This window comes from Leptonotus elevatus, chromosome 7 (genome assembly GCF_054856555.1).
Source record: "Leptonotus elevatus isolate MCC_2025b chromosome 7, RoL_Lele_1.0, whole genome shotgun sequence".
In the NCBI taxonomy this organism is placed as follows: Eukaryota; Metazoa; Chordata; class Actinopteri; order Syngnathiformes; family Syngnathidae; genus Leptonotus; species Leptonotus elevatus.
The window spans coordinates 6,172,130-6,316,308 of NC_141245.1; the positions used below are offsets into that span (position 1 = coordinate 6,172,130).

Here is a 144,179-nt window from a genome sequence, read left to right on the forward strand (position 1 = left end):
TAATGCATGTACAAGTCTGTGAATGGGTGAAGTACAGACACATATAAAACATATGAACAAAACAATTTGACTTTAGCACTGTTTGTGTCTGCCTTTTTACATCTTGTCTTTAATACAAATGCTTCAAAATTGAGCTTTTGTTTGCTGAAAAACAATCTTATGTCCATGACCTACTCCAAGAGGCTAGTTTTTTTTTCCGGTGCAGACACACACAACACGGGCACGCACGCCACACACGCTATAGTAAGAAGCTAGCCAATAGCAGCACAATAGAAACTTTAATATTAACACTTGTTTCCCTCATTAGCACGTAGCAACATGATTGAGGAGAAAAAAAGCAGATTAGTAATGAAAATAATGTGTTGGTGTTGAGTGGTAGAAGTTAAGAAACTTTTCACATATCCTGATAAAAGGAAGGAACACTTTCACTCAACTAGAGAGACATACCATGTGAGTGGACTGAGAAGGACTACATGCTCCGCTTGTCTGCTTGTAAGCAGGGCAGGGGGGAAGGGTCGAGGTGGATCAAACCATTTTTAATCAAATGAGGGGTGTACTGTATTTTTGTTTAAATATTACTTTTAAACTCTATGGTTTTATATATACAGTATATTATAGCTATAAGTTTCTAGCTTGTTAAAAAGAACACAGTAAAAATCTATGTACTAAAATTTGGGGATCCTGAATGGACCAGTTTTTAGTTGTTTACCTGTATTTTGGGTGTGTACATATTTTGATTGTTGATATGGATTGACTTGTACTTACATCGGTTAACAATATTGGACATAGGTATAAAATTGCAATTGATCATTGTGACCTGACCTGTTGAATGACTACAATAACTACAACAACTGTTCTTCAGGGCCTTTTAGTACAATTTTGTGGGAGGAGCATCTGGAAGCCCAAATGTTCATAGTTACTTTTGAACTCCCACTCCCTTCTGTGCCTCATGGTACTCACAAAGGTGGGGTATGACATCACTTTTTTCAAGCACACAAATAGCACCTTGGTCCTGCCAATCGTGTATGTGTGTACTGCGAATGGGTGAATGTGAGGCTTTGCAAAGCACTTTGGGCATCGGATGGTCTAGATAAAGCTGTAAGTTAAATCAGAGAATGACAAAATGACTTCATTACATTCTTTTGGAGACACATACAATTTAGACATACCGTTATAGCATCAATATCTTCTGCATACCATCATCTCTGCACTTCCTTGTCTCTCCTTGTATAAATGTGACAATTAAGAGGTGGTCCAAAGTGCCTGACGCCATGTCATAAAAATATCTCCTTATGTCTTTTTCCCCACTTATGCAGCTGCCAAATGACATCAGTGCACAATCCTTTACATGGAAATGCTAAAGTTGCCCAGAGATAGCTGATGTGAACTTCCACTTAATGCTTTAGGACTGACAATTCAACCTACATAACCCAACTTAAAATAGGATAACTGGGTACACGTACACCTAATTTACAATGAGTCTCCTTCAGGCATTATAAAACCAACACAAAACAAACCAAAATATGAATTGTGGATATTACAATTTATGTTTATCCCAGTTATTGAAATAAAGAGCCCATCCTAATGAAATACACTTTTTAAGTATGTGATGAAATAAGACACAAAAATACAAAGAGATTGAAATTAATTTTGATTGAGATACCTTGACGAGAAATTTGCTGGTCTTGCGCAATATGTTGAAATCTATTATAATGACAGTTCAAAGTACATTTATAAGACTTTTGCAAATGTTGGTAAGTTTTTGTTTTATACGACCTTTGAGGCAATTACCACTAGAAGCTTCAAATTTTTGAACGATTTAGCGTGCATGACCAGAGATGCAGGAAATATTTATGCCTCAGAAAGATTGGTGATCAGAATAGGAAGTGGTTACCCTTACCATTCTGCAACAAATTCATGTTTTTGAGTATTTAAATCAGCAACGACAAGCACAGTCGAGGCTGATTGATACAGAATAACTGCCCTTGCTAAACTTTTGATGAATACCAAACAGCTTATTCAACAGCACTCTCCAAATGCTTCACATTTCAAAGCAAATGTAAATGTAAAAAGTGGCTGATCTAACATGTTTGAGTTGGATATATTACATTGCCTGGGTTGGGAGGGTTACTTTTAAAATGTAATCCATTACAGTTACAAGTTACCTGCTAAAAAATGTAGTTAGTAATGTAATCCAAGTAACATAATATTAAAGTAATGTAACTGGATTACTTTTGGATTACTCCAATATTGAGTATGCTCATGAAGACAAAATAAAAATAAATCACCACAATATATATTTTATACAATGTGCCCCTGCTATTTGCGGGTGATAGGGACCCGGGCAGCCTACAAATAGCAAAAATCCGTGTGTAATTAAAAAGTATGTAGGCGATTGATTGATTGATTGATTGATTGATTGATTGATTGATTGATTGATTGATTGATTGATTGATTGATTGATTGATTGATTGATTGATTGATTGATTGAAAGCCATATGCTACAGCGCGTAGCATGCCGCTGGACTCTCAGCTCAAACTTTCGCTCCGAGTAAGTTCCATTGAATACCGGTCGCCTCCCGTCCTTGAAGCTTTTTCAAACTGCCCGCATGTGGAGGACACGACTAGTCAGTTCGTTCGTTCGTTCCCACCTCCCCGACATGTAGCAACGGTCCCACTCGTGCGGGCGTGCACGCGCTCTCTCTCTCTCTTCCTCTCTCTCTCTTGCTCTGTCTCTCTCTCTCTCTCTCTCTCTCTCTCTCTCTCTCTCTCTCGCACTCTTTCGCACTCTGTCTCATTGTAGAAATTGTAATCGCTCGAACTAATCCCCATTTTTAATAAATGGACCTGTGATCTGATTACATGTTTTTTCCTGTAACTGTAATGGAATACAGTTAAAAAATGTTGCAATCTGTTTATGTAATGGCGGTACATGTATTCCGTTACTCCCCAAACCTGTACATAGCAACATGATGCACGTTGCACGGCAAATATTATGTTTTAAAAACAAAAAGTAAATTAGTTGATGGGGTAAGTGCAATAAGTTTAACTTGTGAATGATAGTAGGTATTGAGAAAAAAGTCTCAAAATACAAATAAAATGTAAAACGTGTATGGCATAACCATATTTTTTTCATCATCCCCCCTTTCTTTGTCATATGTATTCACTGCCATATGGGCTTATTTACAGAACTGGGCATGTCTGTTAATCGTCAATTCCCGTCGATAATGATGCCTACCTTTAGCCGCGTGCTTCCGCATATTCGCCGAATGCTTTATAACACAAAGCCTTGAAAAAATACACGGAATGAGAAGGACTGTCTGTACTCAGAGTGCTTCAGTTGGTGCTCAGTCCGTGTAGTTTTCCGAGGCTTCAGGCGGGAATTGATGATTAACAGAAGTGCCCAACTCTGCTTATTTACTTTAGCCTAATGGATTATGGTTGCATGCACGTGCTTTACTGGCACTGGATACAAATGTCGAGGTTCTAAGAATAAAAATGTGAAAGGGATCATGACACAGACATTTTTTGCAGTCTTTAAATTTGTCGGTCCAGTGAACAAAAGTTTATAGGATTGCCAAAGTAAGGAGATTTGGATGATTGCGTGCAGCGATGGGACCCGCTGTTCAAAACAAGCAGAAGACTTTGTTTGCCCGTGTGCTTATTTGTGTGTATTTCCAGTCAAGTGGATTCGATCCCATCTTCAGCATTCAGTTAATCGTGGCTCTCCTCCTGCTGCTTTGATCTCTTTCCCTTTCTCCACTGACTCCCACTTGCTTTGACCTCCGGGGACTGCTTTCCTCACTGTGGCTTTCCTCAGTGTGACATTGGGGATGCGAAGGTGGTGGGCAGGGCCAGTAGCCTGGGGGTCATAGACCAGCAGGGGAGAGTTGGGAGCTTAGATAAAACAATGACTAAAACTGTATGAAGACGAGGGGGCAGGCATGAAGTGGATCTTGCATAGTTGGCAATCAATGAGTGACGCCTTTGGAGTGATTCGATAAGATTCCAGGTGCTTTCTTATCCTATTGACATTGTAGGGACCGGTTTTAACCTTTAGCGCTTAAGTTCTGATCAATATCACCAGCTGAACACAAAAATCTTCAACTTAAACATCCTAATTGATCACAATGACATTCAGTCTCACTTAATTTAGAGCGGATAATACATGGTGTCGCTTTGCATGAGCTGCTTCATAATAATATTATTTTTTTGCTTTTGGGTTGGGAAAAAATTGTGGTATGTTGATGTTAGCTGCAATGCGGATGCTATGTCCGTTGTAATGATAACTGTAGTTGCTATGCAGTTGTTATGTCCTTTATGGTGATGATGTATTATCCACTCTTACTCCGGGATTACACCGCATGCGTGTATGCTGCGTGTGCGCTGCGGATCGACTGCAGACCAGCTGCGTCGGAGCCCGCCGCACAGATAGACCTATTTTCTATTTTTGCCGGACGACGTATCCGTCAAATGGCAAACTAGCACCGAACATATCGAGCGGGACAGGAAGACCTACGCAGGTTCAACATAAAAATTCCGGTTACTTTTCAGAATAAAACATTCGCCTATTTCGCAATCATGTCAGCAAAACGTCATAATGCTTAACGCTTAATTCACTGCAGCAAACATGGACGAGGAGAGATTTATAATGGAGGTAGATTATATATGCATCCGCACATCCTTTTTATTTGGGGAACCTAAAATGGAATGCATGGAACGTCATAGCAGAAGCTGTGGGAGTGGACAGTGAGTTCAATCAAAGGAAGTCCACCTTTCTTTCTGCTTCTCTGTTGAGCACACTTTGTGTGTGTTTGTCGTTGTTTTGAATGCCACATTATCGCGCGCGATCACGCGAGACACGGCGGGAAGTTGTCTGCGACGGAGCTGCCGGACCGCAGCTGTGCGAAGCCGGTGAATTTTGTCCATAAAATTGACGTGTCCGGAGTACGCAGTCAAGACGCAGCGGAGCGGAGCCACAACGCACACGCATGTGGTGTAATCCCGGGGTTAGTTTGTCTAGTCCAGGGGAGGGCACATTTGGTCCTCGTGGGCCGGAGTCCTGCAGATTTTGGATGTTTCTCTTCTCCAACACAGCTGATGTATGATCACCTCATCAGCAAGCTCTGCATAAGCCTGATACCGATCCTGTTGATTGAAATCAGCTTGTGTTGGATGAGGGAAACCTCCAAAACCTGCAGGACTCCAGCCCACGTAAAACGAGTTTGCCCACCCCTGGTCTAGTCAAACCTATTGTAGCAGCTAACCGGTCCCTACAATGTCAATAGTAGGCAATTGCTATGTTTCTTATGATGATAATGTTGTCACTTGTTATGGTTCTGTATTAGTCACTCTTAGTTTGTCTAGTCACTCTTATTTGATCATATAAGGCTTTATTTGGTCATTCAGAATTGTGCATTGCCCTAGCGAGAGTTACTGAATAACACTAGTTAATACATTGACGTCAATCCAGGCCCGCTCTCTGTTGTTACTTTCTGTTTTTGTATATTAACCTACAGTGTCTACACTCCTGTTTTTTATGCGTTCGGGTCCTAACTCTGCACCTCACATGACACATATTCAACTCTAAAATGTGATTATTATTTTTTTATTCTTAATTTGATAAATATTTGTAATATCCACTTACAAAGTCACACAAAAGGTGAAAACTTTCAAGCATTAAAGGATGCATGTGTTTAGCTTGATCTTTGGTTTTGTTGTACTTTTTTGCAACACTTACTCCACTGAAAGACGAGCCTCAGTGACTGAATGAGGTCAAAACAAGAAGGAAAAAGAAAGTAACAATATTTACTGGCAGGTCTGTCAAGTAAAAAACTCAAACAAGTTATTTAAAATTGCCTGTTCAGTTAATTAAGGTTTTATGATGATTGGCCCTGAAGCAGGAAATTCCATCTTGGAATATTTGAAATACAACACAACTAGTTGATACCGCTGTCATTGGTGCTCTACCTGTGTGTGTTAGTGTGTCCACAAAAGCAGGTACCAACCCAAACAATATATATGTATTTTCAACACAATTCATTTAAACTATTAAATGTCTGTGCATTTTTTTTTCCAATTACAATATCTCACATGACAAAAATAAATATTTCCAACATTAGCTTAATGTACTGCATAATTGTCCTGTAGTTTGTGAGTTAATTTGACGCAGCGTGTGTGTGTGTGTCTGTGTGGCGGTTCCAACAAAGGATTCGTCAGCGTGTGTGATTGGCACACAATGCAGATGTGTGGGCAGCAGATGCCATCTGGAGAGAGCTGAGTGGGCTTACGGGAGGATGGTAAGATGAGTGTGTGTTCCTCCAGAAAAAAAAGATGCTTTGTTGGACAGGAAAATAAAGGAAATGATGGGAGTGTAATCAATCAAAAACACTGTGACACAAACAAAGGAAGACAAGAGGCCCAAACCTGCCTACTCTGGCTCCGGTTGGACCACCGCATCAAACAATTGCTCTATTATCGGCGAAGAAAAGATCAAACACATAGCTGCTCGAGACATTGCTTTCCACAACAAATACACATTCACACTTGAATCATATATGTCAGTACAGTATGTCGCCAAATAAAGACTTTCAGACACCTGTTCCGCTTCAGCAAGTCTTACAACTGCAGTATCCTGTTCTGCCTCACTATCATGACACAAGTTGGAAACTAAATGAAGGCTGCCACAGTCAGTACTGATGTATTTGAATATGAAGATTCCAACAAAGGAAATATAAGGATGTTATCCATGTGATAAAACTCTGTTTTGGCTTTAGAGAGGGACTCCAAGACCTTGAAGATGATATCCAATGACTTGCTCAAGGATACCCAGGCACAGTGAATCTTTTCCAGCTGAATAATTGTCTCTGTAATCTACAAAGGCCGCACTATGTGTTAAATAGACACAATCCAGATTCCCGTTAATGTGATGTTGTGGGGAATTATCTTTAGTTTGAAGTATGTAGCCTTGAACAGCCTTCCTTGCATCCTGCCCACACAGTAGACAGCACCACCCTTTGCTGCAATGGGTAAATGTCAAAGGGAGCAACAGACAACCTGTGTAGGAGTCAATGAGTGAGCGCCGTCCAGGTCAAAGCTCCCAAACCGGACACAGCTGGCGTTTTGCAGTATATTATTCAGTCTACCTTTCTGTGTAAAAAATCTCCAGAGGAAAAAAAAAAGTTATTGCCAGTCTCTGCACATTAGGCAAATTGACTTAGCATCAGAACCGTTCTATATTCTTCCAAGTCACTGGTGCTATCTGAGTAGTCAGAAATTATCCAATCATAAGATTCAACCACCAAAAACATTTTCCACACTGGAAAGGTAAATAGGCATATAGTTAAATAGGCCATTAGAATGAAAATCTGTTGAGAAATGAGCAAATTATGACTTATTTTCAATTAACATGCATTGCCTTTGATGGGAGCATTGAACGCACCAAGGTGGCAGTTTGCAAGCCAATTAGCTGACCGAGATGACCGTTGATGTTCATCATAGGCTACGTTCACACTGCAGGTCTTTTTTTGAGTAAGCGTTCACACTACATACTTGCGACCTCAGTCTGTCTGCAGTGTGAACCAAATGCGTTCGCAAAATGATCCACATGTGCAGAAGAAGAGACAACGTCACTCACTGTGCTGTGTCTCCGGAAGCAAATACGTATGATCTAGTGCAGGGGTCCCCAACTAAACCGGCAAGAGGTCCAGTAACTCCATCAGCCTAGTAGACCAGGGTCCGAACATGCAACAACATTCAGACGATAATTCATTTTTCTATTCTTTTATTAAATTGCAAACGTGCTGTTACATTGACAATAATACAACTTGTTAAACTTACTCTCTTTCATTCATTTTAGTGCAAATATATTTGAATGTAAATCACAGTGTAACAAAAATGTATTGCGCATTAACTAACTCCTATTCTTATATTTGTATACTGCCTAGAAGTGCAATACGTGTGCTCTTGCACAAACCTTAACATTGTGATTAAGCATTTCACTTATCTAGTGCAAATCTGAACTTTTTGTTAACAGACCACAACAGTGGGTTGCAAATTATTCATGTTCAAAGCATCTCCATAGTGCTCTGACAGTGATGAGCAGAGGACAGCCATGTGGATAATGCAGTGATATGACAAGAGTTCTGGGTGGTCATGTTTCAGTCGAGTAACTGCACCCTTTTCTCGTCCCATCATGGATGGTGCCCCGTCAGTAGTGATAGAGACAACATTTTTTAGATTTATTCCCCTCTGTGTCAGCATTTCCTTTATGGCTAAATAGATGTCCTCTCCTCCTTGTGTGTGTTTTCAAAGCTGTGATGCCTAAAATGTCCTCTACAAATGTTTTACTCTCTTCATGATACATATACCAAAAGTTGTGCATTGTCACTCACGTCAGTTGATTCATCAGCAGCTAATGCAATGCATGAGGCACTTTGAATGGCGCTGTCGAGCTGGGACTGCACATCTTCGGATAGCAGCTCGGCTCTTCTTGTTGTAGTTGTGGATGATAGTGGAATCTGTCGGACCTTTTGTTTAAGCTGCTGTCCCTCTTTTCCCTCCAATAGCGTTTCTGCCATCGCCTCCATACACTCTTTGATCATTCCGGAGTCACTAAAAGGCTTTTTGTGCTTGCCCAAAATCCACTGCACACGTATTGAACACTCGTATGCTCGTTGTTGTGCTGTTAGCGTCTGTGCAATTACCCGTGTTGCGCGCTCATACTGTCCTTTCAGTTCATGTAATTTCTGTGCCCTCGTCGCTGATCCTGGCGGGTAATTTGCGACGAAGGTTTTGTGTCTTGTCTCGTAATGCCGCTTGATATTGGCGCTTTTAACAAGAGCAACAGACTCCGTGCATATAAGACACACTGGCCTTGTAGCACTCGCTGCTGGCAAAATGAAAGCGTAAGCTTCAGTCCACTCATCTCTAAAGACTCGGTTTTCAGAGTCAACTTTTCTAACTTTAGACAGCGCCATAGTTCACCCACTTTCCCATAGTAAAGCCTGTCCCATGTAAATAAGAGCATGCTGCCGGTCAAAGGACCCCGGTTCAATCATAGCTGCCCTCGCGCGCGCCTATTCAAAAATGGCTTTTGTTAAGAATGAACGTATTATCGTACTTTAAAACAAAAATTGCTTGGAGGTCCGGATAAAATGGTCTCGGAGTCCGGGTCCGGGTCCGGACCGCGGTCCGCCAGTTGGGGATCACTGATCTAGTGTGTCAGGGCCACAAACTTTTATAAGTCCGTCGTCGGGGCTCATCTTTTTATCATCTGACTCATATCTATGGAGGAGCAATGTCGGAGGAGGCAGAAATAATATTTTGGGAAAATGAGGCGGCCCTTTCAATCTCCTCATTTCACGGAGACGTCTACTACTGATCACGTCATTTCCACTTGTAATAAATGAACCGTCTATGTAGCTAAATTACCAGCATTACCACTGGTATTGTGCCCATACTGATACCAGTATCTGGAGGCTCCATTAAGTATCAGTGAGTACTAACAAATAACAGGCCAATGCCATTTAACAATACTAGTATAAAAATGTTAAAGCCGCGCACACTCACTGATGTGTGATCACAGGTGTTCGCTGTTTCACAAAGGTGTTTAAGCAGTGCCTGACCAAGATAGTAAGGATTTTGAATGAGTATGCAGTTCTTTAGAATAAAAAAAAATTCCAAGTAAGAATGCAATTCTTTAGAATTAAAACAAACAACATGTTTTTTCAAACGGTGTGGTATCGGTACGGTATTGGAATTGGCTAATACGGCACAGCCGTGTATTGCAATCGGTATTGGAATCCAAAAAGTGTTATCGGGGGCTGGGTTGGGGTGGATGGCGGGGGCGGATGGCGGGGGCGGATGGCGGGGGCGGATGGGGGGACGCGGGGGTCGTGAGGGCGCGGGGGTCGTGGGGGGAGTGGGGGCTGTGGACCGGTAGGGTGCCTGGCGGGCCTGCAGTGCCCCGTCCTGCTGCGTTGGGTTGGGGGCGCGGGCCGTGTTAGGGTGGGGGGCGCTCCTGCTCCTGGGTTTGCTCTCCGGCCGGTGGCCGTGGCGGGGCCCGGGGGTCGTCCTTTGGCGCTGCCGCGGCCTGGGGGGCCCTGAGGTGTTGCGCTTGCTCTGTCCTGGCAGGGGTCGACGGCTCCCCTCTTTGGTGGAGATTTTCATGCATGCCAGATCCACCACACCAGCATCTATCGAAACTCAGACATAATCTGCTTCTTCCTCAGGTCATTGAATCGGTGGAGGCTGGTGTCTGTGGATCTCACTCTGCTTCGTTTGTCCTTCCTTCCTTTCCTCAGTCTCTCCTTTGGTCTCTTGAGGTCTCCCTGATTTTTTGGATTTATTGGAATTTAGATGTTTCTGGGGTTGGTGAAGAACTCTGGTTGGTAGCCCGGTGGGTGGTGTCTGGTCGGTGCTGGATTTCACTTTCCTTTGTTTTCTTTGGTCCTTCCTCGGGTCTCCTGACGGCGGTGTTTGGTTTAGGTGAACGGTATGAGATTTTTTTTATAGGTTTTTGGTGAACTAACGAATACACACAGCAATGATGATGACATTACCGAATGAACAATACTGAGCTCTTTAAAAAAAAAAAAATCGGAACAACACCAATGACTACAAATGTCAATTTAATGCTTCATGTTTCATGTGGGATTAGATTAAAGTCAAATATAAAGTCACAACTGTTACTCGAAGCAAATTTGCCGATTCACGTACGTCTCCCGAGTAGTCCCCCCACCCGCGTAAAGCGCATATTGGACTTTTGATGACATAGAGGTCAGATAGATGCGACCTGGCCATTCACACTGAGGTTGCATTGCAAAAATTCAGATACATATCCCATGTAACGACCACATATGAAAGTGACCCAGGTCGTATATGAAAAAAATCGGAATTGAGCTTTTCACACTGACCTAAAAAAGTCAGATACAAGTCGCATTTGGGCAATTTTCCTGCAGTGTGAACGTAGGCAACGATTGAACCAGCCACAAGGGGCTTTCTTTGTAGACGCTTTACACATTCTTCTTTAGTATTTTTGGTGAAATGCTCAAATTTTCGGGCTCAGTTGCCGGTTAGCCATGAGTCAGTTAGCCGCAGCTTTTCTGGTTGCATCACAACCAAACCTCATTACCATTTACCACTACATGTACAGAAGGCAGGCAACAGCAGCATCCGCGTGAGCTTGAACAAATAAACAATGATGTTGATTATTAAATGAAACGACAGTGATCATTGACATAATCATGACTAATCAGCCAATCTTGGCATATATATTTCAATTTGAAATACAACTCACTAAAGTGGTCTAGTGGGAGTGGTATTGTACTCACCACTGTTGAAATGCACCCGCATTTCGCAGGTTTGTGGGTGTTGTAAAGCCCTGAGTATAATGTACAGTATGAGTTTTAATGGCCCAAAACGGTTCAGGTAAAGTAGTCCAGTGTTTGAAATTCACTTAGTCAAGCAGTCATTTTGAAACATTACCCCTTGACTGTCTGGCAAACAATACCTGAAGTCATCTGGGATGAGCGTCAGCTCACCTGTGACCCTAATGATGACAAGCAGTACAGAACACTTGATGGATGGACACCTTGTAACAATAAAGAGGACAGACTAAAACAAACTGATGGACAGACTAACACAAACATTACGCTTCCTGTTCTGTGCTCTACTGATTGACACTGTAGTACTTCGAAAATGGGCAATACAGCATTACTTTACTGCACCAATTATACTACCGGTGGTGGCCTATGACTTTTGCTCAGTGCTACATTCCCAACACCCCCTACATTCCCTACATCCCTTTAAAATCAATTTTCATTTGTGTGCGTAAAAACATTATCGTTAATGAATTAATTTGTATTGTCACTTATACAGTATAGTACATCGGGGGGGAAATCAGGTTACAAATTACAACCCTGGTTCACGTTCTTCAATGTAGCTGCTGACCTGCTTTCTCTGTTTTTTTCAGCTTCACGAGTCCCCAGAAGTCAATCAATCAATCAATCATAGTTTACATTTTTAACCACTCTTCATTTACGTCTTGTCAGTAATCCACAGGGGCTGAAAAAAGTAACAAGCCCATTTATTTTGCTAGGATCTTTTTTCATATATATATGAAAAAAATCCTAGCAAAATAAATACATAAAGACATAAATAAAGCCATTAATAAGTTATGTATTTATTGTGGTCAAAATGGGTTTGTTACTTTTTTATATATACTTATATATATATACATATGAAAAAATCCTAGCAAAATAAATACATAAATGCATAAATGTATGTATATACACACGCACGCACGCACACACGCACACACACACACACACACACACACACACACACACACACACACACACACACACACACACACACACACACACACACAAGATAGATCAAGCGCAATAATTCAAATACAATAACAATCAGTAAAGATGAACAAATCCGGGGAAAATAAAATGAAAAAATACCAAAGATTGTGCTACAACTTGCTAGGGGTATGAGAGCTTATATAAAAACATTTAAATTTGTGCAAATCTCCATTGTTTTCAAAGCCTTTTGTTTGCCAGAATACATGACTGAAAGAATGTATTGTCTGAGTTTGTTATAGAAGGCAGTAAAGCATGCGTTCTTCCAAGGAATTTACAATATTGAATGTGATATTTTGACATTATCATCTATTTATTATATAGAAGTTATTTTTTCCCCATACTATCTTAAAAATAGGCCAACAAAACATTCTTCCAAGCAATCATGACATCCCCTTTAATTTATTAATGTAATTAATTTAATTTATTGGGAATTAATGCACACAATTAAAAGTGTTTGCAATAACAAATTTACAGAGGGACAGTACCAAAATGGATAACAGTTTTGTTTTCTTTTTTCGAGGTGGGGGGGGGGGGGGGGGCTGCTATCAGGGCACTCATCATAAAAGCTATAAGTTCACATCAATATCTTTCAAAAATCTATTTTCAAATGTTGGGTTTACAGGTTCAGAGTTGTCAGCACACTCAAGTAACATATTCCTGAAAGATCTAATTGAGAACAATAACAAATTATGTGCACTTTGTTAACTTCTGCCACTTTAAAAAGTCAGCTAGCTGCATGCTTGATCCCAAATACCCACAAATGTTTGATACAAAACAACAGCAAGTGATAGTACAGTAATCCAATGTAGGTTCGTCTTCGATCCCAAAATAGTCATTGTCAATTTTACAAAGTGCAATACCGTGTCTTATTAAGGAGGTCACGCTGATGCTTGTTCGTTAATTCAATTTTGCAGGCAGAACAGGCGTCAATATCCCCGCTAGGTGGCGACCTTGATCTGATGGCTCACCTTGGACCGGCGTCTGCGCTTGACTGCTGCCAGACAACAAGCTGGATCAGCACACTGATCTGCTGCATTGCATATTAAGCGTTTTACTTCAATTGGAGGAGGATTATACAGGCCAATGTACGTGTTCTATAATTGAAAGAGTGATTGCTACACACTTTCCTTTCACTGTCAAAGTGACGTGGCCGGAGGTGGCTGAACTGTGCATCAAATGCTTTGTTGACCGCCGGGACAACACTCGGCGCAGTTTATCCTTAAATGTCACTCGGTGATCCGACGAATTTTATGGCTGTGTGGCAATTGTCGCGTGGAAATGTCACCTCACTCCATCTTCGTCTCGTCGCTGCCAACTGGTGAAAAGAGAGTGACTTGTGCGGGGTGTTCGCGCGGGTGGGGGCGAGTTATTTGTGATGACCCCCCCTTCTCCCCTCCATACCTCCACCCTCTCTATCCATTTCCCATTTGGATTGACGGGGGGTGCAAGTCAGTGAAGACCCGCCTCCAGCCTGTGGTGCACCGGGTTGTGCGCCTCTGTTCTCGTGTCCGCTTCTCTCCCTTATTCCACTGGGGAAGAGGGTGAGGGAGGGAGAGAAAGAGAGAGAGAGAGAGCTGGACGCGAGAGAAAAAGAGCAAACAACTAACAAAAAAGAAGAGGATAAAGCTTAAGAGAGGGGATACCGGCACAGTGACACAAATGGCACTCATGGCGGGGATTTTGTTTACGGTTGCTTTTCTTGTTTCTGGGATTTCTACACTTGTTTCTACGTCGCGGACATACCCGCCTAATGAAGGTAAGAGTGGCGTGAGCTAAAAAGTCTTCATTTCGCTCATCTGCTTTCTGTGTGTGTGTTCACCTTTGCGGGGAGCTGCGAATAGTTTAAATGGTGACATTTCACGGTCACGCTTCGTTTGCAACTTTTACACTGCTTTGTTGGAGCAAAAATAAGATGGTCCAACTATAGGCTCCGAGGTATGCCCAACGGGTTATGCTGTTTTGTCAGGACACCGGTTCGGCTTGGACCCTAGACCGAGAACCGAGGAATACTTGGTTGCACCTAAAAACCCGAGGGGGGAATAAATAAATAAATAAATAGATAAATAGATACATAAATAAATAAAACAACTCCAGTGTGTTTCACCGAATAGTTCGGTCGATCAGACAAAGAGGACGTTACGCGTTATTTGAGCTTACAGGTATACATCCGACCAGAATTCTCTGTTGCCGTTGCGTTACATTTGTACTTAATATGGACATGTGACAAAATAGTCATTTCATATTATCTGGTTCGACAATTTGTAACAGAATATAAGGTGCACATGCACGCACTATAAACGCTACTTGAAACATTTTGGATAAAAGTGAGCACCGCTCGGATCGAAGGTCCTCGACTGGTCCGCCGCCTGCTTGCACGGGTCCCGGGAGCCTTGCATGTACTTTTAAAACGTTAAAGCGGAGGCTGTGCGTCACGCTGAAAATATGGAATACCAAAATAAATTGGTGTATATAATACTGGGGAATGTTTTTCATATTTCCATTTACACTTGTAATGTCCAGTAACAAATTAAACATGATGCACGCGGGACACCATTTAAACAAATGTCTACTGTTATTTGTTTAGCATCATCCTACGTGTTCTGCGCATTTTAGTAAAAAAAACAAAAAAAAACAAGCACATCTGATCTGTACAAATATCATTTTTTCGTGACAATTTTCTTGGCACATATTTCATGATTCTGGCTCATTCAAATCAATTTGTCTAGTTAAACGTATGTGTCCAAGTTTAAATAAACTTTTTCGTCATTGACTCAATTTTAAACACGTTTGAAGCAGGTATTTAATAAAAGTGTTCTGCGTGTGTGTGTGTGGGGGGGGGGGGGGGTATGAGTGTCGTATAGTTGGAGACATTTGTTACGTTGAAATAAAATTTTAAATTTCACTACATTTAAATACAATTAATCAAACGTAACATATATATATATATATACATATATATATATATATATATATACATATATATATATATATATATATATATATATAGAGAGAGAGAGAGAGAGAGAGAGAGAGAGAGAGAGAGAGAGAGAGAGAGAGAGAGAGAGAGAGAGAGAGATTCTGACCATACTTTTAACACCAAAAATCAAATAAGTTTTTTTTCCATATAGGCATATTTTCTCCTCTTCCTAACATTGTTGGAGCTCACTGGATTACCTTATACATGCAGAGTTTATGTGTATGACCAGACTCAGAATGAATGCTTATTTCTCCTATTCCTGCTTTCTAGTCACGTTATTGGACTCCAGAGCTGCACAGGGGGAGCTAGGATGGGCCGCCAACCCAACTGAAGGAGGGGTAAGTGTCCTCTTGTCAGAACTTTTCTGCACATCTACTGAATGAAAATGGAAGCGATATTCTCGTTCATTGGCAAAGGATCACTGAATAAATACACGTTTCTCTGTGGGAAATTGTTATCCAGGTGAACTCGATCGGTGATTCATTGGGATTGTAAAGTTTGAGCTGAGATTAAGCTCAAGGGACATTGTACAGAATTCTGAAAACAAAATGATTAAAAACAGTCCTGCTTCATGAAGACTCTCCGAAACCCCCTGTAGTTACCCCTTCTGACATGCTCCATTTTCTCCTTGTTGCCCTTCTCTGTACTGGTCAGAAGAGCAATACTGCAGCAGGCGTCAGGTTTCCTGAATAGACGGTGAATTGAATCGCCCTTTGTGGAGAAACTTTATATCCTTTTCTACCAGAGACTGGAAGGAAGAGGGGGTGGTTTGGTTTGCTGGTAGAGAGAGGGTCTTCTGGAACGAATGAAAATGGGAGAAAGTACAGTGGTGTTCAGCTGTAGCCACTAGATGAGGGGAATGATGGGTGTTTTCCACAATAGAGGGCAGTAGCAACCAGTAGCCATAACCCGCGCTCTAATGAGATGTCTACAGTAAATTTGATGAGAAAAAACAAGACATGTACAGTGATGGTAATGTTGCTGGAAAATAGCCCAATTATGGATAAGATATAGTGCTTGACCTTAATTTGGAATATCCTCCTGCTCAATAGAATGTTATAACCACTAGTCAAATTTGACCATGGGCTCAAATGAACCCTTTAATGTTTTCTGAAAATGAATCCAAATTAGTATCTATTATGTTATTTAATAAATACGAACCCAGGGGAAATGGAATTCCATATGGTGCAGCTGCTGCAGGCTCTGCTTAGGAGCTGTTTTCAGAATGAACTTGGCCAGCGCTGTGCTCATATCCCCCCCCTGCCACTGAATCACAAACAAGTGACTGACAGGGCTCTGACAGCCTCGGCGAGCGCACATTCACAATCTCATTAGAGCCAATGGGTCTTATGCTGCCTTCTCCGTACGATTGGGGAAAGGTGTGGCCTTATCTCGGTTCTGCTTGATTTCCACAACAAAAGTGCACAAAATGACGCAAGCGGAATAGCCTAGAGCTGAGGGGAATGATGGACATTTTCCGCAATCATAGTCACAGATACGTTTTGCACTATGGTAAAGCTTCCAATAAGGTTGTTTATGTTGAGGTACTACACAAATCTGACAGCACAATGGTTATCCTACACTCCTTTGTTATGTTTATTGTCATCATAGTTTTTCAACGATGTAGAGACAGCAGCAGTCTTCCACGCTCATGCTAACTGCCAAATGCACAACAAAACACACAGTTGGAATCCCTGTATGTCTCTGAGTAGTGTTTTGTCAAAAAGGGACTTTTATCATATCTAAAAAAACTTTCCCTGCTCAGATGAAATAAGACAAGTCACGCTTGATAACGTAACGTCTTCTCCTACAATGAGTTCATACCAGCAGTAGTAGACATGAGTGCCTTGGTATCCAACTTCCCATCATGTCTTCAGATATAAAACAGGCACACATTAGAGTATTACTATTATTTCCAAGAACAGCCACATAATTTTTTAGTGTGTTATGAGGTCATGAAGTATCACATTTGTATTTTTTATAGATGCACATTTCCTCTCTCTCAGTCAAGTGAAACCTATTAATATAAATATCTCCATAAGTGTCCATTGGAACCAGACGCGTATTTAGGCCATTTTTTGGGGTGCTTCAACAGCCCCAAACTGAACAAAAGCGCCCCCAAATTTTTAGAGTATATAGATATATTTTTAATGTGTGTTCTTTTTAACAAATTAGAAACTTATAGCTATGATATATACATATAACCTTAGAGTTTAAAAGTATATATTTAAACAACAAAAATGCAGTACACCCCCCCCCCCCATTTGATAGAAAATGGTTTGATCCACCTCGACGCCACCCCCCCCCCCCCCATTACAAGCGGACGAGCGGAACACGTCCTCTTCCTCAGTCCAGTCACATGGTATGTCTCTCGAGTTGGGTGAAAGTGTTCCTTCCTTTTACTAGGATATGTGAAAAGTTTCTTACCTTCTACCACTCAACACCAACACATTATTTTCATTACTAGTCTGCTTTTTTGCTCCTCAATCAAGTTGCTACGTGCTAATGAGGGAAACAAGTGTTAATATTAATGTGTCTAATGTGCTGCTATTGGCTAGCTTACTATAACGTGTGTGGCGTGCTTGCGTGTTGTGTGTGTCTGCACAGAAAAAAAATAGCCTCGTGGAGTAGGACATGGACATAAGGTTGTTTTTCAGCAAACAAAAGCTCCATTTTGTAGTATTTGTATTAAAGACAAGATGTAAAAAGGCAGACACAAACAGTGCTAAAGTCAATTTGTTTTGTTCATATGTTTTATATGTGTATGTACTTCACCCATTGACAGACTTGTACATGCATTATTATTATTTTGTAGATTCAAGCACATTTCTTTTTTTGATGTGTATGTAATGTATGTTTATTACAGACAAGTATGGTAAAAAAAACCAATCATTCTGTATTAAGTTAATATCTGTTAACATATTTTATATGTTGTATGTTTCATTTAAAAGAAAATTTCAAAAACAAGTCGATGGTTAATTTTTGTTAAATCTCACTGCAAACTGTGGGGAGCTGATTTACTCCAGAAACATGCATACTGTCAATGCGTATGTTGAGGAGCTGTTGTATCAAAAATAGTACCCTTCTCAAGAAATTAGGGTTGGGATATGTTTATATTTTAAGTCCTTTTCTCCTTTGTATAACTTTTATTAGATTCGGTTTACTCACTGACTTCTCATGAAATTTTTGGAGCGGGAAGTAACCCCAAACCACGACAAGCTACCTATCACATACCCCCACCCCCCACCCACACCCCACCCCCGTTGTAGTACCCAAGCACCTCTTTATCGCACCCCTAAACCTCTGATCCTAGAATCGCCTCTGATTGGAACCTAACAAGTCTATTTGGTACAATTCATAAAATATACATTAAGTTTGGCCATCAATTAATAGCTCTGCTAAGACTGAAATATTCTCTGCATGTTCTGGGCGTTGAGCAGTTTAAAGTTATGAACAATGAGTGCATAATAAATTAAATTAGTTGAACAGTAACTTATTAATGATCTAAATGTTCAATAAGTGTTAATGAAAATGACCTGTGTATTGGTCAAAAATATGTTTAAAAGCCCATTTGTAACATTTATTGGTTGTGTGCTTTCACCAGTGGGAGGAGGTGAGCATCATGGATGAAAAGAACATTCCCATTCGGACGTACCAGGTGTGCAACGTTATGGAGCCAAACCAGAACAACTGGCTACGCACAGACTGGATTCCTCGCGGAGGTGCCCAGCGCGTCTACATCGAGATCAAGTTCACCCTCCGAGATTGCAACAGCCTCCCTGGGCTCATGGGAACTTGCAAGGAAACCTTCAATCTTTACTACTATGAGTCCAACAACGACAAAGAGCGCTACATTCGAGAGAACCAGTTTGCTAAAATTGATACTATCGCCGCTGATGAGAGCTTCACTCAGGTGGACATCGGCGACCGCATCATGAAACTAAACACAGAGGTGCGCGATGTAGGTGCCTTGACCCGGAAGGGCTTCTATTTGGCCTTCCAGGATGTGGGAGCATGCATTGCACTTGTGTCAGTCAGGGTCTTCTACAAGAAATGTCCTCTGGCGGTGCGAAACCTGGCCCAGTTTCCTGATACTATCACTGGAGCCGATACGTCCTCGCTTGTGGAAATTCGTGGATCGTGCGTGGACAATTCAGAGGAGAAAGAGACTCCAAAAATGTACTGCGGAGCCGATGGAGAGTGGTTGGTGCCCATTGGAAATTGCCTGTGCAATCCTGGGTACGAGGAGCGAAATGCAGACTGCCAAGGTAAGAAACTCAAACATTCTCTGTTTATTGATCAGTCGTTCCACTCGGGTTTTGCATTTATGTTCCCCTCTCTCACTCCCTTCATTCCTTTTATACTTTTAAGTTCTCTTGTCTTGATCCAAATCGTTTCCTCGGCCTCTCATTCAGACGGATATCTTTTGTCGCTGGCCTTCTCGCTGCAGTTTTCTTTTCAGTGTCTGCTTGGCCAATAGATGTAATAATGAGAGTAGATGAAGTAATTAGTGGGCCCACTGTGTTGTGCAATGGGATTTATCCCTTGAGAATGAGTGACTCCAGACAGAGTGTGGGAGCCCTAATGGGACTGCACAGCTTTCGACAAAAAAAAGAAAGAAAGTAGTTTAGAGTTTATGGTTTCGAGCAGGTTTAAGAGGAGTGAAAATATGCAGGCCTGAGATGGGATTGAAATAGTGCTATTTGGTTGTAGGGAATAGCCCTTCGAGGACAATTACTCTTGGCTCAGCTAGCTGTGATCCTCTAATAGGCTGTTTGACGGAGGTCAAAGGTCAGAGGAAAGAATCTCTCAGGTTTTTAATCAGAAGGACAGAATTGCAAGCATGACAATGAACTTTTAGACTAACTTACACATACATAAGCCTTTCAGCCTGTTTTCAGAGAACACTTTCAAATAAAAATGAGAATTTTCACACATTTCTTTTTCAATAAGTTGAAGTTTATTATACTGTAGGTGTGAAACGAGTCCTTGAGTAATTCGAATACCTCGGTTCAAAGTAATGCTCTAGGAATTTACCCGTTTATTTACATTTACACGATCAGGAAGACTTAGTCAAGCCAATCGCAGCAACAATTGTTCATACTATGTAGTGAGATGCGGTGAGAAGGCCAACTTCAAAGCAAATCTTACCGTATCAAATAATATACAGACATAAATGCCTTGGTATGCTTTTATTTTGAAATTGTTCCTGGCAGCGTGTCGCAGCTTAACAGCTGACTTGACTTGTCTTTCTGTGTTTGGGGCTTTTTGCCATCACAAACTGTTGCTACCAACGTCAACAGCGCAACGTCATCCTGAAATCGCATTCAATCGCCAATTAAGGGCGCTCAAAAAAGATGACATATGTAAGGCACCTGTTGCTGGCATTTAGCGGCAGCTATTATCACTTGTGGCTAGCCGCTAGAGTATACAGTATAGCGGCTAGCAGCCGGCACGGCTAGAGTTGTCGGATTACTTTACAATGACAGTCACCGTTTACAGATCTTTTTTAAATTAATAAACCTTACTTAAATGTGCTGTTTTATCCGGCAAAATCGTTTCTGTGATTTAGACGTCACTTCATCTCATAGTTCAAAATCTATGGGGAGAGATTTGTCTAAAATCATACTAATATTTCTAGAGAGTTAAATAGTTTGCTGCTAAGCACAGTTTGAAGTTGAAAAAAAAAGAAAAAACAGTTGGTCGTTCATTATTAAGTGGAAATGTGGTTTTTATCTTGTGTATTTATAATTGTTCTATGAAGGAAAAATATTTATATACTGTATTTTTTTTTAAAAATCCAAATACTCCATTATTCAACAGAATTTACAGTGAGGTATCCGAATACAATTTGATAGCTGAAGACCTATTACACAGGTTTCTTAGATTTGAGTATGCAGCCCGAAAACCAGATTGAGGCAAAGTTTTCAGTTGACAAGACAAAGCACTCTAATTCTGTCAGCGTATTCTACTGGTGCAGCCGGCACAACACGCACTAACTGTTAGTGACTGAAATGCTCAATAAGCACAAGGCCTCAGCAGTGAGGGGTCATAGGCTGAGCACGGGTGATTAACAAGGGGGCAGACAAGGACGCCTCTCCTTATTTATGGGGAGCCTTTATCTTGAACTAATTGCATGACAAACAGGACTAGTGATTTAGGGGTAACGTTGGCTGCTTGGGGAGCCCAGGGAAAGCCATCCAAGTGGTCACAGATGGTTCTGTATGACTACATGTGCTTGTGCTCCCGTACAAAAACCAACTGATTTGAGTTGTCAGAAAGGCTGTTTTCTTCCTGAGAGTGATGGATTGATGGAGAGTTGAAAAGGGAGACCACGACTGGTATTTAGTTACAGACTTTAAATGAATGCTAAATTGCTTTCACTGGAATTTGGTCACTTCAACTGAAAATGAGAACCTCTGCCTCGTTCCTGAGTGCCCCACTTTGCTCAGCCTCTAAATACTACTGTAAATCTCTTTAATTTCAGAATAGAAAATACCATACACACTCCAAAAGGCAATAAAGGATTTGGAAACCATGATCGTATGAAGTATGTGGCCTTGTTATAGTTGCAGCCACTTTACTGGCAGCATTGCTTTTCAAGCCAACATATCCATTAAGGCCTATATCACGGCATTACTTTCAGTATATTTAAGTTGGCTGTGCCATTCTTTCTTTGCGTGCCTAATAGCTATCTACGAACATCTTAACATTTTTATTTAGGTAACTTAATGCTTTTTGTATGTTTGCTTGTGCTCAAGTGACAGAAAGGTTGAAAGGCACTCAGTCGTTCCATGCATTGATAAGCTGTGTAACTTTTATGAGAGAATCACTTCACTTCCATTTGACAGAAGGGTTTGAAGTTCATGTGGTTTCAATCTTCATTCGGGGTTGATACCAATTTTATATTTGTGAACGTGTATGTGTCAGGTTAACCGTATTTGTTGGTCTCGGGTTCCCAGCGGAGGATGAATGGGCTTTCTTTCGTCATTGTTTGGGGGCAGCGTCAGAGCTCATTGGGATTGGTGAGAGGGAGAGAGAGAAAGTGAGAGAGAGGGGGGGGGGCATGTAGGAGTTGCATTCTCCACCCCTGGCAGAGGTCAGAGGTGATCCCTTCGTGCATCCATCTTAGCACTGTGTCTGACAGGGTTGCGGATCCAGGATTGATTAAGACATCAGGGTTTTGACAGCTGTGAGTGTGTGTCTGTGTTCAAGGTGGGCCGAGTGTGCTGAGGGTGTCGCCTATAGGCTAAAGCGAGAGGGGCAACCGGGGCACGGAGGTCCAAGGGGCCCCTGATTAAAAAAGAGAGGACTCTGTATGTTTGCATTTGGGATCCCTTTCCCTGCTCTGTTGTGCAAGGGTGGGGGGTCAGGGTGTCCTCTCGCTCCTCATCTGGTGACGGGGTTCCTACTTTTGGACGGATGTTGATGTGCTGGTGGGGTGAGGGGAGATTAGTGGACTACATGTGTCACTCTGGAGAGGAGAAGGATGAAGTGCTCTGGCAGCAATTTGGTTTCTGCCCCATCATCATCGTCATCATCTTCATCATATTTTGTCTGTTTTTATCAAAATGAATACGCTTTCTTGTGTTTTTATCAGCTATTTATTTCCAAGTTGCATTTGTCTGTCTGTGAGTTTGTTGTAGACAATATGCTCTTAAAGCGTGAAGGTGACAGACACTTAAAATACATTTTCTCCCTTTTCAGTCTAAAGAGACCGCAAACAAACCCTAAGAAGCATCTTACTTAGCAGTGGTGAATGCCGGTCAGAGTCCGTCAGCAATAAGTGTCCGTGCGGAAACACGAAATATTAGTTCCGGAAACTTCCAGGTGCAGCAACTATGTTTTTGAAAATTATTAAAATAGCTTCGACGCATGCATTTTTTCGTCGACCCAACCGACTTTGTCGACTTTTTCCCCTAGCCCTACTTATGTCTCCCCATTTAAAGAACGGACCTCTTAAAATAAATGTTTATTCTTATTATTTGATCATAGTAGCTGTTTTTGCATTTTGAAATGCGAATTGTTTTAATTATTTTTTATTTTTTGAGGAAGCAGTGGTGTGATTTTGTTTGATAGATGGCCAGTCTTATCTGCAACAGCCAGTCATGGTCTTGCTGAAAATAATGTTGCGTACGCAGGTTTATACGCGATGGAAACATCAACGTTGGTGTGCTACACATTTTTCAAAGTGAAGCTCCCAATATTTATTTGTTTTCTTTTGTATTGTGTACTATGACAAGTCATGTCTAAAATATGTACGTATATTTGTAAATAATGAGAGCGGAGGACACTGGCATGTCACAGAATGGCAAGTGAGGAGGGACATATTTCATTTGAGTCTTCAACTAAACAGCTAATTTAATCTGTTTTATAAAATAAATTGGAAGACTCAAACTCTTTGGACATATAAAATTAAGTTTGATTTTGTTTTCCTCTTTTTCTTTTAATTTCTGCTGCAGACATCTGTTGAACTAGATCGCCCGTTCAAAGCAATCTTAGCGCATCCTCCATATTGGATGTGGCAATTGTATTCGTTATCAAATCAACGCATACTTTCATAAGATTGAGTAAGAATGACATAATACAATCAAAAGCAATGGTGCTTGTGAACGAGGCATCTTCACAAAAACATTTGTAGCGAGGAGGAACTGATGATGATTACTCTATATTCATGATGTCCTTCACCACACTAATAATGTCTTAATGACCGTAGAAAGCTAAACAACCGTAGAAAGCTAAACGCGGAAATCTTGTCTGCGTGTTGCGTTTAGTTCTTGGTATGTGTAAGGGAGTAACTCTGTCCACTCACACATGTAAACTGGTTAGCACGAATGTTTTAGAATCCGAAATGTGTTAAATATGGATTTGGGTTTATCAATTCAAACTCATAATTTTATTTAGCCTGATAGCCGTGGTGGCTTTATGCAAAGAAAAGCCTCAACAATCTATTTCTGTTCTGGAGTCCTCACAAATTAACAATTAGTGTCCTTGTTTGTATTCATTTGGTCTCCTGTTGCATTTTCCCTTTTCATGTGTCTCTCCTTCCAAGCGACCTCCAGTTTCAGATGCCATTAAGGTCTTTTTTTCTGTTTGGCTGCTTTGATTTTACATGCACTCAGTTCTGGCTGTCCTGGTGGTTAAGGTTTGTAAAACCGAAGTGGGCTGAATAATGAGATTAGGGCCCAACCGATTAATCGGCCGCCGATTATATTCGGTCGATTATTGCCCTTTAGGCATCTGCCAAAATAATCGGCCAATTGGGCCAAATGGCCTATTAGTTTCCGATGCTGTGAAAGTATCCTGAATGCACCATTTTGCTTGCGTAGCATTAGCAAATAGCAAGTGTGTAGAGTGTGTTATTCTGGTTATTCTGTTGTCCCAAAGCGTCCTTTAAGCTGTTAATGACACTCAACTTAACTGTAAAACTAAACACACGACAATAAGAATTACAGCCACTGTACAAAACATGTTTGTTTTTTGTTTTTTTAAACATCGCTGGCCTAGCGCTAATGCTAAAAGTGAAGGGAGGATCATATTCAAATGCTAACGGATAAGCTAGCATCAACTGTATATTCACACACAAATGCTGTGGGAACACATACCCACATGTGAAATAACACTACGCAAAGGCACAAATTCTTCCCAATGTGTGAAAAACGAGTTATTTTAATATAATTCAATTGTAACTTTCTTCTGTACTCAATATATATATATATATATTTCAAAATAATCGGCAGATGAATCGGTAATCGGTATTTTCTTCTGCCAAAAAACGGTATCGGCCTAAAAAATTCATATCAGTCGGGCCCTAAATGAGATTACCTTCATTGTTGCAAGAAAGACAAGACCATGGAACATCATCACCTGTCACTGTCTCCACAAACACAATGTGGGAGTGTGCACAAAAACCTGTGCAATTGTCCAAATGCCAGCCAAGTCATGTTCAAGCATTTTTCTACATACTAACATCTATCCTCTCATATCTAAAACTGGCATATTGTATAATGTAGTCAAGTGGGCACATATTTGGAAATATGCATCGCAAATGCACACATTAGTATGCGTTAGCACACCCGCATAGACACTGAGAGCAGAACGGAGCCCAGCAGAGTGGAGGTGAATGTACTCATCACTCACCCTGCCACCAGAGAGGCTCATTTTGTGCCGCTGAATAGACACAAGGGATCAACCAAGCCAGAGCAGGAAAAAACAACAGATGTTGAATGGAAGACAAAACCTTTCACATAAAATCCTGCACTGTCCCTAAAATCAGGAAAATAGTATTTGGAAATTGTTTATCGCACCCCCCAAAAAAAGTCTGCACCCCTAATGCGCATATCCTTGACTGGTGAAAAGGAGGAGGGGCGGTACGAGTGCGGGTGGTAATTCAGCTATCATTAGCTGAGGTGCTGAAATGTTTTTCCTGCATGGGATGCTGTCCTGCAGCATTTGTTTCCTTCACAGTTCCTGACACTCACCACCCTCTCTTTCTGCTCGCGGTGCCCTGTTAAGGGCAGGAAGCCATTGGTGATGGAGCGTGACCCGAGCTGATGGCTTTGCAGCTCCCACAGCGCTTGCTACATAGCATACAATGTGCATATGCTGCCAAGTATAAACATATTTGGCTTAGGCTACATTATTCCAGAAGTACAAAAAAAGGAATTCTGCTCAAATGGCTTTGCAAAGATTTCATCTTATGCCTCTCATTCAAAGCACACTGGTGTACAGATAGCTTAATTAAAAAAAAAGAAGGGGGGTTTTAATTTGTTGAGTTTTCAAACAAACTCATCTTTTGAAATAATGAAAATAGAAGTTCCATAAAATTTTCAATAACTCTATTTACAGATATATTTTAACATAGCAAGTGCAAAATAAAAAATCCATATAAAGAGATGAAAAGTTAATATTTTGTCCAGAATTCATTTGATAACTTCATTATTTTTTCCATGTGGTACAATTAATACTTTAAAAAAATAAATTTTCCACTTGCTGTCGGCTGAAGATGACATCACGTGTCCTGAGGATTTTAGTCACGACTAAACACAGCTCAGCTGTTTTCTGGGTTTGGTCAGTAAAGTGAGCCATGAAGAATTAGTTTTTAATGGTATTAATTATACATGAAAAATAATGAAGTTATCACATTAATTATAGACAAAATATTAACTTTTTACTACTGAAAATGGCTCAATGAATCAAGTGTCCCTTTAACAGCTCAACTTAAAAATAAAAGGTGTCAAATAGTTCTTTTTTTTTAATTAAAATGTATATTTATCTCTAAGATCAAAACATCTCTGTTCGATAGCAACTGGTGTCACTTAAATCTTATTAGATGCGAGGTAAATCCCAAATGGAACTGAAATAGTGCTTACATCTACGAAATCCCATTTGCTAATAGGACCTGTGCGTCGTGACAATACCACATGGACAGCTCAATGGCGTCAACATAATACATCATTCATTGTGCTTTTGTTGGACAGGGCTGTCCCAAAGTGCAAAATCCAAGTAAAATTAAATATACAATCACATTAAGGAGAGTGATGAGACTCCTGGGTCATCCTGTAAAATAAACCTTAAAAAAAAAAAGGACGGAATGAAGATCTAATCATCCCTGAATAACAAGTTACTGTCTCACTGTCATCATTTGCGTTTGTGCTTGCATAATTTCCTGTCAGTCAACTAGACTAATTGGCAAGATTGCATTTTTATGCAAAACAGTTCCGCCTACAAAGACTTATTAGCACATCACAAATTTGACAACTTACATGATGGATGTTTTTACTCAGGCCCTAGCTCGGCATTTGCTGTGGAAACATCAGAGAGGGGAAGAAATACGTCACAATTTCAATCTCGTCTCCTCTCCTCTCGCCCATCTTTTTGAAAAGCATCCTCTTTGAAGCTCATGATGGGAAGGGAGAGCGATTAAAGCAGTCAGCAAGCAAATTAGCATGTCAAAAGGCCCGAATCAATACCCTGGCTGTACCATCACAACCCGGCAGTTCTTTCAATCCCCCTTCAATGCCGTTCCCCCATTCCTCCGGCTGTTTTCCTCCTTCTCCCTCCATTTTATCCCGCACTTGTGCACACTCTCCTCCTTGCTCCCTTGCCCTTCTCTTTCTCTTTAGCTCACTTTAAATTTCCCTACCTCCCCCTCCTCCGCTAAACCCTTTTCTCCCTCAGTTGAGAGGTGGCAAGCAGAGAAGGTGTTTATAAAGTGAGATGGACTGATGTATAGGCAGAGAAAGACGGACAGAATGAGGAAGAAGTGGATGGCCATCAAATGGGCATGGGCTATTTTAGAAAGCAGGCCCCTGCCATCGTCTTTGTTGCCGAAAAAGGAAGAACAGGCCTTTCTTGCCAGGAAGAGCCGAGACGATGGATGATGGAGATGGAGAGGCAGGGAGGGAGGGAGACAGAGGGACAAAGAGAAACAAAAATCACAAGAGGAAGTGAAGTGGATAGAGATTTAGTTCCAGTCTGACAACTGTGCTTTTTCTGTACTTGAGACGTTGGTTCACTATTACACCTACATTTGCCTGTGGCCTCGGTCAAGCTGTTACCTAAAGCTCATGCATACACTGTACAGTTTTAGAAGTGGCTTTAAGTGGTTTTAAATTTCAGCGCACACTGTATGAGTAAATCACCTGCGACAGAAAGTCAAAGCTAAAGATGGATGTGGTCACGTTGAGCGGCACCATGACTGCTTACACTGTACATTTGCGTGGCTGGTGTGCCACAGAGTGTTTCAACCTGTTGCTGACATGTAAACAAAAGACAAAGAAATTTTTTATTTTTCTGTGGATTTGGAACGCTAATTCACAGCAACAAAACAGTGCTAACATGTTTACCTTGTCATGTGTGCCTTAGTCAGTGCAAAGAAAATAAAATGTGCATATAGGCAAACACCAATGCCTAGTATAACATAATTTCTGTATCGTGCTCAACCCATTATGCCCAGCTTGCTTCCAAGTCATTATCCTAGCGATTTGATTAGCATTTGTAGTGTTGTGACAGTGTTGGGAATAACAGCGTTTAAAATAATGGCGTTGGTAACTCTGTCCTTTTTTTTATTTATGTTTTTATAAACGGAGTAATCTAACTAGTTATTTTCTTCATATTTAGTTATTGTTATTGTACGTGAAATGCGTTATGTTACAATTGATTTATTAGTTTCAAGGCTCGAAATAAGCTTAGGTTGCGCAGTCGTGAGCGCCTTCACGGAAGTCCATTCATGAAAGTGTCTTTTGTGCACAGTTATAGGCACTGTTGTTGTCGCACTTTGACAGCTGGAATGCATAGTGACTTTTATTTTGTATGTACCGCGGAAAGCGTGTCACGATGTATCTTCTTTCACAATGAACATGTTAGCATTATTAGCAAGAGTCACGTCCCTAGCCTAGAACTGATTAAAAAATTTTTTTATAAGACTGACGTTGGTCAAAATAACATTGCTAGAGATTTGCCGAAAAACGACTGCCATGAGGAGTGATTTACTGACAATTCTTTTCGGGACTTCGCAACTCCACAAGCACCATGACAACTCTGAAAAGAAAGATAAGTAATAGCGACACATTCGTGAAACACTCGCCAAGTAGTGTAATTAATAGCGCCAACAATTGTATTTCTCTTAACCGTCTGTGCAAGGACTGTCTGCAAATTACATATATTAGGATGACATATGTGTGCCACAAATCACCATATACCCAGCATTATTTATTTATTTATTTTATTCTGATTGATGTTGTAATTGGCTGTAGTAGAATGTAATATGATATCTTTCATTATAGAGTGATTCACAAAAATCTATCAAAATATTCAATAAAAACACTCTTTATAGCCTGGACATAATGTAAATTCCTTAAAAATAATAATAATAATAATACAAAATAAAAAAATAGAAAATTATTTGATATACAACTTTTTTTTTTAAGTAGTGCAAATAGTTACTTTGCCAGGTAACGAGTTACTATTATGAAGTAATGCAATTACTAACATGTATTCTAACTCTACTTTTTTGAGTAAGTAATGAGTAACTATACCTAATTACTTTTATAAAGTAACGTTCCCAAACCTGGTAGTTGACATCATAGACTGTATCAAACTAGTGTCCCAGTCAGTGGGATATGAGGCAGGAACTAAGCAGGCCAACAGCTCATCAGACGCATGGCCAACTTTCACTCAAAGTCTGACAATAGGAGGGTGATTGCAAACACCTTGAAAATGTTACATCCCTCAGTGTCTCTTTCTTCTGCTGATTTCTATCTTGAGCTCTCCTCATCCTTCGCCGGTGATAGGTGGTGGTCTTCGCTACTCTTCCGTTGTCATCCGTTTCCCTCCAGGGCACAGATTCAGTGGCCAAATCAAAGGCTGCTCTGTGGCAATCAGTTAGGTCTTATATGACAAAAAAAAACTTGCAATAAAGGGCTGCTCTGTAATCTGACGGGCCCTGGCACAGGACACAGGATCCATTTTAATGAACTCAGACCCCATTTATAATCACGGCAGGGGTTGCAAATGGTACAGTGGTTAATTATCCCAGGATTTGAATGCAAGGTTGTTTTAGGATGCAATTCATAACCTAATCTAATCACCTTGTTAAATCAGAGTGCAAAGTGCATTTGGTGAGATGCTGATTTAACCTTTTATCAGGCAAGGCACATTAATTTTGTAATATTTGTGGTCGTTCCAAATGCACCCCAATGCCTCACTAACTATATGAGCCAGTAACTGATTACCCCCAGTCATTCATTGAGGAATTATATGAAATATCTAAATGCATAAAATTAATATTTAACCAGGGGTGGGCATACTGTCAGTATTCCATCAGTCCGTCACTGATAGACGCCTGTTTTGTCTTCAAATGACGTGAAACTCTCCGTCTCTGTCTTTTGTTCGTCAGTGTAATCGTCACTAACCAGGTCAAGTAGCGACGGACCTCTTAGTCCATCACTGACGGACGCCTGTTTTGTCAAACACTGACGAATGACGCACTAACAAAATGCCAACCTCTGTCTGACGGCCTTAAAATGGTGGGAACGAAGACATGACAGGAGCGTAGTTAAAATAAAATGACAGACTGACGATTACAGTTCAACTCAGCTTGAAAAAATGACGCACTGACAATGACAGGAAGGTGGCCAGGGAGCTGACGAATGACGGACCAGCAACATTTTGTAAATTCTCCACCTCTGTATATATAACTACAGTATGTCTGTTAGAGACCATCTATTATCTATCCTTACTCCACAATGAACATCTACCACACATAATGTACCAATATAGATAAAAAATATATATTTTTCCTGAACAAATATACAAAAAGAACTATTTGTTGTTGCAGATTAATTTGGTAACCACGTACTCAGTAATTCTTTAACAATCCTACTGAAGTTGACTGAGTATTAATATGAGTATGTATTTGCATGCATAGGATAGTGTAGATGTGTAAGGTGCATTAACACACCTCGGGGTTCCCTGTGCTTTGCACCCTCTCGACAGGTAAGCTGAAAATGTAATTTGGAAAATGTGTAGTGTTCTCAGCACTGGGGATCCAAAGCTGCAGATCAGTGACCAGAGGCAGAGGTGTGTCCATGCGGGGGCACGTCTCTGGGATTAGAAACCATGATCCCTTCTGATCCTCAGTGAGCTGTCAAATACTGTTGGAAGGGGAAGAGGAAAGCCACAATCCCTCGCAGGCACACACTATGTAGAGCATAAGGGATAAAGAGAAGGAAAAATAAAAAATGATTATGGATGAGAGTCAAGAAAAGCAAAAGTGGTTGAATATACAACAGTTGCCTATAGATGTATTGAAGAAGAGGCATATGTGTTAAATGGAGGATGTGTGCGGAAGGAAGACTAGACAATGATGAATGGACTTCTGTCTAGTTGGTCTGATAAATGGCTGGGGAGGTGAAAGGTGAAGTGGGGGGGGGGGGGGGGGGTTATGGGTATTGATGGTGATTGCTCTCTGAACAAGCCTGCTGTAGTCGGGTCATGACCTACGGTGGCTGCGGACGATATTACTGTCACTGCCGCTACCTGTACCAAATAGTGTACACAGCACATGCTTCAGACTCTTATTTTAATGTCAGTGAGGCAACTGGACTGCCTTGATTAGATCAGGAATCAATGGACTGTAAATCTGAGATTTTGGTTGAAAGAATAGGGAGACACCAAAGCATGGCAATTTGGTCCGGACTTTTTACATGTTTCCTGTTTACATAAAATGAAACACATAATGGTCCCAAGATGGTGATTTTTTTGGGGAGTATTCCTCTTATTATTTTATACTTGATAATATGTGTGATATACTTTTGTACCCTTTTTACTGCACTTTACAAGAATGTGCCTTCAATTTTGTTGTACAGTATCTGCCGCAATGACAAATATTGTTGTAATTCTGCCACAGCAAATTTGGGCAAGGAGCATCCAGCAAAGTTTGTTCTATAGATGGATGCTCACATTACAACAATTTAGACAACAAATTTAACATGCATATTTTTCAGCGTGGTTGGGTCTCCCTAAAAATGCAAGTCCAATAATCTGTAATGCTACCATAACTTTACAACCAATTATGCAAAATATTATTTCCAACCTTGTTTTTGGTGCACTTCTAGTGGTGCTCACTGTCTTACTTGAACACCTTTATCTGACCACTATTTGTGTTTCTCAGATTAAAGATAATACAGAGTATTAAGTAATAAGTAACTCAGTCCGCTGCAAGGACACGTTCAACTAACCAGAAGTTAGGGTGGGAAAGAATAAACCCACTAGCAAGTTGAAGGTGACACGACACGCATTATCAGCAAACATTGGAATGTACACACACACACACACACACACACGCACACGCACACACGCGCACACACACTGTATAAACCTTGTACCTCCAAATTCAGAAGACCCCAAAAACAGTTGTTTTGTTTGTTTAACCATTAACATTGCATTGTCAAAGAGAACAAGCCATTTTCAACACTTTAGATTGGTCAACATGTGGACTGACCAAAACTACAGATTTGTTTAAAAAAAAAAGAAGAAAAAAAAAGACAAATTGTGATATATGAGGTTTCTGCTCCACACCAGTGATATACACCCACCCACACATGCATCAAGTACCATTTTAGTCAGAATATTGTTTCCACAGCAGCAATGACCTCAACCTTTTCAGTGAAAGAGAAAGATGAGGTTGGTTGACATCAAGAGAAGTCAAAGGTTACAGCCATGACAGTGAAGTCATTTGGGTTGTCATAAACTTTTGAGGAACTAATGATCCAGGACAGACTTCAGGTACAACGGGTAACACATGCATGCACACGTAGCATATACTGAAAGGATGTCACTTCGTGGAGACACACACGTTCCAGTGCCACAATGGATTGCGAAGTGTACACACCCCCTCAAGCACACACACACACACATGCACAATGGAAGGTGTTTCGAGTCCCCAGACAGGCTGTCGTCTGGCAGCTCCACATAGATTTACCTAAACAAATAGCTTAAAAATACACATTTTCATCTATAAGTCAACCTATGATGTACGAGTCACTGATGTTGTCAAACATGTCTACTCAACTGTTGACAATGACATTTTGTTTTATGTGTTTTTTTTGGTCAGGTTTTAGTTGTGACTGCATGTGTATGGTTTCATTGAAGTGTTTGTTTTCAAGCAGATGCATTGCTGTATACAATTTATTATTTTTAAGATGCTTAGTGTGGCGATTTTAGTTATTTGTTTTTGTTTGATATGCTATTGCTAACACTGCTGTAAAGTAGGTCAAATTGTGAACATGCTAGGTATCGACATGATCGTACTGACTACACAGGAGGTCACTTGCATCAATCATACAGTATATTGATCGTGTTTTGTATGACAGACACTACAACGTTTGCAGTTTGCTCTTGCGCACATGGCCAATAAGTCTGTAATATGATTTAGAATTAGTTCAAATAGAAATGGAACCATTCAAAAGTTTGGAAGCACAAGATGTATCCAAACTTTGGACTGGTACTGAATGTGGACACATATTGAACGTGTTTGTTGTTAAGCAAACACATATGATAGTATGATAGTAGCAATATAATAAACCCAAGTTGTTTTTTTGGAACACTTTCATGTGTTCCAACGGAATTTTTATAGTTTGTGCACTGTGCAGTATTTAGGTTGTATCAATTTACAGATTGATTAGACTTTGTACAATTTCAGTTACTAATGTCAATGCCATCTTTTAATGTGATTGGCTAGAAGCTTGAAGTTATGTACTGTAATTTGTTTGGGTGTCAAAATATAAACATCTCATTTCAAGGTTATTATAGTTAACAAAAAACAATGAAATTACTGAGTGTGTTTAAAAAAATAATAACTAACTGAATCTACCATTTACGTTTATAAAGCTAATTAAATATAATTATAGTGAAAATGTCGTTTTCATCTTGGTCAGGCATGTATGATTACACTTTTTTTCAGATTGATACCAGTATGAGTATTCATTCGAGTACTCTCTGATACAGAATGCCAATACCTCTAGTACTTTTGATGCATACATTTTCACTTCACACAACAACAAAACATTTTAAACAAAACATTTCTTTCTGACGCCGATGATGATTCGCGTGTATCAACTGCCGCTGTTTTGCGCCAACTATTGCCAAGGAAGTCTTATTCGGTCAGCTTTTTTTTGCTTTAAGTATTGGTGGCTGGTATCAGCAGTAGGGACGTAACGATAACAGCTATATCGTGATATTGCGATATTAAAATTGCCACAATATCGTCGTCACGATATTAAAAGCAGCACATCTTTTAAAAAAGTCAAGTTGATTTCCATTTGTGTAGTTCTAGCACCTTCTGGTGGCTAGTTTTTTTTAGTTCAGTTGAATTTTCATACGGCATGTTTTGGCCCTTCTATGTTTAAAATCCACGCTAATGGTCAGATGAAGGGGAATGTAATATGCTTTTGAATCTAGTCAATATGTGGAGGAACTCAATGTGTGCGTGCATTAGCAAGTAAGTGCCTCAATATTAAGTGTTATTAGAGATGTATGTTGTTTATGTGCATTGCTGTTATGTACACAAGCACAATATTGTGCTTTTTTTTTCTCTTACAATATTGCAGCCTTTTTTAATGACGCCATCCTTCCCACAATATTGTGATAATTATCGTATTGTGAGTTTTATATTTCGATAATATCGTATCGCGACATTTGGATATCGTTACATCCTAATCAGCAGCCTCCAGAAGTACCCGATACCTAAAAAACAAGCCTGATTCTGATACCTGGTATCGGTACTCACTCATCTTTAGTTAATTAAACCTACGGTACTCTAAAACTACTTAAAACTAACTGAATTTAAAAACCAAAAGCCAAAACAAATAAAAGCTAACTATGAAAAATCAAAAACAAATTCATCCTTGCTCATATGTGACTTTTTTCTTTTGTATTTGGAGATTGTAGTGATTTGTTATGTTATTTGTGCTGCAGCTCAACATGTGGCTTACATTTGTTTACAGAACTGGATATGAGGCCCCTTTGAGAGTGGCTTCCTATCACTTCCTCTTGCTCTTACCTATTCTTAGTGTGTATTTGTGTGTGTTCTCACACATCCTCCCCTTTCCTGCCCCATTCTCCTTGACATGCTATGAGTTGAGCAGTTTGGCTGTCTCCATTGTTTAGTGGTGTGTCCCCGAGCATAACCACATTTGCATACTCATTTACCTCCCACCTTTCTGTTTGGTTTGTTTACGATAAATTCAGATCCAGCTCTTTTCATTGTAAACAATGTCAGGAAAGCATCCAGCTCTACTGCCTAATCAAACACACATGAACAAGTTGTTCACTCCCCGGAGATCATGCTGCAGATAAATTGCATAAAGACAATACTAAATTTCTGTGCCCTCGGCTGCCCTCGTTGGACTTACTGTATATGACTTGCACACTCTGATCATTATCAGATGAAGCTGAAAGGGTATATCAGATATTTTCTATCACATCCCATTCTAATGTGAATGTGTGTAGACTCTGTCTGTGTACATGGCCCTATCTTTGCCTTGAATTATACAGGCCATGATACACCGCAGTGTACATTGCAGTTCATCAAGGGCCCTTCTTCAGTTGGTGTGACAGGTTTAGGTGGCAACCGCCCGAGAAAGTCTGGCATAGATGCAAATGTAGAATCAACCAAAGATGCTTCTGTTTGCTAGCTTTTTAACAACGGCTGTTCTCATCCTTCGAAATCAAGTCTCTCCTCATCTGTTTCTTTCTTACATTCACCTTCTGTGCCTTGGATTTTAAGGTGTGGTCTCTCTTGACCATTCTCAAGAGGTTGGGTGGAATACTTCAGATTTTTATGATAAGGCTATTGTACTCATTTTCTTCCTTAGTGCCAGGCTATAGAGGAGTTGAAGAGGAAGTTAAGGTCTACGTGTGCATACAAAGGTGGAGTACTTGGTATGCAGGAAGTCTTCCTAACAATATTTCATTATTATTAAAATTATTTTTACAGCTTTATGCAATCCATAGAATACAAAATGAGTTGGCTCTCCAGCGCATTTGTCATAACATAACCACAAAGTACATGCTTGGTATTCAATTTAAATACAATATAGAATATGTCACTGCTATTAAGATTTTTTTTTTCAAATTCTGTGTGAGGGTTTACATTTGTTTGCAAATTTTATTCATACACCCTCATTGGGGTTCTGTGATTTGCATTTAAGCAGGCATTTTAATCAGGGTTGTTGGTTGGCACTTGTGTGATAAATTGGTCCTGCTGCAATCACTTATAAATCATTTGACAGGAAAAAAAAATACTGGCACCCATTGGACCTCCTGATGCTAGCCAACATCAGCACAACTTTGGCAATTATCAACAGAATATTATTAACATTGTTAACCTCACTGTCTGTTGTTGTTGGCCTTCATTAGCGCTGGTATTAATATCATCCGCGTTAATGACTCATTAATTTTGTATCTTATAAGATATGAGACATTTTTTGCCGCCAGGTCAAGGTTAAGACGTGTGTTGAAAGTATCATCAATCACGGTGATCAGTTTCGGTGACCGTGTGTCCCTCATTCATCACACTGATAGGTTTCGCCGGCCGTGTGGCTGCAAGTCGCCGTCAGGGCCGGAGGCAATTAATAACCCCTTGTGACAGAATTAATGAGTTAACCTGCTCCACTCTCCTGCTGCTCCTCTGACAGATGCTAACATTCAGCAGCTAGTCGTCCTCACTAATCCCCACTACCAACCAGTGGCTCAGGTTGGTGGATGTGATTGTTGTATGTCATCCATCTGTGTCAAAAAAAAGACAGCACACTCTCCCAAGATTTAGTGCAGTTTGTTAAACCCAGACAGGAGTTGCCGCCAGAGGATAAACAAAACACTTTTCAAACAGGAATCTCATCTGCTTTCCACCTGTAGGAAAATGAGTAGAAGTCACAAAGACAAAGAGAGATATGGCATAAAGTCCGCTTGAATAGAGCGTGGTGGCTTTTCGAGAGCAGAGGCTCTCCTTGCCCTCGAGTGCTGAAAACTGATCGCTCCTTCTTTTTTGAAAGAGCAGCTTTGTGTGAAGACGCTTCTGACTGCCCTTCTGAAGAGCGCTCAGTGTCTGTTATGACTGAAAACAGGTTTTCAACACCCAAAAGAAGATGAATCACAGTCATGAAAAAAGAATGGCAACATTGCAGTTTGAACTTAATTCTCTTTTTATCATAAGAGAGGCTAGGCTAGAGCCAGCTTATATAGTGTTGTGCGCTGGGTTTTATATTCCTGCGTTCTATTGTTGCATAGGTTTTCTCTAACGCTTTCAGTCCCTGGTGTATTGAATACTTTTGTTGTGTAGGCAGGAGAAAAGTTTACCCGTACTTTGCATGCAGGTCATTCAACGTGGGCTTCCATTGGCGAGTGTGTAGGTTGATGTTTTATTTGGAACACGTCACTGTTCAAAGCCTGCTGTGTAGGCTGCTGCCACACAGGACAACTTAGCTGGGTTATAGTTGACTTGCTTGTCTATTGCTGTCAACATCTTTTTCTTAGTTTTTCTGGTCCATGCACCATTGTTATAAAAATGTTCTTCTCCACATGCAGTGCAACTAATTACGAGCAGACGCACCCCAATCACATGAACAAAACTACTCATTAAATACCTCAAACCATGCCCTCCTTTCCTCCAAATGTGCTTTATTTGACAAACAATTGGGATGTGGATGTGGTGGGAGGAAGCTTGAGAAAAGAGAAAAGATGAGGACTGAAAAGGCTTCTGGGGGAGAAAAGGGGAAGAATGTGATGTCCCACACTATGTGGGATTCCATCCTTTGCCTTTTCAGAATAGAGTAAGTCACCAGTCTTTTGTCCGCCTTTGATCTCTTAGCTTAGGGATTTGGCACCTGACAAACCATCTCTATCGAAAAGGAATCCTGCAGAGAGAAAGCTTACAAGAGAAAGAAAAGTACAGTGAGAATTTAGACAATGACTGAGCAAAAACAATAAAAAATGTGTTTATGATTTTGAGAGTTGACAGGGTGACCTCTTTTGTCAGACTTAAAAAATACAATAAAATACAAGATTGTTGTTGCGCACTAGTATTTGTGCTTGCATATGGGTTTGCCACGTTGGCCCGGACAGTAATAAATCCATCGGCTCTTCAGGGAGATATTTCTCTAAGGCCACATTTTCTTAGACCACCCACTGCTGCGGTTCTCTTTCCTCACATACGCTCCCTGTCCTAATAGGAAGCAAATTCCCCAGCTTTACTTAGACATCAACCTCTCTCTTTCCTTTCCTGAAAAACTTTCTGCAGGGCAGATATTGCTGTAAACAAGCCCGCATATGTTGACATCACATTTTTAAACATATTTTAAAATATCCAGGATTTAAAAACCACAGAAAAATGATGCCAAGCCATGACTGATGGCTACCAGATTTGGATGGTGGGGAAAATATTCTCAAATAGCCAGTGGGGGCTCAAGGATCAGCTTAATGATTGAAGAGCAAAAAAATTCATCAAGCGTGCACAGTTTGAGGTATCCTGCCCTAAAATTGTGTCTCTTTCTAAGAGGCTCAGACCTGAAGGCTGTGAAGCATGCGGCTCAATTAACTCTCTCTACAGCTTTTAGCTGAGGGGCGCCATCTCAAACAGCTGGGTGACCCGACTCTCAACTCAAGACACTTTTCTGGTCAGCGCACATGTACAAACTCTGAAAGCAGCTATGGCTTTTGTCACCTGAAGCGGTCACAACCCCTGAAACAAACCCACAAATCCAAAGTGCCGTTACTGCTGATTCTAGTGTTGGAGCCCCAACGTTAAGACAGATAGATAACACAAAGCACCTCCTGACTAATCTCTCCTCTTTGTCGCAACTGTGAAAAAAGAAATATAGGCTTCACGCACCCCTGCAGGCCACAATCAAAGAGGCCCTTAGTTTAGCGTTAGCAGGGATTTACTCCTGATAAACCCAGTGGGACTGGGCAAAGAATGGCTCAGCAGGTAGCAGCGAGCCCAGCTCACCATGCTATGCTAATCCAGCAGCTGAAGAGGAGACGTAGCCCAATACAGACTTTATTAGGCCTTCAAGTGAGGGATTTCACAGTATTTTATTGGGTTAGTGGAGTTCCTTTGCTATTTGTGTCTACTCGGATGCCAGTTGGTTGGTGGAATGTGTGTTAAAAGTCTATATGAAGATAGGCACCATTTCCAGGTGTACAAAGTTGACAAGTGACTGTTCGTTATATAGTACTTTAGGGGGACCACTACATGTGTGTAGCTATTTCATTTCATTACTTCTGCAATTGTCATCGTCAGCTGGATTCAGCACAAAGTGATGTTGGTTCAGGGGTGGAGCATGGGCTGAAGAGGAACTCATTTGAATTTGGTGTAGTTCCCGATCTAGATTTAGGGCAGCGGTGGCTCAGTCTGTAAGTACTTGGCTTTATGACCACAGGATCACAAGTTGAATCTCACTGCGGGTGAAAAGAAATTGCAATTAGGTATTGGAGAGATGCTAGTCAACAAACCACCCCATGACAGATGTAGAACACTCACTGAACAATTTACCAAAATCCAAACCAGTAATCTTCTCTCAATACCTTCCGCTGCACATGGCAGCCTCCTGGATCGACAGGTTATTTGGTCCAATCGCTGTTGTGACCGTCTGTGCTGCACCTTTCAGAGAATTGTTCCTTTGTTCGCCTACTCTGGTGCAGCACTCGGGGTGAAATATAATCTCAGTGGACTCCCCCAGCCATTATACAAACTGAAATACGATGGAGAAACTGCTTGAAAGAAGAGCCCCCTCAAATCAAAATGTCACACAAGAGAAAGGGTAGCACTGTCGCCAAAATGAGTGTTAGGTGACTAGCCATTTCAGATGGTGTGTCTGTGTCTGTGCATGTGCGCATGTGTTACCAATACACTGCATAATGTCAAGCGCAATTTCATAGCAACTGTTGCTTCACAGGTCACCTTGAATCTCTGTTTAAAAAATGTCACCCCCACTTTGCTCATTCTCTCACTAAACAATTGGTTTACATTCTTGTGAGTGAAATGTAGAAAATATTGAGGTAAAACTACAGCATAACAATAACAATTTTGCTTTCTGCTTTTTGTTTCAGCCTGTAAGATTGGTTACTACCGTGCCCTGGCGACTGATGGCGCCTGTTCCAAATGTCCACTCCATAGCTACTCTGTCAGGGAGGGCTCCACATCCTGCGCCTGCGACAAGGGATATTTCCGCTCCGAAACAGACCCGGCATCCATGCCCTGCACCCGTAAGTACATACTGCATCGAGTTTAAGGTTTTGTGTTAAAGCCTGTAATATGTCGACATAAGCCATAAAACAAGTGCAGTGGCTATAAAGCTACGCACACAAATGCTGCTTTTGCCAAAGTAATAAATTGTTAGCCAGTCGCACATTTTTATACACTGAATGCTGCCGTGGGCTGTTTTCGAAGATGTATTTTGATTTCAGGTTGCACTTAGTGATCAGTCACAGTCCTCGACATCCAAACTGGGTACAAACTGAAACATTCCAGATTCGTTTTTCCACAGACATTGCAAAATAGTAGATGAGCGTGAGAGAGAAAGACAAATAGAGAGCAAAGTAAAATAAATCCCTTTTTGTCCCTCTCTTGGTCTCCATTTTTCTTGATCCAGCAGCATGAGTCAGTTATTCAATTCCTTGCCAAACACACAATGATTGGTGAAACAAATACCACTGAGAATCATGCATTCTCCTGATGCTCCTTTCTTTTGAGACTTCATTCCCCCTCTGAGTCATGCTACTTGCAGTTCATATTGGTCGAAATGTACACTAAGGAAAAGTATCAACCCTCAAAACAAAAGGGCCCTTTCCCTTGCTGCACAGGAAATAACAGCAATTTTGTTTCCGTGTGACAGATGCTTATGTCTGACTGAGCATGTGTCATAAAGCAATTTCTACCAACCAAAACATCTGTTAAGTTGCTTTGCTCATAGCTGGCTCACCATTAGGCCCGAATGACCTGTCAAGTTCCTGTGGATTCATCAGTCAGCTCAACGGTTTATTGGATCAGACAAGAGGCAGATTCTTTGACTCTCCGAGCTGAAACAAATCCAAATGGTTAAATGATTCCCATGGAGTTTGATAAATCTGCAATCAAATGCCGCTTGATTTGGGAAATGTTTTTACAATGAAGCAATGTTGGAGTTTTTAAATAGCCTGATTTGCCGTTTTTAATTGCCCAATTAATTATTTGAATCACAGAGAACATATGGTTAAGCCGCAGATTTCTTATTAAAGTGAATGTCTACTCACATTAGCATGTACCATTTTAAACGGGTTTAATACAAGTACATGAGTGACCAGACGTCCTGTTTTGACCGGGACAGTCCTGTTTTTGAGCCTTGAGTTCCACCTCCCGGTGGATTTCACCAACTTCATTGTTTTGTCCCAATATTACACAGGTCCCGTCCCGGCGTCTCATTTTTGTCATGTGTACGTCAGTCACACAGTTGTCATAGTGATTCATACGATAAACCCATTTTAACTTTTAAATTCCTTCCTATTTACTTTCAAATTCACATCTGCGTTCTCATTCGCATCTAATCTGTAGCAGTTGCTGACCAGAACTAGAACTACTGCATCTAAGGATCATGGGAAATGTAGTCCTTCTGTCCACTGTGGTCGCCACTCGCCAGTCAGACAACGCAAGCTGAGCTTTTTAGCAATTTATTTCTAATGTTACAATGCATGACTGGTGCAAGGTAAACGGCACAGCCAGCTTCCAATAGCTGTCGGGACAGAGCAAAAAAACTTGGATAAAGGCAAGTGCATTGATTGTTTAGTGCTATTTAACTGTCAACCAAGTTAGGATTAGTAATTGTTCCCCATATACATATTTAGGGGTGGAACGGTTCACAAATTCCACAGTTCGGCTCGGTTTTCGGTTTTGTGCTCACGGTTTTCGGTTCAGTTTATATGCAGTTATATTTAGGGGTGAAACAGTTCACAAATTCCACAGTTCGGTTAGTTTTTTGGTTTTGTGCTCGCGGTTTTCGGTTCAGTTTGGTATGCAGTTTTAGAAAAATGAATTAGCGTAAAAAGTGAAAGTGTATATTTCTCACAGCTAATTACTAAACTTTTTAACCGATTGGTTTTAACGGTTTTCGCAAACCGTTCCAGCCCTAACATAATATATATATATATATATATATATATATATATATATATATATATATATATATATCATAAGTCCTCTAGAGCCAATTATGTGGCCTCACTTACATGAAGTTGCTGGCTGACATCGTCCCCATTGTCCTGTTAGTCAGTGTGGCATTCAAGTGTGGCTGCTGCAAGCAACAGCTGCCATAGCTCATTACTTGGCTGCTTTTATTGGACCGTGCATCGCAATCTTCTGCGTTCCAAACTGCAACCGACCTTTGGCCCCCGCTTCGTCAGCCGCTCAACATTTGATCTTTGAACTAGCCATCCACCGTTTGTCGTCTGCTCTTTTCCTTCTGCATTTTGTTTTTGCTTTTCAGCCCGATGGGTAATTACAGCTGTCACTCACACTCCCCTCGACATCCTACAATTTGGTGTCTTCCTTTCAACACCCACCCAAAAATATTTTAAGTATTTTTTTCTTTCTAGTGTTCAAACGAGGGCGGGGGGGGGGGGGGGGGGGTTGGGGGGGGTGACCATTGGACTAAATGTCTATCCACACAAAATGATGACAAAATGGATTGATGTTTTTTTGTTTTTTCCCCCCAGCCTTTGTGTGTTTTATCTCCTCTTAGTATATTCCTGCTAGTGTTAAACTTTTTTGAAGCATTTTATTTCTGGGCAAGGGAAGCTCTTTTTGTGGCTTTCAATGGCAAGATAGTTTTTTGACATCCATAGGAAATGTAACTAGACTTTAATGTTTAATTTTTGTGTCTTTCATCTCTCCAATAACAAGATCAGGTTACCTTAGCACATTCTTATACGAGGTAGAGGATATCTCTCAAGTGTAATGTACAGGTTAGCCAGGACAGACCACATTATGTTCTGGGGGAGAGTAGCTAGTGGTTGCAATGCTTATATATACAGTACACACATACATGATACTACACATACACTCAGCACACAGCAGTAAGGCCGTGGACAGACACCCGTGGGAGTTGCCTTCTGGTTACAAGGAGGGGGTGTGCTACAATTTGGGGTTTCTTTTGGCCCTTGATGTGTTTCTCAGATTTTTCCCAGTTTTCTTAGTGGTGGTTTGGCTTAAGAGGAATGAAGATGGAATGGGGAAGCCCCAAGGGGGGCATTGAATATATCCCAGATGGATTGCAGTAGTGCTGTTTGATGCTCAGGCCAATTTTGCCTGCCCTCCACCTTGGACCTGCACAACACTCAGCTAACAAATGCTGATAGGAAGAGACAGGAGGAAAAAAGGTAGACAGTGAAGAGAGGCGGGGGCATGTGAAGGGAGACGTTTAAGAGTAAAAATGAGAAAGACAGATGAAGCATGGGTTGACAGGGAAGAAAGAACTAAATGCTTGGAGCAAATTGCCTGCCCATAAACGGATGACAAGGTGGGGAGGGGAAGCTTTAACTTAAAATTTATTTTGGACAAACTTTTGGATGTGTGACCATGTATTTGAAGGCCTTATTGCCTGGATGTTCTTCCACAAACCCATTTCCCTCTCCACATACCCCTTTGGGATTAATTACAAAGTGTCAGTCACAGCCAACAGTTCTCCCACTCTCCATTTCTCCCATTGGTGCATTCTGGGAGAGCGACAGGTGTGGCTGAAGTTGGTTGAAATAGCATTGAGAAGCATTGACGTGTGAAGCAAGAAACCCTACACATCTGTCCACTTGAAAAGTTAGACAGTTATAGTGATCAGTTTAGACCAAAGTAGTATTAAACCAAAATAATATTATTTGTTAGAGTGCTTAAAAAACAGATGAATAGGGAAATTACAGCACTGTTAAGTATAAAAGTGGACAGTTAAGTTGAGCCTAACAAGCTTACAAAAGCTCTATTATAATCACAGTTAAGTGTTGGTGCCTTAATTTAGCAACACCATTTATCAATCTGACAAAGGATGTGTGAGGGGGGCAGTGCTTTATCATAATTTTTGAATGAGATTTGCTAATATTTTGTTGTTGTTGTTGCCGAAAGGCCACTAATAAAACCATGTGCTCAGTCATTCTTTTAGTACCACTTTTACTCACGCCATTCATTTCTATGCCTTTCCTCCGGGCACGTTCTCATCATGCTAATCAATTTCCAAATCCTTACTTCTCAGCATAACTCTCCCTTCTACTTTTGTGAAACTTTGAAAAGTTTCATGTGAAAATACATGCCCATCCTGTTCACAGACTTTTCCAAATGCACTCTGTAATGTAAATGTAAATCTGCTCTTCAGTCACCTTAATTCAGCAATATTTGTGCACATACACCTCCTCAATGCATTTATAGTCTTGCCTTGTCTGTGTCTCAGTGACATCTTTCATTGTCATTATGCTACTCTAAAAATAACATGATAATTAATTTCCTTTGCAAAATGATTAGTCTGCCAACTGACTAGATTTCATATTTCAGCGTGCATCGATTCCCCCCCAGCGCACTCGCCAGCGCTTCATTAGTCAGAGGGAGATGGAGAGAGGGCAGGGAGAGTTGAGTCAATTACTGGATCTTATGTTTGAAAGCAACACGCAAAAAACACATTCATTAAAGCAGAGCTGACATGTAAATTGAAATTGATGATGATGGGAGTCTGTGTCACATCTGCATTGCCGCTTGAATTTAAAAGCGCAGTTTGTAGACCCAAGATCAAAGCATTTGGGGTGGGTGTGCTTGAGAACAAGGTCCAATACAAACATTGTCTGCAGTTATTGCTGGCAGCCATAAAGGCAGTCTGTTAGATACAGACTGGCATATCGCTGTCTGCCACTGATTCGACACATGAAAAAAAATCATTCGGGTGATTGGATTTCAGTTAAGATGCACAGGCGAAATTGGAACTACCCATGTTTTGATAGACAGGACATTAAAAAGGAATTCAAGAAGCTTCAGCTCTTGATTTAAAGGACAAGCCAATTTAGCGTGTAATATACACTCACTCGTGATATTAAGTATAAGTACACTTGTATGTCATGTGTGCGTGTCAACAGTCCTGTGATTTACACTGTGATTAATGGTTGCAATTTGAATTGACTGAATGTGATTCAAAAATGTTTGTTATGCAAAATATCTGAAACGCATCTTGGTATGGTACCGTACAACCTCAATGAAAAATATCTCTCTCGCATATTGTGACCATATTTTGATTTCCCAAAAAAGACACTTGGCCTGACCTCAAGATACTTCAATGATGCTCCAAAGTTAACTCAAAGATGCCATACATTATAACTATTTTAATGTATGACTCCTCGGTACGTGTAGGAAATAAACTCTCTTTGTAGTCTTACTTGACAAATGAATAAATAATGTCATAAATCAGGGGTGTCCAACCTTTTTGGCCCCAAGATCTACTTTTCCACATATATTGCTGGCAATGTCACGGATCTAACTCTAACGCAATCCCCATGAGCTACACGAAATGAATGCTGTATGTGATTCATTCAACCGGCAACGTAACCTCTCAGTCCGGCGACTTCAAAAATGGCGATGGAAGTCAGCCGAATAAAGGGGATGCCATATTTATTGTCTTATTATTGTATTGCATTATATGTTATATTCATATTGATTCAGATTGTGTAGCTGTACCTAATGTTTATGTACCTGCATCACAAATTGGCAAACTGATTTATTTAAAATTAGTTTTTCCCCAGTTGAAAGAATGAGCAATTTGTTGTAAATATATATCATAGGCTTTCAAAAATAATGACTTCTCTACTTCAATAGTGACCACAGGAACATTTTGGTGTAACTCACTACCTGCTTAGCATTTACCGGCAGAATCGAACTGTTTGTTCTAACCACCAACTTTTTCATTATTCTCTGTAGGGCCTCCAACAGCACCTCTCCACCTCATTTCCAATGTGAACGAGACTTCTGTCAACCTCGAGTGGAGCGCGCCAAAGAGCTCCGGAGGACGCCAAGATCTGACCTACAACGTAGTGTGTAAGCGCTGTGGGCCCGATGGGCGACGCTGTCAACCTTGCGGCAACGCCATCCACTTTAGCCCCCAGCAGCTGAGTCTGAAGGGAACCAGAGTGTCCATCAACGAACTGCAGGCCCACACTAACTACACCTTCGAGGTGTGGGCGGTAAACGGCGTCTCACCACAGAGCCCCGGGCCAGAACAGGCAGTGTCTGTGACCGTCACCACCAACCAGGCCGGTAAGCTAATCAGACCGGGTTTGATTGAGTTTGTGGGAGGAAAATGTCATGAAAGAGCCAGAGGGAAGTGTTCAGGTCGGTAGTATTAATGCAAGTAAGATGATGCCTCAGCCTGCTGCTTTTGGACAAGGCGTCTAGAATAGATAGAGCCATCAGAAAGTCAACATGTAATCAAATGGTATCCCATTACAAGTCAGTATAGTACAGACTAAATCTTCAATAATTAAGTGCTATGTCATCCACAACGGGCAAGTGACAACACTGATTTACGGAGTCACCTGTAAAGTGTTTGTAGCAGTGACATGCTGCATCTGCAAACTTGAAATGCACCAAGGTCAGTAATGACCAAGCTTAAAAAATTAGAAAATACATTTGTTTGAACATACGTTACACTTTAGCGATTAACTCTGTCCTTCTAAATTACCAAAACGTGAGAAACTGGCTGCTGAGGAAAAGCCAATTAGAATTGCCTTGACTTGTGTGCACCTGAAGGAGATTGGTCAATTTGCAGCATACACCATATGTGATCGCTCTGGCTTCTTGGGGATATAATCTGCATGACAAAACATGATTATTAAAAATGAGAATAATTTGGGTGACGGATGATGGATTCCTTTCAGTGTGAAATTATTTTCTGCAATATTCCACTTGAGTTTTGCATAATTATGCATGTGAAGCCCCAGATGCAAATGGCACCGTGCTATAATAGATTAGATGAGTTGTGTTGATCCACTAAAGGCGTCCTTACAAATGCTTTTAGAAATTGTTTGTGTAATTTAAGGACATTACGTCAATGCAACATCTCCTTTTGAGCTCAAGAGCCATTCAGAGCCACCGCTGGTTTTGTCATTTAGCCATTTCGTAACTGGTTGTTGTGCAAATGGATTTTACGACCGTAGTCTTTTCTCGTCATCCCTCCCTGTTCTCCACCACTTAAAGCTGATCATTACTTTGGTCTCGTTTACTGTTCTGCTCTTGGGTGGCAAGCTAAGTGCCCTTTTTGTGTCACTTTTTATCACTAATTTCCATCCCTGGAAAAAGTGAATGTCTTGGATGCAGTTTAGACTGGCAATTTGAGGACACAGTGGCTTGATTTATCAGCTGGGGTCAGGAAAATAGAGATGAATGCCTGTGCTGCCTGTGGGAGAGCTCAGAGCACTGCCAGACAGCCTTGTGCAGAGGCTGTAATGGAGTGCATCTCGGAGTCAAGGCCGAGATTTTGTAATAGTTCAACAGGGTGGCGCACAATTGTGTAAAACAATCCAAAAAGTGCACTCTCTCACACATGTCATTGGCCTGAAGTGGTGTTGTAGTTCTCGAGATCAGTCTTGGTTTCGTTTCAGATTCAAAGGCATTTTTACTTTTTGTCTGTCGGACAGGGTGGACTCTGGATTTTTAATCAAGACCGGTCGAGACCAGGCCGGCATTACTGTGATCAGTGAGGAACGCAGAATGCAGGTGCTGCGCTGCCATCACTGTGTGGTCTGGAGTGCCACGCTCCATTTCATTGTAGGCCTACTACTACAGAAACAAAACAGTATAATTTTTTTGTTACAAACATAATGAAGAAGAAGATACCGGTTATTTTGTTCTGTTTTTTTTTTGTGTGTGTGATTTTTCTTTTTTTCTTTCTTCTTGTACAGTCTTGGTCTTGTCTCCGTCTGGATACTCTCTAGTCTTGATAATGACTACATGCAGTCAATATAAAGGTTAAGGTAAAAATAAAGAAAATTCTGGTTTCTAAAACATTTGGGATAACCTGTTTATAAAGTACATACGCGAGCCGACAGAGTTACTCCGGTATACATGGTCACAATTGGAAAACCCGATCAAAACTGCGACACATGGACAACGTCATTACGCAAATACTGTAGATGTAATTTCCGCTTTTAACTTTCTACAGTCAGAAAAAAATTACATTCATGTCACTCACCATGCTAAATATAGTAGCCGATTTCCTCCTCGCTCCTAAAGTGTGGTTCTTTGCTGTGTTGTCATGTTGGTTTACCTCTGCTTGTGCATTTTCGGTGGGCTGTGTGCCAGAAGCATGGAATTAAATGCTCCTGTATATATATGTATGTTTAGATACACAGTGTGTGGCATTTTCGCTGTGGAAATGAATGTATTCAAGTGAGGCACATTTAGCGACTGGGACGGAGCCGCGCATACAAGTCGTTCCAGTACTCCAAAGGCCAAGATTTATGTGGATATGGCATGCGAATGTTATGATTGGTGTCGCTGTCACCACTGGTGTTTTGTTGTTACTTAGATTTTTGGTCTTTTCAGATCTTTGTTGGTTTTGTTCACCCAGTACCCCTGGTAGTGTTTTTGTTAAATAAAGCGTTTTCAGTATTACATGCATTCCTGCCATGGTTCTCCTGCCTCCCTGCATTTGGGTCCTCCAACCCCACGTGACAGCGCACAACACAAAACAATTAATTAAGGTATTCCGAATGTGTTTATATGACCAATCCGTTCAGGTTAGAAAAGGGGTAATACAGGAGTCTAATACAGATTTTTAAAAAACAGATTAAGAGCATATTTAGGCTTTTGTGTGTTTATATCAGTGTGGATTGCTCTAAGACTGCAAGTGAAGCTCAGCTTCCCCCTAAATGCCCCTCCCCCTGAAAAAATAAAGTCAGGAAATATGCGCTGCTGTGTGTACAATTTATGCACTATAATACTGTCATCTTTTGTTCAGAATCAGCTACTTATCACAAATTCCACACCACGTTTATTTATTTATTTATTTACACAGTCGAACGCTGCTTCATAGAGCGGGTTGTTCCACTGCGCAAAACTGGACGGTCATTGGATAAATGCTGGACTTTTTCCAGCCCATCGGACACTCAGCGTTTCGGAGGTTTTATGGAACAGTGGCTACTGCGTGATAAATGAGTGATCTGTCTGAGGCTTCCCCTCGTTTGAAAAGTCCAGCAGCCGCCACTGGTTTACATGGCCTTTCAAAACCTCAATTTTGCCAATATTCGGGTTTTAAAAGAGTTATTAATTCCATGTAAACATGTCTCTTGGTAAATTCAATGTCTTGGTCTCGGTTTGTGTGATCTTGACTACACTAGACCGGAGCACACAAAGTGACATCCTTGTGTGATTTAAGTCGACCCATCTGCGGCCTCTAACTTTTATGATACAGGCGTTGCCTTTGGCGTGTCACTGATGCATGTTTCCCAACTGTTCCATAGGATTAGTTACGAGGCACTTGTCGCTTAAAGTGTATATATCTGTAAGGATGTGAAAAGTGAGATATTGAGTTTATACATTAAGAGACCATCAGCATTTGCCCCTCAAACAATGTTGCCTATGTGTCCATGTCTCTTTTAGTATGTGTGTGTGCCTTTGCTTGAGCCTGTGTGTGTGTTAACAGAGGATATCTCCAGAATGATTGGATTTCTTTCTGCTAATGCTCACTAGAGGCTTTGGAATCTCTGGTTTCAGCCTCTGGTAATACAGCTCGTCATCTGCGGCTGTCCCTTTCCCCGTGCTGCCTCCCTTCATCCAGACACGGTGGATTACTCATTTATTATGATAGATTTATTAGGATTTATAACTGCTGTGGAAAAGACGGCCCAGCCTCCGCTGCCTTCCCATTAAAGTTCGAATTTCAGTCGCAAAGGAAGAGGTGAGTGTGGGGGGGGGGGGGGGGTGGCAGCTTTGAATTGAAGGAACACTCAGGGGTTTCTGACTAGGTGGGAAATGAATGGAGGTTTTCAGAGAACCGCGCCAAAGGAAAATTAACACATTAGCACTGTTGATTGCATGTGCATGAGTCGAGAACGGCACGTGTGTGTATGGCGGAGTCAGATTCTTCGCCTTGACGTGTACAAATCCAGTGGCATAAATCAGGGAGCGTAACCCCATCACCCAGACTGCAAGAGAAGCAAAATGTTGTGGGAGGGGCTGTTTGGGGTGGGGGGGCGTGGTACATGCTTTGAACTGACCCCTGGCAGTAAAAGGAAGTGTTTTCCCCCTTTATGGGATCAAACACTTTGTGTGTGTGTGTACTTGACAAAGACAGAAAAACATCTCAAATGGAGGTGTTTATGTCTCGATAATAAATTCTTGGCAACCTTAGGTGACAAAAAGTGAATTAGAGCATGAGAAGGCGTGTGTGCGTGGGGGCCTTGTCTGTCAGCGAACGTGTGTAAGTTTCCATCTCACTGGCAAAACGGACATGTGCAAATGTGTTTGGGGAGTTGGAAGCACTCGTTACATGGGCTGGGAAAGGATCTTGTAAGCAGAAGCCACTTTCTTGACATTGTGAAATACAGCTCCCTCCTCAGCTTTTTTCCCCCTTGGTGACAGCAAAACTGAGGGACTCCAATCTCACAGCCGGCATTCAATCTGGCAGCCACATGTGCACCCCAGTATCTCTCTCCCTCTTTTTTTTTTTTATGTAAAGCTGTAATCGACCGCATATTTGCGCAACAGCTTGCGCAGACCACATACAGTGTGCTCCACGCTGAACAAACAGTGAAAGATGAACATGGTTGCAAAATAAAACCCTCAAAAAACAGTTTTCTGCTGAGATCTTTCATGACAAATGTAAACCTAATGACAATGTCGCATGTAATGTATCATGTGTCGGAAGCATGGAACTGCCAAAGTGAAGTAAACATTTTTTGACTGGCAAACTCATTTAAATACATTTCTAATACATTCAAACTTATTTGCAAATGAATGTAATTGAATTGAATTGATTTTTTTTTTTTTAAAGGGACAAAGCACATTCTAATCAACATTATACAATGCAAATGTGCTAAAGTTAGCTAAATTAAGGGAATTCATCGGCAGTCCCTTGGGCAGATTTCAGCCTAAAATGAGAGTCATTAAAGTCACACATCAATTCACAACAACATATAATAATATCACAAAAATACATTTCCTCTACAGGTGATAGTGCTAACATTCCATATTTAGGTCCCTGATAGCAGAAGCTATAATTGTTCTAAACTAAACTGCAAATACCTTTGTACGTACTTGTAGACGAAATGTTAAAAAAATACGTTGCATTTCACATGATGTTAAGGGGTATTAACTTGAGCATGCGCATACCCAGTGGCATTATGGGAAAAAGGGCTATGTTTTTAGCAATTAGCTTCCAAGTAGGTTCAAACATATTTGCAAATATCCTTGAACGTACTTGCAAATACGTTCAAAGTACTTGTAGGCTAAATGCTAAAAACATAGTGTTTCCCTTATAAAAAGCAGTCCATTTGCCATTATGTCATTTGTGCATGTGCAAGTAAAAAACTTTTTTAGTTTTAGTTTTTAGCATTTGACCTACATTATACCAATATTCAAAAATTAAGTAAACATTGTTTATTCATAGTTCTATGGTTTTATTATTATGTCTACGGTGCATGATTTTCATTCAGCATTTTTCCCATGATGCCACGGGCTATTGGGAAACAATGCTATGTTTTTTGGCATTTAGCCTACAATTACATTTAAAGTTAAACATATTTGCAAATACATTCGGAAAAGTTTGCTCGTAAGAAAATGTTTATTCTACTTTAGTTCCACACTTCTGTTCCCAAATTGTTGATCTCAAGCCCTCAAGTCTAGCTTCTCTATTTAGTGGAGACATGTTTGGGTTACATGGTTGGGGATTTCAAATGTATCCATATAGCGGGTTCATTTTTATGTATTAATTTGCCTTTTCTTCAATATGTCATAAAGCACAGCTTTTGTGGATCACTTGTTTCCTGTTTGTAACCTTGCGGTCTCGTGCGGAATTCTCAGGAGGGAGCACTCAAAAGTCCACTCATCTTCATCCTTACATTAGTTGAAGGAGAAATAAAAATGCAACAAGAGAAGCAGAACACAATTAAATTGCAATATCTGTCATCTTTGGAGAAAAGATGGATGTGTGGATTACCTGATTGGAATGAAGGTCAGTTGAACCCTCTTGGTTTTTTTCTTTCGTAGCTGGAGTGTCCTCACTCAGTCCCTCGGGGGGCTTCAAATTGGCTCTCCCAGGCTGGGTAAGATTGATCGAGGGATACAAATGGCCGCCGTCTAATTGTTTAACAGAGATGCAACACATTAGGCCAACACAACCTTGGGTTAATCCATTTACCAAGCGCTGTCTGCAATTCCAAACCTCTTCATCTCCATCTCAGCTCCCACCAGTCCCACTGAAAATGCCCCCTCCTGCTTTTGCGTCGCCCGCCTGAAATCCAATCCTCGGCTGGTGCTTAAATTCCAGGCCTGTTTGAACTCAATCCGCAGCTAAAAGCAGAGTTTTGTTCGCGTAAGCTTAAATACCCCGTTCCCTGGAGCCCCTGGTCAAAGCGATGAGAATGTATATAATGTCATAGATAATCCAATCGTGATGGGTGGATGATAAACCCCTCATTAATCATACCACTGTAATGTTTTAAAAGACAGCTTGTCTGAAATTAGGAATCAGTGTCGTGAGGAGCACATGTCCAAAAAAGTATGAGGTCTAATAAAATGCAGCCCAGGCAAAGAGCATAGTAAAGGTGTGGTCAGAAATGTCAAAATGGGTTTTAAGTTCCCACAGAAATCTTTTTAGTTCCCTTGTAGTTTATTGTCTAATTTTTTTTGAAAGAATTTGCTTTGAATGCCAATGAGAATTTTCTCCAGCATAGTTTCTTTTCCTTTGTACCACTGAGTACCGTATGTACACTGAATGTAAAAAAAAAAGAAGCCATGTTTCTGTCATAGTAAAAATTAGACCAAGATAATGATAAAAAAAAACATTGTGGCCTATAATTTGCACAGTTAAATTGAGAAAAAAAGTGTTTTTAATGTTGTTTTTAAAAAATTGTGTATTTTCACTAGGCTGTTCGATATCACTTGTACTTAACTTGTACTTGAGCACTCAAGTCTTGAGTAGTCACAGATACCGATACCAAGTAATGATACCACTAGTACTTTTGATACATAACATTTCCCCCTCAAAAAACAATGACAGATATTTTTAACAAAAGGCCTATATACTGTATCCGAATATATACGATTTTCTTAAAATGGCATGACATTAATGGCAATTTTTGTTCTTCAAATTTCAAGTTTCTGATCGTAAAATGTTCACAAGAGGCCTGGTACCGTTACCTGGTATTGGTCCTCAGCCATCACAATTTTTCACGTCTGCTCTCAAAAGATTTGTTTTTGTTTTCAGTTGAGCTGTAAAGGTTACAAGTCAAAGTAACCAAAAAAAAAAAAAAATTGAAATTATTTATCTTGGTCTATTTTTTGGTCGATGTGTAGAGCTTTTATTTCCACTGTATGACCCAGTTTCAATGTTGGCACGCTCCCTGAAGAAAGAAGTTAGATTTTTTACATAGGTGACATACTGAAGGGTGGCTTCAAGAGTGAGCCATTATCTGTGCTTTAACCTTCCCGTGTTAAAGGCTCCCGAATGCAGATAGCTCTCTTGCTTGAATTATGGCCTTATTATCAGCTGCTGCAGAAATGGCTCAGGATAAGATCGCTCTGTGGTGCTTTAATGAAAACCAATTGATTTGCTCTCTTGAAGACAAAAAAAAGACAAAAGCCTCGAGCTAATTTTTGTGCTTTTCCGGGGCATACTTTGTAGCATCAAAGGGTTTCCCAAGGTGACCTGCAGATATGCAGAAAATCAAGGTTGTTATTACTTTGCCACCTCGCAGGGGTGAGCGTCACCTAAGGGAACATTGGATCAGTTGTTATGCATTCCAACCTTCAGCACTGCAATATATTATATTTTTAATCAAGCTATGTGGTTTGTACAGCATTACTTTTTCAATAAAAGCCAAAACCAAACACAAATGAATGCCTTGTGGTGTCAAGGATAAAAGAGCAGAAGATTTAAGAGGGCAACAGAAACAGACTTATTGTCTGCAAGGCTGAAGCATGAAAGACAAGTTGAAAACAGCAGGCTTAAATTGCTTTTTCTCTTGTTTAGCTCCCTCCCCGGTAACATCTGTCCAAGCCAAGAACATCACAAGACACACCATCTCGCTGGTGTGGCAACCTCCTCAAAGAGCCAATGGGGTGATCCTTGAGTACGAGGTCAAGTACTACGAAAAGGTAAGTGGTTGAAGCATTGGCAAATTGCCCAGTATTGTTTTCTAGTTGTTTCTCTGGTCTTATTGCACTTTTTTTCCTGCAAGGACCAAAATGAAAAAAGCTACAGGATCATAAAAACCTCATCCAGGAACGCCGACATCAAGGGTCTCACTCCCCTCACTTCTTATGTGTTCCATGTGCGTGCACGCACAGCGGCCGGCTATGGTGAATGCAGCGGCCCCTTTGAGTTTATGACAAACTCCGGTGAGTTGAGCCACATATTATGTGCTCCATGGCGGAACCCAATTTTGCAAAATCCTGCAATGAGAGCATCTTTTACGAGTGACTTTTTCAGAGGGCCATTTATCAAGATAGCTGTTGTGTGTAAAAGATAAATAATATCAGTACTGCAGCACCTGACTTGCAACTTAAGGAGTCGCCATTATTCACCGTGCAATGAGTCTCAGTGGGTATACCAGTAAAGGTTCCACCATTATGATATTTATTTTTTTTACTCAAATGCTGTTGGACACTGTGTTTTCATTTTTCTTCAGCAGGCTTAAATGTGATTATAATAAAGCATTTGAAACGCAAATCCATGGGTGTCCAATTTACGGTCCGGGGAAAATTTGCAGCTCACCATCCATTTTCAGCGGCCCATGGCATTTGCTAAAAATAACATTTGACACAGTCCACAAGGCTAGTTAAAAAAAAAAGAGATGGTCAGAGAAGGAACGGTGTCAAAAATTTCTGCCACTACAACTAATAAATGGGTTTATACTATATGATAGTGCTTTTCTAGATATGCAATGATACACACATAAATTATTTGAGCAATTATTTATGACAAAGATAACACAATTTCTCTTCAAAAGACTATGCATTCAACTTCAGAAGCAAAAATATTTTTCTTCCACTTGATTCTTTGTGTCAATGTCCAATTCATAAACATTTCACATGATTGATTCTCAATAGGGGTACATCGATCACAAATTTCTGGCTCATCAACCAATCCCCGATCTTTGAAAAGTCTGACCAATTCTGATTTTTTTATTTATTTTTTCATAACAAGCAGCATACACCTTCAATGTTCCAATCTTGTTTTATTGTCATACACTGAATAATACCTGTGAAACAATAGTCGTCTCAGCAGAAGAGGACTATTTCAGGGCTCTGAGGAGGGTGATGACATCAGTGGACAACATGGCTTTTATTTTAAGGTCACTGATAATAACCAAGCTTCCAAAATTATTATATTATTATATATATTATTATAATTATTATTATTATTAAAATGGTTAGCTTACTAGTTTGCTCTTGTTTTGGTTCCGAATGTGGAGATGGGATTTGGCTGCTGTTCAGTGCACAAGTGGGTCTAATCTAGTGGGGATACTGTGTCATTGGCCACCCCAAAATCTTAAAAAATCATCAAAAGTAAAAGTCAAGCAAAAAGTATTTGCCTTATAACCTTTAACAGAAAGTTGTTATGTGGCAGTTTATAAAATAAAAACATATATATATATATATATATATATATATATATATATATATATATAAGACATGTCGGTTATAGCAATTCTAGAGCGAGCAGTGAAAAGCAAAATGGGAAAAACGGAAAGCCATGTTATATATAATGGCGTGGATGGTTAGAGAACTGATCGCGGGACCAGGTGTCTCTTTTGTGATGCAGATCCAAACAGCGGTGCATGATAATGACACGGTCAAGCGCACAACCTAATGGGTTGTCATTGTCTTTCAATGAGGGCCAACAGCAGTAGACTTTATGGCTTAATCGTAAAACAAAGTGATGTGTGTGTGGGTGCGGGGTGCGTGAGAGTGCAGAGAGTTTGGGAAATATCGAGAGGGTCAATGACTGACTCAGAATCTATTTCTGTTGTTTACTAATTATTTCACTCTTGCCTCTCTCAGTGCCAGCTCCTATAATCGGTGATGGAACCAACTCGACAGTGTTGCTGGTGTCTGTGGTCGGCAGCGTGGTGCTCCTCCTCCTCCTCATCAGCGCTTTTGTCATCAGTCGAAGGTGGGCTTCATCCCTCTGGCTCTTTTGTTCTCTGTCATTTCATGTCTCCTCCGTGATGAGCGATGTCTCGCTTAGCACCAGGAAAAGTAGTTGTCAGAAAGCTGAGCAGGAAAGCTATTGCACCACACTCACACGTGATGAGTGATGACTCCCCACAACGGAGACATGATTGACAGCTACGACAGCTAAAGAGATGCAATCAGCGACCCCTCGATCCCTGTCCTTTGCATCCATCCACACTTCTTATCCTCTTTCCTCTGCTTACCCCGTACCGACTACAATCTCGGCCGCTGGTTATTGTCTCCTGCTGTGCCTTGCTTACTGGCGTGAAGAAGATGAGAGAAAGGGAAACGCTTTAAGAAAATGCGGAAGGAGGATAGTATTGGACAATGAGATGAGCAAGAAATGAAAGGCAGCAGGCAAAATTGAGACAGAGTCACACCGAGAGGCATCAGGTGGATTTGCGGTGACCCAATCTCAGGGTGTTAACCAGCAAGCACGACAAAGCTCCGTCACACAGATGGGATTACATGCAGATGGGGCTGCCTCACCTCACGGTCCTAACCATGCTTAGTGTGTGTGTGTGTGTGTGGGTGTGTGTGTGTGTGTGTGTGTGTGTGTGTGTGTGTGTGCGTGCAATGAAAAATATTTCATTTGAATAACATTTCGACCTGGCAGTGCGTCTGCAGCATGTAATAAATAAATGTGAGAGCAGAACGTTTTTATTTGTTGATTAATTAATGAATTAATTGTGTTCATATATTTATTGTTGTATTTATTTCAACATACATTTTTATCTTGTTATTTATTTTTAATTTGTACTTGTATTTATTTATGGATATATATTTTGTTGTTTTTATTGCCATCTATATATTTTTGTTGTATTTAATTTGTAATTACAATTTTTTTTATGCATTTTCATTTTCACTTTTATTAATTTATTATTTTATTTATTTATTTAGTCATTTATTTGTATTTATTTTTGGCAACTTTGGTCCTCCATACATTTGAGTATTAATATCTTTCAATTTCATAATAATGTGTGTCTGTGTGTACATTCATTTGTTGATTGGTGTGTGAGCATTTTTATAGCAAACCAAATATTTGTATCCATCTGTGTTTTGGGTAATAAATTTGATTTATTGTGTGTATGTGTGTGGCCTGGCTTTCCATGTGATTGCCTCTCTTAACAAGCAAGCAGGTGGTTGTCTTTGCCTTCTTTATACTGTATGCATGTGATGACCACTGTCATTGTGTTACTGCGGCCATGCGGTGATTGCGGGGAGGGACTGTAATCACGTAGCTGTTAACCCTCATTACACAACTGCAGAGGAGGACAATGTCTCTCATATGTGGTCACAGACATCCACGCTTCAATAGAATCCTGAGGGATTTGAACATATTGTTCTATAAAATTGATTTACAGCTTGTATTCCCTCTTCAGTCTTCCACTTTAAGTTTTATCCTTCAGAGGAAGAAAATATTGTAAATGACAAAGCTGTGAAAACCCATTTGATAAAAACACACACCAAGGAAACTCCAATATAAGGGACATAACAAATATTTCATTGTGCCATTCAGATCAATTTTATTTTTATTTTTTAACATGACACGTAACCAACTGTCCTGTTTTTTTTTCTCCTCAGAAGGAGTAAGTACAGCAAGGCCAAACAGGAGTCAGATGAAGAGAAGCACTTACATCAAGGTAACATAAAGTGAATACTATGCCTACAAATTGTGGAATTTAAAAATATTGGGTGCTTTTAGGTGTGTGTTGACATTCATGCTCTATAAACCACAACTGGAGCCCATAAATGAGAAGGATGGTAAAAAACAATTTGGAAGCTAATATATTGGCACCCGAGCTTACGCTAAAAGCTCATCATCAAGCCATTAGCATTGGTATTGGTGTCCCACAAACATTTTAAGTTAATGAGCTCCATCTTCATCAGAGTCAGCCATAGTGACATGAAAAGCATTACAGTAAATCAAGGTATAGGGGACAAAAAAGGTTGCGGATAAGTCTGCTGTAGCCTCCAGCATAATAAAAACAAAGAAGAGATGAATGATTCTTTCCAGACTGAATTTGTCATTTTCTTTCTTCAGGAGTGAGAACATATGTTGACCCCTTTACTTATGAGGACCCAAACCAAGCTGTGCGTGAGTTTGCCAAAGAGATTGATGCATCTTGTATCAAGATTGAGAAAGTTATTGGTGTCGGTAAGTAGAAAATATTTTGAAAATATTCATCTTTCACCAGTTACATTTATTTTTTGGACCATAAAATCTTATAATTTCTGGATGGATGTTTACTTTTCAGTTAGTCTTTAGTTAGTCTTTATTTAAATTTCCTTCCTATTACGTTTGCATCCTCATCCGCATCTAATCGCAAGCAGGCCTCTGTGTTTTTGTCATACTGGAATAGAACTACTTTCTGCTTCCATGTCTAAGGAATTATGGTAAAGGAAATCCTACTAACTTATGGCTGCAGCTTCCGATTTTAGAATGAGGCAAGGTAAACGATACAAACACCTTCCAATTGCTACCGTGAACGAGCACTAAAAATGGTTGAGATAATGATAAGCATATTGGCTTGTTTACAGCTATTGAACTGTCACCCAAGATTGCATTTAGCATTGTTGTAATAACACAACCATCGGTCACCAGATTGACTAGCGATGTTCAAAGCTTTTTTTCCCCCCCATCTATCGGAGGATTCCCTCCTCCACTGGAAGCAACCCCCAAGTAGTTGAATGGCAAACAAAAGCAAGCGAGACACGCAGCGCAACCTCATATTTTGTGTCTAGTCTGAACATAGCATAATAGCGCTAAATCTAACACATAAACCTTATAACCCGGTGCCGTGTATGTAAATGTTTTAAAATAAACCCATTCATTGATATTGTGCCTAATAATACGGTGTGCTTAATGGTCCATAAAATACGGTATATTGTTCTTGCTAATAAAGACTTTTTGAATGGAATTATGTAATATTTGTTTTCATGCAAATACTGCCATTCTTCTTGTAGAAAGTTTTTTTTCCCTGACTAACATTTTGTCTGTCTTTGAGGACAGCAGTAGAAGCTAAATACAGTATGTTGTACTAATTCTGTAGCTGAAGAAAAGTCATCCAATGACAAAACAATAAAGAGAAGAATCAATATCCATTTCTTGTCCCTCTCTCACCGCACATGGCTGCAGGGAGAGAGCAATAAGGGATTAGAGACCCTGATCAATGTTTAAACAGGACCCTTTCCAACATACACATAAAAAAACAAACACCGGCGCCAGGGGGACGCCCGTTAAATAGTACCATGTTTGTTTCAGGAGAGTTTGGTGAGGTCTGCAGTGGCCGTTTGAAAATGCCCGGCAAGAGAGAGATCTGTGTGGCCATAAAGACGCTGAAGGCCGGATACACCGACCAGCAGAGGAGAGACTTCTTGGCTGAGGCCAGCATCATGGGACAATTTGACCATCCCAACATCATCCACCTTGAAGGTGTAGTCACCAAATGTAGGTGTTTCTTTTTCTTTTTCCAATCATCAGTAACCTTGGCTTATATGCAGATTTCCAAATTTCAAAGTCCCTCAAACATACAAACACATTGGTTAATATGTCCAATACCCTATTTAAGACACCAAAAAGGACATCCATATACAATGCCCCCCAACCCTCCCCACCACCCATACCCGCCTCTTAAAAAAACAAAACAAACAATAAATCATTCTAGCCTACATTGTGGGTGACATTGGTGGAAGGTTGATTCAGACAAATGCCTTCCTTGGCTGGTAGTAGCTCTGTCTGTAACGACTTTGTTTTGGACTGGTTGAGAAGATTGTAGGATATGTAAATGATCATATTTATTTTTTTATTTAATTAAACCTTACTAGACTAATGTGTGAGTTGGTCGCAGTGTGTACGGATCGTTGAAGGAAAAATATACATGCTGTGTAGCATTGCCGCCATTATGAGTGCATTGTAAGTATTTCACAGTCAGGCTGTCACCGGGTGGCCTTTTTCCAGATGGACGGGCTACATCGGCAGTGGGAAGGGTAAGGGGAAATAGAGCAAGGTGGGCAAATGGTGAAGGGGGTGCTAATGGCCCAGGAACAGTCCCTGTAGTGCAGCACTAGGCTCATTAATCATGGTGTCAGCTCTAAATGTGTTTGGGGTTAGGGAGTGATACCCTATCCCTCCTCTATCTGCTGCTGCATGGTCACAAAACACTGGTCACATCTCCCTCCCTCTGCCCTTGGTGTTATCTCCTTCATGTCCCCCCAAGCTTTCCGCTACCATTTACTCCATGTCCTAATTGTGTTTGGTAGGACTGTGGTGCTTGTGTGTTTGTGTAAAATTCTTGTCAACACGTCTGTGCACTTTGTGTTCCATCCATGTGTTCGTGGGGGCTGATAGCTCATGGCCAGCCTCAGCGCAGGTTAGATGGATGAAGTGCCTTAATGTGTCGTGACATAGTAGCAGCCTGGTCCTATCTGTGCTCGATAACACTGTCTCGGACCCTTTTACGCACACAACACAAGACAGATGCATGCACGGCCCTAGATAGACCTGAAAGTGAGCAGTGGCTCAGGCAGAATTACTTATCTTTTCCAACACCTATCACCCCTTATATGACCTCTCAGACCTCAACGAGAAGTCGTGAGAAAGGCATAGGAAATGCAGACAAGACGGATAGGCGCAAGGAAAAGAAATCGGAGACAAGCCAGGGAAGGTGCAAATAGAGATGCAGAGAGAAAAAGACAGCCGGGCGGTTCGAAGGTGATGGATTGGAGGAGCGACAGAGGACAACAGGAATGACAACAAAAGAAAACATAGAGGCAGAGAAAGCGGATGAACTAGAGCCTGAAAATGACAAAGCATTCAAGGGTTAAATGAGGGAGACAGATGAGCCGTGCGCTAGTGATAGCCGCTAACATGAAAGGCTAGTGAGCCTTAGCAAGAAGGGCATCTGATAACTAACTCTCCGCCTCCTTCCACTCTCTCTTCTGAGAGCTGAACTCGAGGTTTGGGCAAATGAGTCCTTCGCACTAGAGTGTGTCGGTGGAATCTATTAAAAACCCATTATTTGAATTGTACTCCCCGCTCAATTTCAATAAAGTTAAAAGGAATTCTTAATGTTCTATGAACTTGTTGGCATGTCCAACAGTGCCTGTTAAGGCATATTAATTATGAATACACCTCGATAGGCTTCTAAAATACATAATTTTATAAAATCCTTTCACTGAACGCTGCCAGAGTGGAGGCCATTTGGAAGCCTTCAGCCTTAAATCCAGTCGCCATTAAAATGTCTAATCTACATAAAGCAAGCCTTTAAATTAAAGACAGATGAGTTATTAAAAGGTAGTCTTTGAGTTTGAGTGGGCCTCTGAGCAGCTTTTGCCTGTTGATTTCCCAATATTATCCCTTTGTTGCCTGATTCTCCCTACCCGGTTTCATTGGCAGGTGATAATCAGCCCTCTTTCGAGAGTTCCTGCCTCGGGTTCATTGCCAAAGGCGGCAGGGCGTATTCAGTAAACACGGAATTAGCATGCAAATAAGCTGTGAGGAATAGGGCGGGGCTGAAGAGGCGAGAGTTTAAGGTCGCAGGTCAGACACTCTTCAGACTGGATTGGGGAGCTGTCAATCACTGCCGCCTCGAGGGCAGAGGCGCTCAACAAAGGGAACAAAGATGGCTGACAGAGAGGGCCCCCGCAATCCCCCAACTTTAAATCCACTTCCTCTTTTGGGGGCATCGTCCGAGCGCCCCATGATTAATGGCGTGCCAGTCACGCAGCGGGTGAGGGGGTGAATGACAGCCCCTTGGCAAGGCGAGCAGCCTGCCGTGGAGGGGAACGTCACCTTCAGGACCTCAGCTGCCAACGGCTCAACTCTCTGCTACTCTCAGTATTCTTCAAGAACGCATTAGAGATTCTGGATTTAAAGTAGGGCTGCCAAGATTAGTTGACTAGTCACGACGACGTAGACAATTTAATTAATATTAATAGTTGACGAGCCGTTTATGTATTTATTTATTTGCTCCTCTCTTTTTCTATCGAAAACTGACTCGCCTCGCACTTCTCCCGAGGCTGGATGCCATGTCTGTGATGCCCAGGCACAGTAGTGGTCATCCGGGTCATCCGTGATGGAAACAAAAGCATTATGGGTAGTGAAGTGTCATGGCTATCCCATGTTAGCAACAGAATCTGAAACTTCAGGCGCATTTCACCCAATATATTTAATACAAGGTAAACCTCCCTTTCATGGCACCACGGCAATGACAAATCAGCATTTAAAAAGGAAGTATGTTGTGGCTGATGCCTAGTAGCATTTCTGGCAAAGTGTATAGTCATGTCTGGAAGCTAGCATTAGCACTGTGTGTGTAACGTGATGTTCTGATTAGCACGCTAACATTTGTAAGCTCTATTGTGGAATATGGAGGCTTTGGTCAGCAAATTCGCTAATAACCAAAACTGATGTATTTGTTTTTATTATAAATAGTTTCATAGTATTAGTGCTACTCTGCATCTTTTTTTGGGTTCCTATACACTAAACATTTACAGCAAAAAAACACAGTATCACCTTCAATTTAAGTTGCTCAATCTTTTATAAACACGTCAGAAATTATGGTACAAGCGAATGCAATGCAAAATCTAATCAAAGTTCAATGTACTATCATCTTAATTGTCTTCATTAATTATTTGTACATACAGTATTTATGAAGAATTCCAAATGTAAAATGATGATGGCTTTAAAAAGAGCAGCTGCTTGTTGGTGCAATATGCTGCTATTTACATATTGTCTCTGTCCTGTGAAAAACGCTTATGTCCATTTTTGTCAAAAAACAAAAACAAGGACAGCGACGATATGTTCCGATTAGTCGACTAATCACGACTACTGCTTGTGATTAGTCGACTAGCATGATAATCGTATGTGGCAGCACTAATTTAAAGCTAAAGCGTTAACTCAGCACTTTTCTTTGTAATCAGCCTTTAACTTGGAATGGAACACAAAACTGTTCTCTGAGGAATTTAGTGTAACAACTTTGTCATGGGTTGATGCCATGTCTGCTTGCCGGTTGATAAAAAACACCGTTACTTCTTTCTTCTGTTCATGCCTTGCTCCTCCTTGATGCTATCCCCCTCATCCATTGGGAAACAAAAACAGACAGAGACCCACCAGGGAACAGCCACCCTACCCGTTGCATGTCCCGCTCAGATACAGACACAGATGCTCCCCAAAGAGAAGAAGAGTGGGCCAGTTAGAGGGGCGAGGTGAAAAAGGCCAAAGAGGAATGAATGGGTAGGGTCATGGGGAAACGGGAATGATACAGCGTATGGAAACGAGAGGGAAATATGCAATAGAGAGGAGAGAGACAGATGCGTCAGAACGCTGGTGAGGAGAAAAAAGGTCAAAGGGACAGTAAGGGGCAGAAATGGACTCTGGCTGGGTGATTGTGATGACATGTCACACAACACATCCAATGTCTGTCAAACTCGCATGAAGACCAGAGGAGAGTTTAGACATGTTTTGTTTCAGAAATGCCTTCGCATGTGCAGCGAAATGAGAGGACGTCTGGGCAACCGTTACATTGAGCTAATTAAATCACTGCGGGACAGAGATAGATGGCCTGACACACACACACACACGCACCCCCCCCCCCCCCCCCACACACACACACACTTAAATTCCACTGAGAATCTGCTGGGCTGTCATGTGCATCATTTACCTCTATAATCATCTGCCTTTCATTCTCTCTCTCTCTCTCTCTCTCTCTCTCTCTCTCTCTCTCTCTCTCTCTCTCTCTCTCTCTCTCTCTCTCTCTCTCTCTCTCTCTCTAGGTAAGCCAGTGATGATTATCACAGAATACATGGAAAACAGATCGCTGGATGCATTCCTGAGGGTCAGTCATGCGTTTCTGTGTGTGTGTATGTGTGTATGTGAGCTACAGCTGTAGTATACCGATCCGATCTTATCACTTTAATGGCATCCACCCAAATTACAAGCGTTTGTTCACAAACATTCACCCTAATCTTTATCCTCCTCCTTTATCAACGTAGCATCTTTGTGACAAGACTTTTACTCAGCTTTCACGTCTATGTTGGCAAGGTTCACTAAACTCGAGGCTTTGGAGGATCATCTTTAGCATCAAGCATCCTGGACAAAGTATAGAGCAGGGGTCATCAACCTTGTTGAAACTAAGAGCTACTTTTTGAGTACTGATTAAAGTGACGGACTACCAGTTTGTTACATATTTCTAAAATAGACGGGTTTGGGCTTTTCTTCATTCCCCACGGTAGCCATTGTAAGAGGCTGTGCTTAATAGTAATAATGCCAACTAATAATGCCATTGGCAAATGCTACAATCGGCGTGGAAGAAACAAAAAGCATTTTTAGCATATTCCAAAGGTTATTTGTGGACAGGAGGAAACCGCAAAATAACGAAGCCGAGCTTGGACTGCTGCAATCAACTGGTCCGATATGATGTCTTATGAACAACGTTCGTGTTTCTTCGGATCATTTTATTTCATGCAAGCATTTACTGTAAAACAAGGTTTTAGTATAGGTACAAAACTGATAAGTAACAAATGTTATATTAAAATATAGTAGATCGGCAGAGCACAACAAAGCGAGGGGCTCCGAAGTGACATCAAGCGTCGTCGTCCCACAATAAGGAAAAACAACACCTGCTCACGTCGCTGATTTCTTTCTGTAATAATCCAGGGTGTCAAACTTGCATCAGGCAACTTTTGAGAATGCATTTATTATTCTACTTTTAGTGTACTTGTACTTGGTTTATGCAGCGTCACAAACCCATCTACAAACAAACCGGCCATAGCTTTCTTGACTTTTGTAGTTCTGAAAATCCTTCAAGGTGTAAAATGCGCTGGTAATTATATATTTTTTTAAATCAGGTTATGTCCGAGTATGAAACTGCCGGGAAGATATCATAATTGTTACTCCACTCAGACTTGATCTGGTACGGTTCTTCACCGCCAGTTACAGCGTTTTTCTCCTTATAGCGACTAAGCCTTCTTGTCTAATGACTCTTTTCCATCGTCCTGATTATGGCTAGATTATAATTTTCCACCGAATAGAATATGTGTGAGGTAGCAAGCGCTATTGCGAATATAGGATTCTCGTAAAAGCAGCCTTTCAAAATGGACGACCGCATGGGATTGTGGGATATGCTACTATTTTTAGCACAAAGGTCGAACTCCTCCATAACAAACTTGCTTAAATTACTTTTACAAATATTCTTATTATATGTCATTATAAATAATAGATAAATAAATACCGTAGCAATATGCAACAGTTAATTTCTATAAATCTGGCCATGGGCATAACGTTGGTGATGTTAGTGAAAGTCCAGTTTACACTAAATCAGTGGTTCGAGGTACTGAACCCCACCAGTTCTGAACCCTACCAGTTTACACCTTCTTTATTAAGAAATAAATGTTTTTGTTTTTGTGTTGTTTTTTTCCAATTCATGACATAGATATAGGGTTTACTGGTGAACAAAATGAACAGAGAGATTTATTTATTTTACTGGTGAACAAAATGAACAGAGAGAAAGAGAGAGTAGCCTTTTCATCGAATCTGGCTCTCTTCACCTGGAGTTCTTGTGTTTCCCATCTCCATGGAAGTGTTCCTATATTTGTTCTAGGTAGTTAGTTGTGCTTGACTAGAATTCCTCAACTTGTCAGTGCAAATCATGCGGTTAGGACGCTTACTCCCATCACTCACCTCAATTCTATATTGATAGAACACTTTAAAACAACCACCGTTGTTTTCTTAAGATGGAAACTCCGGCCAGCAGATACAATGAAAACAGCAGAGGCCCCAGAATTGAACCCTGTAGAACACCATACATTGCGTTATACATGCAGAGGTGGCAAATTCAGTTCCAGAAAGTAAAAACCCTGCCGCAGTTTGGCTAGCTAGCTCCCATGGTGCTCGTTTACCTGCTAGGGAGCTAGATAGATAGCTAGCATCATGGGCTAAAGCCAAACTGTGGCAGGGTTTTTACTTTCTGGACCTGGATTTGCCACCTCTGTACATGTGAATTCATATTGCACATATTCATCCAACAACTTTATTTGTTTGCTCGACATAATATGAAGGGATTACCACATGTTGTACGGCTGTATGGTTCAGTTCATTTATTATTATTATTTTTTTGGTATTTATGGTAACACAGTTGAATTTCTCAACAACTTGTTCTTCATGTGTGCAGAAGAATGACGGCCACTTCACTGTGATCCAGCTAGTGGGCATCCTACGTGGTATTGCGTCAGGCATGAAGTACCTGTCAGACATGAGCTACGTCCACCGTGACCTGGCAGCCCGCAACATCCTGGTCAACTGCAACTTGGTTTGCAAAGTGTCTGACTTCGGCATGTCTCGCGTGCTGGAGGATGACCCTGAGGCTGCATACACAACCAGAGTGAGTGTGTGTGTGTTTGTGGGAGGGGGCGATGACAGTGCCTGACTGTGTGTCATCGCTATTGTGTGATGTGTCAGTCTGTATTTATCAGGTTGTTTTTTATTAATATAGGGAGGGAAGATCCCCATTCGCTGGACGGCCCCTGAGGCCATCGCTTACAGGAAGTTCACTTCATCCAGTGATGTGTGGAGCTACGGCATTGTTATGTGGGAGGTGATGTCATACGGCGAACGGCCATATTGGGACATGAGCAACCAAGATGTAAGTCACATTTCTACTCGCAGCGATAACTTACATTTGATTACAATCATAAAACAACATTGTATGATCACCTTGACCCTAATTGTAAAGCAATACACCACTTAATAAAAAAAATGCTAATGCTAATAATTTTATAGGAAAAACAAGTTGAAATGGTTTAGATTCACATGTAGTGTAAAGTAAACAATAATAACCAAGGAATTTGAAAGTTATCAGAAATATGGTGACTTCACATGTGGCTTCATTTTTTTATTTTTTTTTAATAGGTGATCAAAGCCATTGATGAGGGTTATCGGCTGCCCCCGCCAATGGACTGTCCCGTGGCGCTCCACCAGCTCATGCTGGACTGCTGGCAGAGAGAGAGGGCAGAGCGACCAAAGTTTGGCCAGATTGTCAACATGTTGGATAAGCTGATTCGCAACCCCAACTCTCTGAAGAGGACTGGTGGGGACAGTGTTATCAGGTGAGGAGGGGGCGATGATATACTTGGTTTTGTTGTTTGTCTGCTTTGCCCTTTCATCCAGAAAAAAATATGTGTGAGGTCAAAGGTGACTGGTGTTGAATGGGGCAACCTAGCTCACATATCGCAAAGGTGTTTTGATGGTGTTGAGGTCAGGGTTTTCAAAAGTTATCCAAGCATGTCTTTTATGGCTTTCCGGGGGGCGCCTGTACTCTTGTACTTAGTTTTTATGACGTCTTAAAAGACAAAGAAAATGGAAAGCACATAAAATACAGTTTTGTTTTGGTGACATTTTATTATCACACACACCATATCACCCTACAGAAGCGTATTGCATTCATTTGAGAAAAAAACCCCACCTGTTTTTCTGACTAATTTTTTGGGAGAGCTTTGTTTTTGTGTGAGTTTTTTTTTCTGTTTTACTGCATTTTTTTAAATCTGAAAAACAGGTAAAAATTATTCAAAAAAACAGGAGGAAAAATATAATCAGAAAAACAGAGCACCAGCTTCTGTTTTTCGGAGTAATTTGTTTTTATCCTCTGAACTCCAAGGGACTTGTTGCAGACTTGCTAATGGCGGACACTTTCCCGCATGCAATATGCTTCCGTAGAAACTTAAATGTTAGCTTACTAGAATCATGCCAATCGATTGACATTTGACATGTTCGTATACTTACCAGTAAGTGAAATATATAGTTAAATGTACGTTGGAGGTATGCGGGAAAGTGTCTGTCATTAGCAAGTCTGCAGCAAGTCACGTAGAGTTCAGAGGTAAAAAAAAAAAAAAAAAAAAATACTAAGTAACTTTTTTTCTTTTTTCTTTTTTAAATAACATTATTCCCCTGTACCCCACCCCCATTTCTCTGAATATTTTTTTTTATGACAAATATTCTAAAAAACAGAATAAAAAAAATGTACACTAAAAAACCAAAGCTCCTCTCCTCTTCCGTACATACCTTCCCATTCTTTCTCTCTTCGCTAAACATTCTACCAGCAGCATGTGACTGATTTCAGCCCAAAGAACCTGGATAATAGATTCCTTTTCAAATTATCTTTAATGGTGCTACACACTCCGGAATGTTGCTATTTTAATAGTGTGGAGAAATCCGATGTAACGCAAAGTCAAAAACAAATATGACCCTGTAGCTTGTACACTATTACTCTTAAGCAGCTCAATGTGTCAAGAATGACCTACATGTGTTTACAGACTCGGTGCCGCCCAGTGGAAGTCTGTTTGAATTTAATGAGCGTTTGAGCACACATTCCCATGCTCACCTAACGTTATACAACGAGAGTGAAAGGGCTTCCTTGTGGAGTAATTAGTGTAAATGAATTCTATAAATACAGCTTGTAAGGATAAATAAGGGAAAGAAAAATGTGACCCGGGCCCGTGCAAATGTTTTGTACCCGATACATATGATGGAATTACTACAGCACTGAACAAAAATGTTTTAAAATAGTGCCATTCTACCATTCAAATAGTCATACTGTATATAGGTTGATTTGGCTTGGCTATTGTTGAGATTTATAAGACAGTGATATGGATCAGCCAGGAAGAGAGGGTGGAAAGAAATGGTTCGTGCCATGCTTTGTATACAAATATTGCAAAAATCTGCTTTTATTTGAGAACTGTGAGTATAAGCTAAATCTAATAAAATTATATTTTCCCACTTTTTTTTCATATCCCTCTTTCCTCTCCTCTTGACGCTCATCAGGCCCACCACCACCCTGCTGGAGCCCGGTAGCCCCGAGGGATCCTCAGCCGTGGGCACGGTCGAAGACTGGCTGCAGGCCATCGGCATGGAGAGATACATCGACAACTTTACAGCTGCCAGTTACACAACTCCAGAGGCGGTGATCCACATGACACAAGAGTGAGTAGAAGTTTTACTTTTGAAGGTTTTAATCCGTGCACAACTGTTTTAAGAAGCTCATTACTCATTAATATAAAAATAGATAATTTTGCCTGAACTTTAAAAAAAATGTTTTACAGGTTACCACTAACTACCAAACATGATTTGAAAATGTGATTTTTAGATACACACGCACACAATGTATTTGTGACCAATCTTTTAATCTTAGTGAGGAAGTAGTTTATGACATGCCAGTTTCTTTTATTTCAATTATTCGTCTTAATCCCTTCAAATGGCTGTATTGGGATTGCCGTGTTGGCAGCTAAAATCCCTTATTCGGCAATTTAACCGTCAGGCCACTGGAAAGCTGCAAAATCCATTCTGTGGATCATTAGTCTTTTCTGTTTTTGTTATGGGTCCAAAGTGTGTGCTTCCTCTCCTTGCAGGGACCTGACTCGGATTGGAATCTCCTCAGCAGCACACCAGAGCAAGATTCTGACAAGTGTCCAGGGAATGCTCTCCCAGATGCAACAGATTCAAGGCAGAATGGTTCCCGTCTGAGAGATTCAAAACAGAGAAAGAAAAGGGAGCAAAATGACTTTATTTCCTATGAAAACAAACAAAAAAAAAGAAAAAAAAAAGAGACTACATTTGAAAAGACAAACTATGAAGAAATAGTTTACCTCATCTGTGCACTTTAAATTTGGTCTGAACAAAAAGATGAAGCAAAAAGTGGGGACAATGGCACTTTTTCAACAATTCAGACCTTTATCTGCCGTTTTTGTTGTTGTTTCTGAGAAAAAATGAATTTGCGGATAAATGGAAGCTGGAAGTGCTTCGGAGAGGCCAATCTGGAGTGCCTTTATTGGATGGAAAGGAAAAGCAAGACAGATGGGAAATCTTTTGTCCTTCTCATTGGCAAAGTGTTATTTTTGGAACTTTCTTTGTGGAATTATACCGACCAGATCTTCTTCCTTCTTGTGACTTTATCGTACATGCATTGTCTGTGGGACTGGCCTACTGCCCCAGCTGCCATTGTTCTGTCTCAGCTGGATGGGTTTGATAGCTCACACACAATATTGAGGATCTCGACTCTCAGAGAGCTCCAGTGTTTGCTTTGCCTGGATGGTGGTGCTGGGGTGTTCGTTTTGCGGAGGTGCATGTTGTTCCTTCCTTTGCTCTATCACGGACTTTTTTTCTTTTTGTGTAGCAGTTCTCCCGCAACACCCAAAACCCCCCACCCCCCCAGGACGCTGCCAAGAATGTTTTCGATCTTCCAGAGCAAATGGCCTGTCTTCCCGAAAATGTCCTCCCTCCCCTCTGACAAACACAGCATGGATCATCCCCGTGCATCCTCCAGAATCAGAGCCCTGGCGGCCTCCACGTCTTGCTACAGGAATTCCTTACCGTTCCTCGCCAGTCTCAGTGGACAATTGTTTTGCTGGATTTAATTGGGTTTATTCATGCAGCAAGACAAAGGACCATATGGCGGGATTTAATCAAAAGGATGTATGCAACAAACGCAATATGGATACGGAGTGAATCACAATCATCACCCTCCACTGCGGATTACTCAAACTGTTATCAAGGTGAGAATTGGTATTGGGTTTTCTTCCCTTTGCTGTAATTGCAATGTGATCATGTAACAGCACATATAGTATGTGGGCAAAAATATTGGGACAGCTTGCACTGACAGGAGGGAAAATAGAAGAAACGTTACTTTTCATCTCATAATTAAAAACTGCCCAGAGCCCTCCCAAAAATTAATTAATTAATAATAATAATAATAATAATAATAATATGGCTTTAAATGTTAAGAATGTATGTGAATGTATGTACCCAAATGTAAGAAGTAGTTTAGAATGATCTACAAAGTTTTGACCCTAACCAAACAACCAGTGACTTGATTCATCTAATTATTCTACAAATACTGTATTTGGAAAATATACTGACATAATTCCTTCTTTTAAAAAAAAAAATTGATATAACATATGTCATCTGATGAGTCAAACAATACACGACTCATGACTGATTTAGCCTCCGTCTTTCTGTTTTGCTCCCCAGCTGCTGTCGTCCATCCTCAGGATCCTGTCTCCCCTCGCCACCCCCAGAATTCCTTTCCCTCCTCATTGTCTTTCTCCTCTTCTTACTGCAATCTCTCCAGACAGAGACAATGTTCTTTCTTCCCACCGTGGACATGTGGCCATCCAGCACTGTACTGGAGTGATTTGAATGATTAAGAGCATCGGAAAAGACTATATGAAGAATGTAATATAATCTAGAAAGTCCTGCTCCAGTGGATGCTGGGCTATTTTTTGTTGAGTTTTTTTTTTATGTTTCAGGATTTCTTATTGTTGCTTTCTTCTTTGCTTGCATGTAAAATAAGAGGAGTTTGATTTGAGTGTGTGAATGAATGAAGTGTGTATGATGTATGTTTTTACATACCTGAAAAACAATAACCTTGTCCAATCACAGGCCGCTGTGAAGCCTGTGAAAAAGCAGCATCCATTTGTTAGTTAAGGAAAATATGATGTACAAAATGTTGCTCCTGACTTTGTGAGCTGGACTCTGTAACAGTTTTCTGGAAAGCGACCTGTTTTGCTTTGGCAGAGATTTACGGATTACAATTGGATACAGGATCATCAACAAGTGTGACTAAAAGCCTCTGATTTAACTTTGGACTCGGCAAGCTGCTGATGATGAAATAGTCTCTGGATGTGAGAAGGGGACGCCCCATGCAGTACACAACAGTTACAGAACAAGGTGTCAAAGAAGGGAAGACTGTTATTTTTTTAAATGTTTATTCCAGAACACATCATACATATACAGTATAGGTATAACCCAACGGACGTCATTTGCGATGTCCCTTATCTTTTGAATCTCTACTTGTGAATGTTTTTAACTTATGTGACACTTCACAAAAACACCTCCGTCCTTAATACAGCGCTATGGCTCTTTTCTCTTGGCAATGTGTACTTTTTGGGTTTTAGTGATCAAAATAAAAAGGACCTGTTTGGAATTATGCAAGACATCTTGGGAAGGAAAACAGAATGTACTGTAAAATATTTTTTTTCCTTTACTTCAATGTGCGATGAGTTGGGGGAAAAAAACACAGAAAAATGAACAAAAATAACAGAACACAGAAGTTAATGTTTGTAATTGTATACCTTTCAATGCCATAAGATCTAGTCATGTAGATCTAACATTAATTTGTTTTTCTCTCATTTTTTGAAATGATCACAATTTTTGTTTGTTATGTTTGTGAAGGAGAAATAGGTACATGTAAGTTATGACATTTATTTATGTCCTTTTATATCTAGTTTGTAAAATAATAGCCTCAAGTGAAGAAAATAAAGGGGTGCCGAAGCGCACTTAATACAGTAGAAACCAGATGTATACCCTCTGATTCTTAATTCTGCACACACATGGGCACGCACACTGCAGGGTTGAGAAATTTATTTTTGCAGTGGGCCACATTATGGTTAGTTAGGTCCATTATACTAGTGAAACAAAAAAAAAAGTGAACTTGCCTCATCATACTGTAAATGCTAAATGGACTGAGCTTATATAGTGTATCATTACATACGCACAACAAATTGATGAATAATAATAATTAAGGAGGGTTCATGTAACAAATAAAATGTAGGTCAAAGTAACACTGCAAGCAGTTTATTAGCCTTTGCTTGTACTCTTGTCTAACACAAGAAAATAAATAAATACAATTAAATAGCCCTTCTTAATGATTTATTTATCGAAGTTTAGTCCATTTTTATGACTCCAGTGCATGTGTGTTTAATCAGAATAACATCTGCCTCCTGTGCTCATTTACAGCAGGGATAAACCTCTGATTGTGCAGACATAGATTTGATAAGAACAGAAAAGAAGGACAGAGAAAGGGGGTGATGGGGAAATGACTGTTTTAGAACACAAAGTTGAGTTAAATGTCTTGCCAAATGGTGTTTTTCAAATTTATTTATAAGCATGCCTAAATGAATCATGTGAAGTTTGCAGAGGTAGATAGTGATCAGGAAATGTCTGTCTTTCACAGAGATTTGGCAAGCTTAGGGTGATGTCAGACTTTTAGTATGACTGAGTGTGGTGGAGAATGTGTTCCTTATTTTGAGAAACATGGTAGAGCGGTATTTTTTTTATAAGCCAGGATAAAATATTCAATGTTAAATTTGCCTTTAACATTTTTCACACAAGCAGCTTCTCTCAAATAGAGTGCTGCTTTGCCATGTGTGTTCTTTCGAGGTATTGAAAAATTAATGAATGAATAAATAAATACGCACATAAATAAAAAAATCCTATCTGAAGACCTGGGAGTTCTGGATGGACCATATATTAAAAGCAAAGAATCTTAAAATCAGTCCTGAAGCACAAAGGTAACACGCGGCAAAATGTTACATTATTGTTAAAATAATCTGAGAAACATGCCTAATGTTAAAAAAGAAAGGAATGCATGGAATGCATTTAAAATCTCTCAGCTCAGAGCTTCTTGTCAAACACTAAATGCAGTAAGTATGGTTGGAAACACCCAGTGATGAAAGTGGACGTTGACGTTTTCCCTCTTAGTGGCTACCCAGCGTGAAGGTATTTCTTTTCTCGAATGAGTAATGGAAGTGAACAGGAGACGGTTGGCTGTCAGTCGACTAAACAAACACAAGAAAAGAGAGTTCTGAAACGATGCAGGGAAAACATGAAACATTAAGTTGGGGATGAGTGACAACTATGAAGACAGTGCATTTGACAAAATCGACAAGACGAACAAAGGTGTTTGGAAAATGCATGGAATTTAAATAATAATAATATAATAATATTATTCAGCAAAAAGAGGGGGAAGCTGCACTTTGAATCATAAATCTTAAAAAAAAAAAAAGTGACAGAGAACTGCAACTACCGTATTTTCCCGACCTTAACTCTTTGACCGCCAAAATCGTTAAATAACGTTTAGTAAAATCCAAATGAGTGCCGCCAAAAACGTTAAAAGACGTTAACTATGTTTTTTTATGGAAACGGGTGGAGGAAAGCCTTGGCCAGCTGTGCTCAAAGTATCAAGCAGATCGAGTTAGTGTAATGACCATTTATGGGCACTAGATGGCAGCGATGACTCTCTTTGGACAAGATCGGGTAGGAGTCAGTAGTAGAAGACGTGAGGTGGAGCTAGAGTGTTGAGGGGAGAATGGCTGAGGAAGCGAAAATGGCGACCGGTTGCAAGCAGCTCACGTTTGAGCATTTTTTTCAAAGACGAAAAGCATCGACCAGTGCTAAAGAGCACATTGATGATGATGGTGGTGACTCCGAGGTTGACGCCGAAGTTGGAAGCGTTGACGCGGCGGCTTCGATCACGTCGTAAAGCCTCACCGGCTAGCGATGCTAACGGCGAAAAACGTGGTGCACAACCGAGCACTTCTGCACAGGCGGACGTTCAATCGGACGATGAAGAGTACCCCGAGTCCAATGCATATTCATCGGAGGAGTGGGTACAGTCTGACCACGGAGAAGACACTGGTTCTGGACTACGATGCCATCATGAATGGAGTGGATAAGATGGATCAGAACATCTCTTACCACCCGGTATAGGAACTGAAGGACATGAGGAAGCCAGACGTAACACCAGGTCACCATATCATGATCCTGAGAGTAGACTTGATGACAACATGGCCAAATACACACTGCAGTATATACCTGCTACTCCCCGGAAAAAAAGGCCGGCAAGAAAGTGTAGGGTCTGCATGCGAAGGGGCAATCGCAGTGAAACTAATCTGTGGTGCAAATCCTGCTACGTCCCCTTGCACGCAGGGGAGTGTTACACAATATACCCCACAAAAAGAAAAATTATGTAGTTGAAACATCCACACAATTGTAAATAGTACCACACATGCACAGTTGCACACATTTGTAAATAGTTTGCCAAATTGTTTTGTTAAATTGTTACATTGTTGAATGTAAATAAACTTATTTTGCTATCAAAAAACACGTCATTGTTGGTGGTAGTGTTTTACAGAAGTAAAGCACTGTTTAGGTGTTTGTGGCATCATTCATGGGAAAAAAAAAGAATTCACTAGAGTGCATGAAATAATATTGTTTCACAAAAAGCTTGATTTCTACGTATTTTGGTCCAAAACAGAGCATTTGGGTGAAACTAACCTATTTTCTATTGTTGATTACTGAAAAACTGAATAAGGTAGAAACAAACTTTTTTTTCTGATGAAAGATGAGAGTTCAATCTTTCATTTGGTAGTATCTGTGTTTCCATACTCCAAACACAATCTTTTCTGTGGACCTTGAAAGATCAGTCAAAATGCTCTAAATCAGCTGGCACCCACATGTTCTCTTTTCTGAAAATGGTTGGCAGTCAAAGAGTTAAAAGTCTTATTTTTTCTCAAATATTGACGGTACGCCTACGCCCTAAGTGAGCTGCGCCTTTATTTGGTGTTCACCGAGTTCCAAAATCTGTAAATGTTGTTGTGCAACTTCAGTAAGCACTCCGCTTGTCTGGCTGTGTGGGAGCATTTCCGCCGACACATATACGTGAAAGGCAGATCTGGCTGAGGACAGGCATGATGAGGACGCGAAAGACTCTTGCATGGGGCCACTCAAGACACGCCCTCAAGAACATGGAAATCGCTCATGGAGATCAACGAATCCATGGTTCGCAAATGGGGGAAGCAGGAAAAAGAGTTTCTCCTGCCTGCATCGTGTCGGGGCGAGGCAAAGGACTTTCCAGTCACACTGCCCGAAGCCATGTGCGCTGACTCTGTGGCAATCTCACTCGATGACGGTAAGTACAAACTACTCACAGAAATACTTATTATTTTTATTTAGAGTGTTACTTGCTGTTGCAATAGTTGCCAGTAGTACTTTTGCAGTGGTGCTTTTTACTACAGTGGCTGAAAACATAACCAGTTCAAAGTCTCGCCACATTAGCATTAATAAAAACAGGATACAGTGTTTATTTATTTATTTTGAAAGCAAACTATTCAATATTGTAAGTCACTGCAATACTGTATTCCAGTTAAACACAAACAGTTGGAGGGAAAAAATTTAGCTTGCTAGCTAACTCGAAGCAATGTGCGACGGTTTCGGAGCAGTCGACAATTATTTTGTGTGTTATATGTTGTAATAGTAGACACTAAGCAATATTTTTTTGTCTTTGTAGTTGGTTTTCAACACGGTGATGAAAACATTCAGGTTGAACACAAGTCGTTGGAGGGGAAAACAATGTTGCTAGCTAGCTCTAGCTGCTGCTCTGCTGGAAGCCACGTGCGCCGGTTTCGGAGCAATCGATGACACTACACACAAAAGCACAAATATTTTTCATTTAGTTCGTTATCTGTTTAACAATTGCTAGCAGCACGTTTTTCTGTGTTGAAGAACCACACTTCTGGAGCGAGGAGGAAATCTACTACTTTATGTAGCCCTTCAAAATACTCATTGGCAAACAACGTGTTACATTTATTTAATTTGTTTAGCGTGGTGACTGACATAAATATTATGTATTTTATTGAACTTCTTTTCCTTTCGGCTTTTCCCTTCAGAGGTCACTACAGCGAACCTATTGTCTGGACATGTCCAAACCATCTCAGTCTGGCCTCTCTGACTTTATGTCCAAAGCCTCTAACATGTGCTGTCCTTCTGATGTACTCATTCCTGATTCTATCCATCCTGGTCACTCCCAAAGAGAACCTCAGCATCTTCATCTCTGCCACCTCCAGCTCTGCCTTCTGTCTTTTCCATAGTGGCACTGTCTCCAGACCAAACAACATCGCTGGTCTCACCACACTTTTATAAACCTTTCCTTTCATTTTAGCTGAAACTCTTCTATCACACATCACACCTGACACTTTTCTCCACCCGCTCCAGCCTGCTTGCACACACTTCTTCACTTATTTTCCACACTCTCCATTGCTCTGCACTGTTGACCCTAAATACTTAAACTCCTCCACCTTCTTGGTCTCTTCTCCCTGTAATCTCACTCTTCCACTTGGGTCCCTCCCATTCACAGATACTTTGTCTTGCTACGGCTAACCTTCATTCCCCTTTTTTCCAGGGCAAACCTCCACGCCTCTAGCTTCTCTTCCACCTGTTCCCTGCTCTCATTACAGATCACAATGTCATCTGCAAACATCATAGTCCATGGAGATTCCTGTCTAACCTCGTCCATCATCCTGGCCATTACCATAGCGAACAGGAAAGGGCTCAGAGCTGATCCCTGATGTAGGCCCACCTCCACTTTAAACTCCTCCGTCACACCTACAGCACACCCCACCACTGTCTTGCAGTCCTCATGCATATCCTGCACCACTTGAACATACTTCTCTGCTACTCCAGACTTCCTCATACAAAACCACAGTTCCTCTCTGGGCACCCTGTCGTAAGCTTTCTCCAGATCTACAAAGACACAATGCAGCTCCTTCTGACCTTCTCTGTACTTCTCTATCAACATCCTCAAAGTAAATACTGCATCTGCAGTACTCTTTTTTCGGCATGAAACCATATTGCTGCACACAAATGTTCACCTCTGACCTCATTCTAGCTTCAACTACTCTTTCCCATAGCTTCATTGTGTGGCTCATCAGCTTTATTCCTCTGTAGTTGCCCCAACTCTGCACGTCTCCCTTGTTCTTGAAAATGGGCACCAGCCCACTTCTCCTCCATTCTTCAGCCATCTTCTTACTATCTAAGATCCTGTTGAACAACCCAGTCAGAAATTCTACTGCTACCTCCCTTAGATACTTCCATACCTCCACAGGTATATCATCAGGACCAAGTGCCTTTCCACTCTTCATCCTCTACAATGCCCTACTCACTTCATCCTTACTAATCTTTGCTACTTTCTGGTCCACAACAGTCACCTCTTCTACTCTTCGTTCTCTCTCATTTTCCTCATTCATCAACTTTTCAAAGTACTCTTTCCATCTTCACATTACACTACTGGCATTTGTCAACACACTTCCATCCCTTTCCTTTATTACCTGAACCTGTTGCATATCCTTCCCATCTCTGTCTCTTTGCCTTACCAACCTGTATAGATCAGTCTCTCCCTCGTTACTGTCCAACCTAGCATACAAGTCATCCTTTGCCCCTTGTTTGGCCTTTGCCATTTCTACTATCACCTTACGCTGCATTTCCCTGTACTCCTGTCTACTTTCTTCAGTCCTCTAAGTGTCCCACTTCTTCTTAGCTAACCTCTTTCTTTGGATCTTCTTCTGCATCTCCTCATTCCACCACCAAGTCTCCTTATCTCATTTCCTTCCAGATGCCACACCAAGGATTGTCCTCCATGTTTCCCTGATCACATTTGCTGTAGTTGTCCAGTCATTGGAAGCACCTCCTGACCACCCAGAGCCTGTCTCAACTCCTTCCTGAAAGTCATACAACACTCTTCTTTTTTCAGCTTCCACCATTTCGTCCTCTGCTCTGTGTTTGCCGTCGTTGTCTTCCTCACCACCAGAGTTATCCTACACATTACCATCTTATGCTGTCTGGCTACACTCTCACCTACCACTACTTTGCATTCGCTGATCTTCTTCAGGTGACACCGTCTACACAAGATGTAGTCCACCTGTGTACTCCTACCTCCACTCTTGCAGGTCACCCTATGTTCCTGCCTCTTCTGGAAGAAAGTATTCACGACAGCCATTTCCATTCTTTTTGCAAAGTCAACCACCAGCTGTCCTTCTGCGTTCCTCTCCTGGATACCAAACCTGCCCATCACCTCCTCATCACCTCTGTTTCCTGTACCAACATGTCCATTGAAGTCTGCACCAATGACAACTTTCTCACTTCTAGGGATGCTCTGCATCATTTCATCAAGTTCCAACCAAAAGTTCTCCTCCCCCAGCTCACATCCTACCTGTGGCGCATACCCACTAACATTGATCACCACACCTTTGATTCCTAGCTTGAGGCTCATCACTCTATCGACACTTTTTTTACCTCCAGGACATTCCTTTATTTTATTTTTTTTCCTGGAGAGCTCAGCATTGTTCATTCGGTAATTTTATCATCATCATTGCTCTCTTTTAAAAAAAATTGTTTTTATTATTTTTTATTTTGTATGTGGGTGAGTATGTGCATGTGCGTGTGTGCGTGCATTCATTAGTTCACCTAAAACCTATTTAAAAATCCCATACCGTTCATCTAAACCGAACACTTCAGAATCCAGCCAGAGTTGTGAGGCCGTCAGGAGACCCGAGGAAGGACCAAAGAAAAGAAAGGAAAGTGAAATCCAGCACCGTCCAGACACCACCCACTGGGCCACCAACCAGAGTCCTTCACCAACCCCAGAAACATCTAAATTCCAACAAATCAGGGAGACCTCAAGAGACCAAAGGAGAGACTGAGGAAAGGAAGGAAGGACAGACGAAGCATAGTGAGATCCACAGACACCAACCTCCACCGATTCAATGACCAGAGGAAGAAGCAGATTGTGTCTGAGTTTCGATAGATGCTGGTGTGGTGGATCTGGCATGCATGAAAATCTCCACCAAAGAGGGGAGCCGTCAACCCCTGCCAGGACAGAGCAAGCGCAACACATCAGGGCCCCCCAGGCCACGGCAGCGCCAAGGGTCAACCCCCGGGCCCCGCAGGGGCCACCGGCCGGAGAGCAAACTCAGTAGCAGGAACGCCCCCCAGCCCAACACGGCCCGCGCCCCCAACACAACGGAGCAGGACGGGGCACTGCAGGCCCGCCAGGCACCCCACCGGTCCCCCCACGACCCCCCCCCCCCCCCGACTATAAAAACACAACCATTAGTTACAAATTGCCAAATACAGAAACATCAATGTAAGTTATCGCGATGTGGTGGCTCTCGCTAACAGGCAGAATTAAGTAACCAGATTTAGGTTAAAATGTTTTATATACGTAGACCATGTTTCTATAAATTTTGATATTTGGTTTTTATTTGAGGCAGATATTTTTTCCATTAAAATGTGATTCATGAGGAGGTTAGACCATTGGTCGATATTCAGAGTTTGTTTATTTTTCCAGTTAACAATAATTGGTTTTTATGCGATAGTAAGGGCTACAAGTGTAGATTGAAATTGTTTATGTGGTAAGTCAGTTGTTGTTAGGTCACCTAGCAAACACAAGTTTGGAGATAAAGGTATCCTACAGTCCAAGATAGCGGAAAGGTTTTCTAAGACTTTAGTCCAGAAATACATAACCAGAGTGCATAACCATAAAGCATGAAAATAAGTGTCTGTAGTGTTTTGTAAACACTGGAGACAAATGTCGGAGTCTGAGAGTCCCATTTTCTTCATCATATATTGAGTAATGTATGTTCTATGAATAATTTGATATTGGATAAGTTGTAAATTTGTGTGTTTTGTCATTTTAAATACGTTTTCACAAACTTGAATCCAAAAGTCAGATTCCGGAGCTATAGACAAGTCTGTCTCCCATTTCGAGATGGGTAAAGACATTTTATCAGTATATGAAAGTAACTTATATATTTTTGAGAGGTTTTTTGTTGTTGTCGGAGAAAGCTTGGTAATATCTTTAGCTAAAACAGGCGGTTGGAGCGTACCCCGAAGTGTTGTAATTTGTTTCTTTATCATACTTTTAACTTGCAGATAATGTAAAAAAAATCCGTTTTTTATTTTGTATTTTTGGAGCAAGGATGTATATGATATAAACATATTATCTGAGAAGAAATGGTGGAGATGTGTAATTCCTTTCTGCTCCCACACACCTAAATAAAACGATTGGTTGTTAAATTGAAAGTCGGGGTTATGCCATAAGGGAGAAAGCCTGCAGGTCTCCACTTGGGCTTTTGTAATTTCTAGTGCCTTCCACCAGGCAGTCAGGGTGGCGGAAATTATTGGGTTTTTAAAACAATTATGTCCCTTAATCGATGTTGTAATGAAGAGTAAATCTAAAAGTCTGAGGTTATTACAAGCCTTCTGTTCTAGTTCCAGCCAACAGTTAGTATCTCTATTGGGTTGTGCCCATAAAATAATATATTGTAGCTGGTTAGCTATATAGTAGTGCATAAAATTTGGTGTCTCTAGACCTCCTTTGGATTTACTTTTCTGAAGAGTAGATAGACTAATCTTTGCTTCTTTTTTTTCCCAGTAAAATTTTGTAACGGCCGAGTCCAACAACTGGAACCAGTTAGCCGTAGATTTAAATGGAATCATTGAGAAAAAATTGTTTATTTTGGGTAAAACTTTCATTTGAATAGTGGCTATTCGTCCTATTAGAGAAATAGGAAGATTATTCCAGCGCTGCAAGTCACTATAAATGCTATCCAGAAGTGGAGAAAAGTTTAAATTAACTAAATCAGTTAATTTAGGTGAGATTTTTATGCCTAAGTATTTTAAATTACCTATAGGAAATGAGTAGTGTGGGTCCTGGCTTGCAGGGTTCCATAAATTTTCTGTAATAGGTAGTAGTGTTGATTTTTTCCAGTTAATAGAATAATCTGATAAATGTGAGAATTTAGTTATTAAGTTAAATACTTCCCCTAACGAAATACCAGGCTTTTCTAAATAAAGTAAAATATCATCGGCATATAGATAAATTTTGTGTTCTGTTACCCCAGAGTGAATTCCTTGAATCCTTCTTTCCTGGCGTATGGCTAATGCAAGCGGTTCAATAAATATTGCAAATAATAAAGGCGACAGTGGGCATCCCTGTCTTGTGCCTCTCTGTAGAGTAAAACTCTGAGATATAATCCCATTAGTAGTAACTGTAGCTTTAGGAGAATCATATAATACTGACACCCAGTGAATAAATGACTTCCTAAAGCCAAATTTATTTAAAACAGCAAAGAGGAAGGACCAGTTAACTTTATCGAAAGCTTTTTCTGCATCCAATGATATAACACCTGCCTTTTTATCATGCCGCTGTGACATACTAATAAGGTTAAAGAGCCTCCTAATATTATTAGTAGAGTGACGATCTTTAATAAAGCCTGTTTGGTTGCTATGAATGATTGTCGGAATTACTGTTTCTAGTCTCGATGCGAAAGCCTTAGTGATAATTTTAATATCAGTGTTAATTAGTGAAATCGGACGGTAACTTGATGGAAGGGTGGAGTCTTTTTCTGGCTTTAATAAAAGTTTAATTGCTGCTGTATTCATGTGTGGGCGTATGTGACCATTAGTTTTGTGCAACTCGTTTATAGTAAGTGGCGCATCTAACATATCTTTATATTCAGTAGTTAACTGAGGTATATTTAAGCTACTGAGGAATGCCTCAATATGCTCAGGGTTAGGCTTGTTAGTTTCTGAGTATAGGTTGCGATAATAGTTATAAAAAATTTGATTAATTTCTTCTGGCTATTGTGTGCATTCACCAGTTGTCCCTTTAATAGCCGTTATAAGAGATTTTTCCCGATTGCGTTGAAGTTGGTTTGCAAGAAATTTACCGGATTTGTTATTATATTCAAAGTTGTTGTATCTCAATTGTTGTATTAAAAACTCTGTCTTTTTAGATAGCATATCGTCGAACTGTATTTTTGTATTTTGTAAGTCAGTCCATATTTGGTTATTTGGGTTTATTGCGTACTCATCCGTCAGTTGTTTAATTTTATCTTCCAAGTCTTTTTTAAATTTTTTATCCCGTTTCTTTTTATAAGATGAATATGATATAATTTTACCTCTAATTACTGCTTAATTAGAGAAGAGATGGAGATAAGTCTGGAGAGTCATTTATTTCCAAAAAGTCTGCCCACTCTTTTCTTATCATTTTGTCAAACTCTGCGTCGTTTAGCAGTGAGATGTTAAAACGCCATGTCGGGGGTGGTTTAAAGGTATAATCAACTTGTAGGGAAAGGGAGACTGGTGCATGGTCGCTAATAATAATAGGATGTATTTTTGTAACAGTTTTATCAGCAATAGAGTTATTTGTAAGAAAAAAATCTATTCTTGAAAAAGACCGGTGCACAGCGGAAAATAAGGTAAATTCCTTCTTATTTGGGTTTTTAAATCTCCAGCTGTCGACGAGGCCAAAATCATCCATATATTCCCCTATTACTTTAGTAGATTGTAATCGCCTTTGCATGTTGTATTATTAGAACGATCTATTAATGGATTTAAGACTGTGTTAAAGTCTCCTCCAATAATAATAGTAGAGTTTGCTGCTAATTCAAACAGCTGACAGAAAAATTCATGGAAAAAAGGCCGGATCATCATTATTACATTCCTAACAAACTCCTGCTTCACAATAACTCCTACTCCATTTCTCTTCCTATCTATACCATGATAGAACAACTTGAATCCTGCTCCTAAACTTCTAGCTTTGCTCCCTTTCCTGGTCTCCTGAACACACAGTATGTCCACCTTCCTCCTCTGCATCATGTCAACCAGCTCTCTACCTTTTCCTGTCATAGTTCCAACATTCAATGTCCCAGGTTGGATTTTTTTGATACAACTCTTGTACTGGATCCTATTATGCTGCGAGGGCCGTACTGTACCTAATGAAGTATCCAGTGATTGTATGTATGAACAGGTGTCTGTCGAATATTGTTGTGCTAAATATGTTTCTCGTTCTTTTCCACTCAGTAGATGAGTGTGATAGGACACAAAGGAATAATAAAAGGACGTGATGGGGAATCTGGGAGCAGAGCATGCATTTTTTCCGCTCCGTTTATGAACTGTCTACTTTGCTCCTTATAAAACATTTTTGTTTCCAAATGGTTGATGACCTTGAACATCTGTCAAAAGTTGAACACAAAACTGAGAGAAACCCGGGAATTGGTAGCCATACTGTGTGATTATTGCTGAACAGCCAAACACTCAATGACTATCACAGCTGTTTGTATGTCAAAATGTCCGTCTATTGTCTGTGTCACATCTAAATTGGTATGTTTAAGCTCCAGGCTACAGCCGGCAAACCAACACGACGTGGAGCCCCAAAGTAAAGATGATTTCCCGTCTGCCCACCTGCTTTGTGTGAGAAGAGCCTCTCTCCAGGAGCATAATCCTTCGTTGAGTGTTTCCCTGTTGGAAGAACGCGGAGCTTTATCAGCCCCGCCAGACTAATCTCACCTCCGGGGTGAAGAGTGCCGGCGGGTGGCCTTTCCCCAAATTAAGGCCACAAAAGGTCACCTACTTGACCACTCAATTGCTTCTCATCGGTATTCCCTGGCCACACTGTCAGCCAAAATGGAGAAACTGACCTGTGACCTTGCTAGTGTATGAACATATAGATAAATACCTACACAAACATGTTAATCTCAAGAGAAAGCATGCAGGCAAGTGTTCTCAGGTCTCCAAGGCTCTTGCTCTGATTCCTTAAGGTCCAAAATGTCTAAGGGGGAAAGTAATTGGGTGATGTTGATTGGCTTCCATGGTGGCAAGATTGCTCGTCAAGAAACCCCCTCAAACCACCATCACTGACTCCTCCTCCCCCACCAGCTACTTGATGAAGGTCCAGTAAGGCTATCAGCGCAAACAGAATCCTGGTTATCCCAAGGAAAGATAATTTGACAATCTTGACAGACCTACAGATATGTACAGTATATATAGAAAGGGACACAATTGGATAAGAAAAAAATGAAAATAAACTTGGAGATGACAAGTTGTGAGGCAGTCTTCTGAAGCAAGACAAGCATACTCTTCAGCTTTATGATAACTGAAAAGAAAAGAAGAAAAAAGGCATCACAAGGGTCATCCGTCATTTGCTAGTGTGAAATGTTGAGAAAATACAAGGGAAGATTAAAGAAGATAGAAAGCTGGTTAATGTCGCGTGAGGGTCAGGTTTAGGGATTTTCTCTTTTCAGTGCAGCTTTTGCTTTCAGACCTATGACAGCAATAAGATTACAATCGCTGTTCTCGTGTGTGCTATGACGCACGCACGCACGCATGCACGCACGCACGCACACACACACACACCCCCACACACACACACACACACGCATTTAGATGCGTACGCGGGCGCACATTCCCCACAGGCTTAATCCTGACTTTTCAGCATGTTGGAGAAAGGGATTTAAATACCATTCATTACAGGGTATTGTGTCTAAATTTCTCATTAGTATATGTGTGACACTGGAATCAAAGAAAAAATATGGAAAAGGATATGGATGGGAATTTCTATTTTTTGGTTAAGGATGGATGAATCGGGTGCAGTTTAACTCATTCACTCCCAGCCATTTTCACTGAAGCAACCCTCTTCGCTCCCGGTTGTTTTACTGTATTTTGCAGTAGTAGTTTGCAAGGCCCACAGAATGATTGTGTTCTATTGCTATAAAAACGTGGAACCTACCAAAAGAAAAATTAGAGTCTCTTCTTTCATCAAGAAAAAAAACACATTTGTATCTGTTTCCGTTTAGCATCAGAATATAGCTAATTTTTATCATTATTCACAAACCTGTTGAAAACACGGGGGAAAATAGCTTGTTGAAACATGGCCCTGGTTGATCTCTTATACTCTGCTGCCACCCGCTGGCCGTTTTTGTAATAACTATCATTGCTTTAAGCAACCTCTTCAGGTCAGAGGCTGCATCACTGCCTTCTGTATGCTCTCGCATAAAAAACACATTTAAAAACAAAAGAAAAAACAAATGTATGAATAAGTTTTTGGGACCATGGTAATATGTAAAATAGAACGTTTTTATGCGTTTTTGGGAGCAAATGAGTTAAGATTAATTAGTAAATGTTGGCAAAAACCATGGATATGTACTGTTTGTGTTTAATGTTTATGACAACATCCAAGATCCTAAAAAAAATCAACAAAACCAGAACAGTCACAAAATGTTACCTGTCTTTTCAGTTACATTACATTGTATGACAGTATAATGAATTAGACATAACACTGACAGAAACACGGGACAGTGCTCAGATAGAAAGCAGGGGTATGCTTTTCTGAAACAAAAGTTCAACATGCGTTTTTTGACCGTAAAACTTTGAGTACTCAATAAAGCTCCTTAATAAGCCGGTTGAGCGAACTGGTATTTTTGGTCTTTCTTATTTATTTGTAGCCTCACGAGTCGACCTTGCTGAGCTTGCTTCCTTACATCCTATTCAAGACATCCTTCACTCTCTGGGATCTAACCCCCACAGTCATCCTGGCTTCTTCTCCCCTTGGAGTGAAGGATTGTGGCGCTGATCCGGGCTCTTCACCTATACACGACCTCATTGACTGAGCCTCTCTCCACGGGTAAATGATTGATGCTAGCCTTCGCTAACTAGCCTCCGGAGCCCAACGAGGAGCGAGGCTAACTGACCAGTGGGTTGCATCATGTTTGTGTGTGCATATAAAATCAGCCCATGAGACACTATAAAATGCCGTTAAAAAAGTACGTGTGTGCTTGAGGGTATAACACTGTAAAAAAATGAATGCATATAGTTTGGATGTGAAGCGAGTCCTGTATATAAGGATTTTTTTTTTTCACGTAGATTTTTTGCTATATGTGTCAGACAGAAATTTCAAAGACTGTCATGAATTCAGGTGGATAACATATTGCTCAAACACACATGCAGTTCCGACTTGGTCATATAGGTTGCAGTTGGGCTAATTAATGAAACGGTTTGTGCTTTGGTTCACGGTTTGACCAACGCTGAATTTTCAAACCATCAGGCATATCAAATGAAGTTGTCAGAAAGAGTCTTGAGTGAAGGCGACAGCAAAAAGCATCAAAGAACATTGTGTGAGTTGTACAGTCTGAATAAATACTGAGGTTTTGCTGAACAACAGCTAAATTTAGCTCTTTTAGCTTTAGTGAAAATGAATACTGTACGTACTGTACATATATTGGTCACTTTGTTTCATTAGCCACGGCGCACCAGGTTATAACATGGGATATTTGCAAAGAAAGAGGACACGCAGATGTTTATTTATTTATTTTTAATTACCTTAAACACTGGTAAACACTGTTTTCCCCAAACAATGCCGAACACGGCAGGGCACAAATAGCACAAAATGCCAGCAATGTAGCGTACCGCATGTGTGACGTTTATAAACACTCTTCAAAATTCGATTCTTGGTGAACATTCCCTCATAGCCCCCTTCGCGACTCCATACATCGTCACTGTGTCAGCAGCATTCACTTGTTTCACTCTTCGCAGGCAGTAAGTTTTAGTAAAATATTTTGTCATCCCAGCCTCCCAATGATATATGCAAATAATATGAATGTGCAATGGGACAGTTTAACTTGTTTAACCACTGTGACATTTTTGGTAATTTCATTGGTCAGATGTGATGAAACTATCGGTAAATCTATTGGCGGCAGGAAGCTCTTCAGTAAAAATCCATAAATTAACTTCACATTTTAATCCACGGGGTTCAAAGCGTGGGAATCAAGTAGTGGTTTCTCCACGGCAATGATATATTAACCTTTGAGTTTGCATTGTGTGAATTTCATCCTCACAATCATTATACAAATAAAATGGTCAATAGATGGATGTAGACCAATATTGACTGAGGTCATGCAGGTGTTTCACTGCCTTGGCCCATTTTTGTGTGGCCAGGAAGATACGTTTTTTGTTTCTGTAAAAACGGCATGCATGTTGCCTATGTGCTATTCAAGATAATGGACTTGAGAATGCTTCTCTAGTGACGTGTACATTTACGTGATCTTGCGAAATACAAGAATCCTTTGTATGAAATTGCCAACTCAATATGCACAAGTATCAGTTTTAATAATGTTGTTATTGTTATCCAGTAATGGGTAATGTATGTAATTATAGTCGTCCCTCGCAATATCGCGGACATGAATATAATGTGTTTTATTTACTGTAGAAAGTTGAAAGCAGCAAAGACTTATTTTTGTGTTATGACATTATCCATACGTTATATTTTAGATGCGGATACTGTATGTATTCGAGAGTGACTCTATCTACCCACTCTAAACGAGTTATCCCAAATGTTTCACAAACCGCAATTTTAACATTAATTGTGATATTGACTACACGTAAATGTAGTCATTGTACAGGTGGACTGTGCAGGTGTGCCAGCCTATCATCTTATGCATTTACTGGGACTGGTAAAAGCCTAATGTTGAATGGTGCTACAGTGCAAGCATATATATTTGCTTAAATTGAATACCACTTCATTTGGAAACACGCAGATCTTCCAATTAAATTTCATAATTGAGCAATAACATTAGCTTCACTAAACTGCCTTTGAATGCACAAATAATTGATGACTCTGTCCAGATTATTCTGAAGTGTGTTGCAGGCCACATCCAAGTCATCGAAGTACGTAAATAGGGGAGGCTATTCAAGTGCAATTATGCTGGAACTGAAACGTGGTCTTCCCACAACTCTTTCTACAGAGTTGAAAAGTAAAAATGACCAAAAGGAGGCCTTCATGGAAAACGAAGGGATGCGGACCACTTTCAGCCTGATTTAGTTGATTAAGTCTTCAAAAGTCACAATCACAATGAACTGAATGAGAAGGGGGGGAAAACTTTCACAGCGTAACACACATAAAGACAGCTGCATGAGATCACTCATTACTGAGAGATTAACTACAGGATGGTCATGATTACTGGGAGCCAAAAAAAGCACCACTTACGTCTGGAGGAGCTCCACTTCAGAGGATGTCTCATGCTCAACAGCTACCAGATTCTAATCCAACCCGAGAAGCTCAGGAAAATGTTCAAAATCTTCACGAAGCATCCGTGTACAGTTAGTTAGGATCTAGTCAAAGAAAAGTATCTGAACCGCCGTCCTCCACTTGGCAATGCAAATCCAAGGTCATATAGCAGCCCAATACTGGCAAATTTGGATCAAGGTCAAAAAATGATAGGTCAAAATGATATCTCTCTTTTAAGTAGTTGGAGATCAGTGATGTAACACCTAGATACTAGATAACATCACTGTTCTAGGTCCTAGAACATCCCACAACTTGGGAAGAATTATTATACGACTGGTCGCTCATCAACACTTTTTGGTTGCTGTAGAGCAGGCTTCCCCAATCCTGATCTTTGAGGGCCGGAATCCTGCAGGCTTTAGATATTTCCGTCGTCCAACACACCTGATTCATATAATCAGATCATCAGCAAGCTCTGCAGAAGCCTGATAACACAACAACACAGGAGATTTATGAACCATTTATATATTTATAGCTAAGTAATAATACTTTTAGCTGATACTGTTGAAGAAATATTAAGTAGGGATGGGCGAGTACCGATACCCGGCCTTTCTTTCATGGTATTGGTACTTGTGTAGAATAAAAAATGTATAACAGTATATAGGTATATTTTTTAATTATCTGCCATTATTTTTTTTTGGGGGGGGGGGGGATTTTATGTATCAAAAGTACCAGTGGTATCGGTACTTGGTATCAGTATTGCTAACTGCTCAAGAGTTGAGTACTCGTACTGGTATCAGTCTGAAAAAAGTGGTATAGAGCATCCCTACTATTAATTAAACAATGTAGCTACTTATTTATTTTACAAATATATATTGACTTTTTACTGACACTGTCAGAGAGGTATTGATTTGACAATATATTTATACTGTGGTTGTCATTTGTGGTGTTATAGACTATATCATATTGCTACATCATTGGTATGAGCAAAAGACATTTGTTGGGATTGAGTTTATCCATAAAAAGAACTTAAGGTGTGACAGTTTAATTAGATTTCTGGATTTCCGTCTGTCATTTCCTTTGTTACCTGATGAGCTTACATAGAAATGTGTGCATATGAAATTTTTCCTTGCCTGGAACACACACATACACACACACACAGGCAAATAAATAAATAGTCATAAGGACACTTTTGATATGTCAGCCAATAAAATGTTTCTTCAGTAGTAATTGGTGGTTATTGCTCGGCTTTACTGTATTTGGTTCACATTGCACTATTGGCCCAAGGTGAAGCTTAAATCGATATTCTTCATCCAATTTCTTCTCAAACAGAGCTCCTGGAGTAACCTTGTCTGTCTGATGTACATGTGTCTAGGCAAGGGGATGCGTGCCCAGTTATGACAAGCTCTCATGTCAATGTTTGGCCAAAGCTAGGTGGCTTAGCACAAATGACCACTTTATAAATGTTGAAAGTGGGTGTAAGGCAGACAGTGTATGTGTTTGTATTTGTGTATTCTGTGAGTATGAGGAAAACATAGCTCTCAGAAAGACCCAATTGTGCAGGCTTTAAATTAGATCCGCCGTTCTGACATGTAATTGAGAGGGTCGGAAAGAATAAAAGAATATCCCCACTAGAATAAGAAAATGTGTGTGCGTGCGTATGTGTGTGCGTGTGAAGGAGAAATCCTACCCAGAGGAGAGTCATGAGAAAAGGCTTAAACAAAGAAGGAATAAATAAACCTCGACAAACTTGTAGAAAGTAAACCCATTCATTGTGAGGAAATGGAGCTCCCCCCAACAATATTTAAACAAATGCTGAAGGTATAGGTTTGAGGCACTGGACTCATAGATAGACACTATGAATTTTCAGAGGTCATGACCTTTGTGACCTCTGAAGAGAGGTGTGTCAGGTAGCCCTTATACAGGGACCTTTGTGTTGGAAAGAAATGATATGTACTAACACTGCTGCTCCTACTAACTGACAGGTGCAAGGGGAAAAAAAAGAGGGCATCCATTTACTGGCAGGTCGAAAGGACGGTTCCGTAAAAACAGGTGTGTGATACGAGATGGAAAGTCATTGCACTTAATGGCGTTATCTAATCCAAGGATGTGGTTTGCCATGAGTGAGTTTTCTGTTATCTGCAGGAAGAGGTGCGAAGACAATACAAATAATCCAACAAAATGTAATGAAAATCTTATTAGCTGATAAACATAATCGTAGAATGATATAATAATTAAGTTAGTTGCAAATTCTATTGATATCAGGCAATCATTATATCTTTAATATAAAATTCATAGACCATCTTTTCCATTTGAGCCACTGCGCACCCTACTCCCATTACTGCATGATGTGCTGAAACCTTAAGCCTTAAAAGCATCTGCAGAGAACAATTGCCAGTTTAGTCGCTATATTTAGCGGGATATCAGACTTTTCCTGTAAGTCTTTTCCAAGAAGCGACATATGCAAGTGTTTTTTGTCGTCTTATTGGAGACTGTTGAGCTGCAGTCAAATCAGGAGATGACTGTAGTAAGCACAACACGCATATTTGCGCACCCGTCCCCAGACCTCAGAATTAACAGAGTGAAGATGCCTCCTTGGAGATATATCATCAAGTCACAACTCATTGGATTAATACTGAACCACAGATGTTGATTGTATTATGTCATTCTAACAAAATTTTCAATTGATGGCTAATACGATGGCTACATCCAATATGGCGGACATATCGCTCGACGGTGTCTGTAGCAAAAAAAAAAGTTTTAAAAAATAAGTAAATTTGATCTTCCTTTTATTTTGGCCAAGGGGGATTATTTTCTGAAACTTGTTCAAATTGACCTTCATGTAATATGTCCCTCCCCACTTGCTGTATTGTGAGTGTACCATTGCCAATTTTAAACAGATCACCTAGAAAAGATTGTCCCCTAATGTCCGAAACGTGCGACCAATCATCACCGAAATTCATGTTGACATCTCTACTTATGCTCACTTGAACCTCTAAAAGTCTACGATCACAGCAATATTTGCAATTTAATGAATGAAGCGTTTTCCTTTCCACAGAGGCGCTTACGACAGAAGCTTATGTCGCTTAATGAGGAAAATACTTAAAATCTGAATTATTGGCGTGATCGTTCTGATATTTTCAAAGGTCGATAAGCAGAGATGTTGACATACATTTTGGTGACCATGAATTGCAGTTTGGTGACATGAAGTGAATTTATGTCTTGGATGAATACATATAACCATATCTCTATGGCTACACATTGTCACAGTGAACCACAATATCCAAACTATCTTCTCGAAGGGAAATAGGTTTGGCTCAGAGCACCCATGAGTGTTTGTCAGTATTCATTATTGACTAAGTTTACATGCAAGCAATAACCCTTTTAAAAACGGATTATTGGCAATATTCAGGGTTTGTAAGGTCATGTATACCAGAATATGCTCTCATTTGGGTTTTTAAAAACCCGATTAAGCCCCTTGGGTTACTCCTTTCATAACCGGTCCGGAATACTGGTTCATAAAAACACAATCGGAGTACCTCGAATCAACGGGGCATTGCTTTTCAACCTCTTCTTCGTCTCCGTTTCTTCTTCTTCTTCGCTTATTTGACTCGCAAGGAATCTTGGTCTATGTAGTCACAACTTGCGCAGCTCCGTCCTACTTGCTGAAGGAGCCTCCCTTGATGAATGCGTTGATTTCTCCGCTGCCGTGTCAAGTTATTTTGTGTCTCTACAGCGAAAACGCCACAGTTTGTGCCTATATAAACTTACAGTAAATACAAGTATATAAGTCCCCCCCGGAAATACTCAAGCCGTTGTTAACAAACATTACACTTGCAGCAAAGGGGCACACTTTTGGAGCGAGGAGGAAACCCGACTACTTTATTTAGCGTGGTAACTGACATAAATATAACGTCTTTTATTTAACGTATAGTAAGTTAAAAGTGGAAATGATGTTATTTACGTAATTACGTTGTCCGCACGTCGCAGTCCGAACAGGGTAATCAAGCACAAATGAGCATGTAAACGGCAGTAACTGTCCGCCACGCATGTGTTACCTTGATAGATTACAGTGACTACGTTTTACATGCAGGCAATAACCCTTTTAAAACCCGAATATTGGAAATATTCGTGTTTTGAAAGGCCATTTAAACACACTCAGTTACCCGAATATGCTCTTATTCGGATTTTTAGAAACCCGAATAAAGCCCCTTTGGGTTACCCCTTTCATAACCGGAATACTGGTTCATATAAACGCAATCGGAATACCTCGAATCAACGGGGCATTGCTTTTCATTGTGAGCATGCTCACAACCTCTTTTTCGTCTCCTTTTTCTCTTCTTCGCTTATTTGCACTCGCAAGGAATCTTGGTCTTTGTAGTAACGACTTGTATGCGCAGCGCCGTCCTACACGGGCCTCGCTTAAATACATTGATTTCTCCGCGGCCTTTTCACGTTATATTGTCCCTCTATGGCGAAAATGCCACAGTTTGTGACACGTTAACTATTCGCGATGTGACATCACCCGTAATGCTTAAATAATGTTTATCTCCAGTTTGCGGTGTTCAACAATACACGTCTGCGTAGGAACATTAGATGATACGCATAGTTCCGCTTTTTCCAAACGAAATAAATCCGTGCTTCTGGCATGTACCGAAAAGAACCGCACTTCTGGAGCAAGTAGGAAATCGAGTACTTTAATTAGCATGGTGAAGGACATGCATATAATGTATTTTATTGACCGTTTAAAGTTAGAAGCGGAAATTACATCTATTTCTGCCATGATGGTGTCCGTCCTTCACCCCCTTACATCGGGTTATTCCAAACGGCATGTATACGGGGGTAACTCTGTCAACTTGCGCATGTAAACGTGTTATTCCGATTGTTCCATAAACTCGAATTCTGACCAGAACCCGAATATTGCCTGCATGTAAACGTAGTCAATGTGGTATGGGGCGCAGCTCTCTCGCTCTTTCTCTCATCAGTCCCTCAGCAGTTTGACAAATACTAACCAGACCAGTGGTCACAGAGCATCATGATTAAGACTGGAGATCAACAAGACTGTCTTTCTTTACTTCGCAATGTATCATTAAATATTATTATCAGGGGATAGGGGTACGACGACAGTTGGACAACATAAAAAGCATGAGGGGAAGACAAGGGAGTGCTTAGACGAGATATCATTTGTGAACTCCTCGATTTACATTCAGTACTCCTGTGCAACAATGAGGGCTCATGTATTATTCATATCGGACCTATGGCAGAGCCATAAATACTGCCACTTCACTCATCAGCAAGTAGCGCAATCTCTCAGCTCTGTCCTCCAGCAAGCATGTGTGCAGTGTTGGATCTATGTTGATGTGTTTGTGAGCATGTGTGTGCAGTTTTCCCTTTGTTTGAAGGTCCACCCACACCCACACCACCGAGGCCTTCAACAGCCAAGCGTTCCACCTTATGAAAATTTACTTCCCACACCCAGTCATAAAGCAGCCACTCGCCTTTCTTTCTTTCTTTCCACTCCGCCTTTACGATCTGGAGAGGATAGGCTGCTTGAGTTATGTTTATTTTTTTGGGGTGGACAGAATAAAAATAAAAATGCTATACAGCCATGTCAGATATGGCAAAGGGGGATTCTTTGCTCGCTTGTGTTGGTGCTTATGAAAGGGTCCGCAGGGATAATTTGTGAGTTTATGTGATTAATGTACGTGTGGTTTTCACACAAGTCATTATGTCCAATTAGGTATGAGAATAAATTGAGTCAAAGCAACATGCGCTAATTCATCAAATATTAGAGCTTAATTAAATTCCATAGGAGTGAGGCAAGAAGGAGAAACTGCAAACTGTATGTTTGTGATATCAGATTGAAATGTGAAACAAAGACTCACATTTTAGTCTAGTTATAGTCAGGAGAATTATTGTACCCCTGTACATTTTTTTTGTCAGCCGATAATGTTGAACATTTCAGATCTAAAACTATTTCACATCACATTTTCTCTCATCTTTTTGATGAAAAACAACTTGACACACAATTCCAGTATATCAACAAGTGGCTACTATGGCTCCATGCTACGAGCTAGTAAATTAGCCAGCAATAGTTAGCGGTCGGATTAACATTATTGTTGGAACATTATAGCCGTTGGATTCATGTCACGTTATAAATATATTTTTTCAACCTTTCACTGTGAATCCACCTCCTGTCTGTCCCATGTGTTTGTGCATGTTGCGCTCGCTAGCTGCGGATTTGAAAGGGGTGGGGGGGGGGGTGTTACTATGTGTCACATGACCGTGTCACAGTGACAGATTAGTCAAGAGTCAAGATTTTACAAAATCATATAATTTTTGTCTCGTTTTTGTTCATGAACTAAAATGTCCATAGATTTTAGTCCAGTTTTTATTAAATTAAGTACATTTTCGTCTCGTCTTCATTAGTCGATGAAAATGCATACTGATTTAGTCCCAGTTATTGTATATTAATGTATGTTTTAGTCTAGTCTAGTTTTCATTGGATGAAAAATGTGTGTTGACGAAATTATTTTGGTTTAGTTTTTGTTGGCAAAATTAACACTTCACACCATAAAACCAAGCAACCAATTACAAACATTTCCAACCATGATTTTACCCCCTTTCATCCTTTATCATGTTTTCTTTTTTCTTCCCATCTAAGAAACATGGGGCGTTGCTTAGTGAACCACCAGGCTTCCCGTTTCTGTCTCTCTGTTTGTCATTGTGTCCCTTGCGCACTATAAAGGAAGCACAACAGCGCCAGGCAGAGTAAAACAAAACCAAGTGAGCTCAAATGCAGTTGAGAAGACAGAACGAGAGCGAGACAGTTTGCGCCCTCATTATAAAAAAGAAATGGAGAAGTGCATATTTCACTTTTAAAAACAGATTTCATTTAGCGATTTGACGTTATTGCCTTGTCAAGCGCGGTAAGTTTTGTTTTGTTGATGGTCTGACATATTTGTCTTTCTCCCAGTTACCGAGTGAATAATCTGATAGTATAGAGCACATGGAACAAGCAAACTGTGTAAATAGCTACCACGTCAATACATAGTTGAACTGAACCAAGGATACCAGCTACAATAAGATATACAAAAAAAGCTTAGGAGAGCAAAGTAACATCCAGGCCATGGAAGAGCACGTGAGTCAAAGGACAACATACTTTAACACACAAATCATGATTTATGCCTGCAGTTAGACAACATCGCATCAACCAATGAAGTTTCAACAGGTTCCTTGGCTGAATTAAAATTTTAATTCTAATCTGATAAAGGCTTGTCTCCTCTACATTTGATCTAAATGGAGTCTCCATACAAGGGCACAGCGGAATGCATGTGCTGGCATTATCTACAGGCATATAAAGCACTGCAGTGTGTCTGTCTCATTAAAACCTACCACAGGGTTGCATATTGTTCCAATGTGTGAATGACATCCAAGCTAAAGATGTTGGCACATAAATGTAAACATAAAAATTGCATACTCATACATACATACACACTATGTAACGACAATCGGCAACATCGAATTTCCGCGTTGGCCTTCGCCCGATATGCGAGTTATGAAAACAACAGAGTGTAATAACGTGTAGGAGCAAAATAATAAACATTGAGTGTGTATGTAGCTGCTCTTTTACTGACCCGAAACCTGAGTATGTGATAAGATGTAATGAATTTGGGACATAAAACACTGTGGTGACTCATTGTTTACCCAGCAATAGAATTCCAGATACACGGAGGGGCTTTTTTCCTTCCCACTGTTGTTCTGCATGCCCATTATAGGATGGCAATCCTTTCACACTGATGTTCCATTTACGGAAGAGTCACTGTACATAAATAATGGCAATAACTGTACTTATGCCCTTAAGTGTTATTGCAATCTGTCTTTTGGTTTTCTATCAATTATCTTTGGTTTCAGAATATTTTACAATAAATACATGATTCATACGTGGTTTATGGTCGCAATATGAAGTATGTAAAGATCTTTGATAAGAGGAAGGTTGTCAGAAAGAGAGGCTGAGAGAGGAAACCGAACCCTCATTTAAATGACTGATGAAATACAAGTGCTGCAAAATATGACCTTTGGCTCTTGCTGACAAACGATTATGCTCACATATCAGCTGTAATGCTTCCAATATTCCATAACTCTGAAAAACTTGTAGCATTAAAAGATGCATGGCCTTTGGCTGTCTGAGTTTCATACAGTTCTCGTTCCCATCTTCACCTTCCATTACATTCCCTTTGTGTCCAACACTTGCTTCACTTTTTGACAGCAAAATGTGCAGAATCAGCTCCTGTTGCTTTTAATTTACAGTGGAGCAGATGATCTTTTAATATTTATTTTTCTTTTCAGCTCTTTGGAGAAGAATAGAATTCTTTCAGGGCTACACAGTCAGGGGAATCTGACCTCTCTCCTTGGAACTGTTTTGAAAACATAACTTGAGTAGAAACTTAAAATTAAATTAAGTATTCTTATATTTTCTGTCTCTGATGAAATTCTTCCCTTTCTTTTAATCAGAAACAGTCCTGGGAAAATTCATCGACTTCATTCTTGAACACTTGAAATAAGTTGGATTTGTCCCATCTTCAAACAACAGAATTAGAAAATCATTTTAAACAAACACATTCACACTTTATCGTGAGCTCTAAATATGATATTTTACAGATCTGGACTACACAAAAAGCCGTTGTCTATGCCGTTACTGTTGTTAAAATGAGTCAAGGTCAAAATATGGCATGAGACTGGCTTGTGGCTTGTGTAAATATTTAACCAAAAATGAGAAAAATATACAATCAACAAATAAAATAAAAGCATATGTGAAGTATCAAAAGTGAAACACACATTCTTAATAATTTGTAGCCAGGCAACGATGTGGCAACACATTCATTGTGCTATGGAACATAGGATTATTATTATTTTTTTTTTCTTACATATTTGTTTCTATGCCGGTCGTTCAAAATATGACTGCACTTGCATATTGTTTTAATAATTTTGTACTTGATATATTCTTTGAATTCTAGTTATTAATTAGTGCAATTGCAATGCCTTGATTATAGTGAGGTTTGGTTCTTCATCAACTAAAAAGTATATTTATTAATATTAAGTATATTTAGATTCAACAACTGTTTTAATAGATTTCTTTGATCCTTGAACACGGTTCTTCTTCTGTTAAATTGTTGAAGAAAATGAGCAAAAACTTACTTAGCTTTACATGCTTTGTTCCTATATTCTTCTCATAGAAAAATTCTCAAAACCTTTTCCTTACTAATTTGGTTCTGCGCACAAGCTCCACACTCCAGCAGCGTTGATTTGTGAGGCCCCATGGAGGTAACTTGAGTGGGATATTTTGCTGTGAGATGATGCACCCAAGATGTACGACTAACCTGGTATTTGAATTTGGCTTTGAACAGTGTGCATATTACTTCAGATTTCTCCAGCAAGCGTCAAGCAACTTTTGAAAGTAAAACTTCCTATAGTCTTAGTGTTTGTTCATCTTCGCGCCAGTGGCTCTCTGATTTCGGCCTCCCAACATTATTCTCGGATTTATGAAGTCCTTTATGATTGCTAAATCACTAAACAATACCAATATGTGTATTGTATTATTTATAAATAATAAATTAATAAGCAGTAATCAGGAAAAACATGGTTTTGCAATACACTTCAATGCGAAATAAAAAATACCAATTCTAAAAATATTCAAAACTAGCAGCTCTAAGCCTAACGTATTACTGTATATTATGACCACATGGGGCAAAAGTACAAGTTCTGACAGAGCCACTACAACTTTTCGGACCACCACATCTAAAGGTGCTTAATGGTAGACAATATGTGAACTGACAGTGACAGTGTTGGGAAGCTCTGGTGCACCAAGCAATTTCAGATTTCAAAGTCAATGTTTATGTTATCTTCAAAGTATATTCCATTTCAATGTGCAAAATGTAAGAATGATTTGGACTTATTTTTGTTAATTGATGTTATTTATATACTTAATGTTCTAATGGTTTAAAGTAGTTTCAAGGTTTTGTATGTGAGGGAATGAGGGTTTTTTGTTAACTGTTATTTTGCATATAATTGAGAAAATAAATTTTGAATGAAAATCAGTTTCTCATGTTTGCCTTGTTACAATCTTGTTACAGTAAGTGTAATGCAATAGCCTAATGCATGTAGAAGACCTGTTGTGTTTTATTGTGTGAATCGTGTAACTGTACCAAAACAAGTTTTTTTCTTTTTTTTGTATGTCGGTGGTTTGAGAAGGAATTAATAAAATAAAATAAAATAAATGTCAGTCAGGGAAAAAAGTGATTGTATACACATTTGGATTTTATGGACATACCGGAAAAGGTAATTTGGTCTTTTTATGCATTGCATGATGACATTATGTGAGAATGTAAAAACTTACTTGAAGGTTTTGCATCCTGGAGTGCAAACTCTGTGGTACAAACACGTTGGTGGTCTGTATGCAGGGAGCCAGGTGGATCATTTGCAGACAACTGCCTCTGCTGCTATACCGCCTTCACTTCCTCTATCTCCCGATCCTCTACATGTCTCATCTGCCCTCACCATGAACCTGTCATAAGGGGGAGGATTGACAACGGGGAGAGGAGGAAAAGAACCAGAACTCTCCAATGTCAGATTGGTTTTCCTGCATTTTCTTATGACTATGAATATGTGTATAATTATGTTTATATACATGTATACGTCCACAAAAGTATGACAATTATGTATTCTTGTATGTTTGTATTTCATATCCTGCCTCCCAAAAAATCCCTGTCCAGAAAGAGGCCAGCACACTTTAAAACTTGAAATATAAATACAGTAATCTGAATTTTTTTTTATTAATATATGCAGTGTTTTTAATCTGCTTCACTTCAACTGTATAATATATATATATATATTTTTTTTTTTACTACAGAAATAAATCCAAGCAAGCATTTCACCAGCACTCTTCTCCCTAAGGGTCAGCATCAATCCCAGGCCAGCTTTCATGTTTGATAGACTTTTACAAGCCGTTTCCCTCATAGGATGACTTTTACAACTTTTGATCCTGATTGGCTGATTGGCCCAGTGTGGCTAAGAGGCACAGGTGCAACACATTAACGTCCTAATCAGAGCCAATGACAACCAGGTGTGTCGGCAGCAAGGTGACTGGATTATAAGGGAGCAGGGAGACTTTTGAGGCTGGACGCTTATTACACGACTGAACGCACAGGGCTGTGTTTCATGCCGCTAACTGAAACGTCTTATGCTTATGTTGTGCTCTCTTCCGCTTTACAATGCACCCGTGGATGGCTGCCGGTTTAGAGCGTTGCTGTCTGGGCCTGACTGAAAAGACAAGTTGCACATATTCTTCCAGGAATGTCCTGACAGTATTTCCTTTCTCACAAGGACAGTGAAGCAGCCTTCCCTGTGGAATCACTCAACCACATCTTCCCTTCCTCTTTGCAATGACTTACAGTAAGCAAAAAAAAAGAAAAAAAGGCTCAACTAACCTTAACCTCTTACCCTACAAAATGGTATGAATTTCCTGTTGATACCAGTCTGTGTGGTTGAGTGTCTGTCATAACTGACCTCATTCAGTGGAAGTCATTTACGCTTCTTTACCTTACCACATGAATAAAAAAGTAAATGTGTACCTGGGATTGAATGTTTGGATTCTTAAAATACATGAAACAATGTCCCTCACATTGATTGATGGTATGTATCCAGCTGAATTATTCATTGGCAATCCTGTGGAATGTTTCTTCCAGTTTTGACCAATTTTTACCATTACACTTGTCAGGCATTTATCTTCGAGGCTGACACACGGTTGCTTTTATACAACATGCTCTGGCTCACTAATGTTGCATAGACAACTCCCATTTGTTAAAAAGCCTATGCGGGAGGCACAAAATGTGCATTAATGTCAAGGCACATCTGTCCTGTGTGGGATTATAGATATAAGGCCAGAGACTGTTATCAAAAGGCTGACATCAGGGGGAGCGCTTCACTGAACAACCGGAATATTTGGAAATGACTTTAACAGAGACAATCTCCACTGTGACATGTCACTTCCAAGCCAGAACACAACTTTACAGTCGAGAGGGTGATGATTTGATGTGAAGATTGGGATCTTGTCTTGGGCCAAAGTCCTGTAATACTCCATAATCTACAGATAGCAGGTCAGGAATGGTCCATTTTCATTGTTTTCTTAACTAATGCAAAATTCACAGAGAGAAGGACAGGGAACTCGCACTTGATTGGTTTTGTAGCAGAACCACCAGCAGCCTTGGGGACCAGGAAACAAACGTGCTATGGCAGAACTTGGTAGAAGACTTCGCCCCCTTAACAATGGTAAATGGACTGCTCAAGGACACTTCAACATGGTCACCAGGGGTAAGGAGGGTTAGGGTTAGGGAGACGACCACTCTACCACTGAGCCATGCCGCTCATAAATAGACAAACTTGATAGGGCAGAACTCTTTGTTGTGGGCGGACCTTCTGATGACGACTATATAACATTCTCACCAAGATTGCATCATCAACAAAGTCATAAATAGACGGGGGAGGGGTGTAGATGAATGTTGCTGACAGACTGTGATTGGCTGGCTGTCATGTGATTGATGTAATTGCATGCTGACATTATTGATCAATACTGTTGGAGCAGAAATCCATCTAAAAATTCAAATCATTTTAGATGGATGGATAGTTATGCTTCAGTATCAATGAGTAAGAAATGCAGAAGCCAAGCCATGCCAAAAGCTGCTCTTTGTAACAATTTGCACCAAAGTATCTTTACAATAGCCTTTTTATTTGACCATTTATGACTGAAACATCTTCTAATTAGTAGATTAACACATTGCTGTTCACAATGGGTACTTCTGCAAGCTCCTGGCCAAAAGTTTTTTTAGACTTGATTCGGGTTCAAATGTCCCGCCCGCTGTCTGCGGATGTGACATCATGTGCGCATTGTGTACGTGAAGAAGGGTGTGTGCAATTTCGTTTTTTTTCGGCCACAGGTGGCAGTAGCGATTCAAAATGGAATTTTCTGCATTAAGAAGATCAGTAGGAGGTCAGGTTTTATTATACAAAACCTGCGAGCAGGTTCGTTTTGCAGAGTCTAATCATGCTATCAGAAGTTTAGCGTGGTTATCCATCATTTTGCATTCAATTACACAGAGACTCAGGGTTAACTCCGAGTTTTCACGTAACCTGCTTTCTGGAATACCCATGAGGCCTGATGGAGGCTTTAGGCAATAATAACAAGACTAAAGAAACTAGAGCACTTGGTGTTGTGAACAGCAAGCAAAAAGGATACCTCTGGAGATCCCAGTTCATTTCGTGGAATTATTTAGTTGATTGTTCTGAGAGAGAAAAAAAACATTTGTCAAAAGTCATTTGCTGGTAGCTGGTATTTGATATTTTATTTTGCTTAAGGTTTATTTATTTATGTATTTTTATTTTAACTATGAGTCTTGATCTCAGAAAAGTATCTTATGATTAAATATTACTATTTGGAACTATTGTGTGTTTTACTATATTGAGCTGACAGAGCAAAAAGGTAAAGACACATGATGAACCTGTATTATGTCAAGTGAGAATTGTTTCTGGAGATAATCCAGAGTGCTTCCCATGCACTTTTAAAGATTTTTGCATACATTGGCTATAAAATGTGATCTTATCTTCATCTAAGTCACAACAATGAACACAAGGATTCTGCTTAAACTAATTCCACATGAGCAATTATACATGTTCATGTTTATACAGGACACACCATGTACAGCATTACAGGATGGAAAAACTATGTGGGTATGTTGGTCAATTGTTTCTTAAGAATCATTGCCAGATTCGCACCCTTCCTCAATGGCCTTTAATTCTACATTTTTAACTTGCACTAAGCCGAAAATGGTCACAAAAATACTTTGTATCTTCATGAGCCTTGATGTTCACCACACTATGGTAAAAACAGATCTCTATAACACAACGCAGAAAGCTCAATAAATGAGATGAGAAAAAAATGCCAGCGTTGGTAAAATACTTATAGAAATCTTCACATGCTTAACAATATATCAGTTTAAAATCCAGTATGTGACCACCCGTCTATTTGTTGTCATCCTTCCTGAACCAGGGAGAAACATGCTATAAAACTGATGTACAATGTTTTTCTTACCCTTAATACAAAAGTCGGATGCTCTCACAATGGCTCATCCTGGCAGTCAAGGTCTTTTTCTGAAAGCGATGCTGTCACCTTGTGCTGTTCCAGTTGCCGCTACAACTCATGACATCCTAAAAGTGCCGCCATCAGCCCAACATGCACCTCTGAGTCTACATGTCCCTCAATTCATTATTATTAGTCCCTATTGTGCTGAGCTTGCTTGCCTCTCTTAAGAATGTAGACGCAAAGCAGAAATACAACAATTTGCATTCATAATATCTATATTACAATATTTGGACAGTTATACAAATAATAATATTGCAACAATCCTTCTGAATTCATTGCGACGGCATTTCACAACAGCAAAGTCAATCATTTACCAAACTACATACACTATTATTAAAATTCATGCATTTAAAACATGTATTTTCACCAAAGTCGATGTTGAAAAAAAAAAGCCCACTGATGGCAACTGAGCTAAAATTACTGTATGTACGTATTACCTAAATGTAATATAGTATGAGCTGTATGTAATAGTCTTTTCACTTTCACTTTTGGACATGAATGAACGACCTTTTATCGTTCCTTTTGTATTGTGTAGAGTAGAGGTTTTTGGCAGTTTTCATTGTATTTTTCTTTTTAAGGTTATAGCAGCATAGGTCATCATCAGGAAATAGATCTTAAAAAAATAAATAAACGAGCCTTGTTTCAAAGCTATACTGTACTGTAAGTTCTTTATCTGGGACCCTGTATACTGACAGAATGCAACACAATGGGAGATGGAACTGATTTGTACATCTTGTACTGAGATTATGAACGTCTTTGTTGAATTGAGAAAAACAAAAAGATAACTGTGAAGACTGACACAGGATCATGTAGTCAATTATGTTAAAGATTGATAATAAATTTAGCAGTTTAAAGAGGGGTGCTGAAAGAGTAGCCAAGTTACTGTAAGTAGCAATTCAGCAAAATCTCTTTTGCAGGATAAAGAACTTTTAAAGGTGAGAAGGATATTCTATTTCTACATATGATATTACAATATAAAATATACAGACATATTATGCTATAATAGAGAGTTTTAAGGCAGTCCTGATTTATTAAACTTTGTCATTAACAAATAACATCAATAGACTTGGATATTTCTTGCCTAATAAACGATATTCACATGGCTTTTCCGACTTAAACACTCATTAATCATGACTCCAAGAAAGCTTGTTGAAAAGACTTGAGAAATTGAGGAATTTCACACACTAACAACAAACAGTCATGCACACTCGCCCACAGTCTTAGTAGGAGCCTACACAGATTTGTACTGAGGGTTGTAGCAGGGCCCACCGGAGAGACTATCTTGCAATCTATTGAAATGCATTTAGTATTTAGCATTCAGTTGTAGGCCAGAACCTTGTAGCTTTGAGGTGTCAGTACTGAGAAATGTATTACTGGAGCACTCTCTCACTTCAGTGTTACTTAAATTAATTGGACACTATTATTTATTATTATTATTATTTATTATGCAGAAGATGTTAAATAGGTCTTCTTCTCCATCCAATCTCAAGTCAAACAATTAAAAGATTGAGTCATCCACTGACGTAGGCCTGTGAATGTACAGTATATAGTACTACTATTTTCATAACTACTATATTATTAGATTTTTCATGTAGAAAATTTGACTGTAGAGTAAGTGAAAAAACTCAAAGAAGACATCTTTCTAGAAGGTTTCTGGGACAGTAGAGAAATGCATTGTAGGCTGGCCAAGATCCTGAAATCTATCCAACTGCATACTGGCTTGCGGATTAGAGTGCAAAGTAGGGCTGGGGGCCAAACGGCAGATTTTTGTGCTTGAATGTTCTCTCAGTGTACATATCTATTGTCAGGCGTGTCCCTATGGGACTGACAGCTGAGAGACTTTCAGGAAGTGTAGATGAAGTCCTGCATTCACGGTAATGTTTCAAAACTTGCCTTTAATACTTACGCGTTCCAAATGACTTTATTGCCCATGTAAGAATAACTGTGAAGTAACATTTAGCCACATTCTCAACAATTACAAAATACGCTCAATATTGAAGACATTGATGATGTGACCGATTAGGCAGCAATTGTGATTCCGTCAATCCAATCCTGAGTCAGATATGCTTTCCGTTTTTCAACGTAGGCCTAACGCTGAAAATGTATGCATCAAAATATTCTTATTACCAAACTTTGTTTGTTTGTTTAATTCTCTGACTGCAGCATCGTGTTCTGTTTGTGACATGAATTGTGTGACAAACCATGAAAATAAGTAGGCAGCAGGCCTACTGTTTGATGAATTACATAAACCAAAATCATCACAGAAGAGCTTATAAAATAGTCAAAAAATAATCAAAAGTTCCTAAGTTGCACAGACTGGTAAATATGTGCTCCAAGGAAACTATAGTTCCGACGCCTGTACTGAATAATAATGAGCACATGGCTTCCTTAATAAAAAAAATGAAAAGAAGAAGTACCAGTAATGTAGCTACACGATCAGCAATTTTTAAGTGTCATAATGGTGAATATCATAACCTAATTTGTTTTCATTGACTCAAAGTCTCAGTGGTCTAGTGGTAGCATGTCCGCCCCGAGACTGGGAGGTCGTGAGTTCAATCCCTGACCGGGTCATACCAGAGACTATAAAAATGGGACCCATTTGCCTCCCTGGTGGTCACTCAGCATTAAGGGTTGGAATTGGGGAATTAGATCACCAAATGATTCCCGAGTGCGGCTCCTGCTGCTGCTCACCGCTCCTTCAGAGGATGGGTCAAATGCGGAGAGCAAATTTCGCCCCACTTAGTTGGGTGTGACAATCAGTGGTACTTTAAATCTGAACATAACTTATCACACTGCAGCTCAATTGCGGGTTTTTTTTATGTAATATGAAGTATCTGTTTTTTTTTTATGCAGTGTGAACGGTACAATTCAGATTTTTTACACACCCGACCCGGGCCTCTTTCGTATGTGGATATAAATCGGATATATATGCGATGCGTCTGCACTGTGAATGCTCATCCGCACGCATCTGATTCATACGTCATCAAAAGCCTAATATGCGCTCTGCGTGCAGTGCCTGGGTGGGAGAGAGTGCTTGGAAGGAAGACTACTGACACGTCTGTGAATATACAAAGCTGTTTTAAGTGACAGTGTTAACATTTTTATTTGTCTTTAATTTAATCACACTTGAAACATGAAGCATAAAGTTGACATGTGTGGCGATAGTAGAAAGTCAGCCCTGCAGACGGTTCATCACAAACGGCGATGACTGTCCCCTCATTTCCCTCAAATATTTCTATTACCTCTTCCAACCTCGCTACTCTGTCAACATGAGATGAAAAAATAAGTCCAATGGAAAACTGATGCACAAGGAAGCCAAAGACAGCAGCCAACCAGGAGCGAGCGTGAAAACAGTCTACCAACCAGGAGCGCGGGCGTTCGCACAGCTGAATTTGCATAATGTTTGCAGACAAGACATGAATCGAACGAGTCCACCAGTCCACCAATCTGTAGCGTGTGCTGACACAGCTAAATTTGCATATGACACTGATAAAAATCGCTTGCCTCGGCTGGCAGTAAAACGTTGCGAGTCGGGTTATTTTCGTGAACACTAAAACGTGACGTCGTTGTTTTGGGTGTACGTCACTCGACGTGTGCTCTTTGCGCATGCGAGTCGCATCACGGGCGCGTTGCGTTCACATTAGATGTCGCATTTGTTTTTGTAATGTGAACAGTACATAAAAAGATCGCATTTAACAAAAAATCTGAATTGGGCATCACGCCCTGCAGAGTGAACTTAACCTTAAACTCCTCTAACTAAACTCAGCTAAGTCAATCAACGCTTGTGCATTTAACGTATTGAATTTTGCTGATACATCGTCGCTTATGCAGTAATGTCATTAATCTGACTTAATTTAATCAAAGAAAGGCGCTATGATGAGGTCACACAACATTTTTGAATGTATGCAGATTTATTCTTATTTGAAGGCAGCTTTCCTGTATAATGAGCTCTGCGATGTGTCACACTAGGTGACAGAATCTGTTGCCATAAATCCAGTGCAACATGCAAATGGCTCTACTGAGTTGTTTCAAGGAGAAGTTGTGATCTCATGTGTTGACAGAACCAACAAGGTGAATGTGCAGCAGAATTTAATCTATTAGCATTGTTGAAGATTTCTTAAAGTGACAGTGTATAATAAGTGGCCGCTAGATGTCACTATAACATAGAGTGCAGCCGAAGCGCATGCATTTTGAAGTACGCACACTACAGTAGCTCAGAGAGACCACACTTCGTAAGCCAACCACCAATTGTTATCTTGCGTGAGAAAACGAGCATCTCGGGGCGAGCAACAGCGACTTTGCAGCTGGTGTGAAGCCTGGCCAATGACGCCGAAAGACAGAGTGAGCCAGATTTAGCCGGAGCAGCTAACGAGTGGCTAGCAGGAGTTAGTTGGAGCCATAGACTGGAGTGGCTAACGAGCGGCTAGCAGGAGAAGCTAGTGAAGAAGACCAAAGCTGGAGGTGACAAGCAACGGCCCTGAATCACAGGACGTAGTGACGATCACCTGCAGGCCCCAGCTGTGGAAGTTAAGCAGTAGTCAACACACTGGCTCTAGATGCAAGCAACACCAGTGCTAACTACGTTCACAAAGTTGTCCTTTTGTGCGGCGAAACATGTCAGCCACTTGTAAGGTGATGCTCCACCCATGAAATATAATTAGTCTTTACTAAACCTATGACTATATAAGAAAATGTATGTTGATGTGATATAACTTTTTTGTGTGCATATCATTGAAATCAATAGTGATTTGTTTTTTAATTGAATGACTTATTAGTTCACCACTAGATGGCGCTAAAGATGGCACACTGTCACTTTAAACAAAAAGCAATGCTATTATAACGACTCAATAGTTTTCTCAAACCACAGAATGTGCAGTGGTATAGGCAATCGAAATGATGCATATTAAAATTTTAAAACATGCCGGACTATTAATATGAGCAAAAGCAGCTGTAACCGCCAGTAGAGTGATCTATTAATACTGTCATAGAAACAGCAGTTTCCTTAGCCCATGGGAGTGCAGTAAATTCAATATAAATGTGTATGAATGTCTGCATCAACGCGTGCGCACACACGTACTTTTTGTTCCATTGAAGAAACATTGTACATGTAATTTCACCTGAAACTACCATTATTTACAAGCAGCACATTTCTTGCGGTGCAATAGAGCGCCTGCTGATTAATTTGTTCTTCCTGTCAGAGTGGAACATATAGATAAACACTAAAAAGCGAGCATGTGGGTGGTGGAGCTTGTAAAACAAGAGGAATCATCGTCAGTACTGAGTGCTCCTTCACGTTAATGGGACAAGTTATCAGTGTCTATTGCAAGCTTTCACTGCCACTATGGAGGGAATTAAAAAGCAGGCAGATGGCAGGGATCAGTTCACATGTAGTACACACACACACGATCACGCAAACACACGCACACACAAACACGTATTCCTTGACCATGCTCCTAACTGAACACACTCATATTTCAAACTCATTCAAATGAAACCAAACTTTATTTATAGAACACTTTTCATAAACAAAAAAGCAACATAAAGTGCTGCGTACAACATAAAAGGACCCCCACCCCCACCCCCCTCTCTCTCTCTCGTGCTGGGTTAAAACCACTGGATTAATCCAGTGGATCTGGTTAAATCTCTGAATATTCCAAATAAAGCTGTTTTTAGGAATTTCAGTGTAATAATTTGGCCAGTGAGTTGCCCTTGACAGTCTGATACATTCTGCATTGTGTTATAGTGTTTATGTACATTTTCTAGCTGGATTAAACTTCATAGTTGTCAAATTTGTCAACGTATTTTTTCAAATCCATAATAAACTACAATGTCTCCCTTTCAGTGTAGAATATGATTTGAATTCAATGGTCAGTAAATCTCCTGAATGTCTGACCATTAACCATCAGTAATCTCTTTAAAATCTCTGGTCTGTCTTTGCAGTGCGGCCAACCGTGGGCAAACGTAGTGAGATGAGGGGGGAGTGAGATGGAGCGGCACAGAGTGCCTGAAATGAATCTGGATTTCTGTTAGGGCTTGAAGGAAGGGGGTGGAGATTTACATTTAAATACAACTCACTTGGGATTTCGCAGCTGGTTCCCATGGCAACAATTGCCCATTCCGAGTGTGTGTGTGTGTGCGTGTGTAAACTCCTAGCCAGACAAGTTTAGCTGGAGCCAACTTGTCCTTTCATTCAGATGACGGTTTACCTCCATCGCACTGCACAATATTTTATTTGTTGCTGTGTATTTAACTCATTCACTGCCATTGACGGCTATACACGTCAAAAATCAATTTAACTGGACTGGCTGTGTGTTAATAACAATAATTATTATTATTATTAATATCATCATCATCATTATTATTATTATTATTATTATGGTTGTTCTATTAATTAATTAATTTATTTATTTAACTGGGCATGTATTGACTCTGAAGTGTTATGAATAAAATAGATGTCCTCAGAAATCGCTGCCAACCACATTCTGTATTTATATCCCCTATGTATTTCCCATATTCAGGAAGAGATGCAGCATAACATGCATCAGACTAAACTGACAATTCTGTATCTGTCATCAAACAGGATTAGATCAATTGCTTGCTGAAAATACTGAACCATATCCAACAGAGATACAGAATACTGTATCGTGATTATAGAGTAAAGAGGAGCAGAATTTCGAATAGCCCCGTTAATTAGTCTCTTTTTTCTTCTTAACAGAAACCAAATGTTAACATTTGACAGTAGTTTTTTTTTCCATTCACACAACATGGTGCTTTAAAAACTGAAATCAGACCTCAACGTGATTTATTTCACTCATTCACATTCTGTTTCTGTCAAAACATTGCAAATGCTTGTTTATGCATGGTGCTCTCATACGATGCAGGGTATACACTGCATCTAAAAAAGAAAAACAAAGTAACGTGATCATACTACAACAATCCGCCAAAGATGAATATTGTATTTGTTTTGATTACACACTCCAAGAAAAACAATCCAACCAGCAGATGTTGCGATTGACCTGGTTTCATCAGAAGCCTGACTGAAAAGACTAAACCAGCCATGTGCTGGTTGTTTAAGACCTGCTGCCTCTTAAATCCACTCATGTAAAATCATAAGACTTGAGGGCAAGAGCAGCACGGGTTGTGGAAAAGTACTGTGGGTAGACAGGTAAAGGCTAATAAAGACTCTAAAGCAGGAACCCCATTGACAAGATAAAATAGATGAATCCCACTCAGATTGAGAGATCACTGTGTATCAGTTGAGACGGACCCCATGCTGGCATGCAGGCAGAGAGGCGAAGGTGACGCAATGAAGTGGAGGCAAGTGAGTGGTTCACACTTTTAACTTTTGGACAGATGGGGCATTGCTGGGAGGGAATCATTTGACAAAATAATGCAGTTGCTGCTGATTGAAAAATCCCCTGATCTCTTGCTTCATCCCCCCCTGCTGCGCGGGTGCAGCTGTGCATGCTAAAAACGGGCAGATAATGAAGGTGGGATGGAGTGAGTTTAAACGTGTGTGTATTTCAGTGGGCTTTTCATTAACCTGATATTCTTGTGCTAAAATGTCACGGGGGGAAAAAAATGACGTCAGCTGTTGCAACAAAGTCATCAATAGCTCCTAAAATTGTATATTTTAAAACGCACCTTCAGTTTATCCACGTGCGTATTGAGCCGTTGAACTTATCTGAAGGGAGTTAAATGGACAGAGACTTCATGCTCAAGTGGTCCCAGTCCCCTTGTTTGGTGTGTACTAGGATTTGGATGGTTGTGTTTAAACTTGACCAAGCAAACTGCACAGAATAATCGGATCAGACCAAATTGTACATAAATGTGTTGTATTTAAACCAAAACTGACAAGTGTGAACAAAAACTACTTTATAGAGTTAACATTAATTTCGCTGTGTATCACCAAATATTCTGGTTAAATATTATAGTTTTCAACCTATTTAATAATATTTTCTAAAAATAAATCTCTATTTATTTTAGTGTTGTTAAAGTTAACGCTTTAAAGCATTAAAGCTTTAACTCTGCAGTTAACTCTTGAGTTAAAGCTTTAACTCAGGAGTTAAAGCCTTGAAGCTTTAACTTTGACAGCCATTAGTTTATTTACAACGTTTTACTTTTAGACTTCATTGGCGGTGCAACACAGAGTACATCCAGCTTTTTGGAGTAGCTGTCATTTTCTATAACAGTGACTTCCAACATTTATTTAAGCCACAACAAATATTTTAAGATCAAACAAATTTACGGCATACAAAAAGAGCTCCAAAAAATGTGGATAAATGTCAGATATACTTTCTGCCATCTCATAGAAGATCATTTATTTGTTCTGTTTCTTGCTAGAAGTCACTGTTGAAGATTAATGAACAAAGATACATTATAAATAAATATTTTTGACCACTGTGATTGGCTGGCAACTAATTCAGGGTGTACCCCGCCTACTGCGCGAAGCCAGCTGGGATAGACTCCAGCACCCCCACGACCATTGTGGGGACAAGCAGTTAAGAAAAGGGATGGATGGATTTTTGACCAATTGGGTGAAGAGCAAGTGAATTAATTTCCCGCAGCACACTGCAAATGCAAACACGGCACACTGGTTGAGAATCACTGCTTTATAACAACCTTTAATTACCACACTGCAAAAAGGACAGTAGAAAATTTAAAAAGAAAAAATATAGTAAAATAAAAAAAGTCTTACTTCAAATAAGAAAAATTATCTGCCAACAGAACAAGAAAATTGTACTTAAATTTACCTGTAAGATTTGGGAAAAATAAGAAAATAATACTATGCCTATATCAACCACAGAAAATAGTATTTTAGACTAAAAACAAGTAATATATACTTTTTATCAAGCTGTAATAAATAGAACTATTTTCTTAAAATACTTTTTTTTTTCTACACTTGGATAATTTTGAGCATGAAGCAGGGAGGTAACAGGTCCTATTTTCATTGTAATTGTCTTTGGTATGCCAGGAATTGAACCCACAAGCTCCAAGTCTGAGGACAGGCACTCTGCCACTAGACTACTGACCTGGTGGTGGAAGGAGGAAAAATGAGCTTAGTAAATATAACGAAGCAAACCACTTTTCATACGTATTTTTTTCCATTTATCTTATCACTAGATTATGTAAAATCTTAAAATAAAAAAAAATCAATTGATGAAACCCCAGTTTGGGGCTTTGATGTTGGTTAGTTGGTATCATAAAATGTGGAAAATGCTTGTTTTAAGCCTCACAGTACTTAAAACTGACTGTCAACACTCAAAGACAGCTTAATCAAATAAGATAATTAAGTGATGTCTGAACTTGTCTGACAATTTAATTTTAAGTAAAAATAACTTGTCAAAGCAAAATAAGAAAATTTAGGTTCAATTTACAAAATTATATCTTACTTAAGTTTTAAGTTTTTGCAGTGCAACGTTTACATTGCAATACAAAACAGTAGCTACTCAAAAGTTGTGCGGAGGGAAATTACAGACTATATACAGTGAATAAGGCAGTATGATTATATATTTGATAAATGTAAAGAAAAATATTGTATGCATCTAAACTGCTCAAAACTTCCTTTTTTTTTCTTCCAGTTTTTAAGTTGTTGTTTTTTTGTTCCAATTTGGTTCTCATGATTATAGAGAATATAATTTGCAATTGTTGACTGCTAAATACATACCCACTCAAAGCTAAAGAAGTCAAGCAATATAGTAAAAGTATGTAGTTCATTATAAATATTGCTACATAGACAGATAAACAGACCGATAGATGGACTTAATCCTGTGAGGGATGTGATAAACATGCTGTTAATGTTGAACAATAATAAAACTTGTCTGTTTTATGCCATCAAGTTTTCAAACGAAATTGTGTGATCATTTTAGTGCGTGAAAAAGTTTTTACAAGCGCATCAAACCTCTGGGACAGGCAATATTAGAATGGATGCTTTCAATAAATCATCTTGCGGTGTGTCTGCCTCTTACGGTCACACCAAGCAACACGAAAATGTAAATATCACAATGTCCACTCCACACAGTTAGAGCCACTATCCATGATTCAATAGACTGTATTTTATTAAAAGCCCATGTACTGTACCTTGCTGTTGCAACATTACTACTTACGAGTTAAGAAATCTGGATTGCGATATTTTATACTTTTCTGCAGTCTTTTATAACCTTCCTTTTTTGCCTAACCAAGTCCACTGTCACTTAATCCACTTCCGTTTCATGTGATTGGCTGATGTGTTCACATAGAACCATTAAGGCCTCCACATTATCGTGTATTTATCTTTTTGGGTCAAGGTGACAGATCAAAGGCCACTTGTGCAAGCAGGTGTGCCATTATAGTGCTCAAACCGAAGTCGAGCGTGCACATTCACCGCGACATGCTTCTCTTCCCGCCTGGAATGGCAGTAGACAGCGGTAAATTAGAAAGCTCTTTTCCTAATAATTAGCCCCTCGGTGGGGGTGACCTTTGTTCCTGTGACAGCAGGAGAAGCACACAGTTAATTAATGCTCCCCCATCCCCGCCCTCTCTTCCTCATCTGAGCACATACACACACAAATACACACGTTCAACACAACTCCTTGTGAAAATGATACAGTGTCCTCCGTGTGCCCTTGGGGGCATTTTTGTTGGCCATTCGTGGCAGGAAACTTCTTGGAAAGTACATGGTGTCAATCAGCCATTACAATCACTTTGTTTTTGTCAGAACTTGGTTATACCCTTCGCTATACGTTTGTGGGTTAAATTTGTGTTGTGCAAATCTGCTCAAGCGTGCATTCATATAGGCTGAGTGCTGAGTGTGTGTGTGGATGCAGTTTGCGAATGTAAAAGTGGGTCAACTGTGTCAAAATTGCTGTGTAATGGTGCATGGGCCATTTTGACATGTCTTCCATTTGTGACGGCAGCCTCTTATCTCATGTTGCACTCAAAGCAGCAGCCGCCAAAAGAACAGCGCGCACCCCCCCCCCCCCTCCACACCCCCACACCCCCACACGCACACACATGCAATTAATTATCCAGTACACACCAAGGCTACAGTCTAAACAGCTTACTTTTTATCGACCAAATCATTCTCTCTTCAAAAACTATTAGCGTGCATTATCTGGCACTGACTTCCTTAAACAGTAATAACTGATCAAACGAGACAGATTAAGCACACTATTAGTGCCGGATAATTGTCTGGATAATGAGTAGATTGCCAGTTATTTTCTGAACAGATAATGCCTCCAATTTGCCTCGGGAAAAAACAGTGAAATGACAGATATCATATGCAGAATGTGTGGAAAAAATACTGGGAAATGTGTCCAGATATCTGCAATAGATCGCTTCCTCTGCATCCCGACCTGCCAGGCACCTGCCGCATTCTAATCATTGTTATGAATGTGCTTGCTATCACACACGACGCATATACAGTCTACATTTCCAACCAGAGTACAATTTTTAATGGGAAACGAACATGTTCACTTGCCTAATAATCAAATTAAAATGAAAACAAAACACTTCCATTAGTCCCACATCATGTAGTCTCGTCATTTGTACCTATACCAAGCACAGTAGATTTTCATTTCATTTGCTTGTTTGTTGAGAAGGGGTGTACAAACTTTTTCCTTGAAGGATGTAAGGGCCACTTTGACATGTCCAACTTTATTAAACACGCTAAAACAAAAAAATCAATCAAGCAATTATGTATTACAGTGTTCCCTCGCCACATCACATTCACTCTATCACATATTTTTATTTTTGACCATTTGTGACATTTGTAACCCGGTTTATGGTCAAGGAAGTTATTTAAACATTAAAAAAGAAAAACTTGAATGTAGTTATTCAGCTGATGTTTTGTCATTGTCGTCTTCATGCGCTTCTGGGATGCAGCGCGCATCTACTCACATTCATTTATGACCACAGCCTATGGGGTATATGCCACGGAGGAGGTGGGACTTCCGGGTTTTCACACATCAGCTTTGTTTCCGGTTCCTGTTTGCGACGTGTGGGCCGCGTCCCAGTGCTTGCGCTTCCGTCTTTGTGCCCCACGGTTGCGCGTTCCCGTCGACGGGTGCGAGTGTGTAGTGTGTCTGTCTCAGTTGTCTGAAGCATTTCAGAAAGCTGAGACGCCCAAAATCCCATTGGCGGGAGCGCGCGGTTGGGGGTGCGCAGGGGTGGTTGGTGCGAGTGTTGGAACGGGGCTAGCAGTGGCGCTAATGTGTGAAACCCGGAAGTCGGAAGTCCGTGGCATCCGTGGTACCCCATAATCAGCAGCTTGGTAGTTATTCTACTTTTTTAATATTGAAAGTTATATATATTAACCCTATAAAGCCTGAAACATGAAATATATGAGAGAAAATTCGGATTCTTTGTAAATAGAGTATTTATTGGTCCTATTGAACAATTTTTTACATTAAAAAAAAAATCAAATTCCATATATGACTTTGGATTTGTGTCATATTTGATACATCCGGTCACAATGCTTTAAATGTTTAAATGTATTACCAATAAAAATATAATAATAAACATACATATCAAACATATTACTATTTCCAAAAATCAGAAAGAACATTGCCCACTATTAATAAGTATAGGTGTGTCTCCTTTCTCAATTGGGGCAATCTTTGCAAGGTTGCTGGAAAAGCCTTCCGTCAGGATTTTACTGGGAGGAAAATATTATACTCATGAAAGAGGACTCAAAATGTCTTGTATTTAATGATACGTTTGCCGTTATAAGGTTAAGTGTAACAAGTGTTTCGAAGGGTGGGACAACCTCTACCTTGTGGAAATTAATCTATTGTGGTGGGGACTTGGAATGTGTCACCAGTAAAAAGTGAGGGAACACTCTATAGTTATGTTATTTTTTTCTCTTTTTTTTTACACCTGTTAAAAGTGATAAGGCAAACAATTTATGGATTGTTCATGATTTTTGGGGTGGTCCACAGCCCTGAGCAGATCTTCACATTCAGAACCAAAGTAACAGTAATTGGGTAAAACAAAGTGACATATCAATTTTTAAAGCAATGCTTAGGATCTTAATCATTACTGGGATATGTTGACATATCAAACCTTAACGCAGGCAGCAGAAAGTGGAGGAAAACATTTTTGTTTCTGAAACTGAGCTATTGTAATTAATGAGGCAATATAATGAGAAAAGTTGCGACTATTTTAGTTGCAAATACCGCTAGTTTCTTGAAATATTTAGAAACACTCTAGCAGTCGATTTTATTATGCTGATGACTGCTCACAAATGGCCCCCGGGCTGTAGTTTGGACACCACTGGGTTAGACAAAACTTACCTGACACCGTTTTGCTGATTGTTTTAACATTTCCTTCTTTTGTTTTTCCAGACAAATAAGTTAAAGACAGCTATGCAAATGTGATATTTATACTCTCATTCTGAGGCAACCTTCCGCAATCATAATCTTTCTTGGCTGATTACAATGTTCCCTGAGACTTCAGTCTTTAAACAAATGCTTCAGGACGGTGATGAATTTATTTGCATGCCGTTTTCTCCTTTTCCAGTTTCCTCCAGCTGTCCTTTTCAACCCAACTAGTGGAGGTGTCTTTCGGCATCGCTGTCAAAACATCGGTCATCAATGGCCCTCTGTCCTGTCCTCTGCCTGGGCCTCTGTTTGCCTTGGGGCTTCCACACTGCTCTGAGCAGACTCCCTTTTGTGTGGGAGAATCATGCGCAAAGAAAGCACCGATGACGGAGGGGGAGAGTTTTAGTAAACAGTGACCTGTCACAGCTCAGCGGGACACACTATAGCCATTGCCTTTCCACTGCCACCAGGGAGATTCTAATCTTAAAAAGCCAATTAGACAAAGGAGGGTTTTGTGCCATCTCTGCAGGGTGGGTTGGACATTAATAAATAACAGTGTGAGAACTTGTTTGGGGTTGCTGAAAGGGGGTCTGTCTGATTAATGCATTCTTCCTGAACTGTACTCTTGGATGGGCAGGGTAGTTTCTGCAACTGAAGAAGATGGAATTTAGACTTACAATACTCATACGGCTTGGTAAGTGATGGCGCAAGTCATGTGACTCACAATCGGGATTAGCCACATAAATTCCCGGGTAAAACTGTGGAGTGTTTTCTCCTTTTTCATCTGACATTCAACAGGATAATATGCGGTGGTGCTCAGGACTCACGGTGCATGCAGTAAGACAAGACAATGTCGGTTATCCTCGTCTGGATTCCAGGCGTGTTTCCAGACACAGTAGCCAACACAAGTCTCAGCCGTCATTAACCTACATCGCTCTAATTACCTTCGATCCCCGATGAGAAAAGAAAGACAGTGTGCACGGTGCGATAGCAAGTCAAGTGTGAAAAAAGAAAGATAGAATAAGAAGGACAAAGTGGAGAGAAAGGGGTAAAAGAAGTCATCTTGGCAGGAAGTGCAAGCAGAGAACATGTAGCACAGGACAGATGAGGACAGTTATGGAAGCTGACAAGGTTTTAAAAAGAACGAACCAGAGAGAGAGAAAGACCTATAACAGTCAACTAGTAGAAAATGATAACTAGGCATAAAACCTTGTCATATTATGTTACCGGCTTGTGCATTAAATGTAAAAAGTATCATTAATTTTTGTTTATTAATGTTTTCGTATGAAAATGTAATTCTTGCAAATGTAAATAGCGATTCTGCTTGTGTGTCATTGTCATGTCATTTGGGACTTGTGGAGTTTAATTAAAATGCTAGACAGAAAAATAGAACTAATGTGTTCCTGTCTCATTGTGCAGTTCATGAGTGTGTGTTTGGGCCTTTTGTAATCATTGCACTGTATTAAGTTTAATTAAAACACTATCACCAACAATGCTTTAGGTGCACACAGCTTCACAACCATGGTCACCCCATACACACACACTGTGATCAAATTGAGTCATTTCAAATGGGAAAAGCACTCATACACTTGACTGCCTCAATTATCAACCAAAATAGAGCATAATGATTATTGAATACCAAAGCATGCAAATGCGCATGCTGTGCAAATTGATCTTAGGGACAAAACAGCAATGGGAGTGAGGAACCATGGTTATTAAAGTACATAAAACTCAAAGTAACTAAGCTGAAGGAAAAGTAAGACGCGAGGGAAGTCGAGGGGATGTGATTGACGGCTATTAACGGGTAATGAATGGCCCCATACACCCGATGCCTGGGGGTAAGTGGGCGGCGACACGAGTTTCACGATTCAGGTTGCAAGGTGGGAGAAAAAGATTTTAGAGATGATATAAGACACAGATACTGAGCACGCACGGGTGGTCTTCAATACCTCACTGCCTCACTTGTCACTCCAGTGTACTCATGCATGCACTACCTAAACAAACCACAATCACACACATTGTTGCGATGCAGGAAATGCTACAATAGCAATTTAGCAGGATGCGCAAGCACATTGATGAGTTTAAATTAGTACAAAACTGAAACCACATTTTTTTATGTTACTATCGGCACCTAGGAAAACATTTTGTTTGGAAATATATCCCACTAAGTTTGGTGTAGATGTGAATAAAGGTGCAGCTTGCTTGTTCACACTGCAAGATAACATGGTAATATTTGAAGTCCCAAGTTTATTTATCTCCACATGAAAGAAAAATCATACCAAGGGCACATTTGAGGAGATCAATTAAAGGATAATATTGGCTCTACATGTGTGCGTGCGCAAGTGAGTGTGTGAGGAAGAGACATATGCCACCACAGAAGGGCACTTGTAATGGGGAAGACATCTCTCTCATGCTCATTCAGTTCTAATATAATAATAATAGAGTAAGAATCAAATGTCCACCAAAAAATGACTTAGGTTTAACCTTCATGTGAAACACATCATGAAGCACAAACATTTTTCTCTTCTCATCACCTTTTCTTTTAGCAACACTCAATAAGTGTTTGGAAACAGGGGACACTAATTGTTGAAGCATTGTAGGTGAAATTATTTCTCATTTTTGTTCGATGGACAGTTTGAGGTCTCTGTTGACGTATTTTGCACTTCATGATGTACCACATGTTTTCAATCGGAGACAGGTCTGGACTGCTGGCGGCACTCTTTTACTACAAAGCCGCACTGTTGTAACATGCATTGGCAATGTCTTGCTGAAATAAGCAGAAGCATCCCTGGGAACAATGTAGTTCCAAACCCTTTATATACCTTTCAGCATTAAGATGCCTTCAAAAAAAGTCACCTATGCTATGAGCACTAAAACAACCCCCGTACCATCATTTTTTAACTTTGTGTTGACAACATCCTGGATAGGCCAGTCCTCTTTGGCTCAGGAGGACACCACATCCACGATTTCCCAAAACAATTTGAAATGTGAACTCGTCCGACCGCAGCACACTTTTCCACTTGCGTCAGTCCATCTCAGATAAGCTTAGGCCCAGAAAAATCTGACGGATTTTTGGATGTTGTTGATATATAGTTTTAACTTGCATTTGTAGATGAAGTCTTTCCACTCACAATTATTTCCTGAAAAACAGAATGATGCCAGTTTTTAATGCAGTTCTTTTTCTCACCTAAGGTGACAGGTTGGTACTCTACTGATTACAAATGGATTTGAAATGCAGGGTGGAGTGATAGATCAGTGATAAGTGACTGTTAACCAAACATGTGCTGTAGAAGCACTCAAAAATCACAAGTGGCAGTTCACTGTGTGATCTGTACCGGCACTTTTGGACTCCAGCTGAAGTGGTCATGAGAGCCATTGTGATGCGGTAAAGATTATATAGATAATCACAAATAATAGAGTTCTAGAAGGAGGTGAACGTGTAATGTTTTAAGGACACTTGTGTTACAGTACACAGAGTGGAGAAAAGTGCCAGCAGATAGTCACCTTGATTGAGGAATGTGGTAAAAGCAGGTGGAGGCAGAAAGAATTGCACTGGTCAACATACAGTACATTTTCGGTCCACACAAGTTTCATTGGATTTAGGCAAAGTGAAGTGGGCTGTGGTCTGACGAGCCCATAGTTCATAAGATCAGTAAATTTAGAAAGGACAAAGAAAGTTAGGCTGTTCATGTTGTTGAATGAATAACCTAACATTGTCCTTTCTAAATCATTGGTTCTGCATTTGCTTCCTATCTCATGAAAGTTTGCTTTTTAGAGTGCTCTTAAAGACTGACTTAACTGCTTGCCAAGCCCTTGAGGATTTTTTGAGGGTGGATGGCTGGTGGGCTGGATTACCCTGGCATGACTCTTGACCTAATGTGTTACATCTACATTTGTTTTTGTTGTTCTTATGTATTTTTACTATGTGCCTAAAAATAAATAAATAAAGGTTCTGTTGGTATGAACTACAGTATATTATACTTAATACAGATGTGATTCTGAAGTGTATTATGATAATCGTTGTGTCAAAATGATTATTGGCCAGTGATACAATCACACCAGGGGGTTCAGTGGAGTGTGGGCAAGCAATCAGCAGACACCCTCATATTGGCACAGAAACAGGATACTGTAATTCATAATGCCGGCACACGCAAACACATGCACATGCACAAACACACAGAAAACGTTTTACTTCCTCCTTATCTGCGGAGTCTCTCAGAGTCTACTGTATCGTTGTGGGCAGCCAATTCCAGGCCTAATAGGCTGCCTAAGTGATTTTGTCTTTGTCCTTTTGTGTCCTTGGCTTTCAATCAAGCATCACTGATTGCAATCTAGCCAAACAGGTGAGTGTATTCGTCAGGAGAGTGACAACTGGCTGCCAAGATGGAACGGATCCCTTATCTCACCGGGGCTTCATAGATTAATTGAGATGAGTTAAGTGGAACTAGGAACGAGACAATACATGGGAGCCGATTGCAGAGATGGAAGGTGATGATGTTGGAGGAAACGAGGTGTCAGTTTTCAAGAGTTCTCAAAGACTCACACTGGAAGGATGTTGGCGCTGATGTTTCTGTACTTTAGCTTACTGGATCAATATAGAATTGATTAGAAATAATTATACTGTTCCATATATATTACTAAACATACGATAAAAGATCATATAAGATTTATCTGTACCACCGGGGGCACGTTATTAACTCGAGTTTGTCAAGATAAAATGACCAGTCTTACCCATAATTTTCCAATTATCCTGTTGAGGGTCATGGCAGCACTAAAAAGTATAAAAAGGGGAATTCATTTTAATATTCCTCATTCCTGGTAAACATGGTGAGCTCAATAAAAAAATAAAAAAATAAGAGTACGCATTGATGAACTTTTTGGTGCGTTATGGTCAAACAACAACAAAAAAATAGGTGGTGGTGGTCTATTTTTTTTTTCCAGCACTTGATCATTGATATTCGGTAGTACCCCCTCATTCTTTATCTGGTGTGATGTGAGATAGTTTGTTTTACTTTACTTTTGAAGGCATGTGTGACAAGTACAATAATTCACAACTGAACTTTTGCACGGATAATTACACAGGAGAGCTCATATAAATGCTTGAACTTTGGAATAATTACTTATGTGTTTATATTGGACCCAGCTGTTCATTAAGAAGAAGACGTGTGTTGGGCATGCCTCGCTGACTGACATTATACACATTTGATTGCTTAGTGTGTAAATTCAGGAAATAATCAACAGTTCTTTTTTAAATTTTATTTCTTTTTTTAATGGATAGGCCTCATAGCATGAAATAAATGGAGGACAAACGTATTTTAGGAGACACCTGCTCTTTACAACTACAGGAATTGAACCTGAAAAAAATATATATATTTGGAGCTGTTCCTATTTGCTGCAGATGTATTGTAGCTTTCACTGTTTGGGGCTTACTTTATATATGTTAATCACAAAGGTCGAGAGGTGAGGTTTCGGTCAGGGTCCTGTGCAGGCCCGTCAAGTTCTTCCACATCAAATGAACCCAGCCAAGCCTTTATCTATCTTGCTCTGCAGACTGGGGCACAACGGTGGGGGAACTGAAAAGGTCCTTCTCACACTTGCCACTCTCTCGCATGCTGAATGAAGATTTCACTCAAATGTATCGATTAAATGGTGTGTCACCAGACCTAAGTCCATATATTATATATTGTTCTATGTGAGTGTGAATAGAACATACACGAAATACACTCCCAAGATTGTGTTATAGGCTCCATCTATGCACATGTAAACCTGTGTTCTGCATATATACATGTTTAATTTGTTTCAAATTGTTAGTTATCCTTCCTTTACATTCACCTGATCCTCCATTAAAGTCATTTAAATCACCAACATACACCGCCAGATAAAACTTTTCTCTGACGTTGCTCCCTGATGTTTTTATGATCCACAATTGAAGGGGAGCCAGAAAGCATTTCCCAATCGGGTGTGGGTTGATGCTCCATACTTAGGTTGTTGCACTGAAAACAAAGTTGTGGGCATTTTATTTATTCATAATTTTTTTAACGTTTCGATTGTTACCTTATCTTAGCAATTTAACACTTGTACTTATAATTACAGAGAGCTCATATAAATGTTTGAACTTTGGAATAATTACTTATGTGTTTACATTGGACCCAGATGTTCATTAGGAAGTGGGTTGGGCACGTTGAATTTAGTGTAAAATATTTTTTTAACAATCCCGTTGTATCATACCTGTTAAATTACAACATGACTTATAACTTCATGAGTAGGCTTTACAAATCTAAAACTTATTTTGAGTGTATATTATTTTAGTTTTATTTATTTATTTTTGGTATTGCTTTTGCTGACTGTTTAAATTAGAGAAAAATAAGAAACAGAAAACAATTAATTTTGTCCATAAATTGCCTCATAGGCAGAATCAATAAATTATACTGAGGAATAAATAAATAAATCTGGTGAGTTAGATTTGTATGCTAATAGAAACTGAAATTGGCATGCTGATTCCAAAAGTGCAGTAAGTTTTTTTCTAGCACGTCAACTTTTTCTCCACAACTTACCCTCCAGATAAGGAAAAATTAGCAGTAGAAAGACTGTAGTAAGAAGTTCGTATTACGATTGGACTAATCTACAGCTATATGGGGGGGTTTAAAATCCGTGCTGTCATCACTGTGTGGAGTTGGCATGTTTTCCCTGTGCTTGTGTGTTTTTTTCTGGTTTTCTTTCCATATTCCAAAAACATGCATGCTAAATTAATTAAAAACTCTAAATTGTCCAAAGGTTCAATTGTGAGTGTGAATTGTTTTTGTACCCTAAAGTTAGCAGGGATACGCTCCAGCTCAGTCGTGACCCAAATCAGGACAAGTGCTATAGAAAATGAATGGATGGATGGATAAAAATGGCCAATCTCAGAGGAAAATATGCTCAAAAGCTGCCAACTTAACAGTATGACAGACAACGGTAGCACGCCAGTTCCGCCAGTCAGTCGCCAGCTCCGGCACACCTGGTCCTTGTGACCTCTCACCTTAGCTCAGGATTTCACAGCCAAAACCAGAGAAACAGGAGGTGCAAGATTAAAGCCAGATTGCTGAGGAGGGACCAGCAAGACCAGAAAAAAAAGCTCAAGAGTAAAGCAAATATAAAAACCAGCAGCAATGTAAGATAATCTTTATTGCGAATGCACTATGCATTCACATTACAGTATATATTTTATTAACCAATATTTGCCAGAACATGCCTAGGCAATCTGAATATGCAAGGATGGGTAATTACTAAATAACTGCCCAAATTTTGTGTAAAATCCCCCACTGAGATTAAGTTAACATGTGATGTAACTCAAACAAACATGCAACCAGACCCTCGCAGACAGGACAGACACGCCGCTTATGTCAATATGGAGATGGATGACAGGAACCATAACGATGGAAGGAAAGAATAGCAGGTGCAGGAGTGGCCCCACTGGTCGTCTTGAATCCACACAAAATGCCCAAGGTAAATACTGGCACCGTGTCAACACGCACGCACACACACACACATAAACAAACACATTTGTGCAAGGAAACATACTGTCATGCACACAAAACCAATCCAAAGTAACTTTCTGAAGGAGCCAGCATAAACAATACTTTCGTTCTACACTATTTGCTCTCTTATCTGTGACGTAAAAGCCATGGGGGGAGGGGGGGGGGGTGTGCTAATCAAAGCTCATGTAACATGAGCTCTACAATCAGGAAGCGCGCCAACATGTGACACACTGTTGACATCAGACTCACCGACTCCCTGGAATTGCGCCATAACATTTCTGTGCTTGTGAGCAATACACTTTGTTTTGCTCTTTGGCTTTAGAATTTTCCGTTTGATTGAGAAGGCAGCTTCACGGTGTTCACTGTGAGTTAAAATTCTGAGAAATCTATGTATATATTTATAGGCAAATAGTAATTATGTGTTGGGTAAATATCAATGACTTCAGTTGTAATCAGATTTTGTGAAACCCAGTGGCAGGTCGTGTATTTTAGGTCATTAGAGAGGACTTACTCAACTTAATTCGTCCCTTATTACAACTAATGTCATATTACAACTATAGAGGTCATCCATGTTATACAAAATTGCAATATAACACCATGCAACTATTCCACCTACATCACCTGGAACAGTTCAAAATCAGTATGAATATAAAGTAAAGTAGTTGGTTTAACACGTTGTGCTCTGACCAACCAAATAATCGAGGATGTAAAAAGTTGGGACGTCATCAATGGGCCTGTGAGATGAATTATGAATCTGGTTGGTTAAATCGACACTGCTGTTGCTAATATACGATTACTTTCATTAACCAGCATTACTGATTCGCAGAGTTCATATGTAGACTGACATGGCAGAACATAGACTGATTAGACAGGGAAAGCTAACATCTACATGTACTGGAAGCCGTTCAGCCAATAGAAATGCTGCAAAATTAAGGGTAGGTTGTTAGTAATTCATTTATATAATTTCATGGAACAAACATTACAATGAATGTACAAACAATTCCAATAAAGTTGGGACATTGTGTAAAATGTAAGTAAAAACAGAATACAATGACTTTCAAATCATTTTCTACGTTCGATCTATGTTCATTTGATTACACTTCAAAAAGATGTTTAATGTCAAAACTGCCTGCAACATGTTCCCAAAACGCTTTGACGGGGATGTTTACCAGTGTGTTACATCACCGTTAATTTTAACAACAGTCAATAAGTGTTTGGGAAATGAGGATTTGGAGGTGGAATGCGCCCCAATTCTTGTTTGATGTACAACTTCAGTGGCTCAAGAGTCCAGGGTGTCCCTTGTCGTATTTATGTGAGACAGGTCTGGACTGCTGGCAATTCAGTCACGTACTCACACTCTTATTCTACAAAGCCACACTGTTGTAACATGCAGAATGTGGTGGGGACGTCCCTCTAAAAGATGTTGCTTAGATGGCATCATATATTGCTTCAAAACCAGTATGTACTGTTCAGTCTTAATGGTTTCTTTACATAAGTGCAAGTTTCTCATGCCACGGGCACTTATACCACCCATACTATCACAGATGCTGGTTTTTGAACTTGACGCTGATAACAGCCCGGATGGTTCTTTTCCTCTTTGGTCTGGAGGACATGATTTCTACGATTTTCAAAATCAATTTGAACTTTGGACTCGTCAGACCGCAGCATACTTTTACACTTTGTCTCAGTCCATCTCAGATGAGCTCGGGCCGAGAGAACGGAGCACCTTAACCTTCCAAAGAGAAAATTAAGAATGCACTAACATAACACTAACACACAACATAATTGACCTCTACGCCCAATACAGTATCTTAGGTAAGCAATAAGAACATGAGAGGAGTTGACTGTCCAGCTAGATAAAGTCCTGCTATTGATGACAGGAGGAAGTCATGGTGACAGGCTGCTGACAGGAGGGTCAATAAGGAAAGGAAGCAGAGAGGGGAGGGGGGAGGTGGAAATGGGAGGACATTGTCAATCATTGGAGCTAATGAAAGAGGCAAACAGACACTGGGATACATTAACATGCATGTCCATCATGACACACACACTGACAAAGACATAACCTATCACAGAATGAGAACTTGACAAATGACAAATTATTGATTACCTGCATGGGAGAGTGATGTAGTTAAACACAAGGTCACACATAAACATGACAGTCTTGAACAGGTTCAGTGAGGTCACCCTGGGGCTGGGACGCACAGTACATAATAGGAAATCATACAATCTTTACTTAGATCAAATATACAATTTCCATTATTTACCATGACATACTGGCTACAGTGAATGTCTAACCCATCAGTGTAGAAAAATAATTGGAACAACCAGTGCACTGCAACAAAAATATTGATTGATGTTGACTGAATGCTGTTGAATGCTGCACAGCCATAAAGTGAAACATATTACAGTGGAACCTCTTTGACTAATTAGGAAATAAATAATTTACTCCAGGATCAACTCTTGGTTGGAATAAGAATCCCCCTACATTTCCATACAGGAAACATCCATCCATCCATCCATCCATCCATCCATCCATCCATCCATCCATCCATCCATCCATCCATCCATCCATCCATCCATCCATCCATCCATCCATATTGATTATCCTCTCTAGGGTCATGTGTGTGCTGGAGCCTATCCCAGCTTGCTTCGGGCAAGAGGCGGGGTGCACTCTGGACTGGTCACAACAGTAGTAAGGCACAAATACAGCACCTGTAGACAAACAACATTCCCACCAATGGGAAACTTAGTCTTCAGCTAACCTAAGTGGCAGTATCCAGTGAAAATCCAAGTACAGAAAGAACATTTGAACTTCTCAAACAAAACATCCTCATAAACGAAATCAGAAACCAAAGTATATTAATTGTGACAGGAAAAAAAGGGGATAGTTATATGTGTGTGTGTGTGCGTGTGCGCGTGCGGGTGTGTGTGTGTGTAGGTGTGTGCATGTATGTTATGGAGGAACAAAACTGCCAAAATCCAAAACAAATAAATGACTAAGTAAATAAATAAATGACTAAAAGTGAAAATAAAAACGAATATAAAAAATATAATTCAAAAATGTTATCCCAATATATATATATCCACAGATAGATACATCAATAAATGTCGAAATAAATACAAAAATAAATATATAAATAGAATTAAATATCAATCAATCAATAAAAACGCTCTACTCTCACATTTATCATTTTATGCTGCAGACGCTCTGCCAGGACAAAATGTTATTCAAATGAGGTGGTGGTCCTAAGCGTGATTCGGGTTGGACTCTCGTTATTTATTTATTTGTACTTTTATTTATTTATTTATGGATATGTATACTGTATATTTTGTGTGTGTTTTTTTTAATTTCCATTTATATATTTTTTTAATTTAATTTTTTAATTATATTTTTTATATCCTTTTTTATTTTCACTTCTAGTCATTTATTTATTTATTTTGATTTTTGGCAGTTTTGGTCCTCCATCGTATGTATGCTCATGTGTATGTGTGTGTTGTGTGAATGTTGAGTAAATGGGTACTTGTGTGTCTGTTAAATTGGTGCTGACACAGCTAGCAGGTTGTGACATTAATTAGCAAGCTTCAGTGAAGGCTGAAACCTAATCTTTTGTAGAAAGAGACACCTGGGGGTTGGGGAGACACATCAAAACACACATCTACAACCACACACTCTCATGACCTCACTTCCTGTGAGTGGGGGTGAAGGTAAGACAAGGATAGGGTTACTGTCTTAATATAGTCAAGATGTGGGTTCATCTTCATGTATAAAGCCCTCCAATGTTAAACTTTGTAAAGTATTCTTGTTCTTTTTCACATTAATTTTTTTTTGCATTCAAGTTGATGGCAAATGGAAAAAAAGGTACTGTTTGTATACCTATATGAATGTCTTTGTTGTGAGCAACTTTTGTGTTTGTGTAAAAAAAACCAAACGTTTTTGTTGTTTTTACAGTATGTCCCCTCCCTCCCTGTGGTGGAGGAGTTTACGTGTCCCACTGATCCAAGGAGCTAAGTTGTTGTGGTTTCATGCCCCTGGTAAACATGTCCCAAGTGTGGTACCAGACAAATCATGGATCAGAACCCCTGATGACAAACAAAAACATTGGACCACGTTTTCCTGCAAAGGGGCACCATTTGGAAACAGGGGGTTTGATAACAAACACCTCGTGGCCAGGCCCCATGGCTACATACAATGTATCTATCGAGAGGTAGTGCGCTGCTGACCTCGACTTGGAACGTTGTGAGTCAGTGGGGAGAATACTTTGAATACCTCCTCTATTCTACAACTTCCAGTGAGGAAGCAGGGTCTCAGTATTCTGGGGTTGAGTCCACCGATTTGGTTAAAAGGCTACATGAAAAGCCTTTGAATGTCGGGTTGTGTCCTGGTCTGTACACCTCTGCAACATCAAATGGACATTCGGGTCAGTGCCTCTGGATTGGCAGACAAGGGTGGTGAGCCTTTTTAAGGAAGAGGCCTCAAGGGTCCGTTCCAACTACAGGGGGAATCACAATCCCCAGAATTCCTGGTATGGTCTATTTGGGGTTTCTGGACAGGGCAGTTTATTATGTAGTTGAACTCAGATACAGAAAGAACAATGGGGTTTTCATTCTAGCCATGAGACAGTGGACCGGTTTTACAGCCTTAGCAGGGTCCTGGAGGACGCTTGGGAGATCTCCCAGACAGTCTACATTTGCTTTGTAGACTTCTTAACCAGAGTCCCTCGAAGGTTTGGCAGAGGTGCTTTGGAGGTCTGGAGAAGTGGACCTTCTGATATGGGCTGTTTGGTCCCTCTACAACATTTGTCAAAGTTTGGTCCACATCGACAGTACTGAGTCAGATTTGTTTTTAAAGAAGGTTGGACTCAGCCTACACTTATTTTGTCACAGATTGTTCATAACCTAGTAGAGATATTGAGCTGGGCCGGTTAGATGGCCTCTGAATAATGTCCCTGCGTTTTGTAGTCCTGGGTCTTCCCCAAGTGGAAGCGTTTCAAGTATCATGGGGTCTTGTTCATGAGTGAGGGAAGAATGGAGCAGGAAACCGACAGGCATTTTGGTGTAGTGTCAGTCGTGATGCAGACTCTGCATTGGTCTGTATTGTAAAAGAGGGAGGTAACTTGCATTTGTTTCTGTCTGTGCGAAAGCTTCTGTGCATTTTGATTGGCTGTAATTTGCGACGTTGTCTTAGTCTAGCCTTAGTTTCCCAGCTGGTCTGGGAAATGAAATCCATCTGGAAGAGCTGGATAAAAAATGGCTATGGAGAGGGAAGTCTCGGTTTCCTTGATGCTGCCCCCATGACCTGACCCCGGATAAGCGGAAGAGGATGGATGGTTGGACGGACAGACGGACGGAGTTACAGTATGTTGTCATGAAAACCCTGATCTACATCAGACAACAGACACATTATTTGTCCTTCAACCCTTGAGTTGGATTAACCACAGCTCACAACTCAATTCAAGCCATAAGTCGAATACAAATAAATGATATAATAACAATCTATATTTCTGCTTTTGCTTAAGAGGAAATACAAAATAAATAGCATTATATCATATATGAGGATGCTATTATATCATTTATGGTATGGGTAGAGACTTGCCTTAAAAAATATTCACACAAATAAATTTGTGATTTTCGTGTGTTTTTGAGATCCACAAATACATCCGTGATTTTTACATGTTTTTTTAGATCCACAAATATTTTAGCGATTATCACGTGTTTTTCAGATCCACAAATATATCCACAATTTTCACGTCTTTTTTGTTTTTGTGTGTGCATTTTCATGACTTGTGTTTGCAAGTTGCATCACGCTGTTTTGAGATATTCACACACACACACACACACACACAAGTCCTCAGACATACACGTGTCTAAGTCCTGTTCCTCCTCCGCCCACGTGGAGGCAGTGTTGTTGTCTCCATTGAATGGGAACGAGCCATTTCTTGTTTAGAATTGGAAATTGAAAAACAGAATTCGAGTCTTTCTCTGACCTTCAATGTATATATTTTGCACAAGTCGGCTGCTGGCGTAGAAGAAACTAATTTAACAGACGAAGAGTGTCTTCGAGTGAAGGCAAAACAAGCTCAAGGGAAACAAACTAAGGTTGCATTTTGTTTCCCGACTTGTGTAATGGAAGGCCAGATAAAGACTCGATTTATGTTTTTCAATTTCCATTTTTAAACGAGAAACGACTCATTCCCGTTCAATGCAGACAGCAACACTGCCTCTTCGTGGACAGGGGGGACGGGCCTTAGACAGGTGAATATCTGAGGACTTGTGTGTGTGTGTGACGATCTCGAAACAGCGTGATGTTTGTCTAAAAAATAATGTGCATACGCGACGATCTACATACGCACTTTTGACAACTTGCAAAAAAATTCATGGAAAATGTGCACACAAAATAAAAAAAAAGACGTGAAAATCGCGGATATATTTGTGGATCCGAAAAACTGGTGAAAATTAAGAAAATGTTTGTGGATCTGAAAAACGCATGTGAAAATCATGAATATGTTTGAGGATCTGAAAAAAATCACCAATTAATTTGTGTGAATAATTTTTAAACAAATCTCTCCCCATAATATGGGGTGACATGGCTCAATGATAGAGTGGTCATCGCCCATCCGTGAGGTTGTGGGTTCGATACTCAACCCTGGTGACCATGCCGAAGTGTCCTTGAGCAAGACACTGAACCTCAATTTGCTCCCAATGGACCATGCAGCGCTCTGCGTAGCAGCAGTCGGCCATTGGTGTGTGAATGTGTGCCTGATGGGGTGAATGTGAGGCAATGTAAAGTGCTTTGGGCACTATAGAGCTATTTAAAAAGCAGTTCATTTACCATTTTACATATTTAATATTATTATTCCTGTAGCACCTATATGCAAAGACCATTATCTGTAATTGGACAATAAATAATTTTCAGATTTCAGATTTTACAAACTGGTCATTTTTAGAGATCAAATTTATTATTATTATTATTATTATTATTTACATTATTATTATTATTATTATTATTATTCCTTCCATATATCTAAAAGTGAAATGATCTAACGCCCAATTCACACTGAATGCGGAATGAATGCGGAACGGCAACACCGCAAGTAATAGAAAGCATTTGTGCCTGCTTGTCAATTCACACCAGCTGCAATGTGACGCGTATGCCGTGCGTATTGGATGCGGCGCTGCGGAAGGTTTTTGCAAGGTTTCTATTTTTCCGGATTCCGCATCCGGATTTTCATGAAGCTGAAGAAATTACATGAGCCGGACAGGAAGTCAGGCGTCAGCATCAGGGTAGATCTGGTATATTTCAAAATAAAACTGTTTGCAAACTTGTGTTTTTGGGAGGGAAGCTAGCTATTCTCCTTTGTTTTTTATTTATTTTTTTATTTCTTGATGCTGTTTCGACTGTTCAATGAATATTGTATAACAATGTGTGCCTTAATTGTTTGTATTTGAAATTGTGAATTTAAAAAAAATTGACTAGCAGAAAAAAACCCTACATAGCTTGACATCAGTCGGCCATTTAAAAGACAAAAAAACAAGCTCAAAATAAATTAAACATGACAAAATAACACTATTTAAACACAAAACCTACTTACCCATGGAAGAAGAGCCATGGTAGAAGAATAATGTCCAAAAAGCATATCGATGTGACGTTCAAATGATAATAAAGCTGATAATTTAAATGAATAAATAGAATGTTGTTGGTTTTTTTCCGCATTTTGCTACAGTATTGTCTGGAATTTCCCATTGGAAACTTTATCTGTTCCAATCTAAAAATTAAAACATTGGATTTCCCCCTCATCAATCGTATTCCTGATTGCATGTACATACCAATCTACACAAACATATGGAAAAGTTATGTAAATTGAAACAGCCAAGCCTGTCATCGGAATATTCCACAAAGTTATGCTTTCAAAAGGAATACAAAGGACACGCTTTAATGCTTTGTCTATAGCTTACCAGTATTTCAGTTGTGGACAATTGCATGGATCACATGTCACAGACTTACCTAAACCAGCGTGACAAGAGCGCACGCTTGTGACAGGCCATATGGTCTAAAGCAGGTCAAAAGGCGAGACAGAGCAAAACACAGAGACAGAAGCAGAAAGGCACACAAAGATTTTTAGCCCTTGGTTCAGGAATCTGAAAATTTGCAAGACTCTGGCATACACAAGCCGTTAGGTCTGTTTACAAAGGCCAGCAGCAGAACCAATGCAAACCATACGTGGCACGGAGACGCCAGGATGAGTGTGTGTGTGTGTGTCAAAGCAGCAGGGAAAGCAAACCAGACCTGCTGTTTTTTAAAACGTGAATGCCTTTCAGAGAGCAGAATCCAGCCCCCTCCTCCAATTACTCTCATAGGCACGTCTGGTTTTGGTTCCAATGTATTCAGCTTTTCCGGCCAGTCAGACTACTGACTTTTTGCTGCCATTTTATGGATAAAGCTGCTTTGAGTTTATTTCCATCACATCCAAACAAAATCAGACAAGGATCAGTAAGAAGAGAGTAGCGATGATTGTATGTGATAGCATTGACTTAATGCATCTCTATGGAAATGCTCACTTTGTGATGATGAAAACAATTACAGTCACATGTTTTCAAAGTCAGATTGCAGTCCAGCATACATTTGGATATTTTTAACTGAGGCTATTACATCTTGTGAACATTGGGGACCACAATTTCAGCAATCAGGAAGCAGATTAGCATCTCCTCAACAACTCGTTGTTGTATTTACGTCCGCACCTGGACTGGAACCGTGACCCTCCGGTTTTAAAGTCAGATTAGCCTCTGCTACCCAATGAATATAGTGTAGAGCGCATCTGCCACACAGTTCTGAAATTCAGGGTTCAAATCCCCAGGCCCTCTTGTGTAGTGTGGGTTTTTCTGCTGGTCCTGGGGCTTTGTCAGAAATTGAAAAAATATGCACGTTATGTTATCTGAGGACTCTGAAATGTGGGTGTGAATGATTTGTTTTGTCTGTATGTGCCCTGTGATTGGCTGGTGACTAGTCTCAAGATTTACATCACCTCTTGTCCAAAGTCAGCTGTGAGAGGCTCCCGTTCTACACTCGACCCTCAGAATTGGGAGTGCACTGTAATGCTAATCAATTTGATTACGTTTTTGCAAGTGTTTCATTTTCTTTATCTCATATGAATGGTTGCTAATTGTGTGCAGTGTTTTTAAAATCGGAGCCCTGTTTTCTAATTCATGCTTAAGCTTAAGTGTATTTAATGTTTCGTAAATCACTGTGTATTGTTCTGGAAAAATGTTTGAGGCGACAGTTTGCTCCTAGAGTGTAACGTGTTGGTAATAATGTATAAAAAACAATGTTTTTATTATGACCAGTGATCAGTCCCAAAAATTCAGATTGTGTATAGCATAATAATACTAATAATAATAATAATAATGATAATAATAATAATACGGGGAGTCCTCGAGTTACATTGTACGCAACCTATGGCGTTTCGACTTTACGGCACCAACGCCTCGTCCGTAGCACCTTCTTTTTCGTTAATTTCCCATAGTAATCAAGCCATTTTAAAGTTATTTAAAATTGTGTTGTTTTTACCTCCAGCAAACGGGCGTCCATCAGCAGGTCGATGCGCCATCAGGCGCGTCACATTTCCTGTGTTTAAGTTTCCCATTAGCTCTGCTTTGCTGTCCGTCAGCAATGAATGTACGTGCAGAAATACAAAATATTGGTTTCAGCATCTACCGGGTGGCGCAAAAATGTTTTTTAAAACTACTATACAAAGAATTTTGATGTAAATATCAACTTTAATGGTGAAATCCGACTTAAGTGGAAATTTAGGTTACATCGCTAGCATAGAAACGGAACTCGGCCATAACTCGGGGACTAAAAAGATGAAATGATTCAATAAAATAGTTCAAAGTTAAAAAGCTAGCTTCAATATTAGATACAAAAAATGATCAGCTAAAATAATAGGTTAAATCTGCTCAATGTAGAAATGTGCAAAACAATTTCTTTACAATACTCTTTTTATTTGACCATTCATAACTAAAATAGCGGTTGTTCTGCAAGCCTCTGACCAATAGCTTTCAGACTGGATTTGTTTTAAAATTTCCCGCCCTCTGTCTGCGGATATGACATCATACGCGCACTGTTAATGTGCAGCTTTATTTTTCGGCCACAGGCGGCAGTTGCGATTCGAAATTCAATTTGCAGCTTTAAAGGCTAAATTAAATTGTTGTGACTGTTTGTGTATGTGTGTTGGCTGTTATCAGCAGAATAGGTGCAGGCAACAACTGTATTCGGATGGAGAACGGCATCTCACTCCCTTGTCTGACACTTCAGCCTGAGGCAGCACAGAGGGATAAACACACACAGACTTACGCACACACTATCTCTAACTGGACCCAAGGGACAGTCGATGGAGGAGAGATGAAGTTACAGACAATGAAGTGAGTCTTAACAGCCAATGAAGAGAGGACACAAAGACAAATATTAGATACGAGCAAATGAAACGCGTATATGAGGTGGTCATGATGACATACTGACGTCCAGTCATAGTGGGTTAGAGGCCCATTTAGCTCGATAATGTCAGGCTGTCACCACTGGAAGTCTTTTAGGACGACTCTGCAAACTTGATACATTCCACTGCTGCTGTGACATGTTGACGTCCCCCTAGACATGTTGGTCTGCACGTTTCAATTACACTTGTATTGTCAATGATTGGTCTCAGTGCACTGTACCTATTTTGGGTGAAAGTAGTTTGGTTTTGGCAAATACATACAATTGCAGGCCTCATTCTCATGGGAGCACGTCCACATGGTCATTAACACGGCTGGTAAGTTGCGCTGAAACAGAAATAACAAAATCCTGGAAGAAGGTTTTCTGGCGATTTATGACATTGACTCATTTTGTTGTGCATTTGAACTTGAATTCCTGTCCTGATCTTATACTATCTTTTTTTTTGTGCCCACATTCTTACATCTATCTGTTAGCAAATTATTAGGGGCATTTACTGTATGTCCCATCCCATGTTTTTAAATGTCCTTTAAGAATATTGATTTATTTGTCGTGAGTACAGTTAAGTAGGGGATTGATGTCACACTTTTTATGTCATTATGTATTTCTTGCAAGCAATACATCATATATAAACACACCATACGTAGGACCAAACTCTCACGTATATAATTTGTATTTGTGACATTTTCATTATTTTGTGTCAGTGCTGAGTTACAGGCAACCAAATAGTGTGACATGTTGTCCCACTATCGGGTAAATTGTCACAAAGATGTCACACTGGATTTTGCAACTAATAAAAAAGGAAAACAATGCTATTGTTCTCCTGTGGGTGTGTGTGCGCGTGGGGGGGGGGGGGGGGGGTGTAATGCTTGAAAGTAAACATTGAAGTCAGGCAAAGAAACTGTTAATTATTGATCTTGAAACATTTATATTTGTTGAACATACCGGTAGATAAACATAAAATATTAAGCAACATGCACTGGATTCCGCCCACTGGAAGTCCTTAGGAAATGCTGACATGTAGGTTATGGCTCTCAGCCTCCTGTTTTGTCTTCCTTTTAAAGTGAGAAATTCACGATTAAATTGCCTAAAAAAGAAAGCATTGTTTCATAAAGAAACTTATAGAAAACAAAAACTGACTAGTCACACTCATCATCCGAAGGGCAATTCTGACATACATAAATAGAGTTGTCAGAGGTGCATCTTGCATCATTGGCCCATTCTTTGCTTATGTGACAACTAACCCAAAAATTATTGAGACATGTTGCCCCAAACTACCATGCTAGCTAATATTATCCCTAGTTTAAAGTTATCTTAAAACAGACATGACAAGAGGCCTGATAATCTCCGCCATATTAATTGCTGTTAAAATTTGCAGATAGACGACACTTTTTCAAAACATAAGAAGTTGAATGACCATGAGTTGGAAAATGGTTAACTGGTGCTCATCTCAGCTCACAGTGTATTGTTCTCTTCTCAGACAGGATATGACTCCTGAACATATATATATATATATATAGGAAGAAAACTAGTATTCAACTTTATAGTTGTATCCTCTGGTGGAGAAGATAATGAAAATGTGACAACTTAACCTGTGTGACAACAAACGCCGGTCTCCCTAAGTCCTCAGTTTTACCTCCTTTTTTTCAATACTTTTCAGTGTCTCTATTTTTACCTTCACCTTAAGTCATATCTTCAGCTTGTCCGGATGTCCCACTGCTTAGACAATCTGTCCAATCCTTTGTCCTAGCATTGCTCTGCCAGCTGGCTGTGGCTAGCGTCTCCCTGAGGAGAGGACAGGTGTAGTGACACACACTCCACTGAACACACAACCACCTGTGGCATCATGCAGGCATACACCCAACTGCAGTGGCATCCAGGCATTAAAGACTATAGCTACCACCTGCACAAAAACACAAAGCTATTTTATTTGTCTTTAATTACAAAAAGTCAGATATACTTTGGACAAGATATTTTGTTGACACTTTGCTCTCAGTGTGTATGTGAGACATCACTGATATTATTTGGAGCCAAAAACATTGTCATGAATAGTAATGCGCATATAAACAACCGAGTCACCTTCGGCTTGTTCTCACTGTAATCACAAATTTAGTTATGAAAGGTTTATTGGCTGCCGCTCAAAACACGCAGATGTGCAGCATGCCAAATAACTTGGCCAATTTAGAAGATTGCAACAAAAACAGTGTTAACATGCTGATCTTTGAGCCTGCTGCCTTAAAGGTGTTTATAATTCAGACTTCACTTCTCTTGCTGTCAGAGAAAATCACTGAGCCATATTCACAAATACCTGTCTAAGATTACTCTTCTTATTTTTTTTCTTAGTCAGATTCATGGAGAGCATAAGCATTTACCAAGAAGTTCATTTTCTCGGATAAGAGAGGATGCCAACATTTACATTTAGACATTTAGAATTAATTCATTTTCTACAACTCATCCTGTTGAAGGTCATGGAAAAGCAGGAGTATATCCTAGCTGCCTTTTCATGGTCACCCTGGTTTTAAAAAGTCAAGGTTTCAATAAACAGTAATGCCGTCCCTCATCAATTATCCTTTTTTGAGAGGATGTCCAAGCAGGCAAAAATATGACTTGTTGCTTGCAGAGTTGAGTAATGAGATTAATTGACTCCTAATAACTTTCTTCCCTACTTCTCTGCACATAATGGAGGACGAAGCGGAAGGGAGCAGGACAAGATACTACTCATACAGATGCCTTTTTGCTCTGATTAATGTGCATTGTCCTAACAACAACAACAACAAAAGTGTCAGTGGGTACTAATTAGTCCAAAGGACAACATGAGTAGCTCACGGATCAACTCTAAAAATAACTCTCCAGTGATGAGACACTGTGACTTACTAAGAAGAACAGAAGAAGAATGTTAACATTTATGTGTTCATTTAAACTTTAGCAATACAGAGTTCTTCTGTACTTAAACATTATTTTTTTACCCAAATATTTCAAAAAATTTCATTTTAGAGTTGTACTTTTAATACCGTGATATATTTGCTCATGGTTATCATACCACCAAAATTCAAATATCGGCTGATTGTGAGGGTTACATACATTGTACAAATGTTATTCAGACTTTTTTTTTTTATAGGCGGTTACCCTTAACTACTCCCCACTGTCCCCAGGCACCAAAAGAGGACACAATTCATTATATGCACGTCTCCTATATCATGACAATATAGTTTTTACGTTGTCTTTTACTATACCCAAAAGCTGCTGCGTTCCCATAAATCTTTTTTTTACTACTTTCAACATCACCTCTTGGTGACATTTTTCATTTCAATGCAATACAATGAAGCAAACTGTAGTATTACATAAAAAATGAACTATTAATTTGCTCAAACAATGCTGTAAAACTAGTGTAGGTAGGAATTGGAACTTTTGGTGAATGAGGCCCACAGTTATTCCTTCATTTACAATCAACGAAAGAAGATGATGGAAACAGTCTTGGTAATATTTACTTTATCTTTATCTGCCAAAAGAAATACTTGTTTTGTCTCTCTTTTCCCTTAGGCGCAAAGGAACACTGACTGCTAACAAGTCTTGTCAGGCACCTTTGACCTTAAAGATTTGTGGAACGATTGACCTCCCTAATGTTATGATAGCAAAGCACCAAGGAAGTTAAAGCCATGGAGGAGGGACTCACAAAGTTTCAAATCCTAATTATCATTTTGTGTGTGTGTAACTTCATTTATTTGTGATATCACAATTGAGAATGGTTTACTGACACACATTTTTAGAAACGGGGCAAAAAACAAAGATTTACTTGCTTGTGGAAACAACTCCAGAGACCCAACTATTTTTGTACAGCCAATAATAATAATTAAAAAAAAGTCAAATTTACACTAGAAAATGTCCACAAATGACTTGTTGGCCAAGAAAATTAAAGCTGAAAAACATTGTCACTTAATACTCATGAAGGAGAAATGTTATTAGATTTAGATCTTTGTGTTGCCTTTGTATGTACATATACCAATATTGTAGACTCATTTACTGTATCTCATCATCAAATGTATTATTGGGCAACTAGCAATGCCATCTTCATTTCTACATATGTAACAGTACCTTCCATTTTCAAAATGTTTATAATAATATGTTTTCGCTGCTTGCTTATATTGCTGTTTGCTCATGACACTATGAGCTACATGTTGCAAATATTGCAGGACATGCTCCCTGCATTTTAAATGATCAGTTTTATGTACTATTACGCTAAGATGTACTTTGGAGTAGCCTACTGTATTGCAGTACTACTACTTGATATTTGTTAAGAAAGTGTATGAAAAATTTAATGTGAAAAAAGACAGCCATAAAATAAATGAAAAAGTTAAGAACAACAAGGAATAAATAAATAAAAAAAAATAGCATGATTTAATGTTTTCAATGTTACATCCCCTCTCCAGTTTCCGTTTTGTTGTTGAAATGTGGCAGTAATCCACCAAAGGGGTAAATATTTAAATGGAATGGATTGAAGTTGATTATAAAAGGAAGTGTGACATTCTAGTGTTTTTCAGTGACAAGGTTGTAAAAGAAATTTGAATAAATGCTGTCATTAAATTAATGCACTTTTTTCACCTCAGTGCATTTTTCATGGGAAAATAAGTTGTTGCAGAGGTTATTTGGCAAAAAAAAAACAAAAAAAACAAAGGATAACTTATGAAAAAAAAGTTTGAGAACTCCTATATTCTTGGGCACTAAATCAAATTGTTGCCCTCTTCCGGCATTACTTGACATATCTGATTCAATCATTTCATTTTGTTTGTGGAAATGTTGGTATTGAAAATGACAAACACGTGTCAACGGCAGGGACACAGTTATCCAGAACAGAGAAATAGGGGGCCATTTGGAGTATCAGTAGCTATCCTGAAATTTTTTAGCAAATTGTCTACCAACCACATTGAAACTCATGTCAGCAACGACAAATATAATTTATTTATTTTTGTATTTTCCTATTGGATCAGTATGGTCATGTGGAACTGCCAATGTGACGTAAATTTTTTGGACTGGCAAATACGTTCAAATGTACTTGTAAACACATTTAAACATATAGGTATTTAAATACATTTGAACTTATTTTTAGGTATGTTTGAACGTATTTGTAAGTACGTTCAAACATATTTAAATATGTTTAAACATATTTACAACCATTCCACCCCCCCCCCCCATAATGCCATGGGGTACTGACTTGCACATGTGCACACACAGTGGTATTATAGGGCAAAATGCCAAACAGAAATCATGCGCGGCAGACATAATGATAAATCAAAACTATTTGACAGTTCACTTACTTAGTTTTTTAACTTATCGGTATAATTTAAGCCAAAATATAGCGTATAACTTACACATGCGTAAATCAATACCCCTGTGGCATAACGTAATTAAATACATTCGAATGTAATTGTAATTGTAACAGTCAAAAATGTTTTACTCCACATTGGCAGTTTAACACATCCGTAGCTGAGGAACATTACAAATAATAATAATAATAAAAATAAATAAATAAATAAAAATAAATAAATAAATTAAAATAAATTTAAATAAATTTAAATAAATTAAAAATAAAAATAAATAAAAATAAATAAAAATAAATAAAAATAAAATAAAATAAAATAAAATAAAATAAAATAAAATAAAATAAAATAAAATAAAATAAAATAAAAATGTGGAGGTGGGTCCAGATTTAATTTGCTCCAGTTATAAGTCGCAACCAGTCTGGATTTTGACAAGACCTATCCTGAAGCAACCCCTACATTGGTCTGTTTAATATTCAATCTTAAACATATTAGTGTCATTTACCAATTGACATTGCTTTTGATGTTTGTGCTAATTGCATTTACTGTTGTAAAATTAATGACACAATGCTGACTGGGAATTAACGTTATCTTAATTGCAGGGTCAGGAGTTGCAAGTGTTCTTTTTGTTGTAGCTCACCAGAATCTGCTGATTCCTGTGGATGTTTAACGACAACCAAGCAGTTAGCTGAAGTAGGGTTTGTTTTTGTGCAGGCGGTAATGTGATCGCAGTGGTTAGGCAGACAGGGCTTACGTGTGCTTTCAGTACAAAGTTAGAACGTGCTGTCATGGTGGGGGTGCTGTGATGTGGATCCACTCCAAGGAGGTTGGTGGACGAGGAGAATTAGATTAGTGGGTGGAATGCAATCAGTGAGACGACATTACGGAGAGCAGGGAGATGTGAGTGACAAGATGAACGGCAGAAACTTTTCAAGACTCCCCTTATGAATGCCAAAGAGGGGGTTGAAGATCCATAACCACAAATGTGAAATATATCAAACCCTGAGCCAGGAAATTGATTGAAAAGTTTATTTAAAAACATGTATCATCTCTTTTTCTAGCTCCATTCTTTTTCCTTTCTTAAATTAAATAGGAGCGTGAAAAAAACAACAACTGAAAAACAACATGTTTCAACTGAATAGTGTTATGGAAATTATGTGACTGAAGGAAAAGAAAGCAGATTGGAGTCAAAAGAAATTGTGGAATTTGTTTCACATTTGTATTCATCTTGGTAAAATGCAGTAATAAAATGGTGGAATAGACAGAGGATGTCTCAGTAATTGGGAAAGATCTTGCAAAACGGGCCAGTGGTTTCTTTTTACATTATTTACTCTGACTACAAACCCAATTAGCTCAAATCAGATTCAGTGTTTACATTAGAATCAGGAGATAATTACGTGAAAGTTAGCATTCCAGTCTCACGTTCCCTCGCTTGTCGTCCTTGGTTTGTGGGTGTCTGTTTCCAACACAAAAACACACATGCACACTCATTCATGCACACACATTGCAACAATATTCCAGGTAAACCTTTCAGTACTACAACTAATCAGTACCATTCTTTAATGTAGTCAAATTATGATTCTAAAATTCTAAAATGTTGAAACAAATGACACTTGATGGTGCTATAACTAAAGTTGAACATTTATCATACAAAATTTGGTGAAATTTGTTGTTTAAGGCAATGTTTCTCCACTTTTTTGAAGCCCCATTTTACATTGGGAAAATGTTATCAACTCAATTTCAAATATCACAAAAAGTGAGACGACGGAAATCAAGCTGATTTCTGTATGAATGGCAACAGGACGACGTAGAACGCTTTATTGGGCTTTCTGCCATCTAATAGGCACTGATATCATCCTCTAGAGCCGTTTGTGATTTAGCAGGGTTGGAGGATTATTACTTATGCTTGTATATGTCACAAAAAGCAGGATGTTGTGTGTTAAAGTGTTTACCAATGTGTGAGGCCAAAACCATTTCTCTCCACGCAGAGTTCAAAGGGGGCAAGTTTTAAACAACAAACCTGCAATTGTTTCACCCACATCAGGACCTTCTTTATTCTGACCACACACACGCATACACACGCATACGCATGCATTCAAAGCTTTCCCTAGGTCTCTAACTGAGAACGTTTATTTGAAAAACAAATAGTTTTAGGCATTATTTGTGTGCAACTTTTTCTTTTTTAGTCCTTCCCATGACCAACTTGATTTATATAGGGGAGCAAAATCTTGGACTCATGAGTGAAACAACAATGTTAAAAGTTTTCTATCATGGATGTACACTTTTTATGTGTTGTGTTGGGGGGAGACAAAATAATATTTTCATCACAACAAGCTGCTCTGATGATTTGCTTTCCAAGTTAAAGGTTGTAGTTTTTTCCAATGGTTTAAATATCATGTTTTTCCAAGTTATTCATTTATTTATTCTTTCTTTTGGTATTTTTAGACTTTGCACAGCTAGAATTGGGGCATGCCGTTGTGGAAGGGGATGTAGCAGACTTCCTGCCAGAAGCGGCAATCAGTTGCATTTTTCCTTTGAAATGCTTTTTCTGGCCTTTAGTGCAGCCTCTTTCAGTTCTTGTTTGTTTCTGGGGATTTCTCGCTTCAGTCTCCTCTTCAGGAGGTAAAATGCATTATACTCTATTGGGTTATAAGGTATGTGATTGACTTGGCTAGTGTACAACCTTTCACTTTTTGCACCTGATGAAGTCCTTTGTTGTGTTGGCATTGTGTTTTGGGTCATTGTGTTGTTACAAGATGAAGCTTCTCCCACTGAGTTTGGTTGCATTTTTCTGTAAATTTATCATGAGTTACATCATAAATCTTGTGAGCCCGTTCCAGAAGCAAGCCCAAGCCATGCCATTACCTCCACCATGCTTCATAGATGAGCTTGTGTGTTTTGGATCAAAAGCAGATCCTTTGTTTCTCCATACTTTTGCCTTTTCATTACTTTGGTAGCGGTTCATCTCGGTCTCTAGTTCGAGCCCCGATTGACTGACGAAAGGAGAAAATCAATGTTTTTTTTTGCTCGCATGGTGTAATAGATACTACAAGAAATCAGCTAATGTCTTCAGCGGCCTGATTACTGACACGTTGGTCAGCGTGTTTGACTGATTGCACAAACACACAGAGAAACACATAATCACAACCACTAAAGCAGGATCATGATGTGCAACAGCAACTGAATGCAAGGACATTGATATTCCAGGTTGAAGTGGGTAGTTTTACTATTTTCTATTCACCCCCTTAATTGCCTTCATCTGCAGATAAAAGATCTAAGAAAGTGAGAAAAAACCCCAATCATTGATTTGGGAGCCTCAACAGCGATGGGACTGACACGTCAGAACTTATGTGTGCTCTTGCTGTATTAGATCGCAATCATCCTGATTCTTTTCCACCCACGTTTCTCTTCATCACCTTCTCCATCTTCCCCTGACCTGTACTTACTTATTGTTCCATCTCCCTAAAAACCTCCCCCGTCTTCACCTCTCTCAACCTCCATACGATATCTACCTCTCGTGTTGTCTTTAATCTGATGGGAGGTCTGCTCCCTCCTGAGAACACCTCTCAGTCTCGCTGTAGGTGGGTAAAAACTCTCAATTCAGCCACCCGCTTATTCTAAATGTAGGGCCTTAACATATATATTTTGTATTTTGTGCAAATTTGCATGGACTGCCTGAGCGGACGTGTAACATCTATGTTAGTAGATGCTTTGAATGTATCTGCAGTAGAGGATGGATTGCTGTTTTGATTTTTGATTCTCTGTATACATTATCTGAAACCAAAGCTGGTATTTATTTTACTGTAGATACTACAGTTTTTGTGCAAATACCATTTATAGTATAATAGTATGGTGGGGTATGCGGCTTGCACATCTGCCTCCCAGTCTTGGCTGTGCCTAGCTAGCTGAAATTGCGATGGAGCCTCACCCCAGTGGGGTCGGGGTGCACCAGACTGCCTTCTTGCAGGCTGTAATGATGTCATGCGTACAGCTGCCAGCCGGTAACGACTCCCCCCCTTCTCCTGGATTACCATGTGTTGTCTGATTTATGTGTTGTCACAGAAGGCTTGAGAAGTATAAATTTACACAGTGTTTTCTGACACAAAATGGATGAAAATGTCATAGTTTGACCCATTCACATAATGAGTTTTTACACCCTGTAAATACAAAAAGTGAAGGTTTGTAAAAAACGAACTTAGTGATACAAGCACTTTGTCCTAGGCTTCTCCAGTAAATTGTATATTTACTAAACTGCTCCTGTGACCAGTGCAGTTACGTTACTTACCAATGTTGACGTTCTCACAGATCGGGCATTCGGGACAAGCAGTTGGCTGTGTGAAAAAGGGAAGTCTGGACACTCTTTGAAGTCACCACACTGCATTGACTTCCACATCACATGATTTAGGGTTGCTATGTTTTTCCCCAGCGTTTCTATTTCTGTCATGTAAATAGTGACTGGAGTAGCCTTGGTCAGTTTTTGGCGCGTGGATGCATTGTTTCCCAACAAAAAAAATCCACAAAGGTGATGCCTGTGTGACATGAAATATTGCTTAAAATCTATCATTATCACTTTAAACAGAAAAATATCTATTTTGTTTAAAAAAAAAAGAAGATATATTTTGAAAAGGG

General features: G+C 39.8%; 1 protein-coding gene and 1 long non-coding RNA gene across 2 annotated transcripts; one reads left to right on the plus strand and one right to left on the minus strand.

Moving 5' to 3' along the window:
- The first annotated feature begins 13,816 nt into the window (after window positions 1–13,816).
- Window positions 13,817–72,691, plus strand: LOC147170667 (ephrin type-A receptor 4-like). Its single transcript, XM_086079968.1, has 18 exons — window positions 13,817–14,130; window positions 15,622–15,689; window positions 18,956–19,619; window positions 39,964–40,119; window positions 45,827–46,162; window positions 54,096–54,220; window positions 54,304–54,463; window positions 56,129–56,240; window positions 57,887–57,945; window positions 58,347–58,460; window positions 59,568–59,753; window positions 64,076–64,137; window positions 66,472–66,681; window positions 66,793–66,942; window positions 67,209–67,405; window positions 69,117–69,275; window positions 69,701–70,843; window positions 71,319–72,691. The coding sequence occupies exons 1-17, from the start codon at window positions 14,034–14,036 to the stop codon at window positions 69,813–69,815; spliced, it is 2,970 nt and encodes a 989-aa protein (XP_085936094.1). The 5' UTR covers window positions 13,817–14,033; the 3' UTR covers window positions 69,816–70,843; window positions 71,319–72,691.
- Window positions 39,028–42,248, minus strand: LOC147170668 (uncharacterized). Its single transcript, XR_015095513.1, has 3 exons — window positions 42,115–42,248; window positions 40,836–40,932; window positions 39,028–39,312 (listed from the first exon to the last, which is right to left on the minus strand). It is a non-coding gene; the product is annotated as an uncharacterized LOC147170668 (long non-coding RNA).
- Window positions 72,692–144,179: the final 71,488 nt, after the last annotated feature.

Excerpts from the sequence above, each read along its gene's own strand:
- LOC147170667 (XM_086079968.1), top strand. The coding sequence starts at position 14,034 with ATGGCACTCATGGCGGGGATTTTGTTTACGGTTGCTTTTCTTGTTTCT. Across the intron at positions 19,620-39,963 it reads GCGAAATGCAGACTGCCAAG|CCTGTAAGATTGGTTACTAC; the intron begins GTAAGAAACTCA and ends TTTTTGTTTCAG. Across the intron at positions 66,943-67,208 it reads GGGACATGAGCAACCAAGAT|GTGATCAAAGCCATTGATGA; the intron begins GTAAGTCACATT and ends TTTTTTTAATAG.